This window comes from Amphiura filiformis, chromosome 17 (genome assembly GCF_039555335.1).
Source record: "Amphiura filiformis chromosome 17, Afil_fr2py, whole genome shotgun sequence".
NCBI classification, from domain to species: domain Eukaryota; kingdom Metazoa; phylum Echinodermata; class Ophiuroidea; order Amphilepidida; family Amphiuridae; genus Amphiura; species Amphiura filiformis.
The window spans coordinates 44,542,915-44,687,093 of NC_092644.1; the positions used below are offsets into that span (position 1 = coordinate 44,542,915).

Sequence of the window (144,179 nt, forward strand, 5' to 3'; positions counted from 1 at the left end):
TTATGCAAAAAGTAGAAATCCGAATAAAATTGAGGGCGTCGCTGTGAAGCAAATCACACATTATGGCTTTAACCTCATTCATAACAGTCAATTTTTACTTTAAAAAATCCATCTGGATCATCTCCCTTCTTTTAAATTTGAAAACAAAATGCACATTTAACTTTGTCTTTAACTGTCCCTATAAAATTAGAATAGTCGATTAAGGTAGGTACATCTTGTGTTACAATTGAGTCCACTTTTTTGCCAGACCAACAAAATAGGTCTTTTGATTGTACGAAATGTAAATTGAAAAATATAATTTATATATATTTAATACTGGGCCTCTAAAATAAATTACTTTAGTTCTATTTAAATTCAACCTTTTTTAAGTGTCATATTGTTTATGCCAACAGAAACGTTTGTGCAATGGAAAAATGATTATACAGTCATGGGCAAAAATTTGGAATATTTTTATTTTTTTGCATAACCCTGTTTTTAAGTGCAGAGATTCTTACCATCAATGACCCGTCAGCAATGCAAAATGGATCACGGGTGCCTTGCAAGGTCTTAGGTACCATTCCATATCGATAGCGATATGATTCATAAGGTTCATGATGCAGTTATGTCTACAGTAGAATTCACCACGACCTTTGCAGGACTTAAACCCCATTTAAAGCTATTAAACCACGATAACACTAATTGAAAACAGCTCAACTATGTTAAATCAGATCTTCTGTGGTTAAATCCACACTACACATGTTTCTGTTTTACCTGTGCAATGAGCAATGAGCTGGTATTATAGTTTCAGTTGGGTGAACGATTATAAAACAAACGCAAGGTAACAATACTGTGGGTGCCTTTGTTTACGAAATGAGACAATAGTATGCATATTGTTAACCAGCATTCTTGAAAATGAGAAACATAATGGTTGCAGACTTAACACGGTTTGGAAATAATTTCTTCATATTTTTTGGTGTTATCTGTCGTTTACATATTCTTACTAAAACACCAAAGTGCGAATATTTCCAAACACCTAAATTAGCTAAAAATTTAGGACATGTTACAAAACTATATTTTCTAGAATTTCAGAGAGTACTTTAAATATTGGCCGTTTATTTTTCACACAGTGACATTAACTAGGCAATGCCCTATACCCATAACATACACAGTTTGTAGAGGTCACGCGTCAATGGTGAGAGTACTGTGTATTATGTATAGGAAAATGGACAGTAACTGCAGTATGTACATTGGCTTTTGCACTACGGTGTGAAGAAACCAGCTTTACTTTGTTGTATCTGTGTGTTGTATAAGATATTTCTGATCATGGGATTATGAGTTGAGCGCAGATTTATACGCCCACGTCATTGACTTACGTAATCGCGGCTACAGACAGAAGGATATTGGTGCCGCTTTAGGAATTACATAAGGTGCAGTCTCTAAAATTCTGAAGAGACGTCGAGAGACCGGAACTACTACATCTAGACCAAGGTTAGATCGGCCCGAAAGGCAACCGCCATGGAAGACCGATCTCTTCTAAGACTTTGCCGCAATGGCCGCACGAAGTCTGCATCTCGGCTACGAACAGAATGGCTGAGGTCCATAAACGCACCTGTTACCAGGAAACTTGTGAACAATAAGACAGGTTAGTGCAGGTTTTCGCGCAAGACGACCCATAAGAAAGCCGATACTTCTGCTAAGACATCGGTATGCGCGCTTGCTTTGGTCACAGAGACATAGAGATTTGACAGTAGCCCAAAAAGGACCGGTGTGAGTTTACGCATGCGCAATCGCAACGTACATTCATTCGGTATAACATAAATATGGACTGCTTTATGTTCGGGGCATGGTTAAAATTATAGGCCTGCGGTGATCTCACCTCGGGTTTGAGATCACATTAATGGGCCTATAATTTTATCCATCTCTCATAGCAGTCAATATTTGTATATTGCACGGACGAGGAGTGCAATAGTCCTTTTGCAGCTGGCCGCTAAAAATAGCAGAAATAATCAATAGTAGACTTGGCCAATCTAATGACAAGAAACAGATTTATACAAAGCTAGAGCCAACCCAAGGCTAGGAGCTGCTAGGTAACATAATTATAGTTATTTTACTTTTGTGAAAATTTACATGGCATTGAATTTTATAAATATTGTCATGAATGAAAACCTGTGAATGTCATCGACTCCCCTATCCTACGATAACCTTTCATATCCATTCTATTATGAAAACATATGAATGGTAAAGTGACTATTGGGACATCATGTGGAAATGAAATTGACAGGACGGTCCGGGAGAATGATATTTAATTTCAAGCTATAATTATTTTATACCTTCCAACGCGATAACATTATATAAATTTACCATTCCTTATTGCCTATGTTTCAGAAAATAATGGGCTAAAAAGGTAATAAACAAAATCATTTTCAAAATAATGAAAAAGTAAAAATAAATAAATAAAAACACATTTTGCCCATCCCTGATCAAAGTGATATGCTGTACATTAAGCCTTGCAAAAGTTTACAGCAAACTGGTCAGGGGTCACGTTCAGTAATTAAGGTCAAATACATGACAACGCGACATGTCTTTCTGAACATTTCTTTAATGAGGTACAAGCATTTTATCATGGTTAAGTTATAAAGCGATTAATACTAAAATATTAAATGCAACTCATGTACCTGGTCGTCTCATGTATAATGAGTTACCAACAAGCCAGGATGCATAGGAGGATTTCAGACTTCCTCATGAGTACATATGCGAATCGGTTTCAATGATGCTACTACCACTCATCTCGACGTTTGCCATCATCAGCAGCATCTTCGGTGAGTATTTTGGTGTTAGCTAAAAAGTAAGCTTGTCTGTTATCATTTTGTTTTCTACAAACTCCAAGATGTGCTACTAGGCTGGCTATACTAGATACTAAGGTATTAAGGGATCTAAAATGAGCGTTTATTGCGTTTCGACAGTATTTTTTGTGGGACATGAGAGCACCTCGGACCTATCGAATTGCATTCTGAATACGAAGCATGTCTTTCTGATATCAAATAATTTTCATTTTTTGAAAATCACAATATAATACAAATTTTGTGACAAATTATAAAAATTTGATATTTTTCAAATTTTTGATATATAACAGTCCTCGAAGTAAATTATATAAATCTAATGATATATTCTTAAAGTGTATGTAGCAGGGAGGAAAAGCCGACGGTCAATTGAAAATTTTGACCTTTCATATTGAAGATATGGAATTTTTCCCCAAAAACATTTTATTGGTGTTTTGGGAAAAAAAATCCATATCTTCAATACGAAAGGTCAAAATTTTCAATTGATCGTCGGCTTTTCATCCCACCTACATACACTTTAAGTATAAATCATCAGATTTATAAAGTTTACTTCAAGTACTGTTAAATATCAAAAATATCAATTTTAATGATTTGCCATAAAATGTGTATTAAATTGCGAATTTCAAAAATCAAAATTATTTGATATCAGAATGACATTCTTCGTATTCAGAATGCAATTCGATATGTCTGATGTGCTCTGATGTCCCAAAATAAATACTGTCCAAACGTTCATACCCCAGCCCTTAAAGTGCTATGTTCGGAAGTATGTTTCTGTTTTGGTAATTTAAGAAATAGTATTCTGTTCCCAATCAGGCAATTCAAGTATCGCTGTTTGGTTTTATGTCAATTAGCTTGATTAGTTACATGTATGGAGGCCATTTTTGTATTTTTGTTCTTTCTCGACTAAAATGAATATGAAGACCTGAGAGCAAGAAGACCGTAAGTCCACTTAGCCCCTCAACATGTATACATTAAAGTTGGGTATAGTTTCGTATAGTTTGGTAATGTTTTATACAGGGGCCAAAACAAATCTTTAACAACCTTTCATGATGTTTTTACCTTGGAACATGTATCAAACATTATAAAACCCTAATAAACTATACGTTACTTTAGTGTATACATGTTGAGGGGCCAAGTGGACTTACGGTCTTCTTGCGCTCAGGTCTTCATATGCAAATCATGCTGTATTTCCACAAGAATAAATCAATATATATGATTATTTCTACTTTATATTTCTTATTATGTAGGCCTACTCGCCATATAGGCTAATCATGCTCATAAGGAGGTGTGCAATAATTGTGAGCCGGTGTTTTGTTTTTGGAACGGGCATGCCAAAATTGACCCCCCCGGCCTGCCAAAATTGCTTGCCCCCCCCTTTCAGCTTGCCAATAAATTTTGCCCCCTCCTCAATTATACCCTCCTCAGGGCTCATAATTATTACACAGCCTTATTAGCTTGTATTAGGGGGGTGTGATAATTCCATTTTTTTCTGGGGCCGCCCTCAAAATATGGTGTTGACCTCTCTGAACAAGAATATAATCATTTTAATCCAATTTGAGCAGTGCAACCCCCCTGTACATGCCCTCTGAAAGTTTTTTAACAAGGTTTCCGAATTCGGCAGCCTTGCATAATGCTTAATACAGACAGTGAAAACAAAATCGATGAATTAGAAATTATACTGTGTATTTGACAATTTGGTGTATTGTAAAGGTTAAACCTGAATAAAAGCTAACTTCTTTGAGTGTACAAATGCTAATTTAACCCACTTTTGTGTATAATTAAGGGGGTACTACACCTCTGGCCAATTTTGTGCCTATTTGTGCATTTTTCTCAAAAATTATAGCACATTGGTGACAAGTAAGATAAGTATATTTAGGGGCAAAGACTACAATTACTGTACTGAAAATTCAGCAACTTAAAGCAAGTAGTTATTGATTTATTGATCAAATATTGGTTTTCCCTCATTTTTGACTGTAACTCCACAACTTTTGTCTGTGCTGAAATAAAATTTCCAGTACAGTAGTTGTAGTCCTTGCCCCTATAATATACATATCTTACTTGTCCCCAATGCGCTATAATTTTTGAGAAAAATGCAAAAATAAGCAAAAAATTGGGCAGGGGTGTAGTACCCCCTTAAGTCAATGTAACAACAAATTGTCATATAGGCCTAAATGTATGTATGTATGCTATACCAGACATGAAAAGGACTCTTCACACTTGTTCATGGTCTGGTTTAAGTTATTTAGAATATACCTCTATAAGAAAAAGGTCACATTATAGAGAAGTTTCATATTGAATGATTGTGTTGTAGCATAAAGCTTATTGCAAGTCTGATGTCACCAGTTTTACTAGGGCGGGACAGCGATTGAGCATGAGATCTCCAGCTCGAGTGGCTACTGTTTCAGATTCATCAGTAATTGCAGGGCTATACATCAGACGGGCTGTTTTAGATTCATCAAAACCTGGCCTGGTACTGTCAAATAGGGCTCCTGCTGAACTTGCAGCTGATGTAAATGGTCCTCCCATGGTGTTGAGCTCATTTAGGTCCTTTTTTTTGCCATCTACTGTGAGATTTATGATCTCTTTGGTTTCCAGACCTTCTTTTCTGAGTTCTTCCATGGTTCTTCCTGTAGGCCTATATAAGAGTTCATGCTGCTCTTATTTCAGGAAATTTGTCTCTTCATGGTCATCTGTCTATATAAGATCAGCAGATTTTCCCTTGACTTGGACAGATGATACACTGGCAAGTTGTTTTGCCCTTCTCCTTGATAGTTCATATAGTTCACAAACCCAACGCTACGTTTAACTGATGTAGTATTATGGATTGGGACCTGATCAAGCCCCTGTGTGTCCATTTGAGAAATAATAGGCTTATCTTTACATTCACCAAAGCCAAATATATCATATTTTGCTTCTGGAAACCTGCAGACATATGTAGCATCCTGTATAGTAGCTTCAGGTTTTAATGCTTCTATACATGTATGCCTATTATTTTAGCTTCACTATCCTCATCTTAAATGTATCTGACTTGCAGGACCCTTTCCATGCATAGGCTATGAGAAAGCCGGTGCAAAGACATTCAGAAGATAAGATTCTCTAGATCAAAATGAAACAACCATCATATTAAATAGTTGCTGTTAAGCTGGCATGAGTAGGCCCTATGGAGTTATGGTGTTTGTTGGTGGCGTTAAAGGCAGGAATGAGAAGGCTAAGGAAAGTGTAATGATCCAATCAAAGCTTCAGCAGAATATAATGATTTTCAAGTAGGCCTATAGATCCAAAATACACATATAATAGGCCTACAGTACAGGCAAGCTGGATGGATCATACATGGAAATGATGCAATGTCATCTATATAGATGATAGAGAATTTATAGCATACACCTTGGTCATAAAATCTGCACAAAATTAAGTATACGATGAATACTTAGGCCTATTAACTGCAAATAATTATGGTCATGTAATATAGGCCTATATTTCATAGAAGCCTCATAGAAGCCTCTAAACAAACACAAAGAGGGTCAAATAAATATATCTTGATCCAAAAGACACCTAAATTTAAGTAAATAAACATAAACAAACACCATCATTTGATATGAGGCCAAATTAACATGATATTACCATCCATATGTCGTCTGCTCTATAATGTATATGCAAGCCTTCCGAATTCGGAAACCTTGTCACACAATTTTCAAGGGGCATATACAGGGGGGTTCTGCAACTTTTTTTCAGAAATTTTTTCATATTCTAGTTTCACAATGGTCATACCATAATTTGAAGGGGGCCCCAAAATAAAAAGTACATTTTCGCAAAATAACACACCCCCTACTTGTATGGTGGTCTTAAAAAATCAACTCGGTCAAATGCCCGGTGAAGACCGATTGTTTTGGACGCAACTTAACAAAGTAAGTTTCAAAAGTTTATTTTGATTTCATTTTCAAAATAATATAATGTCACGTTTAAACAAAACAAAAAATTGTTGTGTAAAGATATTGCAATTGTTTTGTAAAGATATTGAAATAAACAAATTGCATATTCATAGATGCAAATTCCAGCAAACTTTGCTTTTTTAAATTTGGTTAAAATAAAAATGCCTAATGATTCAACTTAAATAGGCATTTTTTTTTTCCTTTGAACTATTTAGGAGTGAAATATATAACGTATCTTTAATAGGCGAAACGAACCGTAATGTAAACAGATCAGAGGAGGACATTATTTCCGTCAGAATTGTTGTTTGAGCTAATATTTTGTACACTGAAATAATGTGTCGTCGCGTGCTGAATATTTCGCTTTTGATATCTTGACTTTTGGCATCATCATTGACTTCTAATATAATAATAATAATAACACTAATAATGATAATAATAATAATAATAATAATAATAATAATAATAATAATAATAATAATAATAAAAGCAATAAGTAGAAGATATTAAAGCCATATTATAACATTTGCTGAGGAGAACGCCCTCAGGGTGTACGGCGATGCTCTGGGGTATCTTTTTTGCATAATTTTGGCTAGCACTTTGAAGAGTCTGCCATGTTTGCTATGAGGTTTTGCCTAGAATAATATTATGGGACACATGAAAGAAAAAAGTATTGATATTTTAATATCATGATCTATTTTGTTAGCTTGTGCTATTCTACCTGATTTTACACGATCAGAAACCTCTTTTTCCCACTTGCTATTTTTTCACGCTAAATTGCACGGTTTTTTAATAATAAATAATAGCAACGTTTGCACAGTATTTTTGTAGGCCATGAGAGCACATCAGACAAATCAACATTTCAAGTCAGAGCCTGTCTAACCGTATATACGGTTAGACAGGTATTATTGGTAGACAGGTATTAAAGGCTATATAGCCTTTAATACCTGTATTATAGACGTACCATCCCTTTTAAAAACACATTGGGTGTCCTCCCCATCCGGCAAATAATAATAATTTTGGGATTATTTTAAGCGCAAAATAGTCAAACATATTCTGTACCCCCTATGGCAGTATATATCTGCATAGATGTGCCCCCATTGAAAACGTTCATTGCTGTGCCCCCCTCCCTTCTACATTACGACCGGAAAGAAGGAGAAACTAAAGTATCAAGCTGAAAATGGGCCTCTTTGATTGGTTTTTGTCGAAACCTCATGTGTTCCCTTCATCCAATTCGATTTTTTTAATTATCAAACGAAAGCTAACTCTACCCCCTAACACACTTTTTGTCACTAGGTCAACAGATAACGCAATTCAATGTTATAATAAGGCGAATGTGGAAAATCTGTTGAAAACTAACTATCCAAGCACATTTTTTGACCGAAATGTAGGTTTTAAAAGTCAAAACCTAAAGTGTTCCTGATAATATTTTTCAAATTGTATGTCATTAAATGAAAAGGCACAGTTATATTGTTCATATACTAGAATGAGCAATGGCCAATTCTCTTTAAAAGTTACTATTTTCGCCTTTTTTGTCATACGGTTGTACATTCAATTAACTATGACTTTGTTTAAACAATTTGATATGCTTCAACCTCTCTCACTAAACGTAAAATATTTGGAATGGTGACTTTTGTGACATCTTGTACAGATGACAAGTCGTCATATAAATAAAGTGTGTCTAATTTAAGCTATAAGTGCTCTTCTGATGCGTCAATTGAATCTGATTGCATATTTCCAAATGGATATAAAAAAGGTAATAAACAAAACCACACATCCTATATTTTCAAAAAACCCGGTTTCAGTTTTGAATGTTTGATAAGCGAAATTATGCATTGGATGGCTAACCCCTGGTTGTGCTACCAAAACGATGGTTACCTTCTGTAACATGATCAGAAACCGTAAAAAAATACAACGAAGCATAATGTAGGAAATGAATTTATAGAACGCCCCTCGATATATTATCACAAGTGAAAAATAATACACACATTTAGGCGATTCCATATGTCTTTTTTAATTTGTCATGGTCGAATTAATTATAAGAAGTAACCATGGATTCCGATGATATGAAATACGGATTTTAATTAGCACTTTCTACTCAATATATCTTGTGCATCAGGGACGTGTCGAAATTATTATCATATCGTTTTGCTTTAAAGCCATAATGTATGATATTTTAAAACGAAACTGACTTTTTGGCATACACATAATCTAAGTCACTAAAATAAAATCATTCTGAAATCTTCAAAATGTAACTTTGTGCAGACGAATTTCTTAAAGGTGGACAACATGCGGATTTAGGGTTTCTCTACCGGAAGTCAATTTATGCCGAAATTCCTTCCCACAATGCAATATACGTATTGCATAACAAAGAATATTGATTAACCTCCGAACTGAAAAATATTGTTATGCAAAACGCTTATTGCATTGTGGGAAGAAATTTCGGCACAAATTGACTTCCGGTAGAGAAACTCTAAATCTGCGCATTGTATATCTTTGGGCGGACAACACATCATAGAGGAATTTTGTCGATAAGATTTAATCAAAGTGATTTAATATTAGAGGCCGGCCGAGTGCAGATCCGTCGGAACACGCTTTTCAATACGGAATAAATGCTAACCTCATCATGACATCATCCAAGCAGCAAAGTTCATTGAAAAAGCGTTATTCAACGGATCTGCAGTCGACTATTCTAATAAAGAACTTTGGGAATAGGACTCGCTAAATATTTTAACCGACGAGGTAGGTACCAGGGAATAATCACACGGCTTGGTAGATGCGTCGTGGTTCACTCGTCTCGGCTAGTCCCTCAGATTGGTATTCGGTTTATCGTCTCTTCATCGTTGATTTGGCATGAGTAGGGTCGCTAATATAAAGTTCTTCATAGAACCAGAGGTTCAACCAGGGACTTATTTAGGCTTTTAGAATCAGCCAAGCACGAATATTATCACACAAACATGAAGACAATCACAACCACAATTTACGGATATTTAAATTATATTTATTACTTACTACATCTTCTTCATTCGGTATGAAACTTTATATTGAAACTAACAAGTGAACTAGGAGTAGAACAAACTCCATTATCAAGTAATAATTAGCGAGAATTGTTCTCGCTCTAAACTAAGAAGTTGTGTTCAAATCTTGACGCACACGGAGAGTTTATGGAGAGGTGTTAACCTTCTGAGTGACTGCCACAGACTACAATTCATTCTCAGTTTGCGTCGTCCACAAGACATTCGTTCACAAAAGACCATTGTGACGTTTAACGATAGTCTAATCGAAATGATACGAGAGAGTGATCTCACTCGGGGTGAATGACACCATAATTTTGAATAAATAAATAAATAAAATTAGAAGGCACGGGATATAAAATAATATATCGCCACAACACTATTCTGTTAGTGATATAGATTTGATTATGTCATGTCAATACATTCCACGTACTTTCTAATCGCTTTTCTGATTGGTTGCTTTGGTATAGGAGAGTATGAATGTTTATCCATGTTTTTTAGATGGTTCAGTGATATCAAACGCAATGGTTTACAGCTGTCTAGCGAAGTAATTGATGAGGTTTGACTTATTAATCTAATCTGCCACCGACTGTGTTGTCCCTAATTTTACATGATTTATGTCTTTAATGTAATGCCGATTTTTTTCTAACTACTCAGGCGCTCGTGTTTTATACATCACTGTACGGAACGTCTCCATGATAACTGGGTTAATCATTCAAGTTGATTTTTCGGTCTTTATTCCCCTGATGATAATAGTACATGTGACATCATAAAAATCACCCCCATGGCGTAATTCATTACCGGGAATTCATACAGCTGCATTGGCTTCAATGGGTTTATCAGCTTTTACCATCTGTCCGTAAATAAGTTCATTAGGATTTTCTTGTTATCAAATCCAAGTGAATATTCGGTATAAAAATGATGTTAAACATACCTATGATGACCACTTTCTCATATCGACTGACCAAATCTCCCACTCCTCGTCTGCTTTTCTGTTGGAGCTTGACATTGGTGGTGCTGTTTTGGGCTTTAGGAGCTGCTCATAGATATGTGGCAGGAAGTGATTTCCTTCACCTCGGTTGAAATCGGCTCTGTTGAAATCCACAAATATCACCAAATCTAATCTCAGTAAAGATGAGAAAATTGCCTTAAAAGACCTTAGGAAGGAGGAGTCAATTCTGATTCTGCCGGCAGACAAAAGTAAATCAACAGTGGTTTTGGATAATGAGGACTACGAGGAAAAAGTAAGCATCATGTTAAAGCCATATTATTAGGCATATCACCTAAAAAATAGGCGCAGCAGAAACACGTTATTAAATGTTTCTACATGAATGAGCTTTATTAAAGCATCAAAACTCAAAAAACGGAATTGAAATCGATCAATGCATTGTGATGTAGTGTCATTTTAAGATGCTCGTAAATGGAATTAAAACCTGCCACAAATGGCTATAATGACAAAATTGGAACATTTCGAGATTTTGAAGGTTTATTTGGACGCTTGCTTGAAAAAGGAGCGTTAATTTAAGTATCACAGGTTAAATGCCTATCTTTCCTAACTTCATTAAAGAAAACAAAATTTAAAAAATCTATCATTGAATAATTATAATAAATTAACCAAATATACTATTTTAGCAAATTCAGCCGATCTGCAGACAAATTGAAGGTGAAAAAATGACTAAATTCACCTAATTAATATGCAAAATTGATGCCAATAGAACACCGTACATGATATCAGGATGCGGTTTTTTTTGCACACATATGTATACAAAGTTATTTCAATTGAAAAAAAAAATACACAAAAAGTAATTAATTATGCAAATTGGCTAATTACAGATAATTATGTATTCATGATATTTTTATGTAAATTAGGCATGAGTAATTTTGGGTTTTTTCAATATTTAATGAAAGTCTATTCATTCACCATAAATTTGTCAAGTATGAACCTGTTATGATGTTGAATAAAGAAACTGCAGTTAATTACTTAAATATAATACAAAACATACAAAGTTTGACATTTTGACGATGTCTGGAATAGAATTTTCATTTTTTTCCTGTAAACATGGCGGCCCTGATTTGGTAAAACGATCTAACTTGAAATTTGGACATTTTGAGATAAATCCATATCATGGGTAATGTGAGGGCGCTCCTTCCATTGGTGACATCCTAAAATCACCACCATGCCACCAAATAATGAGATTTTTATATTTTCTAAGACATTAGATCTGTTTAATAATTTATTTTATTCAAAAAGAAAAACGCCAAGTGTTCAAACTTTAAAGCTCTTTTTCTCGAAAGGGCGATTTTAATTTCAAGTTAGATCATTTTACCAAATTAGGGCCGACGGTATGTGTCACCATTGCTCAAAGCCAAATCCGAAAGCTAAAGTCTTGATTTTTGCAGAGAATCTTTGTTTACTAAAGGCCCGGTCACACTGTGACGAATAGGGGTGAACGGCAAGCGACGTTAAAGGCCCGGTCACACTATGACGGACGATAAGCAACGAAAGGTGACGAACGTGAAAATCACAAAATGTTGACGGCAAAGCGACGACAAAAAGAGAAAAAACAAGATTCGCTGACGAGTGGGAACGACCTTTAGCGACAACACGACGGCAAGGGACGAAAGGCTGCGGCAGGAAACGGAGACTAGCGACCAAAACCGGACGTTGTCTGGGCGGTGAGTGACGAAGTCTTGACGGAGCCCGACAACAAGCAACGAGGTCAGACGGCTGGCAGCGGATTTGCTTGCGGCAAGGAACGGCAGCTGACGGTGGATTGCGGTGATGATGACGTGACTCAGCAGCCGACATCAAAGCCTGTGTGTGTGTGGGTCGGATAGTCCCCTTTGGCGTTCCCACTCTTCACAACGTTCTGATCATCCACTCAAAAATATCAATATCAATAATAATCAAAAATATTAACATCAATATCAACAATAATCAAAAATGGTCAAATCGATATCAATAATAATCCAATAATAATCAGGATTATTAACATCAATATCAATAATAATCAAAAATATTACACATATCAATAATAATCAAAAATAGTAAAAAGTAATATCAATAATAATCCAAACTATTAATATCTATATCAATAATATATCAATAATAAAATATTAACATAAATATCAATTATTATAATCAAAGATATTAATATCAATATCAATAATAATAACAAATACTACACATATCAAAAATAATCAAAAAAATTAATATAAATATCAATAGGAATCAAAATATTAAAATCAATATTAACAATAATCCAAACTATTATATCAATATCAATATATCAATAATTATCAAAAATATTATCATCAATATCAATAATAATAAAAAATGTTAATATCAGTATCAATAATAATCACAAATATTAACATCAATATCAATATCAATAATAATCAGAAATATTTATATTTTGATTATTATTGATATTATTTTCTTTTTATATGAACTTTAAAATTGCATCGTTTAACGTCGCTTGCCGTTCACCCCTATTCGTCACAGTGTGACCGGGCCTTAAGCTGCGAATTGCAATTTTGAATTTACCGCCACTCATCGTGGGTTGCCGTTAGTTGTCGCTGACGAATCCGTCAGCGACCGCAGACGGCCGAAATTATTCGTCGGGAAATTTTCAACATGTTGAAAATTTTGTGACGACAAAAAAAGTTGTGATTCCGTTCAAATTTCGTTGGAGACCGCAACCCTCATTTCTTTGACGTTTCCATACCGTGCGAAGCCGTCTCTAGTCGTTTTGAGGTCGTCACAATTTCGTTGGTAGTCGTTGTCAACGACCATTGACGAATAAACAACGGCAAGCGACGTCACATCTCGAACCCTGACGACACGTTGCGGCAAGCAACGAAATTGTAACGATCTTGGTGCGACAGTGACTTTTTGTCCGGAGAGTGACGGATATTGTTTGCGAGTATCGTTTGCGAGTACCTGCGGCATTGAAACGGTGGTCTGCGATGGGTTACGATTTTTAAACGATGGTCAACGATTTTAAACTTTTTGTGCGATTCATGAAATAGATATATGCATTTGTAGGATTGTAGAAATTAATCAAGTCTTTTTTATGGTCGTTGACAACGACTACCAACGAAATTGTGACGACCTCAAAACGACTAGAGACGGCTTCGCACGATATGGAAACGTCAAAGAAATGAGGGTTGCGGTCTCCAACGAAATTTGAACGGAATTGATAAAGTTATAATTCGTTTTTGAAAACTGTTACTTTGAACATTTGAACAGCAGAATTTGTACTTTTTCATGTTCATGAGGTTAAATGACACTACCAGAAATCACAAAAAATTAAATAATGATGAAAAAAAATATCACATTTACCAATTTTGACTTTTGCCACACTTTCACTTTACCCAGCAAACACAAAAACGTTTTTAAAACGTTTTAAATAAGTTATATTTTGGGTTTTGGTTTAGGTAAGAACGTTTTAATAACATTAAAATGTCGGGATATATAAAGGTCATGAAATCGTTTTAAAACGTTTTGTATGAAAACACACTACAACAATATTTTTATAATGTTTTCGAAATGTCATTGTAAACTATTTTTGCAAACATTTTTGGCCAAATATTTTGTCTACACTTAAATAACATTATATTAAAATATTTGCACCCAGCAAACACAGAACATTTTTTAAATGTTTTTTACAAAACGTTTTAATAACATTTAAATGTCGGGTTATACGAAGGTCGTGAAAGCATTTTAAAAACGTTATTGTTAATATTTTGGACAAACAATTTTTGCAAAATATTTTTTCAACCCCAAAATAACATCCTGTTTAGAATGATTTGTACCAAGTTTTCAAAAATGTTTTTGGAATATTTTTAAACCCTTTATATAACCCGACATTAAATGTTTTCTGTAAAACATTTGTGCTTACTCTGCAGTAAATTACCAACAAATGTTTTTTAATGTTATGAAAACGTTTTATATAAACCATTAATGTACCCTTTATATAACCCGACATTTAAACGTTTTCTGACAACCTTTTATAACCTTTTGCGAATGATGTCGAAAACGTTTTTTGTTTGCTGGGTATGAGCTCTAGGTAGATGATTATTTTGTATTACTGCCCCTATACATGCATATTTTAAGAACTTCCCATGAGGTTACAAAAGCAATCATGCTAAAATATTAATCTGCACTTTTTCTGCTTCACATGCACCATCAATTTCTCACCTGTAAAACACATTATAGTAAACATGGCAGACCTCTGACATTTCTGGCTTAATACTTTGCCAAATTAGGTCACCAGTTATTGATAAATTGACTAGGCTGAACAAGTAGCTCACTTTACTTTATTACGCATTATGTATATGTTATCATGTTGTCACCACTAATGACCGACTGTTTTGGGATCAGGTGAAATATAACGGGTTATATATAATAAATTGTTTAAATATTTTACTTTCTGCAACATGAAATGAAATATATATGGTCAATTCCAGCGAAAGCGGGACAAAATTCTCTCTATGTTAACTTTCCACTTTAAAATGTCATTAATAAAGGAAATCACGTTATTGATGGAGCATATCATGTCACGTCCAATGTGCTCTCTTTGTGCATATAGGCCTTTACTAGCAAGTCATACCAGGGGACAAGTTATGATAGCTTAAATGAATTGGCGTTACCCACGAATTCAAAGATAAAGCACCATATATGTCATTGAATGTCCTTCAATCAAAATGAAATTATTACCGTTAGAAAGACGTTTGCATGATCTCTCATCATATGTAAAACGATTGAATTCCACCAAAGTTTGTGGACTCTAGAGGCCATTAAGTCAATTTGGCTAATAATTTTGTTACCCGCGTATCAAAAATAAAATGATCGTTCTGAAAAATGTTAAGTGAATATGCCATAAATGACTATATCATGAAACGAAGTTTCGTTCTATAATTCTGAGGTCCAAGTGATTATTTCATGCAAATACGTTTTACCCATAAAATTCCATAAAATCAAATTTGACGTTACCCACGTATCAACTGTTACCAACGAGTCCAGCAAATAAAATTGCCATAACTTAAATTAATATTTAATGACTTTGGACACTGAATTTAGTTTGACAAGCGCTAAAAATTGTAAATCGTAAAAATACGTTCACCGCTTTAAAAAAGAATCTAAGACGGTTTAAACTTTTGTTACCCACGAATCCCGAATAGATGCTAACCTTGAAAAATAAGGAGATTGTTTATTTTAAGTTTAAATCAGTACATATTCAAGCCATGGGTATGCTATAATTTTGACAGTACTTACAGTTTATACACCTAAGAAACGCAAACCCCAAACGGTACTATAGTACTTATAGCTTTACCCACGAATTCGGCGTTACCCACGAATCCAAGGATTTACTCGTAAATTATATGTTTCTTATGCATCTTAACATTTTGAAAACATGCGAAATAGGTTCCAAAACAGCCCTGTTTAATAGCGTCCTCTCGAAGGTATACTGAAGCTGTATCATGAAGTTTTGATTGATTATCCTAAATTACCATTTTTGTGGGTAAATGCAATTGGTTAGAGAAACGGGAATCATTGAAACACAATGGAGGAATAACCGCATGGTGGTTTCCAACCTTCTGTAATATTTTCTATTTTGCCGGTTACCAATACATACCTTCAAATATGTGTTACCCACGAACATTTTGGTTACCCACGAATCCCTACTTAAATTATAGTTAACAATATATTGATAGTGTTTTAGTTCACAGGAACTGTCAAACACGAGTTAATAGAATATTGCTGCATAAAAATATGGAATGATTTTACTAAAATAATAATATAAAACTGTTTGCTCTGTCTATTTGAATTTGGCAACTTCATTATTCTCAAAATTTTTATACCCAAAATGTCATAGTGATCCATTCTAAATATTCCATGTAGTCTGTATTTTGATTAAAATTCATTTTAGTGCCATTGCAGCCTGAATTATTGACATACGGAAAAGTTGTTTTTTTTTTATTAAAAAAATTTAATAGGAATTGCTATTTTCCAGACGCTGTTACCCACGAATCCATCCGAGATCCTCATCCTGCGACGAGATACAAAATCTAACTTTATATTTATATGAAGCATTTATTCTAATCTTTCGAAATAATACAGTAATGTTAAATGACAGTCACTTTGGAAAGAGTTCGAAGAATTGACACAATCTTAACTGTACACCTGGTTCTTTCTTAAAATTTGTAATAACCAAAATATTTCTTTGTAGATATATGTAATAAAATTCTATTTTACGTTCAAAGTCTTCACCGATTTCTAGTGTATATGAGTCACACATAAAATATTGAAAGATATTAAAGAAAGTGAAATTTTATGGCGTACAACAGGTGAAAAATGCTTGAATTCGTGGGTAACATGCATATGCGCATTTAACACTTTATTTGGTCTAGCAAGAAAAGTTAGTTTTCAATCCGATGGCACTTCCACCTGATGATTCACTAGACATGATCGTCTCATTTGATAAGTCTAGAATTGAAAAGGAAAACATTTTCAAAATGGCCCCCAGAGAGAATTTTGGCCCGCTTTGGCTGGAATTGACCATATATCAGCGTAGTCAGAAACCGTAAAATCTAATTCATCGAAACCTTTCAGCATTACGTAGCATTTTAAATAATAACGATTAAAATGAAAATTAAATTTAAATTAACGACCGATTTACTGAGCTTGACTTAATAAGGGTGTCTGCTATAGTCGACACTATAATGTTATTTGTAGATTGGCAACACATAATCATTTTGGTATAAATTAGGTCATTTTGTTAACTCCAAACCAATTTATATTCAGAAGCATGTGAGGCAAGAAAATAAAAATAAATTGAAAAATATTCAATACGTCCATGAAAAATAATAGCTTATAAAGTTATTATATTCAGGAAAAAGTTTAATCTTCAGGAATGGTGGTCAACATGGATGAAGAGAAGTTAATAGATCTTAGATGGAGCAACACAGCATCAGTAAAGGATATAGAGGTCTAGTTGCACATACTGGACACATTATAAAGATTAGACCGAACATACAAGACAAAATTATTTAAATGACACACTGCATTTTATAACTGAGCAAATCCGTGAAGATGGGTTGGATGGTGAAGATGTTATTACTTGAGTAGCATAATAAGAGAGGATGGTAAGAGCATACTTCCAACGTAAGAAGAAGAATGTATGTTACTAAAAATATGACTCAGTTCGGATAATTTTACCATATCGGATATACACTCTTGAGTCGAAATAATCAAATTCGTGCATCCATTCTAGACCTTCCTATTGACCATCCGCCGCGAATGGGCTGCAGTCGGAGCTTATTTTTAGATATAGGCCATTGAACTTCTCAATGAACAATACAAACAGAGGATTTCCCAACTCTTTTCCTGATTTTGAACTACCACGAAAACAAGCAACAGGGACTTGCATGCCGTAGAATACACATCTACACACTTACATGACTCTAAATGAAGTTTTTTGACGAAGAAAAAAGGCGAAGGCCCTCCACAAAAACAATTACAATAGGTTGGTGGTACAATATTAAACGCTCAATCTCAATAATATCTTTGTGGAGGGTGTCTACCTTTAGCCTCTTTCTTACAAAACCCTCATCAGGCACTGTTATGATGTAGATGGAATTCTACGGTATGATTGTAAGGCTTATTGTGAGAAGAATGTACCTAGGAAAACGAATTGAATGGCATATTATGATAGCGTAGGCCTATCTGTCCAATATCTGAAATGTAAAAATGTCAACCTGACATCTCATATGCACAAAACCAAACCAAACCAAATTTTTTAGGTTCCTAAGATGACCCTAAAAAGAAATCAGGATGTTCCCAAAAATATAAACTGGCCCCAAGGGGGGGAAAGGTCATCGAACTTTGCATAGGGTCAAAATTTCAAAAAAGGATTCAGAAAATGTATAGTTTGACTGATCTAGGATGTACCGTTCTTGAGTTATAACCAAAGAGGTCAAAGGTCACGTTTTTGCCTCTATGTGGGTCGAAAACATCAAAGTGCTCCGATTTTGCCAAAAGAGGTGTCAAAATGTTCGTTTTGATGAAACAAATCAAATAAGGATAGGATTGCACCATCTTGGATGTTTCGTTACCTAGGTAACACAGCAAAATAGGTCAAGGTCAATTATAGGCCTCAATGGTAGGGCCTACTTGACCTATTTTGCTGTGTTACCTAGGTAACGAAGCATCCAAGATATTACAATCCTATCCTTATTTGATTTGTTTAACCAAAACGAACAATTTGACACCTCTTTTGGCAAAATTGGAGCACTTTGTTGTTTTCGATCTCTATAGAGGCAAAAACGTGACCTTTGACCTTTTTGGTTATAACTCAAGAACAATACGTTTTTGACCCTATGCAAAGTTCGATGACCTTTTACCCCCCTTGGGGCCAGTTTATATTTTTGGGAACATCCTGATTATGTTTTGGGGTCATCTCAGGAACCTAAAAAGGTTGGTTTGGTTTGGTCCTGTGGGGGGTTCACAGAAAGTGGTCCTAGCTCCCCGAGTATAAAGGCATAAAATGGATGTACTAGATTGCACAAGCAGTCTCCCATCAACTTACTACACAAATCTATTGAGCTTGAATACAAACGCTCACTAACGCCAGTGGAATACAAAGGATACTAAAATGTTATTAATCTTCTTTTTTATTGATGTCCAAGGTTTCGATGTAATTAATGCCGAGACATCCGAGGAGAGATTATTCCAAGGTTTGTTTAATAAAACATACGACAAACGTCAACGTCCAGTAAACACATCTCATCCGACACCAGTGGAAGTCACCATCTACCTGTCTGTTCAAGCCCTGCAAAACGTTGTGAGTATCGATTATGTTCGTTGAATTAAACAGAATTGCATCGTTAAGGGTAGACTAGTTGTTGTTGGTCGAAACAGCCAAAAAATCAGTTTTCATTATCTAAATCAATAATATTATTGAAAAATAACACTTTAGCTCCAAATCATATACTTTTGAAAACTTGCGTGATTTATTTTTGTTATTTTTCTTAATGTATGTTTTACAAAAGGGTTGTTGTTTCAGCCCACTTTACAACATAACTCAAGAACCACAGGACCTACAAAAGTATATCTGTGATATTTGAATTCTTCTACACACTCGCTATGAAATGAATAATGCAATTTTTGCCAAAGCTCACTACTATTCCCAATATGCTGTGAACTACCAGATCGCAAAGGTGTATAACCTTAAACTGCAAAGAACATGAACTATCATGAACAGCGGTCTTGGCTTTTAACATAATAGACTCCAATCAAATACTCCTATTTCCACATCTGTTATTTTTATATGCTCCTTTAAGCGTATTCACAATATTTAATCATAGAAAGAAAGGTGGTGGTCATTATTATACCATTCACCCAATATCGTTCAAAATTAACAACACATCAGTATTTCGAAAGGAAAAAGCCGAATTTGAAAATAGTCGTGGTCGATGGTTTTTAAACGCAAGCATTGTGGCATTTAAAAGCGTTATTATCTTCGCGCTGAATTCAAATCAATACAATTTTTTCTTCTTCAAGTACTGCTATGTAGCTAATATGAACGAAATGTGGCGAATTAATAGTTCTGAAGCTAGCGTATAAGTAATGGCTGCGTTTAATACTTCTTGTGAAGGATTGCTCTTTGCATTTTAGTATGGATGAGTAAGAACTACCTTTGCAATTGTTTGCCTCTGGTAAGAGATATTGCCTCTGGTAAGAGATAATTACATGTTGCTTTCCAAACACAGGTATTATTTGCTTGGCATGTTATCATGTTTGTAAAATTATGATTTTTATTCCATTTTCAATAGAATGAGAGACTTCAGATGATAACCACCATTTCGTGGGTGACATTGGTAAGTAAAATGGGGAAAAATAACAATTTGGACTGTGCAAAATGCACTGACACGGAATGCCTTTTCCCTTTATCTTATCTTAGAAGTATAATTAGGCCCTAAATCAAGCCAAAAAGTTATAGTTTGGTTCAGAAAAATCCCGTTATACCGTATGATAACTTATAGTCTTTTCACTTTAATTAAGCTGAAATAGTATTCATATATGGTCATTTATAGTGATTACCTGCATTTGGCGGCCATTTTGGGAGACATTTTGAAAATACACTGACTTTTGGGACGTTTTATCCTTTATATGAACTTGAGTTTATGCTGGGCTCTTTAATTAAGTTAACGAAGTTAGTTTGATTCAGAAACAGTATTCATATATGGTCATTTATAGTGATTACCTGCATTCGGGGGCCATTTTGGACGCCATCCTGGAAAAACCCACTTGGGGCCAGTTTATATTTTGGGAACATCCTGATTATGTTTTGGGGTCATCTCAGGAACCTAAAAAAGTTGGTTTGGTTTAGTCCTTGGGGGATGCACAGGACGTGTCTCTAGCTCCCCGAGTAATTCGATAAAATATTTGAAGAAAATAAATGTTGCCATTTTTTATGTTCAATATTCAATATAATTATCGTCATCCTGCTCCGCTAATTGCATAAGTCATTTTTTTGTAACTTTGAGAACAAAGTACAAAATATGGTTGAAGCATGCATTTAACCATATTTATTCACCAATCTTGGTACAAGAAAAAATGATAATGATACAAATGAAAGGGAATAATCAGAAATAATTAGGTGATTACGTAACTGATGCATGCTTGAACCACATTTTGTTCTTTGTTCTTAAAATTACAAATTATGTGATTCATGTTGTGGTTAGTTCATGTCAAAGCTGATCAAGACATACGAACAGTAGTTATCTATTACTACGTACCTGTTGCTTCCCCTATTTTAGCCATATTTAGAAACATTTAGAAACAAATTTTATCGGGATACTTGAGATGGTATTGACGTTTTCAGCATGAAGGATGATCGATTTTGGTATTGAAGAATCCTTTTCTGATGCAAGTGGAACAGTCTGATTTTGGGACTGTTGATGCAGATTTGCTGCCCTTGTTCATCAGCGGGCGCGCGAGCTGTCCAGCACCAACAATTGAAATCTGCCAAGTGCTTGAGAACATCCAAAAAAGATCGGACCACCAAGTTGCTTCCTCCCAGCAGAGGTCAGGCCCATGGTAGACAATTAAGAAACAATGCCAATCTCTCCCAACTCCGTGCCCGTACTGACAGGTTTGCTAGGAGTCCAGTTCCTTACTTTGTTAGGCTGCTAAACAGCAACCCATCCAAATCCTGGTTCATCTCTTGCATTGCTTTGCTGTGGACCCTGTTTCTGTTTGGCTGCCTTGACTTCTGACCTCATTTGTTTATTTATTATTTGTTTATTTATTATGTTGTTATATATATTGCTTTTCTCATTGTTGATTTTTTGCTTATACTTTGTGTACAATGTAATTCGGCCTCCGGGCCGCGATTTTGTGCCAATAAAATCATATCGTATCATTTCATATCTTATTATTTATTTTGGTTTTGTGCGAGAGTATTCTGTACTGAAATTCAACCAATGCAGCGCTGGCAGAAAGACTGCTCGCTACAGTATGAAATCACAAAAAATCACATGTCTATGTCTGGTAAAGGCTATTCTCAGCTTCTCAACAACTGGTCTACAATAATAATTGTGCCTGATGATGCAGTGCTTCTCCGAGTTTCAGAGAGTATCGTTAGCCTGTTACGCTAAGTCATTTTTTAGAATTTTTAAAAAAAGAACAAAATGTGGTTCAAGTATGCATCAGTTACGTAATCACCATAATTATTTCGGATTATTCCCTTTCATTTGTATCATTATCATTATTTTGTTCTTGGGCAAATATTAGCGAATAAATATGTTTAAATGCATGCTTGAACCATATTTTGTACTTTGTTCTCAAAATTATAAAAAATGACTTGGGCAACAAGCGTAGCAGGCTGACGATATGTCAATTGTTATCATTGTTATTACATCTAGGAATAATATTGTTCACGCCCTTTTTGTATAGTATTGTTAGGTCCATTTCTATTTTCCCAACAGGAATGGACGGATTATCGTTTAACCTGGGATCCAGTATTGTTCGGTGGTGCAACTCGAATTTCTCTTCCAACCAATGACCTTTGGACACCACGGATAGTTCTAGAAAACTCGTAAGCTGACAGGTGTAAACTATGAGAAGTATATATTAATTTTCATTTTAAAAACAAAATATTCACAAACCCTCCAAAATTTACATTTTTAGATTGGGGGCACATCAACAATTTTTTGGTGCTCCCCCGGAATTCGGACATGGTGGGTCTTTGGGACTGACAATACCGGTAAAAGGGGGGCTTTTGGAGCATACTGCAGTTACTGTCCGTTTTCCTATACACAATACACAGTGCTCTTACCATTGACGCGCGACCTCTACAAATAGCGTACGTTAGAAGTATGGGGATTTGCCTAGTTAACGTCGCTGTGTGAAAAATAACCGGCCAATATTAAAAGTATTCTTCTAAAATTCTAGAAAATATAGTTTTGTAACATGTCCTAAATTTTTAGCTAATTTAGATGTTTGGAAATATTCGTACTTTGGTATTTTAGGAAGGATATGTAAACGACAGATAACACCAAAAAATGTGAAGAAATTATTTCTAAACCGTGTTAAGTCAACAATCATTATGTTGCTCATTTTCAAGAATGCTGGTTAACAAAAAGCAGACCATTGTCTCATTTCGTGAACAAAGGTCCACATACCATTGTTTCCTTGCGTTTCCTTTATAATCGGTTACCCAACTGAAGCTATAATACCAGCTCATTGCGATACCGCACATATAAAACAGACACATGTGCACAACCAGAGAAGATCTGATTTAATCAGTTGAGCTGTTTTCAATGAGTGTTATCTTGGTTTAATAGCTTTTAATAAGGTTTAAGTCCTGCAAAGGTCGAAATAAATTCTACTGTAGACATGACTGCATCATGGTCTGTCTTGACTTTCTAGTTTGAAATTGCCTGGAAAAAAAACCAGAAATGTGAGAAATGAGCAATTTAGGGGTCTGTTATAAATAAAATCATCAGTGGTCTTTCAGCGCTCTGTTTGAAAAATTAAGGGTCTTTTCTGGGCCAAATTTCAAAGTTGGTTAACAAGCACATCAAATTATTCCTTTCATTACAAGGATTCAGAAAAAGTATAGTTTGACCTACCTGTGACATACCGTTCTTGAGTTATAAGCTAAAAGGTCAAATCTTGAGGAGTGGTCAGGGTTTTTTTTCCACAAAAAAGCATTTTACTAACATTGTTTTTATTATCATTGCACTACGTCAGAGCTAATCGGAAAGTGAATATACCACTACTTGATGAGTTTTCACGTGTTCTTGTTGGATCTGATGGCATTATTCTGTACGATTCGGCAGAAACAATATCATCTCTGTGCTCCGTTGATGTGGCTGACTTTCCGTTTGATCAACAGAATTGTTCACTACATTTCACCAATTTAGCCAATTCCATAGAGCTTGTCACCTTAAAACCAGTTGCTGAACTACATGAGTAAGTATAAAGCGTGAATATTGAGTTTGAATATTGAATATAACAATTAGGGTGTTCAACTCAGGGTCACATAGTTAGTGGGTTCGAACCCCATTATTACCAACGTGTTTTTCCTTGTCTGTCCTACATTCCACTTAAATGGGGGATTTGCTGGGTGTAGTCGATTCGCGCCGTTTATTACAACCAAGTGACGTGACATACAAAATCGTTGTTCTTGACTGACACATGGGTCTTTTTGAATAAATTTTGAAAAATCTGTTGATTTTGCTGGAATAAACTGTTACATTTCGTCGGCCGTATCACATACTAACGTATTTGCAAAATACGCATTTCGAGAAAATCGAACTTGAAAATCTAGCGATTTTCATTTGCTGCATAATCTTGATTAAAATATTATTATCGATTAAAACCAGTTTAACAGAAATGCAAATATACCATAGTTTCAATATAATTCACTTATCACTATCAGAGCATAAATTATTCTGCAAAAAAATCAATATTAAATAAAATACGTCACTATTTTGAAAAGGACTAATGTCAATTTCGCCGTTCAAATGACAAATACGTCGCGCAAATACGTCAGTATGTGAAACAATTGCGCAAATACGTCAGTATGTGAAAAGGACAAAACATCAAATACGTCGCGCAAATACGTCAGTAAGTGAAACAGCAAATTCTTCAAATTGCAGATACGATATACTGGGCTTGCGCAGTATAGGTGATCGGCAAATACGTCGTTATGTGATGCAGACATTTCAAGGTTTTGTAAATACGACATAATTAAATTAATTAATATCTTACTAATTAAGCCATTTTGAGGCATGATTTCTGGTGAATATATAGAGTAGAACATAACAAACTAACCTACCAATTTTCTCAAAAATGTTAAAAATGTCGAATACGTCAGTATGTGATACGGCCGACGATTTGGGAGATATTAGGTTCCGCCAATTTGACTCACAAAATAATTCGTTCACTGTGTGTAAGATTTAACACACTAGTGCTTCCACTGTGCAACGCAAAATGATCATTTCTGTACTTTGGATTTGATTTAAATTTGTTCAAACAATACATCTTGAAATTTGACGCTCGAATTAATCGATGTATTTCCGGAAAATTCGTGAAAACCCCGTCAATTTGTGGTTACCACTTTATCAAAATTGCAGTCCACACGCCCTTGGGTAGCCAATGAATGAAATCGGGATGCATTCGAGACGTTTCACCCAATACCAGTTCGCCCCCTCCATATATTAAAATATAGAGGGTCTATAATGATATGCACTTAAAATATCTTATCAACATGATTCGAGGAACACGAAACCCTCAATAAAGAATTAGTTTAAAAGAAAATAATGAAGAATGTGAAATGTACATGGTATTCACAAAAATATTGATCAGATATCAATAACAGGAACACGAAACAAATATATACGAGGGCATGCCACACCCATAAACTGACAGTGGACGTAATATGACATGGACGAACGGGAATAAGGCACATGTTGTTTCAGGGATTTAGGGTTAGGGTTAGGGTTAGGGTTAGGGTTTATGGTTAGGGTTAGGCTGATTATATACGAATTTATTAGTACTAATATAATAGTAATAGTATATTATATGTATGCACTTTATTCCGTAATCAATAAGTATGATAAACAGACACCTTTCAGGCACAACAAATCATAGCACAGAGGTGTAGGCATTGGACTATGAATCCATAGATTGTGGGCTCGAACCCCGGGTAAACCGTTGTAGAACATTAAACCTACTATAGGCGTGTGGACTGGAATGTCGAATAAGTGGTAACCACAAATTGACGGGGTTTTCACGATTTTTCCGGAAATACGTCGATTAATTCGAACGTCAAATTTCAAGATGGTAATGAAATAAATATGAGCTATTATAAGACACCAAGAAAATCATCAACAACGAGAAAAATCCAGGGATGAGGCTGTTGATCAGTTCACGGACCTTTAACACCAATAATACGCTTGAAAAAACAAGCCATTTTACATAACAACTATTATTATTATGCTACCTATTATTAATATTATTATGCTCTTCTTGAGCCTTTTTTTCTTCATATAGCTATCAATATGATAAAACTCAATGGCAAATTGTCAACGTAACAGGAAGAGCAACCATCTTTAAGTATCCATATTCCGTATCTGGGGATTTGTTTTACAGCTATGTACATTTTGAGGTCAGTAAACTGAAACTATTACAAAAATATTATTGTTAACTATTGTTAACCTTGTAAATAAAGTTAGCAACTTAATTTTTGTATACAAGTCAATAAAACTAGAACTAGAAGTTTGCCATTTCTAATGGATGGAAGGGAAGAGATTCGTTGCTATATACATTGGTACCAAGTAGTCTATACTGTTACAACATTATGTAAAACAATATAGTAAAGAATTTCCTACTCGTTAAAAGTTAGATGTGTAAACAGTGGCCTAGTTTAACCATTCACCCTCGTCCTACCAAGCAAACCGCTACCGTAGAAAGTGACCAAACGCTTGTACGTAATTGCAGGACTATCCTTTGTGCTCATTTTTAACGGTAACAAATTGATAACCCTAACTCACCGGGGATGGTATGCAAAGAAGTCGATGGGTCTCCCAGATGATAATACAATGTACTCTGGTAAATATTATATTAATAGTATAGGCTTGAAACTCTTTGCGTATCATCATATTCATTTCGTGTTATCATGGTTATTCTAAGCCAAACACCTGATTATAATATGATGTCTAGAATGTTGTTGTTCGAAAGTTAAGCTTTTGCCTATTTACACTGTAGAAACGAGTTTTGGTATGAAGAGGGTCAAGTAAAGTTAGGCTGCTATATTGAAGACAGCCCTCTAGATAAGTGCTAAAGTTCAACCTTTTACATATGAAACCTGCAGGCGCATGTTATTCTTATTATTTTGCACGGTTTTCGTTTCTGAAAAACGACGTGTGTCACGGTAATGAGGCTGACATAATGCATTTTATGCTTTGCTCGCAAATACCATCTTATTTGCTGTGTATGTGCATATTGCTTATTGCTTATTCAACGTCTGAAAATACGCAGCTTGCATCATGATACTATCTTGGTGAGATTTTTCGGAAACAGATTAATTTTTTTTACAAATTATTTTAACCGATTCCTTTCTAATCTAGTATAATTATTATCCATTCTAACAAATATCATGTAACTCCGTTTTTCTTGACTTTATCTAACACCAGATTATTCTTCGTCGACTTCCCCTTTACCACCTCACAAATTCGGCATTGCCTTCAACCATTCTCACATTGTTGGCCTTCACAGTGTTCCTGATGCCTCCAGAGTGCAGTGAGAAAATCTCGTTGGCTATTTCAATACTCTTGGGCCTCACTGTGTTCCAGTTGGTGGTTTCTGATACTCTCCCTGAAACAGGTTTCGGAGACCAACCTCTTTTAGGGATCTACTTGAGGATGAACTTCGCCATAGTTGCAATAACATTATTTTGCACTACGTTATCTATGAGCGTGTATTCCCAGCCTGGTCCTGTGAAAAATCGATTGGTGAGAAATGTGTTTCTGAAGCTTTTACCAGTTGTTTTGCTGGTTAGACATCCGAGAGCAGATGCGATTGAAAAAGAAATGAAGTCGTCTTTGGTAATAGCTGAAACAGGTAAAGTTTACTCAAGTCATTAATATAAAATATTTTTGCATACTTATAAACAATAAATTATGCTCTAAATTCAAAACCAGAATGAAAATGTAGCCCATCTGATACGAAACTAACGGTGTTGTTATTAATAACCAAGATTGTTGGAGAACCTTCGGTCAGTTTCCGCAGAGCCTTAGGGCCCGGTGCTCAATCTCGCCGACTTAATCAGCGTCGTCTCGGAACTTTTCGATGGTGCTCTTGCGTGTTGCAGTTTCAAGACGCAGCGTGCCGATGAACTATGTACATATGGTGTAGCCATATCACTGGTTGCGTCTTCGCAAGCAATTTAGGGCTTCGAATTTGCAACATCTTGCCATCGTCTTCCTCTGTGGTTTGTCATTAATTATCAGAGACCTTCATAATTAACATTAATTGTAGTACTTACTTGAGTTTAACCACCATGAATAATTTGTGGATCTGTTGATATAATCCTTCATTCATCAATGCACTCAAGGAAATTAATTTATTAGGGTATTGTCAAATGTTACAAACCGGTTGCGTGAAATGTAGGATTTGGGCCTTTGAAGCCGATAAACGGCCTGGTGACTGAACATGGCCTTTAACCGGGCAGACACACATTTTGTTTATATCTCAATAGTATATTTATTTATCAGCATCGTTGCATCATCTTAGGTCAGCGTCTTCGGTTCCGGTCACGCCGACGAGTTAGTCGGCCAGATTGAACATCGAGTCCTTAACAAAGAGGATTGGGGGGTATTATTGTGATTACTCATGATATTCGGATTATTTGATGAACATGTTGGTACTGTATTTTAGTTTTCAAACATGTAAACAGTATAGAGATATCTAAACAATTTTCTGTTCATAGACTTTGGAATTTTGTGCATTATTAGAGTTTTGTGCAGAGGAAGAAGACAAAAATAACATCAGCAGAGAAATTCAGGAAGCCACTAAGTGTTTACAATCTGATAAAAGCAACATTCTCATTGACTCCAAAACATGGGTAGGTATCTGTAGGAAAGAACAGTTACCCAATATTGTTACAATTAAACTAGAATTATCGTCGGCCGTATCACATAGTGACGTAATCAACATTTTAAACATTTTTGATAAAATTAGTTTGTTATGATCTGCTCTATATATTCACCAAAAACCAGGCCTCAAAATGGCTTAATTAGTAAGATATTAATTACATACCAACGTATTTGCTGATTATCTATTCTGTGCAAGCCCAATATGTTGAATCTGTAATTGGAAGAATTTGCTGCTTCATAAAGTGACGTATTTGCACCACGTATTTGCGCGCCTTTGTCATTGTACGGTAAAATTGTTGTTTACGTCCTTTTCACAAAGTGACGTATTTGCGCAACTGTTTCACCCAATGACGTATTTGTCATTTGAACGGCAAAATTGTCATTAGTCTTTTTCACATAGTAACGTAATTTATCTAATATTGATTTTGTGCAGAATAAGTCAGATAATTGAATTAAATTGAAAATATGGTATATTGGTATTTTGCGTTGCATTTTAATCAGGATTTAATGCAGCAAATGAAAATCGCTCAATTTTCAAATTCGATTTTCTCAAATGCGTATTTTGCAAATACGTTCAGCTATGATGCCGGAACCGCGCTAGTCCAACAGAGGGCACTATTTATGCTGTACATTCAGTGCAATATACACCGATTACTATCGTGTCATGGAAGGCTTTCCCTCCCAGCTGCATACGCTTTGGGTGCTTATCGTTAGATTTGTGAAGTGCTTCAAGAATGTCAGATGTCAATTTTAGTAGCTTGCTGTGGGGTTTGTGTTGTACAGCGAATTTTGGGAAATTGTTAGTGTTTGGTGTCGGCGGGACGTTTCCACAAGAACAGTTGTGATGGCGTTGCTATCCAATTCTTAATAGTCCAATATTTTTTGTTTATGGCCAGTCTGCAAGGGTGGGTTCACAAATCTCTCAGATATCAGTGCTTAATTTCTCACTTTTGCTGACCCTGTCAGCCACAGGCTAAGTGAATTTCAGGGTGCAAAATCAACAAAATTGCGGCAAAAAGTGGACTGGTAGAGCAAGAAATATATTGGGGGGGGGGCGTAGTGCCGCAACTGTTTTGTCACCAAAATCAGTATTAAGACGGACTTAACATCAACATCTATCCATCCATGCTTTAGTAAGTGTAACATTTTAAATTTTGCAAATTGAGTTCGGACCTTTTTTATTTAAAGTAATGATATAAATATATAGTGTAATAACTTTAGGGGAACATCCCCCTCAGATACCTATCTGTATGGATAAACAATACTTTATGTTTAAAGCAATAACTTATTAATTGGTTCTTTATTTTGCAAAATTTGATAACTTGGGGGGGGGGGGGGCATTCCCCCTCAGACACCCCCCGGCGAATGCATAAAGAAGCCCTTTTCACTTCTGTTTTGGACAACCGGCAGTTTATGTTTAAAGCAATAACTTATAGAGTAACAGTGGAACCTTGTCCACAAATGGCCGTTGGGCCGTCATTTTACAAATTTTGGCTTTTCAAACTAACATTTTACACAATAATAGTGCCAAAATCGTCAACCTCGCCAATGGCTTCAATTAGGGCTTCAGTTTAATTCTGAAGGGGGCACTTCCCCCTCAGACACATCTCTGTTTTGCGTCCACTATTTACATTTTTTACCTTGCCTTTGCTCTAGATCCGCCACTGGATCACTAACTGATGCACAATCCGTTACTCCAGCATAAAAACAAAACATGTAATGGGGTTAAAAAAAAAAAAGGACAAACAAAATCGTTGACAAAAAGTTGTTTTTAATACGGTTCACTCTTTCGTTCCCCATTGTGTTTATTTGTTCTTGTATTGTGCATGATGCGTAATCCCTATACTTAATAATGGCATAACGATTAAGTATCAGTTATTGATCGCCTAGTAGTACTTGTTTACCTACTTTATAGCAGTATGCAGACTCCGAGTATTAGACGTACAATATTAGATGTAACATATCTACGTTATTTAATCTATTGCCATTCTATTGCAGTAATGTTTAAGTTCTAACGAATGTTTGATGACGTAAAATCGATAATATGTTACGTATAATATATGGTAGAAATATATTATCGATTTTACGTCATCAAACATTCGTTAGAACTTAAACATTACTGGAAATAGAATGGCAATAGATTAAATAACGTAGATATGTCACATACAATATTGTACGTCTAATAAAAAGTCTTTATAAATAAAGTTTATAATACATCCCTCGAATTTCAGAAAACAACCTGATGTGTCCGACTCCGATGCGTCCTCATGAAGGCTTGATATTTTTGAGGTGCATTCTTTACTTTAATTTCAGCAATGCAATGTTTTTAAATGTATTTTGATGAAATTGATGGAATTGTTTTTCTTCCTATTTATTTCTTGCAGCGCCAAGAACGCTGGGTAATAACCGTGGTTTTAGACCGGATCTTCTTTATATTGACGTCAACTGTATACTTATTAACGACCATTGTTTTAGTTTCAAGGATATTTTAATCTTATACACAAGTAAAAAATAATAATTGATTATTGATGCTCTTTCCTGGAAAACGAACGGATACTTGTATAATTATTATTTTAAATTCTAATTGCTTTACTAATTACTAATAATTATTGATTCCTGATTAATAATGATTAGGTTTGTAGACAACTTATTGTTTTGGTAAACCAATCACAATACAATCAATTGAAATATCATTGAAATGTTTTATTAGACTGTGCCATAGAATCCAAGAATCGTCGCTGAAAATATCAACAATCATATAATAACAAATAAAAACAACCGATTCAACTTGAATAGATGTATGACCTTTGACGGTTGACCCAACTGAGGTCAAAGGTGTGGTTACGGTTTGTCATCTTAGAGTTGAACCACTTGGTCAAAATTAGTTTTGAATCTGTCTATACATAACACAGTCGTCAGCAAATAATTAAATTTCTGATGTAGTATTCTGAGGTAAATCGTTTATGTATGAAAGGAAAAACAAAGGTCCCATCCTCTTACCCTGCGGGACGTCAGAAGTCCAGGGAGGGAGGGAGGAATTTTTGTATGAAAGGAAAAACAAAGGTCCCATCCTCTTACCCTGCGGGACGTCAGAAGTCCAGTTTTAGTGGATACAACAGACAAGATTCACAAGAACCATTTGTTTCCGGTGCATGAGAAAATTTACAACCATTGCATATGTTTTGTTTCTAACTAAATAGTTTGTGTAAAAGCCGGTTATGGGTATGAGGAACAGTTTAAAAAGCCTTGCCATTATAGCCCTCTAAGTACCTCATGTCGGTGTGTGTGAATGCCTATAAGTGTTAAAACTATTAAACGTCACGTATTGGATTAGTTACCCTTGATTAACAAGGGTGGTGTATTTCCAAAAGCTATGTTGTGTGAAATATATCTTAAAATATCAAAGGAGTATTATTGCTTTATACTGTTTTTTTATGGTTAGGCAAAAAAAAAAAGTAGAAAAAAACGTGATATTGCAAAATAGGGTAGGGAGGGAGGAATTTTTGTATGAAAGGAAAAACAAAGGTCCCATCCTCTTACCCTGCGGGACGTCAGAAGTCCAGTTTTAGTGGATACAACAGACAAGATTCACAAGAACCATTTGTTTCCGGTGCATGAGAAAATTTACAACCATTGCATATGTTTTGTTTCTAACTAAATAGTTTGTGTAAAAGCCGGTTATGGGTATGAGGAACAGTTTAAAAAGCCTTGCCATTATAGCCCTCTATATATAAAACTATTAAACGTCACGTATTGGATTAGTTACCCTTGATTAACAAGGGTGGTGTATTTCCAAAAGCTATGTTGTGTGAAATATATCTTAAAATATCAAAGGAGTATTATTGCTTTATACTGTTTTTTTATGGTTAGGCAAAAAAAAAAAGTAGAAAAAAACGTGATATTGCAAAATAGGGTAGGGAGGGAGGAATTTTTGTATGAAAGGAAAAACAAAGGTCCCATCCTCTTACCCTGCGGGACGTCAGAAGTCCAGTTTTAGTGGATACAACAGACAAGATTCACAAGAACCATTTGTTTCCGGTGCATGAGAAAATTTACAACCATTGCATATGTTTTGTTTCTAACTAAATAGTTTGTGTAAAAGCCGGTTATGGGTATGAGGAACAGTTTAAAAAGCCTTGCCATTATAGCCCTCTAAGTACCTCATGTCGGTGTGTGTGAATGCCTATAAGTGTTAAAACTATTAAACGTCACGTATTGATTAGTTACCCTTGATTAACAAGGGTGGTGTATTTCCAAAAGCTATGTTGTGTGAAATATATCTTAAAATATCAAAGGAGTATTATTGCTTTATACTGTTTTTTTATGGTTAGGCAAAAAAAAAAAAAAAAAAAACGTGATATTGCAAAATAGGGTAGGGAGGGAGGAATTTTTGTTCCTTTTCCACTTCCTGAAAAAAAATGACAAAACAGTTTTTACCAACTCTGAAAAGTGCTTTATTTTGCTACATCTCTGTGTTACCCAATTTTTGGGTAAGGCGGGTTACTCCAATACAACAATTTGTTTTGGCCTTATAGGCGCCCTTAATGTCTACCGATAGCTCCACATCCATTTTTGTAACGGTAGTACATCAAGCGATATCATTGATAAAACCTGGGGCACCACCGCTGCTATGTCCATTGCTTATTAATAATAAAACATCTATCATTTTTTAGTATTTCACTATAATTATAGTGTATACCATTTCTATATAGGTGCACACGTGGTCCACCACTGGCTACTGGATGAAACTTTAATATACATAAATACATATATAGAAGTATAGAAAGTTAGAGTCAACAGAGCGTTAGATAATATTATAGTTCAAGTTTTAGTTTTGTGAATATTAACATGGCATTGAATTTTGTAGATATTGTCATGAATGAAAACCTGTGAAAGTCATTGACTCCCCTATCCTACGATAACCTTTTCAGATCCATTAAATTATGAAAACATGTGAATGTTAAGCAACTTTTGGGACATCACGTATAATTGAAATTGACATGTCGTCCGACGACGGTCCCGGGGAATGATATTTAATTACAAGCTATAATTCCCCTTCCAACACGATAACATTATGCAAATTTATCATGCAACATTACTAGTATGTTTCAGAAAATGGGATAAAAAGGGTAGTTATCCAAACGAAAACAGAAAAACAAGAATGGACAAAAATACATTTTGCCTATCCCTGGTCAAAGTGACATAGCTGTATAACAGTTTACAGCAAGCAGATCAGGTGTACACGTTCAGTAATTAAGGGCTAATGCATGACAACGCGACATGTCTTTCTTAACCCTCATTAAATGAGCATTTTGTCGTGGTAGCAATTAATATATTAGTGTTTGGTAGTGCAACCCAGGTACATGGTCGTCGCAGATATAATCAGATATAAGTTGCCAACAAGCATTGATAATCTATGCAACAAACCAGGATGAACGGGAGGATTTAGACTTCCTCGTGAGTATATAATATGCGGATCGGTTTCAATGATGCTACTACCACTCATCTCGACGTTTGTCATCATCAATAGCTTTTACGGTGAGTATTTTGGTGTTAGCTGAGAAGCAAACTCCACGATTATTATTAACTACTGTTGATAATGAACACCATGTGTTATTAGGTTGGTTATAATACATATAGATAAGTGCTATGCTCGGAAGAAATTTCTGCTCTAGAAATTAAATTTACGTGAAATAGTATTCTGTTCACCATTACAAAATCAGGCAATTAAGTATTGCTTTTTGGCTTAATAGTCAATTAGCTTAATTAGTGATATCTTTGGAGCCCATTTTTGTATTCCATTCTTGTCTAATAAAGATAAATCTGTAAATCATGTTTTTTTTTCTGAAAACCTCAATTTGGTGATCACTCTTTGGCTAGTAAGGTTTGACGATTGATTCGACTTCTATGGACCATTTAGAAAAAAAAATAGCCCCCATGTCCCTCGCAAAATTCCCGGCATTTTTCGCTAGAGGCCAAAATCCAAAATTGCCGCCGCCACCATTTTGAAAATTTAAGTTTTGAACCAGAGCACCTATATTCATGCACAAAGACATTTTTTCGGATATGTCGAGTACAAGGATTCCGATTCTGACATTAGTTTGACATTACGGCATCATTTTCACCCAGAAATCCAGGATGGTGGCCGGCACCATCTTAAAAATTTAGATTTGAACCAGAGGACACTTTTTTGGATAGGTCGACCACAAGGATTTCAAATTTGACATTACTTTGACATTACGACCTCATTTTTACCCAGAAATCCAAGATGGTGGCCGCCGGCGCCATCTTGAAAAAATAAGTTTTAAACCAGTGTACCTAAAATCGTGTATAAAGACACTTTTTCCGGTAAGTCGACCCCAAGAAATCCGAATCTGACATTAATTTGACGTTATAACATATTTTTTACCCAGAAATCCAAGATGGCCCCCATTTGGTAGAGCGTAAATGTGATTTTTGAATGAGAGCAGAAGCATAAGTGTATCATTTCCGCCTTATCTGGGATTCATGTCCCTTATATGGGGTTTAAGCTGCCTTATTTTGGGTTTACATCCCTAAGGCGCCTTATCTGTGGTTTAGACGGCCTTATCCTGGGTTTACGTTCCTTACCTGTGGCTAAGATGCCTTAACCTTAGCATATCGCAATCTAAACCCAGATAAGGCATCTAAACCCCAGATAATGCGCCGTAACCCCAGATAAGGGACGTAGACCCCTGATAAAGCAGTCCAAACCCCAAATAAGGCGCCTTAACCCTAAATAAGGAACACAAACCCCAGATAAGGCATCTAAACCCCACATAAGGTGCCTTAACGGTAGATGAAGGTCGTTAACCCCAGAAAAGGGTCGTAAACCTCAGAAAAGGCATCTTAACCCCAGAGAAGAGATGTAAACTCAGATATGGCAGTCTAAACCCCAGATAAGGCGCCGTAACCCCAGATAAGGGACGTACACCTCAGATAAAGCAGTCCCAACCCCAAATAAGGCGACTTAACCCTAAATAAGGAACATAAACCTAAGATAAGAGAAGTAAACCCCAGACCCCAAGAAATCCGAATCTGATATTAATTTGACGTTATAACATAATTTTTGCCCAGAAATCCAAGATGGCCCCCATTTGGTAGAGCGTAAATGTGATTTTTGAATGAGAGCAGAAGCATAAGTGTATCATTTCCGCCTTATCTGGGATTCATGTCCTTTATACGGGGTTTACATCCCTTATCTAGGGATAAGGCGCCTTATCTGTGGTTTAGATGGCCTTATCCTGGGTTTACGTTCCTTACCTGTGGCTAAGATGCCTTAACCTTAGCATAATTATCGCAGTCTAAACCCAGATAAGGCATCTAAACCCCAGATAAAGTCCAAACCCCAAATAAAGCGCCTTAACCCTAAATAAGGAACATAAACCCCAGATAAGGCATCTAAACCCCACAAAAGGTGCCTTAACTGTAGATTAGGGTCGTTAACCACAGATAAGGGTCGTAAACCTCAGATAAGGCAGTCTAAACCCCAGATAAGGCGCATTAACCCCAGATAAGGCATCTAAACCCCATATAAGCCCCATAAGGCGCCTTAACCCCAGCTAAGAGACGTAAGCCCATATAAGGCAGTCTAACCCCAAGATAAGGCGCCTTCCATCAGATAAGGAGCGTACACCCCAGATAAGGCATCTAAACCCCAGTTAAGGTGCCTTATCCATAGATAAGGGACGTAAACCGCAGATAAGGGACGTAAACCGCAGACAGAGCAATCTAAACCCCAGATAATGGACGTAAACCCCAGATAAAGCTGATATGATTTTATAATAAGCCAAAAAAGGGGAGTTAATTCATGATCCTAGGTGCTCCCATTCAAAAATTACATTTACGCTCTACCAAATGGAGCCATCTTGGATTTCTGGGCAAAAATTATGTTATAACGTCAAATTAATGTCAGATTCGGATTTCTTGGGGTCGATTTACCCAAAAAAGTGTCTTTGTACACGATTTTTGGGCCTCTGGTTCAAAACTAAATTTTTAAGATGGTGCCGGCCACCATCTTGGATTTCTGGGTGAAAATGATGCCGTAATGTCAAACTAATGTCAGAATCGGAATCATTGTACTCGACAAAACCGAAAAAGTGTCTTTGTGCATGATTATAGGTGCTCTGGTTCGAAACTTATATTTTCAAAATGGTGGCGGGGGCCATTTTGGATTTTGGCCTCTAGGGAAAAATGCCGGGATTTTCGCGAGGGACATATGGGGCATTTTTTTTCTTCTAAATGGTCCATAGAAGTCGAATCAATCATTTCAAACCTTACTAGCCAGAGTGGTCACCAAATTGAGTATATATATAGAGTAAATCGTTCGATATGACTATTTCTAGTTTCTATTTCTTTTTTATGTGCTCGAAATAGTATGCTGGTACTGCTAGCACGTAGACTTATTAGTTAGTGTGGTGGTCTTTAAAACAAGTAATAAAAACACATCCTGAAACAAGTATGACAGTGTTATGTAAAACGATGCGAATAAAAAAAACTAGAGGGCTTTAGTTTTTGCACACATACGGCTATACCCGCATGTTTATTGACGGCCGTAATAACTATAGTGCTATCAGTATATCAAACCTGAGTCCTGAATTAAGCTATTTTGTTTGCTGAGAAACGACCGACCCTTTAGGTTAACATCTGGAGCATGGGCCCATACCAAGAGTTTATATGCTTTTCTATGGGGTTGACCCATATTTTTGAGATCTCAAAAGGGGTCCTCTTTTTTTTCAAACCTGATTTTTAGGCACATCAGTAATGTTTGTGTACCAACTTACACCTAGTTATCTGACCTTGAACATTAATATCTGAAAACATATGAAAGTCTTTGACTCCCCTTATTTTGATTTCCATACGATAACCTTTTGAGAGCTATGAAATTATTAAAAACAATGGTAAGCTGACTTTTTGGACATTTTGTATGAATGACAAGTCGTCCGGGGAAATGATCAAAATGATGTAATAAAGTTTATTTAATTTAAGTTATAATTACCCTTCAAACGCGTCAATGTTGCCTAGTTCCAAATATTTGGGGTCCACAAAAAGGTACGGGTAGCCTTATTTGTTTTACACATATGGACCAAATTATAGCGTCACACGCAATTGCGTTCAGTCACAATGGGTTATTATGAAAAAAAAGAGACATTTTTTTAATGAGTGTTATAAGTTGCATCTGAGTCCATAGGAGTCAACTCTCAAACAATACAGGTCAGGAATATTAATGTCTTGTTTTAAAGAAAACTCAATCTTTGCTATTTTTCTTTTTCAAAAGCAAAGCAGGTGTATACATCTTTTTTCTTTTTTAATGATAAATGGCTGAATTGAGCGGGATATGTACTGCAGTGAGAAAAGACCATACATCGCCAGTAGTTCATCACATGTGAAAAGTCACATTTTAATCATGCCGCGTTTGCCCGATTTCCTTCGCGGGCGAGCAATAGGTTTGCTGGATAAAAATGTACCAGAGAAAGAAATTGCTCGTCGTATGGGAGTTTTGCCTAATTTGGCCGAAAATTGAAAGCAAAATTTCAGGTGACAGGAGAAGTGAAAAATCAGCTGAGAGCACCTTGTCGACGTGTCACGTCTGTTCATCAGAAGATGTCAATAGTAAATCTGGCTGAAACCAGCAACGGATAAGGACTTTCATAAACAGCATGCGCCGACGTTGTAATGCACTAGTTAACAGCGGGACACATTCGCTACTGAACATCTTAGACGTTAAGTTTTATTTCCATTACAAACTCATGAACAAGCCTGACATACTGTTTTGTTTGAAATTTGACTCCTATGGACTCAGGTGCAACTTTTAAAACTGCCTCTTTTTTAAATAATGATCCATTGTGACCGAACGCAATGATGTGTGACACTACAAATTGGTCCAGATTTGTAAAACAGATAAGGTCACTCATAACTTTTTACAATTTTACATTTCGGTGAATAATTTTCAATTTCTTTCAAAAAGCATTAGGAGGAACTTATAAGTTGTGGACCCTATATAAAAGGGTAATAAACAAAACCACACAACATTTAAAATAAGGACAACATACAAAAATAAATAAAGAATACAGTTTTACCAATTGAATCTGATGTTCAATATACAGCGGCGCTTTGAAACTCTTTGAAATAATCAATGTTAGTTTTTTGGAACCCATTCATTAGTTTTAGTAGCAGAACCGGGCGTTAACCCTCAAAGTAAAATATATTATATACTGTGCCTAAAAGTATCCGAACACGTGGAAAAAATCTTAATTTTAAAACTAAACCATATTTGGGTAATTTTGATTTTTTTTTTCCAAATAGATGCACTGATGACGCATTTAATCTTGCACATTATGACATCACAGTGAATCCAATGTTATCTCAAGAAGTAAAGTTACAAGCATTTGATTAGACAAAGGTCCAGTTTTAAAAGGGACAAACTGGCCTTTCCAAAAATCCACGGACTAAACTTCTGGTTTGAGAGTGGTGAATGGCTAATTTATGCGCGCCTTTTTTATTTAAATTTAAAACGAATTGGGTGAATCATTGTACATCTATCGATTGAAAACAATGGTGAGATTGATGATAAAAGTTGTAAAAAGTACAGAGAAGAAAACGTTAAATAAAAACCCTACTGCTTTATTAAAGCTCGACTTGTATCCAGTTCCACCTTTAAAATGCGACCTTCGGCCTATCAAATGCTTGTAATCTTTACTTGTAGAGGTCGCAGCAGATGCAAAATGTGCAGGATAAGACATTGAATCTATTGACAAAATCAATTTACACAAAATTGTGACCTGTTACAACAAAATGTACCTTATGTCGGCTGCTACATGTGTCTCTTTTTCCCAATTGTTGGAATAAATATTTCAACCAATCATGACAATCTGAAGCGGAGGTCAAAGAATGTCCTCTCATTGTGGATGGCTAATACATACCTACACAAATACAATACTTCAAACAAGGATTAGCCATAGTAAAAGACTGGATCCTCGTCCAACAATAGGATTAATTATTGGTTTAGAATGTGCTTGACACTAGAAAATGAGGCATGTGTAGCACCCGATTTAAGGTACCTTTTGATGTTAGGTTTAAAATTTTAAGGATTTTTTTCCAAGCGTTCGGACACTTTTAAAAGGGTACAATAAAAATTATAGAATTCCGGGTGCCAACTCTTAAGAATAGATTCCAAAACCAAAGATTCGCTCCCCCTTTTATGCTATGCAAAGGTGAATCCTAACTTTGCCTGCCGCAACCCGGGGTTTAGCAAGGAATTCTTTGGTTTGGCTAAAATGATATAATACTTTACGTTGCTGTAGATTGGAGCAGGAAACTTTGGTTTTGCTGCCCAAACTGTAGAATAGTTTCCAAACCTAATATAAGAATATGTACCCAGTTTCAGTTTTAACGAGCTAAATCATGCATTGGATGGTTAACCCCATGTTTGCTACCAATACTAGGGAATGGATAATAAATCCGGGAATAAATCGTTTCAATGTATTACCCTCGGCAACATGAAATAAAATATTGGTATATCAGCATAATGAGAAATCTAATTCAACGAAGCGTTTTGAACAGCATAGCCTGTTGTAGCATTCTAAAGAATGATTAAATGAAAAGGTCTATATTGACACGGATATCGCTACATTTGTAGAACGCGCCTAGATATAATTATTGTCACGAGAGAAAAAAATATTAGGTGACTCCGAAGGTCCTTTTGAAATCGTCATGGTCAAATTAATCATGAGAATTAAGTAACCATGGAGTCCAATGATGGGATTCATAGGATTTTAATTATAGCGCTCTCTACTCAGCAGCTTCTGTGCATCAGGGACGAGTCAACATAATTATCACACCGTTTTGCTTTAAAGCCATGTACGATATTTTAAAGCGAAACTGGTTAAAAAAAGTTCAAGCCTGAATTTTAGGCATATTAGTAATATTTATGTCCCAACCTAGTGAACCTACACCTATTTCAACTGGTATCGGCCAAATTCGATATGTTTCTAGGACAACATAGCTATATTGAATCCTCCATTAATTATAGAGCTCCAGTCCACGTTCAACATTAAATGGTTAAGACAGCACTTTCTTCCATTTGACCTAATCCGAGGAAATGATATTACAAAGGATATTTAATTTCAAGCTATAAGTATTCTTCATGACTAAATACACAGTTCAATATTTGGCTGTTTCTCAAAAATAGGATTAAAAAAAACCGGCGCTTTGAAGGCCTTTGAGGTGGTGGTCTGCTCAATTGTGGGAGCGAATATTAGGCATTTGAACCTATTCCCTAGTTTTGGCAGCAAAACTGGGCTTTAGCCCTCAAAATACTATAATAGCTATCTACCGAATATGAGGTTTTGCTATAAAGGGTACAATTATCATTACCATTAACGGAATCTTTTTAATCGTTTCGTTAAAACGGCACACTTACACTGCCACAGACGAGCTAAAACCACCGATTAGAGGAACAAACTCTCATTTCTCTAGATTCGCTACCCGATTTCAGTTTTGAATGTTTGACGAGCTAAATCGTGCATTGAATGGCTAAATTTGCTACCAAAACTATAAAGAATGTGATCCATCCCTCCCCCTATTCGGCTAGCGTAACCGGGGTTTTACGGAATCCGGGGTTGCGCTAAAAGTGGTTAATAAATGGCTTGTGAATTTGTTAATGCCCATCCATGTTTTGTTTTCCTATTTCAAAGTAAAAAAAAAATGGTTCAGTGATATTTTATATTGCCAGCCATCCCAATCTTGTAAAGCTGTCTAGCGAAGTAACTGATGAGGTTTGACTAACGCATTTTATTAATCTAATCTGCCACCGACTGCGCTGTCTTTAATTTGTTTCTTAAATGTACTGCACATCCTTTAGCCTATTTATCACTAATCAGGAGCATACACCACGGTACTGAACGTGTTCATGATAACTGGACTAATCATTCAAGTTGACTTTTTGGGCGAGAAACGCAACGCGTTTCTTTATCCTTCATTTCTATTAGACTTTCAGTGTATTAGCAAGTAGATGTATATGTATAACAGATGTTATTCGTTTGTAAACACTTTTTTTTCATAAACATAGGATACCCAAAGCTACTTATTATGCTAACAATGAACGTTCATTGACTGTTAGGCTAAGTAAACGTTACAGGATAATATGTATTCAAATTCTGCCTGAAGGTTCCTGCTTAAATCGTGTTCAAGAATCAACTAAGATTTATTTGGCCCCACCTTTTGCCAGTACATTGGCTGTCATGAATTATCCAGTGTATTTTTACTATTATTATCACTTGGTACACAATAGCTCACCAATCTGAAAGCCTGTTTTAATCACATGGTCAGAATTAAATTGTCAAAAATGATTAGACAATTAGGCTACACTGTCCATACACTGTACAGCACTAGTGTACAGTCTCATTGCAAGATCATGGGCTAAATAGTCCTTGTCATTTGAGGGACGTAAAAACATACTCATTATGATCGATGCGAGTTGTAGAAACAGTTCACTACACCTTTATCTTGACACTTCCTCATTTGCTCGCCCTATTCCTTTTTAAAGGAATTTTTATTTTACATTGACTCAATATTGCATTGATATAAACTGATAAACCTGGCAAGATCCAAAAGTAAGCTCTTAATAATAATATTTATTTATTCATTCAGGAAATAATACCGAGCTATATTTTGATGCTAAAATCAGTAGAGAGCATACATGTACACTGCACAACCAACCAGGATAGAGTGAACAATAACCAACGAATTTTTGACAAACCTGGCTATAGGTTTTTTAATGGTTTAATAAAAATAGGAAAACAAAACATGTTTTTTTGAAATAGGAAAACAAAACATGGATGGGCATTGACAATTGTTGTATAATGGTTTATGGAATGATGTCCGTAGTGGTCAGCGACAACCTGTAAAGTGTGCTGAGGCTTGTGGATCAATGTCTAGGCGTTGTGCCTGTGCGTAGCTCAATATAAATCACTGCGCTTTGTTTTAGGTGGACTGACTCTATATGTTTCCTCTGGGTCAATCCATATGAAATCAAGGAGGCGCCCCACCTGACCCCCTCAGATTTGCTTTATATTTTAGTCATATGTTGTACCTGTAAAAATATTAAAAACCTGTAAAGTTGAGGTCTGTAGCTCTTACGAATTTTCTGTGGCAGCCATTTAAAGTTGGAGTAGGGGGCTTCTAAATTTGGACCCAAGAGAGAGGGCTCTGAAACTTTGTATACACACTAACTGCATGCCCAATTTGTCAAAAAATAAAAAATAAAAAAATTCTGGTAATTGCGCGTTGTGTCACGGGGTCATTAAATATGCAAGAAAAAATGCAATGTTTTGTAAACTGGCAAGTTTAGCCCCCTAAATTCACATTTTTTGTCAGATTAATCATTTTTTGTTATCACTGATGCTATATATATAGGATACATACAATGCATATCCAAAAGATTGAGGTCACAACTCATTTACATTTTGAACAGCGCCCTCACGAAGATGAAATTTATTGCAAATTCAACATGTTCAGGGGGCCCAAAGTCGATGTGGTCCACCTTCAAAATTTATAAAACGTCACTTTTATATAACTACTAGTCTTAAATTACAACTTTGCTAAGTCCCAGTAATTGTTTAGATTGACTTCATATAAAACAACAAGCCCAAAGTTGACCATTTTCTCATGATTGCATGTACTGCAAATGTGCCGAATTTGGAAGGCTTAAAAGTCAAATTGCCCCCAATATTGAAAATAAAATGGAAATAAACGTAAATAGGGCCAATAACTACGCGTCTAGTCATTTATTTTCAATATTGTGGCCATTTTGACTTTTAAACCTTCCGAATTCGGCACATTTGCAGTACATGCAATCATAAGAAAATGGTCAACTTTGGGCTTGTCGTTTTATATGAAGTCAACCTATAAAATTACTGGGATTGAGCAAAGTTGTAATTTAAGACTCGTAGTCATATAAAAGTGAAGTTTTATAAATTTTGAATGTTGACCACATCGACTTTCGGCCCCCTGATTTTCATCTTCGCGAGGGCGCTGTTGGAAATGTAAATAAATGGTCACCTCAATGTCTTGGATATGCATTGTATTTGTCCTATATATCGCATCAGTGACAACAAAACAATTAATCTGACAAAAATGTGAATTTAGGGGGCCAAACTTGCCAGTATACAAAACATTACATTTTTTTTGCATATTTAATGACCCCGTGACACACCACGCAATTACAGACATTTATTTTTTTTTTTACTTGTTGACAAATTGGGTATGCAATTATTAGTGTGTATACAAGGTTTCAGTCCTCTCTCTCTCTCTTTATTAGGAAGGCACAGGCTCCAAAAGATGAAATTTATTCAAAGGGCAACCTTTGGGTACTAATTTAGATCACCCTACTCTAACTTTAAATGGCTACCATAGAGAATCTGTATATATTGAAAATGAAATGGAAATAAAAGTAAATAGCCAATAACTACTCATCTAATCATTTATTTTTAATATTGTGGCCAATTTGACTTTCAACCCTTCCGAATTCGGCACATTTGCACTACATGCAATCATAGGAAAATGGTCAACTTTGGGCTTGTCATTTTATATGAAGTCAACCTAAACAATTACTGGGACTTAGCAAAGTTGTAATTTAAGACTAGTAGTTACATAAAAGTGATGTTTTATAAATTTTGCATTGTATTTGTCCTATTAATCGCATCAGTGACAACAAAAAACAATTAATCTGACAAAAAATTTGAATTTAGGGGGCCAAACTTGCCAGTATACAAAACATTACATTTTGTTTGCATATTTAATGACCCCGTGACACACCACGCAATTACAGACATTTTTTTTTTTTACTTGTTGACAAATTGGGTATGCAATTAGTGTGTATACAAGGTTTCAGTCCTCTCTCTCTCTTTTATTAGGAAGGCACAGGCTCCCAAAGATGAAATTTATTCAAAGGGCAACCTTTGGGTACTAATTTAGATCACCCTACTCTAACTTTAAATGGCTACCATAGAGAATCTGTATATATTGAACATGAAATGGAAATAAAAGTAAATAGCCAATAACTACTCATCTAATCATTTATTTTTAATATTGTGGCCAATTTGACTTTCAACCCTTCCGAATTCGGCACATTTGCACTACATGCAATCATAGGAAAATGGTCAACTTTGGGCTTGTCATTTTATATGAAGTCAACCTAAACAATTACTGGGACTTAGCAAAGTTGTAATTTAAGACTAGTAGTTACATAAAAGTGATGTTTTATAAATTTTGAAGGTGGACCACATCGACTTTGGGCCCCCTGAAAATGATGAATTTGCAATAAATTTCATCTTCGTGAGGGCGCTATTCGAAATGTAAATGAGTTGTGACCTCAATTTTTTGGATATGCATTGTATTTATTCTATATATAGCATCAGTGACAACAAAAAATAATTAATCTGACAAAAATGTGAATTTAGGGGGCTAAACTTGCCAGTTTACAAAACATTACATTTTTCTTGCATATTTAATGACCCCGTGACACAACGCGCAATTACAGAATTGTTTTATTTTTTATTTTTTTGACAAATTGGGCATGCAGTTAGTGTGTATACAAAGTTTCAGAGCTCTCTTTCTTTTTATAAAGAAGGCACAGACTCCCAAAGATGAAATTTATTTAAAGGGCACCTTTTGGGTCCAAATTTAGACCACCATACTCCAACTTTAAATGGCTGCCACAGAAAATCGGTAAGAGCTACAGACCTCAAATTTGCAGGTTTTTAATATTTTTACAGGTAGAACATATGACTAAAATATAAAGCAAATCTGAGGGGGTCAGGTGGGGCGCCTCCTTGATTTCATATGGAATGACCCCTCTACAATATATCACTAAGGGGCGGTGCAATAATTATGTGTACCCCGGGGTGGTGAATTATAGGGAGGGGGGCAAAGATTTTTTGGCAAGCCAAAAGGGGGGGGGGCAAGCATTTTTTGGCAGGTCGAAAGGAACGGTCAAGCGATTTTGGCAGGTTGAAAGGGGGGGGCAAGCGATTTTTGGCACAGATATTTTGGGCCCCGTTTCTATATTACGGGACATAGTGGGAATCAGTGGCGTCATTGTTCGTGAAGTGTATCAAAACCTTCAAAGTTTCATTTATGGATTTACCAATTCTAAATGCAAAAAAGCCTTCAAATAAACAAGATGTACTTAGGGAACAAACCAAAAGATCGATGACGTCCTATAAACGTAACTAGTTTCGTTTCTCGGTCGACCCCCTCCCTCCCTGCCAGAAACATAATAAAGAAATGTTGAAAATTTGACATAATAATAATAATGACACATTCTTGAGACCGATGTTTTTGTACAAACGTAATCGAGTATTTTTACCCCCTCCCTCCTAAACGAAAATAGTTTCGTTTATAGGACGTCATCGATCTTTTGGTTTGTTCCCTTAGGGAGTGTTCATTAATACTTTGGTAGGGGGGGGCTGGTCTTCCTCAAATTTTTCGCTTGAAAACTTTTTTGACCCCCCCTCGATGGACCGCTAAACTTTTTTGACCCCCCTCTTTTGACAGACAAAACTTTTTTGACCCCCCCCCCCATTATCGTATAACAAACATACTTAATAGTGTTGTTTCCATTGGTGTGGTATCTGGGTCACATGTCATTGAGGGAGGCAAATGTTTGAAACCTTCCCGGTGGGACAATTGCGCATGAAATACAAGCACAAGGAAATTTTCATTTTATACTTAATTTAGATTTGTCCCAAATCAGGGTGTTTATCTGATTTTACAGGGATAAATGAAATAGAGGATTTATTTGGAGGTTCATAGGCACATCAGCATAATTTGGATCCGTGGCTATACAAAAGCTCGCGAACCGCGCAAAAAATTTGGCCATATTGAAGCTTGAATGGTCAAATAGTCCTATTGTTAAAACTTGAACTAATTTATGCAAAAATCTATAACGGTCAAATATGAGATTAATTTGGTCACACAAATGTACACAGGTATCAGTTTTGGCCCCCAAAGACTGTGGTACCTGGGGCTGTGCCCACTCTGCCCTATGGTAAATCTACCCATGGGCCTATGTGTACAAAATAATTTTGCAATGAGAAATATTAAACTGAAGTGTGCAGTTTACGTGCAAAGAAATCCAATTTATTTGCAATATTTTCTTGATTTAGTTGTATTTTGATTATCAGATTGGTACATAATCATATTTGTAGCCTTTGAAGAGATATACAATTCTATGAAAAAAAGTGCCAGTATTTCTTAGACCAACCCAGATGTTGCATGTTGCTGATCATCTTTAATGTTAATTAATAGATATGTATACACTAAGTACATGTGCCATCATTTTTCAAACAAAAGCACTGAAAACCAAAACTTGCCCATGTTAAAAGTGATATAGAGGGTCTCAATGCGCGCGAAGCGCGCGAAAATTTTGGGTTTTGAAGAGGAAAACTTTTTTGCCCCCCCTTTCCTACCACCTAAAACTTTTTGGTCCCCCCTCTTTTAAGGTCCAAAACTTTTTTGCCCCCCCTCCCTTTTTACCAGCCCCCCACCAAAGTATTTCTGAACACTCCCTTATGCTTTATTTGTTTGTACCACTCTAGGTACAGGGTGTCCCAAAAAAAAAAGAGGCCCCTCATTGCGCCCTCTTTTCTCCTATTTCTGACAAGTTGATTAAATATATGTAAAGAAACCTTTAATCGTTAGCTTTAATAAACCAAAACAATTATTTCAATCGGCTCACAACTTTTGAAGATATGCCCTTTTGAATAAAAGTACCAGTTTTTCACTCTGTCCACGGATAGCAAACAGAGTGGTTGGGATGGCTCATGCTGTGGAGTGGCCTGCACGATCACCAGACCTCACACCACTTGATTTGTTTCCTTTGTGGCAAAATCCAAGATCTTCGCAAACGTATTACTGAATGCATTCGCAAGTATCCGGCGCACAAGGATGGTACACAACGCAAGTGATGCAATGAGGACCAGGACTGAAACCTGTATTCGCCAAGGAGGCAACCAGGTAAACGGCAGAGCAGCACAGTAAAGTCACTTCAGAAGAACCAAGGACAAGCTAAACAGCCTTTTAGGGCTACCCTTTAAAAAGAGAAATGACTTATAAGTATTGTAAATAAAAAAGAAAGCAAGATACAACAAAGTAAGAAACATAATAAAACAAAAAGGCATAAATAACCAAGAAAAAATAATTGCAAGTAAAGCAAAAGAAGTCCCATTCGGCATCCATTTTACCCACAAATTAATGACACTATTAACAAAAACCATTACCCATAAACCCACCGGTAAAGCCCATATCATAAATAAAGTTATTTTATAAAGTTATCATTGAGGAATGTTTGATATTCATGCATGGTATGTGTACTCCTTTTCAATCCAAACCTTCTCCGTGGACAGAGTGAAAAACGGGTACATTTCTTTAAAAGAGCATATCTTCAAAAGTTGTGAGCCGATTGATATAATTGTTTTGGTTTATTAAAGCTAACGACTCACGGTTTCTTCACATACCAAAATATATTTGATCAACTTTTTAGAAATAGGAGAAAAAGAGGGCGCAATGAGGGGCCTCTTTTTTTGGGGACACCCTGTAGATTGTATTGTGTATTACTGCTATACAAGCATATTTTAAGAATTTCCTATGAGCTTTCAAAAGTCATCATGCTAAAATATTAATCTGCAGACTTACATCTTTCACATGCACCTTTAATTTTGCACCTGTGATAAATATTTTTATGCCAAACCCCATGGTAAACATGACAGACCTCCGACATTTCTGGCTTAATACAAAGTAGGTCACCCGCTGATGATAAATTGACTAGGCTGAACAAGTAGCTCAAATTGCCTAATTACGCCAAATGCATGTTATCATAGTCATCAATAATGACCGACACGTTTTTAGCTTTTCTTGTGGAATCAAGTGAAATAATGTAGGTTTGTATATAATAAGTCGTTTCATTGTTTAACCTTCTGCAACATGAAATAAAATATGTATATATATATCAGCATAAGGCCATAGAAATATTTGCTTGCCCTCCACCGACCGACACGAAATTGGCCAAAATCATGGTCGGCCATTTTCAATTTTTTTTTTTTAGATTTTAGTTTATAATTGTGATTGTTTTTTGGTTACTTTTTCTGTGTGTTAATGTCATTTCAAAGCTACATTTAGCCAACAACATTTTGTTAAGAAGGAAATCAATGAAATCATTACTGTAAACTCCTAACATTTCTTAATTTTCAAATAGGATTTTAACTTTCATATCCCGAGCGAGGAGAATAGGTTTTTGGCACCATAAACACACACTGACCAAAGACAGAACAGCCGGTGTGAAATCAACAGCTGAATTGCCGTGTATAAGAAGTGAGCAAACTAGTAATTAGGCAGATCATAAAGCACGAAAGTTTTTCATATGTGTCATGACATAGAACAAAGGTCGGATTTAGCAAAATCTATAAATTGTGCCTCGACATATTACCACATTTTACAGATATTATTCACATTTTACCGAGTGAAAAATATACACACCGTTAGACGGCTCCAGAGGTCTCTTTAATCGCCATGGTCAAATTAATCATGAAAACTAACCATGGAAGCGTTTCTATGGATTTCAATTAGCACTTTCTTAGCAGATCTGGTAGATCTTGTGCATCAGGGACGTGCCAAAATACCGTTTTGTTTTAAAGCCACATAGTCACACTGAATTGAAGTTACACCCCTCCTCCCCCCGAATGTACATGGTATGGTTGAGCAAGTGTTCGCGGAAATTTGCTATTTAATGTGGTTTTACAAATAATTTGGGAAAATGAGCTTTCCGGATTGCGTAAACACCCAAGTAACCCGACGTAGGTGTATAGCACGGTGAGAAAGCTGTAAAGTCTTTATTGTTTGATGCTAGTCACACCATGAAATTCCTGCATGGAATTCACCCTTTTATACGTGTATTCCCAGCAAACACCAAAATTATTTAAAACGTTTTATACAGGCTATATTTTGGGTTTTTGGTTTGGGTAAAAACATTTTAATAACATTGAATGTCGGGTTATGTAACGGTCATGAAAATATTTTAAAACGTTTTGTATGAAAACACACAACACAAATATTTGTAAAAATGTTATTTGCAAACATTTGTTGCCAAATAATTTGTCAACACTAAAAATAACATTACAGGGTGTCCCAGAAAAAATTACCGAGCAAATAAAATTGAACGTAAGTCGAGAAATAGACATCAGAATCAAAAAAATTAAAATGTAGCACATAGTTTATTTTCTTGTGCATTACATACGAAAATGTTATTTGATTCGGTTGACTGGTTACGAAGAAATGAACGATTACATAATGCGTGCATCAAGTCAGTTCATTCCAAGTTTGCTCAACAGGCGCTTTTTACATACTCGCTCACCGCTTCCTAAAGTTTGTGTATCTCATTCAATTTAGTCCACATTATCTATTTTGTAACTGTCATTCATGCTTTCACTGAAGATAAATAACAGTTTGTCCGAGAAAAATTTGATTTCTGCATTTGGAAACTTTCCAACTTCAATTCTTTATGTTGTGCAAATATGTTATATTTTGACTTTCCAACGAATAACAATGATCAAGTGCTTACAGCTTTACGTGTGATTTTTGATTGATATACCATGCAACATTAATGTTGAAGTTTTAAGAGATTTAAACTTTGCATTACAATTTCTTGGACATATTACAAAAACATTAATGTGTGTGAGAATTTTTTTCAGCCATCTGGAATTTTTTATGCAATAATTCTTGATGCAACATTTATATCAACATTAACGAAAAAATATATTTACAAGTACCGAGCATCGTCTTACATGCTAGCTTTAATTTTCAATATCGTGCAGGTTTTCAAATTTGAACAGAACCTAATTAAATGTTTTGCAAGAAACAGATTGTAAAAAAAAAACCAAAAAGGATTTCATAGAACAAAATATAAAGCCCATTGACAGTTACCTACTAGTACGGTATACATTGAGTTGAATGATCATTCTTTCAAACTTGGAATGAAGTGAATTGACGCATGCGTTATGTAATCGCTCATTTCTTCGCGATCAGTCAACCGATTCCAGTAAAATTGGCGTATAAGATGCAGAATAAGATGGGCTACACGCTGATGTTTAGATTTTTGGATTCTAATGTATATTTTTCGACTTACGTCCAAATTCATTCGCTTGGTAATTTTTTCTGGGACACCCTGTATATTAGAATATTTGCAGTAAGTTATCATAAAAAGCTTTTGAATGATATTAAAACATTTTATACCCTTTATACCCTTAACCTTTTGCGAATGATGTCGAAAACGTTTTGTGTTTGCTAGGCTACGCACGGTAGTTTGATGTAATCATTTATTATGTAATACTAAACATGTATGGGGCTCGTCCGGGGAATAGGCAACGGTAATGGTTAAATGGGTATAAGCGCAGTGATTTATAGTGCGCTACGCACAGGCACAACGGCTAGACGTTGATCCACAAGCCTCAGCACACTTTACAGTTTGTCGCTCCTCACTACGCCCCCACATCATTCCATAAACCGTTTAACAACAACACATGGACTTTACACACCCTAGACATTCCACACATGACCATCGCAACCAGGATCAGCACACATGACCATCGCAACCAGGATCAGCTCTCCGAGTGTCGTACGGATTACAACGAGACAATTAGCAGTAAGTTCCTTGTCCAAGTGAATTTCAAGGAACTACATTTTCCACGAGAGCATACTATACCACCACCAGGGTTCGAACCCATAACCTCTCGCACCATAATCGAACGCCTTATTAATTGAGCTAACTTGACTAACCCTTTAAAAATGCCGAAATCCCTGCTTTCTTAGAAAATGTTCTTTTATGGCGCATTTCTAGAAATCCGGAAAATTTCACATAGTCCTGTATATAGGTCAAAGATCATTCCCAATCACATTTCTTTCGCTTTTCTAAAGACCTCACAAAAAGTAACACAGCCGTTTGTAAGTAAATACGTCTATAGCTTCAGAAAAAAAAGACAGGCGGTTTATGTACGCGCATTTTGATATCCCGTTCATTTAATTTCGTTCAATATGAACACAGCAGTATTTTTAAGGATAATAATTGTTTGTCTTTTTTATTGGTGTCCTAGGTTTAGATGCAATTAGCGCCGAGACATCCGAGGAGAGATTATTCCAAGCTTTGTTTAATAAAACATACGACAAACGTCAACGTCCAGTAAACACATCTCATCCGACACCAGTGGAAGTCACTTTCTACCTGTCTGTTCAAGCCCTGCAAAACGTTGTGAGTATCAATATGTTCGTTAAATTAAACAGAATTGCATTGTTAAATAGCAACGAAGATGAACTATCATGATCAGTGGTCTTGGCTTTTAACATGTAGCCTCCGATCTAAAGCAACCTGGGGTCCATTCAAGTTCACTAAACTTTACATCGTTCGTAACTTACGACTCGTCGTAAGTTCCATTTCACTAAACTTACTAACGAACGGTACCCTTTGTAAGTAATAGGGATTTACTACAGGGTGGGTCACTTCGTAAAGTTACGTCTAATATTGGGTATTCGTAACGTTACTTGAGCTACGAAGAGTTAAAAGTTTATTGAAATGGACCCCAGTCTATAGCTTCAGAACTAAATCGTATTCACAATATTTTATCATAGAAAGAAATGTGGTTAATATGTATGCACCTTCACCCAATTTCGTTCAATATTAACAACACATCAGTACTTTTAAAGGAAAAAACCCGAATTTGAAAATTTCGATCCGCAATCACTGGCATGTGAAACCCGTTATTATTTCCCCGCTGAATTCAAATCAATACAAATTTACTGCAACTTTAGAGCTACCTTTGCTATTGTTTGCCCCTGGTTATCTTTTAAGGGATGGGTTCATTAAAGTAGCGTTCTCCGAAAAGTTTTTCGATAAATTCATTAATTTCTCAAAAAGTAAAAATCTCAGTTTAATAAATAACGTTTAAAATGAAAGCCATTATTGGGGGCCTAATTATCGTATCATTATAATAGGTCTGGCACCAATGCAAGCATTTGTTTCGGTGTCCCAAATTCATAGTAAAATATGCTGACGCTATTTTTTACAAATCGCCTGGAATTGCATATTTAGGTTTCAGCGATTGCTGAAAAAAGACGGGTATATTTCTGAAAAGCGTTTCCGCTTGGAATGTAGATGCCTCTTGTGGAGCTTAATGTCGGTGATTTTAATTTATAAGCTCTTTAATTGACAATTTGCAACGTCTTTTGCACACCATGCGGGTCGCCTGCTTGAATCCCGATATTTTAAAAAATTATGGTTTTTTTAAACCAAACAACCAGCAAAAAGAGTTCTCTAAACTGTCCTCTAACCGCAGATAACATTGATCGACTGTGCTATCGGTAGAATTTAAACGCGAACCAAAAGTGTTCGCCAAAGTCATGTAAATATGGACTATCGCGGAATATGGCGTTTTAGTAAAAAGTTGCATTTTTGCCAGTGATTTTTCTGTTCTTGCTATGAAGAACATTATGAACTTACCTCAAACGTAGAACATAGTTGGCAAATATATTCCGGTTCGACTATGACTTATTCCAGATCCTTGATCTTTGCTATTGGCAAACTTATGAGCATATTTGTATTTTGTAAAATGGCGAAAATATTGCAAAACTGACTAACCCACCAGCCATACTTTAACATCTAGTTACAACGTGTCATGCTGTCCTTTCCGATTTTGACAGAATGCCGTAAGCGTATTGGAATTCATATTCTGTCCTATTTGAAACAATTGATTCGAACCAACGTCCTTGATTCTACTGTAATGTGTTCAGAAGTTTATGGATCTTGATCAATTGTGCAACAGCTGTGCTCAGTCTGTCGTATAATAAGCGTCTCTTTGTTATTTACATTAGATAAATGAATGGGAAATAAAGAGAGTTTATTATCGTGAGTTCTATATATGTTTTTGGTTTGGTTTATCACTATGCACAGCTCCAAGATATAATATATAGTACGTTTTATTTTTTTTAATTCATCCCATTATTTTGGCTTCAAATGGACATAAACCATTTTTTACAGTTATTACTGATATTATTTCTTGACTTTTGGTAAACCGAAATAATAAACTATAAAACCATTAACTTATGGAATATATTTCCTATAAGGCGCGTGAAAGTCGATTCCGAGTTTATCGTCCCCCGCCCGCGTCACTTTTTGGAAACCAAAAATACCCGCGTCAAATTTTCAAAAATGCCAAAATAATTCATTATTTCCAAAGTATCAGTGTTTTCACCAGTTTTAGCAATTGGAAACATATATTTTTTTTTTAAAACATATATTCATAACTTGGAAGCAAAAGCAGGCTCTTTTCTAACTTTCCTAGTCCTTACCCATATAAAAACATGTTTATAAATCACATGTATGAGTTTGGCTTTAAATCAACACGCATTTTATAGGTCAATAATGAAATCTGATGAAATAGTGACAAATGAAAAAGTCACCTCACCAACCTGAAAAAAAGGACGATAAACTCGGAATTGACTTTCATGGACCTAATCTATACTGTCATGTTGGTGCAAAGTAGAGCATTTGAGATTGTTCATCAGGTGGTAAAAGTTGTTCCTGAGAGCATCTTAAGTCCCGCTGCCTTCAAATTTCAAGCCGTAACAGTATCAGAAATGTTGAATGATACCAGGCAGCTGTTAATTGCCTAACCCGCCCCTCCCCATAAACCCCGGGCCATAAACACAACACATGCCCCTCACATCCACACACCTCGCTCTGCTTTCACTTTGCAATGGAGCTTATAACTCCCCATTAAGAACTCAGGAAATCATTTTGTATTCTTACATGTCAAAACTAAGCATAAGCATGCCATTATCTTGCTATTCGGGGGGGAGCACTTCAATTATATGAGATCTACTAATGAGGCCTACTAATTTCAAAAGACTATTCAGCAACATCATCAGGGATAAATATAATAAAAGTTGTAAATGAAACAATAAAAGCGTCTGAATCAGGATGACGATAGATCCAATGGGAAAAAGTGTGTGTGTGGGAGGTGAGAGGGTGGTGGATGACAAACCATGTGTTCTGGGTCAGGGTGATAGCAAAAGGAGGGTCTTAATTTAAGGGTTATTCAGTGATCCCAGCGAAAGTATAAAATGGTAAAACAGATTTAAATTGTATATAAATAAGTGAAGGATAAATCATTAAAATTGTCATTAGATATTTTAAAACGTTTTGGCAAGAACCGAGGAAAGCAGCAGTATTGATACAGTTGAAGCCCCGCCCGTTCAAATGCATGTACTAATTTCTCTACTAAGTAGAGAAATTACAGATTCATGTAAAATAACTTATTTTATCTTTAATACAGGGCTTAATGTTTGCACATCGAAACTAACAAAGGTGCTGGGCAGGGTGCTAAAATCTAAATTTTGCTGATTCATGGATTTTTACATTCTCCGGATGAAATCACTGAACAGGTTTTTACAGCCCAACATAGGCTGGTACGCATCAGTCACCTTCACCATATACCCTAGAAAAAAACGCCACTGAGCTCCCCCGGACAAGACAAATTTCAATACCATTTAAATTGAGAGGTACTTGCCCACTGAAGCATGATTAATAGCTGCTAGTATTGCATAATATTGTAAAGCGTTTTCTATCAGGCCGTTGCAACTCATATACCAGCGCAATGCAAGTAAGTGGGGACACCATCGGCTTCCCCCGTGTATTAATCACAGGTGCCATTATCACGTGACTGAAGAAAAATGTTGCTGCCACCACAGAATTAGAGACAGAGAACCGGGACTCGACCGCCATCTTGATACATTATGAATATATGAATATATAATTACAGAAAAATGCTGCTGCCACCAACGATAGCTAGTGATATAGGCTACGTAAATCGCGTATTTATACAGCCTGTCTCAAAAAAAATTGTGCAAGTGAAAAGCGCCCTCTTTGGCAATTAGAAAATACTGTTGTGACAAGATGCTTACATCAACGTCAGGGGCACAGTCTTAGCTCTCAAATGCCGTTTGTTCTGTTCAATTTCCTTTTTTTAATCTCGAGATATGTTTCTTTAACAACGAAAGGGTAAAATCACAATTGTGCCACTTTTACTAGGGAAGAGAGCTGTACAAGTAAATCAATGATAGCTGATGTTGATGCGTCTAATGCACCCCCCCTCCCTCGTGAATTAGACGCATCAACATCAGCGCGCATGCATTATTTTGTCTAATTTCTCTCCCAACAAGTAATACGCGTTCATTAACCTACAAGTGTGCAATATTTGTTTGTCTTTTAACATGTTTTGAGTGACAAAGAGAACAGTATTTACCATGATAAAATCATTTAATTTTACAGCAGAATGTGAAATTTTTTTTTTATCTTTTAATCTGTTTTAAGTGGAAAAAGAGAATCATTATTGCTGTATCATGATAAAACAGTAAAAAAAATTGTATTGTTGTGTAATTGGTGCATTCTTTTGATTTCACGAAGGAACTGTTTATAAACTTGATGCTATCACTGATTTACATGTAAAGCCCTCTTCCCTAGTAAAAGTGGCACAATTGTGGTTTTACCCTTTCGTCGTTAACTAAGCATATCTCGAGATTAAAACAAGCAAATTGAACAGACCAAACGGTATTTAAGAGCTAAGACTACGCCCTTGACGTTGATGTAAGCATCGTGTCACAACGGTATTTTCTTATTGCCATAGAGGGCGATTTTCACTTGCACAATTTTTTTTGAGACAGGCTGTATAAGGACTTATTTCTTGTCACTGTCCTCACGTCGGTGAACGGAGTTGCAAGTCGTGCTCTATTTCGCCCATGTTTCTATAGTGTACACAGAAAAAAATATTACTAGAGTCTGGTCAGTACTAAATGCGCAGAGTGATTTTATTTATTGTATTTTTAATCAAAAGAACCACTTTTTAGGTAAGTTACACAACTGAAGTTGTGATAGTATTGAGATACAACAATATCATGGTATAAACAAGAATGTGTTCCTTTGGTAAAAATTTCTATTGTCTCTACCCTTAAGATAACAAAAGGTTATTGATAATGTATTTGATAATGCATTTTGCTTTCGATAAACGTGTATTATTTACTTAGTATCCTCTTATGCATGTTATCATTTTTGACAAATGTTTTTAGTACATTTTTAATAGAATGAGAGACTTCAGATGATAACCATCATTGCGTGGGTGGGAATGGTAAGTCAAAAATGACAATTTGAACTAGGCTGTATTCAGTATTCAAATGTATATGTATCGAAAAGTCTGCATCTATTTGGTATCCATCAGATTAGTGAATAGGCTATATAATAGACAAATCTATAACATAATGCAACCGTGATTAACTTTATAAGTTATGTGAAGTATGTTTTTGTATGTCAAAAGGAGACACTTCTTTGTGCGACAGTCGGTCGTTTCCAATATGAGTTTCAGGATTTGTTTTGGTTTTATCACATGGTTTCCTATCATCCTGCCTAAGCTCTTGACTGACGTCATTACCGATATCTTATATATATTTTTTTAAATTATCACTGTGCGGAAAACGAAAACTTGTAGTGTGTGGAAACAGCAAAAAAAACCAGCCTGTGTGATTTTTATGGCATTTGAGTTTTTTGCATATTTGTGATGCTAATTATCAAAATGTTGTGGTTACATTACATGTATATGATTTTCATATCAAAGCTGATCAAGACATTTTACGAACAGCAGTTATCTATTACTGCGTATCTACATGTACTTATCTATTGTTTCACCTACTCTAGCCACATTTTCCCACAATTAGAAACAATTTGTATTGGTAACCCAATAAAAATTAAGAGGAAATTGACGTTTTCAGCATGAAGGATGGTCGATTTTTTAACTGAAGAATCTTCCAAATCACATGCTGCCCTTTCCTGAGATGTGATGTATGTGGAACAGCCTGATTTTGGGTCTGTTATCGCCTATGAGCTGCCCTTGTTCACCAGCGGGTGCGACCTGTCCACCACCAATACTTGGAACCTGCCAAGAGTTCTTGTCTATTGGTTTTGTGCGAGAGTAGGTCTAATGTATTCTGTACTGAATTCAATGCAACTAATGCAGCACGAGCATTAAAAACTGCTCAATTGCAGTCCAGTGTAAAGCCCGGGTGTGAAGTCACAAGGAATTCGCTGTTTAGTAAAGGCTATTCTCAGCTTCTGGACAATATATTAATAGTGCCTGATGATACAGTGGTTCTCCGATTTTCAGAGAGTATGTCAATTGTTGTTACCAGAATTGTCATTACACTTATATAAGCCTTATATAGGCTTATAGTATTGTTCATTCCCTTTGTGTGTAGTATGATTAAGCCCATTCTCTCTTTAAAACAGGAATGGACGGATTATCGTTTAACTTGGGATCCAATATTGTTTGGTGGTACAACTCGAATTTCTCTTCCAACCAATGACCTTTGGACACCACGAATAGTTCTAGAAAACTCGTAAGCTGACAGGCGTAAAGTATGAAAACAGCATTTTATTTTAAATACAAAATATTCACAAACCCTCGAAAATTTTCAAATTAGGAGATGGTGAGTCTGACAGCATACCGGTAACAGGGGTCTTTCGGAGCTTTGAACGGTCTGTCTTGGCTTTCTGGTTGAAAATCCCCTGAAAATCGATTAGTAGTAGAAGTACTAGTAGTAGAAGTAGTAGTAGTAGTGGTAGTGGTAGTGGTAGTGGTAGTAGTAGTAGTGCTAGTGGTAGTAGTAGGCCTAGTAGTAGTAGTAGTAGTAGTAGTAGTAGTAGTAGTAGTAGTAGTAGTAGTAGTAGTAGTAGTAGTAGTAGTAGTAGTAGTAGTAGTAGTAGTAGTAGTAAGTAGTAATTATTATTATTATTATTATTATTATTATTATTATTATTATTATTATTATTATTATTATTATTATTATTATTATTATTATTATTATTGTTATTATAAACATTATTTTTATTATCATTACACTACGTTAGAGCCAATCGGAAAGTGGCTATTCCACTACTTGATGAGTTTTCACGTGTTCTTGTTGGATATGATGGCGTTATTCTGTATGATTCGGCGGAAACAATATCATCTCTGTGCTCCGTTGATGTGGCTAACTTTCCGTTTGATCGACAGAATTGTTCACTACATTTCACCAATTTAGCCGATTCCATAGAGCTTGTCACCTTAAAACCAGTTCCCAAACTACATGGGTGAGTACATACTGCAGTTACTGTCCGTTTTCCTATACACAATACACAGTGCTCTTACCATTGACGCGTAACCTCTACAAATAGCGTACGTTAGAAGTATGGGTAATTGCCTAGTTAACGTCGCTGTGTGAAAAATAACCGGCCAATATTAAAAGTACTCTTCTAAAATTCTAGAAAATATAGTTTTGTAACATGTCCTAAATTTTTAGCTAATTTAGATGTTTGGAAATATTCGTATTTTGGTGTTTTAGTGTATGTTATAGGTAATAGTACATTGCCTAGTTAACGTCGCTGTGTGAAAAATAACCGGCCAATATTAAAAGAACTCTTCTAAAATTCTAGAAAATATAGTTTTGTAACATGTCCTAAATTTTTAGCTAATTTAGATGCTTGGAAATATTCGTACTTTTGGTGTTTTAGGAAGGATATGTAAAAACAGATAACACCAAAAATATGAAGAAATTATTTCCAAACCGTGTTAAGTCTGCAAACCACCATGCTTCTCATTTTCAAGAACGCTGGTTAACAATAAGCAGAGTATTGTATCATTTCGTAAACAAAAGCCCACACAGAATTGTTCTCTAGCGTTCGCTTTATAATCGTTCACCCAACTGAAACTATAATACCAGCTCATTGCTCCATTGTACATGTAAAGCAGAAACATATGTTGTGTGTATTTAACCAGAGAAGATATGATATAATCGGTTGAGCTGTTTTCAATGAGTGTTATCTTGGTTTAATAGCTTTTAATGGGATTTAAATCCTGCAAAGGTCGTGGTGAATTCTACTGTAGACATGACTGCATCATGAAGCGTGAATACGGCACATTGGCCTAACGGTTAGGGTGTTCGACAACTTTGACTCATGGTCACATGGATATGGGTTCGAATCACATCAGCACCAAAGTGTTGGTTCCTTGGCCCACAGTATTTTGCTTGTCCCACACTCCACTTAGTGTAAATGGGGAGTTATTATATTTCGACATCACACTCATAGACAGTTAATATTTGTATACTCCCGTTGCACGGGCATAGATAAGAGGACGGAGAATACTATACACAACAAATATATGCCCCGTTGTACGGGCATAGATACAAATTATGATCTATTATATGACACCAAAAACTTATCAGCAATGAAAAAAAAATCGGCGGGGGGCTGTCGATTGGGGGTCACGGACCTTTAATACCAAAATAACGCATACATATCACGTCCTATTATTATTATGCTCTTCTTGAGCCATTTTTTTTATCTTCCAATATTGTTATTATCAAAACCAAGCAGCATACAAAAATAGATTACCGTGGTACAACTTCTTGAGCCTTTTGTTCTTCATATAGGTATCAATATGATAAAACTCAATGGAAGCTGGTCAACCTAACAGGAATATCAAGCATCGTTAAGGATCCATTTTACCTATCTGGAGATTTGTTTTTCAGTTATATACATTTTGAGGTCAGTAAATAGAAAATTTGTACAATAATATAAATGTTAATTATTCCAAATAGGACTAGCAATTTTGTTGGCTATTCATTCGATCAATATTTGGCCTATTAACATTTGTATAACTAGAAATAGAAGTTTGTCATAATTGCGTTCTCATATAATGACGTCAAAAGGCATAATAAGTATACTATTAATAAACAGAAAGGAAGAGGCTCGTTGCTATGTACAGTTTGCGACATTAACAAGTTAGATGTGTAAAAATGGCTTAGTACCCTCGTCCTACCAGGCAAAAGATGGTTACAACCCCCTTAATAGTTCACTCATGTAGGACAATCCTCTGTGCTAATTTTAACCATGTTAACGGTAAGGATCAAGCTTAAGGGTACACGAGGTAGTAACTTTGATGTTCATTCTACAAATCATATACAGACTTGACATTTAATATGGAATATTTTTCGCAAAGTTCCAAGACTGGTCTGGACGGAGTCTGCATAGACCGCACAGGCTAAATATTAATTGGACTGTGTCGGGAGATGGTGTAAAATAATTGTTTGATAGAAAATGTGCTTTCGATATGTTTACATTTATGGTGCTCATAATGTAGCAAATTTGCCTAAAATGGCGGATTTAGGGAGGCTGAATTTGAGCTTTGTGGTGGACACAATTTCGGATTTTATGCAACGTGGTTCTGTTATTATCAAATTTATAGAAGTTTGAGGTGATATTTCTTAAACTTCGTCACCAACTGGCATTCATCACAGCTGAAATACACTTACAATGTACCAAGCCCCCGGTACCAAGTTTTTGAACAGGAGAGGAGCTTAAAATAGGGCTCTCAAAAGCTGTACGTACTCAGAAAGTTTGAATGGCACCCTGGGGTCAAATGTTATAAACTTACGCAAAAACAACTGTGCGGATTCCTGGTTGTCCAATGAACTCACAATGTGTCTTTGTGTACAGTAAGTTTATAACATTTGGCCCCAGGGGACCATTCAAATTTTCTGAGTGCATACCACTTTATAGAGCCATATTTTGTAAAGCTCCTCCCACTTTCAAAACTGGTAGATCACAGGTGCATTTCAGTTCTGACGAACACTTATTGGTATTTAGGTTCATTAAAATCGCCTCCAACCTCAATAAATTTGATAATATCAGAATAACGTTGTTCAAATTTTGAAAATTTACCTCCACAAAGTTCAAATTCAGTCTCCTTAAATCCGCCATTTTAGGCTAATTTACTACATTATGAGCGCCATAATGTAAACTAATGGAAAGCACTTTTTCTGTCAAACAATTATTTTACACCATCTCCCGACATACCCCAATTAATATTTAGCCCATGCCGTTTATGCAGACCTCTACCAGACCAGTCTGGGAAGTTTTGCGAAAAAGTATTCCATATTAAATGTCAAGTCTTTGAAAACTTGCTTGATCTATTGTTGTTAATGAGATATGTAGGTTTCAGAAAAGCGTTGCTGTTTCAGCACTCTTTACAACATAACGCAAGAACCATAGGAACTACAAAAGTATATCTGTGATATTTGAATTCTTTTGCACACTCACTATGAAATGACCAATGCAAATTTTGCCCAATCTCACTACCTTTATTAAGATGCTGAGAACTACCAGTTTAAAATAGTTGCTAACCTTAACTCGGGTAAAGAGTATGCAATGAAGTCGAAGGTCACCCATATGATATTACAAAGTGATCTGATGAAAATGATATTGATAGTATGGGCATAGTCATTTTCGTTTATTCTAATGCAAAATCCCGATTATAGACGAATCCAATTTCACGCATTCCTACACCTCGATGGCAGCCAATGGATCAATCCCGCCTGAAATGATGCGGCCTTGGCGGGGAATTTAAACTGCATTCCATCACCCGTGTTACACGTAGACAGATTTTTTCGGGGATTCAATTAGTCATATTTAATCGATTCCTTTCTAATCCTAGTATAATCAAGTACTTTTTTCTGTTTTCTTGACTTTATCTAACCATAGATAATTCTTCGCCGACTTCCAGTTTACCACCTCACAAATTCGGCATTGCCTTCAACTATTCTCACATTATTGGCCTTCACAGTGTTCCTGATGCCTCCAGAGTGCAGTGAGAAAATCTCGTTGGGTGTTTCTATACTCTTGGGCCTCACTGTATTCCAATTAGTGGTTTCTAATACTCTCCCTGAAACAGGTTTCGGTGGCCAACCAATTTTAGGGATCTACTTGACGATGAACTTCACCGTAGTTGCAATAACATTATTTTGCACGACGTTATCTATGAGCGTGTATTCCCAGCCTGGTCCTGTGAAAAATAGATTGATGAGAAAACTGTTTCTGAAACTTTTACCAGCTGTTTTGCTTGTAAGACAACCGAGAGCAGATGGGATTGAAAGGGAAATGAAGTCTTCTTTGGTAATAGCGGAAACAGGTATGTTTACTCAAGTCATTAATCTAAACATTTTTTGCATACTTATCTAACAATAATCATGATAAAAATGCTCTAAATTTAAAACCAGAAACAAAATCATATACGAAACTAACCCTGTTGTTATTAATTACAAATTAAATTCGAGAACATTTGATCAGCCTTAAAGAGCATTTAGGGATATTACTGTGACTGCTACCATATCCTTGCGTATCTTCACCCATGGGTCGTCGCCATATCGAAACCAGTGCATAAGGGTGCCGGTATACGATGCAAGAGCCAACCGTTCAAACGGTTCCATTTCGTTGTCTGTAAAATTTGTTATCATAGACAAAATAGCCTGGTGTTGAGACAAAGTTCCAGAATTTCAGAGTAATGACATTACGCAATTCAGTGTATGACCGTGGATGCGGTGACTTATGAAAAAACAAACTCTAGCGAAGCGTATGTACCAGCATAGGAGAGCGCGATAGCACTAGTTGCGGAGACTGTTTACTCGCGCTTACAGCACTAATCAATCGTTTGACAATAAAGAGGTTAAAATATTAGATCGCGAAAGCAGATGGTTTGAGAGATGAGTCAAGCAAGCTATTTATGTCAAGCGAAAAGAGCCTTCACTTAACAAGGGAGGCGGGCTACGTCACAACTTGGCGGGGGCCTAACTGTTCAGCTATCAAGAAGATCCCTCAGAGGTTCGGCTATCTTCGATCTGTGACACAACATCCACTTTAACATGTCAACGAACTTCTCCCACTTTAACATCAGTTGGCCTGATGATGCACCCGAGATAGGATTGCCACTCATCAGATTATAATCTCAAATTCAAAGTTATGTTCATGAATATTCAAAATATGTGATGTACATGTTGAATTGTATTTTAATTTTCAAATTAAGTATTATAAACCATGTAAACGGTATAGAGATCTCAGCGATGTGTTATTCATAGATTTTGGAATTTTATGCATATTAGAGATTGGTGCAGAGGAGGGAGACCAAGATAACATCAGCAGAGAAAATCAGGAAGCCATTAAGAGTTTACCATCTGATCAAATCAACATTCACAATGATTACAAACTATGGGTAGGTATCTATTAGGGAAGAATAGTTCAAACCAACCCAAAATGTTACAATTAAACTATAGACAATATATAAACGAAATACAGGCCGATGGGCAACCCAACTAGTACATAAATACTTGTGTACTTTATAGGTATTATACCATGTTTTACAAATCATAATTTACATTAATTGTAAGTTGTAGGCTTAATATTTTTGAGGCGCATTTTTTTACTTTAATATCGGCAATGCAATGGCTTTAAATGTATTTTGATGATAATAATGGAATTTTTTTCTTCTTATTTATTTTTTGCAGCGCCAAGAACGCTGGGTAATAACCGTGGTTTTAGACCGGATCTTCTTTATAATGACGTCAACTGTATATACATTAACAATCATTGTTTTAGTTTCAAGGATATTTTAATCTTATACACAAGTTAAATGATAGATTATTGATGCATTATCTTTCTTAGAAAACGATAAAATGATTATTTGTCCAAAGGGTCGTATTTTAAATTATAATTGTTTTATTAATATTATTGATTCATGATGAACATTATAATGACAAAATGTTTCTTAGACTATTAGCAGTTTCGGTAAACCTACGTCAAGTTGTAGCCATGCAATCACAATTAATGTGCAATCTGTTTCTAACTAATAATTAAAAAAAAACTAAGAAATCAAACAAATTTAAAGTGATGAAAAAATCTCACTTTTTTCCTCACAAAGTAATAAGAAACATAACGAAGGGAAAAAATTATAAAGTGTTAAAAAAACCTCACTTTTTCCATCACAAAATAATATGAAACATAAAAACATTGTAAAGTGAGGAAAAAAGTGAGGATTTTTTTTCTCATTTTTAACTTCCCCTAAATCGTGCCTTAGCTGAAAATAATTGTAAAAGCCGGTTTATGTATACGAGAAACAGATTCAAACGCCTTGTCACTTATGTAGCCCTCCAAGCACTGCCGCATGCATGTCGGTGTGTGATCTGATAATTTATTTTGAACACTTATAATTGTTGTAAAAGTCATGTATTGTAATAGTTACATGTGATTCGCATGTTTCCAAAAGTCATGTTGCGCATATGTTTAATAATAGAATATTTGTCAAAGTATCAAAGTAGTATTACTTTATAAACTCGAATGTTTTGTTTTTATGGTTATGCGTCTGCCCCGGGTGCGTCTGTAATGTGGTAATGTGTTTTATGGTTATGTGCGCCCTTAATGTCTACCGAAAGCTCGTCTCTCGTAACCTTTGATACGGAAATAAATTGCTCTTTGACCAAGGATTGGTATAGTCTAGTTATGTTTGCACTACTCGCGTTTGTATAATATTGTGTGACTAAATATATAGTTAAAATCCCCGGGTAAAATCGCTAGTTTGTTGAAACAAATAAGGAAATAACAATGGTAGCTGCATCACGTCCAGAAGGCAGAAGCAAGGAGGATTTTGTGGATGAATTTTTAACGTGTTCCATTTGTGCTGAACCATTTGACAGTGTGAGTGGAGATCATGATCATCAAGCAAAATGTTTGCCTTGCCTCCATACCTATTGCAAGGCGTGTCTACAAAGCATTGCCGGTAAGAAGTCAACGTTTGACTGTCCAAAATGTCGCAAACTGATCACCTTACCAGGGGGGACTGTCGACAGTCTTCCAAATAACTTTCTTGTGGAAAATTTAATGGAATACCAGAATATCTTCAATCTGGAAGTGTCGTGCGGAAATTGTGATAAAGGTGGACCAGCTTTGACGTTTTGTAACGATTGCGGTTGTTTTCAGTGTCAGCGCTGTACAGATACTCATCAAGAAATTCGCTCCATGCGACATCATCAGATGGTACCTATAGAACAATTACGAGCAAAGAAAAGCAACCCCATGATACAACAGTTACAACATTGCAAGAAACACCCTAAACAAGAGCTAACTTTGTACTGTAAGAATGATAATTGCAAACTTCCTGTGTGTGCATCGTGTGGGCTCGTTGATCACAGAACCCATGAACTTATTCATTTCGATGCCGCCATTGATGAAATAATAACAGCTATGCGTCAGTCATCTGATATAGTAAATAAAAGGAATTCATATTTGGTCAAAAAGCGAGTAGAAATCGAATCACTACAGAAAACTATCGCAGGTAGCTTTGCAAAGATAGAAAATGATTTGCATCAATCTGAACAGAACCTTATTGACTTGATTAAAGAAAGGTACTCCAAAGCTCATCGTGACTTAAAAGACTTGCTTGATGAAGCAAGTAACAAGCTGGATACAAACATTGTGTCCCTAGACTTTCTCGCAGCCCAAATGAGTAGTGCGTGTGAGTTTGCTAACCAGGCATGCGATATAAGCCATCCCACACAGCTTCTGACCTCGCAAAACCAAATAATGGAAAGACTGAATGAACTAGAAAAAGCAGAACTCCCTAACACTACTGCATCAGATAATACTGACTTTGAGTTCACTGAGAAGCACCATTCAGCTATGACACAGATCAAAGAATCACTGCAAGATGTGTGTGATATTAGATGGAATGCAAAGGTTGATCCACAGCAATGTACTGTTCAGTTAGGTCTTGCAAGTGAACAGGAAGGCTACTGGAAGAAAGCCATTGTTCAAACTGTCGATAGCAATGGACATAAGATGGCACTAGCTGGTGCTAATGTGGAAGTCCTTCAAGATGGAGCACCACCATATATAGTGCAGGATAACAACGATGGTACATACACATTTAACTATAATCAGGTGTGTGAATTACTACTCCGTGTTAAGGTAAATGGGATTGAAATAAAAGAAAGCCCAGTTTGTCTCCATGCTATCAAGCCACAGATTGACCCACATCAATGTACCATTCAACTAGGACTGTATGCTGATAATGGATACAAGAACGCCAGTGTTCAAACTGTAGATCGTTATGGACATAATATTGCCATTGGTGGTGCCAACATAAAGGCTGAAGGAAACCAACATGGACTAGTTGACAACAAAGATGGCACTTACACAATAAGATACAATCCATTTAATCGCGGCTCGCTACATGTTAAGATCAATGGAAATGAAATGAAGGGAAGTCCATTCGTAGTTTATGGGAAATAATAGAACTAGAGCTTAGCCTCAAGAACCCCAAAACACAAAACGTTTTCGACATCATTCGCAAAAGGTTAGAAAAGGTTGCCAGAAAACGTTTAAATGTCGGGTTATATAAAGGACATAATAAAGGAAATAAAACGTTTTCATAACATTTTAAAACATTTGTTGATAACCTACTGCAAATATTCTAACATAAATGTTATTTAAATGTTAACAAAATATTTGGCACAAAATATTTGCAAAAAGTATTTTACAACATCATTTTGAATACATTTTAAAAATATTGGTGTAGTGTGTTTTCATACAAAACGTTTCAAGACGTTTCCATGTCCTTGATCATGTTTATATAACCCGACATTTATTAATGTTATTAAAACGTTTTTATCTAAACCATAACCCAAAATATAACCTAATTAAAGCGTTTTAAAAACATTTTTTTTGCTGGGAAGCACTCTCGTAGTTTTTCAGCAACATCAGGTTGTGGCTAATTTTGCTGAGCTTGGTTAAAGTAATAATGTATGATTTCCATCAAACTTAAATTCTGTTATTCCTCACTCAAAATGCATGAAATGGCATGAAGAATTTGATGGTACTAGTATTGATGTAAATGATGATTATGACAAATGTATTAATATTTTTAAAAACTTATATGATGAGTGTCTTCCTCTTACGAAATACACTCCAATTAGGAGGAAGGACCCATTATCCCCATGGATAACAAAAGGATTATTAAAGAGTATAAATGTTAAAAACAAACTGTATAAAGAATACAAGAGGTGTCCTAATGAGAGAAAGTTCACCAAATTTAAAGAATACAGAAATAAATTGCATACCTTGGTAAGGAAATCTAAGAGAAATTATTATGATGATAAGTTTCTGAAGGCGAAAGACAATATTAAAAAACTTGGACAACTATTAATAGTATACTAGGTCGAAAAAAGGTCTCTAAAGTTCAGTCATGCTTCAAAAACTGCTCAAACGATATAACGACTGACCCCAAAACCATAGCTAATAAAATTAATGTTTTTTTTGTTAATATTGGACCAGAACTTGCGTCTGATATAAAACATTATGGTAAATATTTCTATGACTATTTAGAGAATCCAGAACAAAACAGCCTATACTTATCTCCTGTACTAGAGGAAGAAATTATCAAAATCATCAACCAATTTGATCAATCAAAAAGTCCTGGCTATGATGACATTGGAAATTTTATTATAAAGAAGGTTGCAAAGGAAGTTAGTACACCTCTTGCTATGATTATAAACTTATCAATAACCACTGGTATAGTCCCTGATCATTTAAAGATTGCAAAGGTAAAACCCATTTATAAAAAAGAAGACCCAGAATTATATTCAAATTATCGACCTGTGTCAATTCTTCCGTGTTTTTCCAAAATTTTGGAAAGAGTTATTTTTAATAGATGTGTCAATTATATGGATAAAAACAATATGCTAAATGACAAACAATTTGGTTTTTAGAAAAAAAACATTCAACTGGTATGGCTATTACTGAACTTGTTGACAAAATAAACAGTGCAGTAGAAAGCTCCAAAACTACAGTTGGTATTTATCTAGATTTGTCAAAAGCATTTGACACGATATACCATCATATATTACTTTATAAGTTGGAACATTATGGCTTCAGAGGAATTGTACTTGATTGGTTTAGAAGCTATTTGTCAAATAGGAAACAATTTGTTAATTACTCATAGCTCCGAACTCAAAGAAATAAGGTGCGGTGTTCCTCAAGGGTCAATATTGGGGCCGTTGTTATTTATCGTGTACATCAATGATATTATTTATACTTCATCAATTTTGGATTTCGTACTTTTTGCGGACGACACTACTATCCTTTTTTCACATAAACATATTAACTCCAAAGTAAATCTGATCAATTCCGAATTAAGGGAAGTTACAAATTGGGTTCGAGCTAATAAGCTCTCGCTGAATGCGAGCAAAACAAACTATATGGTACTTGGAACTCAACACCAAACAAATAGACAATTTGAAGCACTAAATATTGAACTGGATGGAACAAGCTTAACAAGAGTAAATAAAACCAAATTTCTTGGAGTTCAAATTGATGAAAACTTAACATGGAAGGACCAAATAAGGGGAGTTTCAATGACAATATCCAGAAATATTGGAATTAATAATAAACTAAAACATTTTGTACCAAGACATGTATTGTATACCCTTTATTGTACACTTGTTCTACCATATGTAAACTATGGCATTATAGCGTGGGGAAACGCATGTAAAACACATTTGGATCGAATTTTTAAACTTCAAAAACGTGCTGTTAGGAATATATGTAAAACTAGTTTTAGGCACCATAGCAGACCATTATTCATTGATCTAAATATATTGAATGTATATGAATCTTATAAATTGGAACTTGGTGTACTTGTGTACAAACATATTAATGATGACTTGCCAAACATATTTAAGGAATACTTTTGTAAAAGACATGAAATTCATAGCCACTAAACTAGGAAAAACGATGATTATGATATTCAGAAAAGAAAAACAAACTTTGCGAGTAAAGGTGTCAGGACATCAGGGCCTTCCCTTTGGAATGACCTTCCTCTCGAATTAAAAAATGCTATGAATGTTAAAACTTTCAGAAATCAATTTAAGAAATATTTATTGAATCAAACTTGGTTGTAATTTCATGTACATTTAGAGCGATTAATGTCTTAATTTATCTACAAATTTTGTATGCTAATTCTATATTTATACATTAATGCTTATGTCATTTCAATGATGTTATATTCATTGTGGTGACATAAACATTATTTAAATCATGTTTGTTTATATTATGTCTTAGGGGATGATCACTTCTGGCCTTCTGATCATATCCTCCATGTCATTTTACTCGTCTTTTTTTTGTCTTTTTGTGGTTTTTATATATTCTTGCTTGTTGTTCAATGTTGTTGTTAATGTAGACGATGTGGAAAATAAAGACTTATTATTATTATTATATATGCTGAAATAATATTAGTAATAACTGTCAGGAAATGGTTCTGTCCAATTTAAGCCGAAATAAGCCACTTTTAACGTGTAAAATTTAAAATGAAACGCCGACTAGCATATAAAAATGTTGACCTTTCGTATTGAAGATATACTTGAAGTTTCCCAAAAGGTCTAATATTTTTAGATCTTTTACTTACTTTTGTGAAAGAAAAATGCTCCTCTGCTTGTCTATTTCGCTCAGTAATATTACCCAATCATAAGAATATGCTGAAATATGTATTTCGTAAATGGAGAAAGAACGCTGTTTAGATTCTTTTCTAAGTAGATTTGAGAAATTAATAAATCGGATATATCTCATCGAAGTAAATAGCCTAGTGCTATCGCTTTTAATCTGATCTTCTGATTCGGCTCAGGACACGTTCTCTCTTTCTAATATATCTCTCCTTGTCTCTTTCTCATCTTCTATTCTCTGATTTTTATGGTGTCCATATTTTCATTTTACACACCGATTTTGAGAAATAATATAAAAAATTGGGTATTTTTAATATCACTAGTTGCAAAACAAAGACGGTAAAGAAAATTACATACGTTTTACACCCGCTTTACGCAAAAGTGTTATTAAGGCGTGGAGTATGGGCAAACTTGAAGTACAGGTATCTGGAGAGGGGAAGCAACGAGTTACCCCAAATCACAGTGGCAGGTAGTCACTGGGCCGCTTAGTGCGAATATGTATTTAATTTGGAAGATTCGTGTTTGTTTTAAATTTTGAGGTGTTTTCCAAAAATTGATATTTTGGTGATATTTCAAAAAAGCGACATGCCAAAGACAACTCTTTGGGCACATAATTTGTTATTGTTTATTGCAGTTCTTTTCCACATACCTACGTTACCATTTGCTTTGATGATTTACTAATTTTATATATTTTATGACTGCAATTTGGCGTTTTCAATGCGTTTTAAGCTTATCATGAAATTAACGCGAATATATTGTCACGCTCCTTTTAGAATTTTACCTGATCGTCGGCTTTTGCAGGCAACAGAATGAAGATTGGCTCACGATACATGTCGTATTCCTCTATGTGGGTCACTTGATGATAAAATTACATTGAATTCCTTGTAACAACATACAAATTTGCGTCTGGAGACCGGGTCTGGAACTGATTTTGGAACAGCTATAGACTTCAGCGCTGCATCAAATCTCATAAAAAGGCCACGACTGACGAGTATGTTTTTGTTTCCCGCACGAAAGCTTGCGTCAACGTCTATACTATACTTCTTTGGAAACGTTGTTCTTCCTCGCTGGGTTCTTCAGTGCTCAGTTTCGTGAACGACAGCCAATTGTTGCCTTGTGAAATTGGAGCTCTTCTGCCTCCACCACGCATTTCATTCCGTAGGTCTATACAATCAAAGCACAAGACATATTGTATTCTCACTGACAGCAAAGATCAGGATCAGCTAACAACCCCTCGGACTATAAAAACTGATCATTGCGATGGGCAAGTGAGAAAACAGTCGCTCACAGAAATAAATAAATCGGCTATTACTGACCACGTTGCCCAAAACAACCGTATGTCATAGGCTGGGAAAACGCTAATATCAGAACAAGGGAGACTAACAGAAACAAAAGACATGGCAATTTTAATCAGGCGACGAGGACGAAATACCATGAACAGTCTATGGGAGCTATTTCCGGCCAGCTTCTAGCGCCGCCAACGGCAGGAACTTTAGGAAAGAAGCAGCAAGAGCGAAATGAATTTGATAGTATGAATTCCCATCAAACAGTTAACACTACAAATTTTTCTGATGTAGGCGTAATCTCCTCATCTTTATCAATGACCTGGTCATGGTGACTGATGCCACCTTGGTGCATGAGGTTGTCTTCGGTGAATACACTGGTACAAGTGCTCTGGGCGTTCACAGGGCCGTTCCTAGGGATTTTCCGCCCTAGGCAAAGTCTCTCCCTGCCGCCCCACTAAAAAAGTGTTAAAGTCATAATGTACGATCTTTTTTCAGAATTTACCTTTACTTTTTTCAAAACCGATTTTTTGGCATATTTGTAATACTTACACATGTTCTAACTTAAATATATGAGCAAACTGTCAAATTCGCCCTATTTGTAGTAAAACGGGACGATTTTCTGTTGGTCCGACATAAAGTCATAATTTTTTTAGATTATGACTTTATGTCGGCCACGATCGCAAACCGTAGTCTCCTACAAAACTAGCTTGGTTACGCTCCCTCCACATGTGGAGGGAGCGTAACCAAACTGGCCGTGTACGGAGACTAACTCTGAGGCCGCACTCGCTGTCCTAATCCAAATAGTGCGAGATGTTTCGATTGATAGAGGTGAAGTTTATGATTGTTGTTTCTTTGCAAATTCCCAATGTTTTTCGCGTCCAAATGTATTGGGAACTTTCATAATGATTGCATATTATCATTTTAGAAGAAAAAAAGAAAAATCTAAAAATTTAAAAAGATCGTACATTAAGGCTTTAAGGGGGTTACCCCTTGAAAACTCATCAGTTTTTACCTATTGTATATACTGCCCACGACCGTTTTCCTCAGTTTTGTCGATTTCTTTTTGACATTGGATGGATGGGGTTGGAAAAATATTCTTGAAGTATAGTGAATTCAGCACATTTTGCCGACATTATAAGTTCGTGGTATAAATGTGCGCGAAGTGAGGCAAAATTTTTGCCATTTTGAAGCAAATCTGTTGAAATCTGGTGCCAAAATTGTGGGACTAAAATGGCCAAATATGAGGTTAATTTGTCATACAGACGTCAACATTGGGGGGAGGGGGGATGATTGTATGGCCCATCCCCCTGGCAAAATATTGGGGGAATTTATTCCCCCCTCTCCCCCGGGATCTACGCCTATGGTTTTCCTTCTTTTCAGTATTTTTTATCCCACTTTCTGTTCTTCTTCGACACTTATAGTAGAGGGGCGAGTAGAAATCCGTAGAATTTTGATGATTAGAAGATGCCACCTATCTAGATTTGTTCTACACACGTCTAGGAACAGGAAAATCTTTGTTGCCAATTTTGGAGATACTGCAGAGGGTGGCCATCTTGGATTTCAAAATGGCCGCCATTTTTTTACTATATTTTGCCCTATATCTCAGCTTGTGAGCAGCAAACAAGGTTAAAAATGGTGGCAATACCCATGCTTGTGATACCAAGGATTTCACAAAAGCCATTCACTTACCCAGCAAACACAAAAACGTTTTAAAAACGTTTTAAATAAGTTATATTTTGGCTTTTGGTTTAGGTAAAAACGTTTTAATAACATTAAAATGTCGGGTTATATAAAGGTCATGATAACGTTTTAAAACGTTTTGTATAAAAACACACTACAACAATATTTTTAAATGTTTTCAAAAAATGTTATTGTAAACTATTTTAGCAAACATTTTTGCCAAATATTGTGTCAATACTTAAATAACATTATGTTAAAATGTTTGAACCCAGCAAACACCGAAATGTTCTTAAAATGTTTTTTTCAAAACCTTTTAATAACATTTAAATGTCGGGTTATATAAAGGTCATGAAAACGTTTTTAAAACGTTATTGAAAATATTTTGGGCAAACATGTTTCGCAAAATATTTTTGCAACCCCAAATAACATTCTGTTTAGAATGTTTTGTATCAAGTTTTCAAGAATGTTTTTGGAATGTTATTAAAACGTTTTTATACCCTTTATATAACCCGTCATTTAAACGTTTTCTGTAAAACATTTTTGTTTGTTGAGCAGTAGATTATTAAAAAATGTTTTGTAAGGTTATGAAAACGTTTTATACTCTAAATATACCATTTATATAACCCGACATTTAAACGTTTTCTGACAACCTTTTATAACCTTTTGCGAATGATGTCGAAAACGTTTTGTGTTTGCTGGGTAGACACTTGTCGGAAGCAAATAAACGTGAACTGAAAACGGGCAAATTTTATACGTTTAGAAAATAAAACCGCAGCAATTATTTTAACCGCATTTTACTGGTACATAAATCGTGGAATGATTTGGTGGTACACTAGCTACTGCATAAATGGTATAGCGTTTCTCTCACACCTGCGCGCGATATTTTGCGTTTGGGCGAGAATGGGCGAGAATTCGACGGAAGAACCGACTGAAACCTTCAGTCTTCAGTTGGGTTGTGATGCAATACACTTCCGGTATTGATGACAATCGGCGAGGAAACTTACAATCTTCTCAGAAAAGATCCAACGAGTGGTACATAGTGCAGTTACGCCCACGGCAAATTCACCGTGACCTTTCCAGCCATAAACCCGCTTATTGAAGATTAAACCGATATATGCAGTACTAAACCATTATATAGTAATCTATTGTCCAATGCAAATGTATTACCACCTGATAATATTAATCCAATGAGCGACCGAATTGTCCGCTACGGACGACTAATCCAATCGATAATGACGCTATTGACATGTTCGAGCGGAGCTCCACTGACCGAGTTTTGGGGTATTTTCACTGAAAGGCAGCTGTTTGCTGTCATTTACTCATCAAGGCGGACCACCGTTATTATAAGGACTATGCCAATTATTTAAAGATTGACATGTAGAGAATAAGCCATACTTGATTGACAGAAAGTACTAAATTTGTACCTATGACGGTTTTATGACACCAATCTTCCAAATATGACCAAGCCAGGGCTGCCCGGTGAAGCAAAATGTACATTGGAATAACACGGCGAGTTTGGATAGATGGTAGGATTTCTTTTTTAATAAAAATGTATGTTCCCCGTTATTAAAGCTGGTACCGGGTTGAAGATTCAGATATTTGGAAAAGAATAAGTAATTGAAACATAGAGCAAGTACTAAAATCATAGCTTTTATACTTTTTGATATATGATGCTAACTAGTTCATCCCCTATAGCTACAACACAGCGCTACCAGTAGGGTTCAATTGCCTATTGTGAGTGCCCCTATGTTGTGTGCATACATGTAGTTAACAATAACTGCATGATGATAAAGATGATGCAGAGGTCTCCAAATCACATCTATTATTAATCTCTCTATCAGGACTGAAGTGTTTCCAAGTGAAATGAAAATTACCAAGGTCAAACCATTATATAAAAAGAATAGCAGGTTGGAAGTAGGCAACTACAGACCAGTTAGTATTTTGTCTGTGGCCTCCAAAATTTTGGAGAAAGCAGTGTTTGTACAATTTAACAAGTATCTCACGGAAAATAACATCTTATTTAAATTTCAGTCAGGTTTTAGAGGTAAATATTCCACAGACACATGTCTTATCTATCTTCAAGATCATATCAGAAACCAAATCAGTGCTGGTCTGTTTACTGGATTGGTGCTTCTTGACATCCAGAAAGCATTCGACAGTGTTAATCACTCTATTTTATGTCATAAGCTAACTGCTCTGAGAATGAACTCCACTAAATGGTTTGAGTCATATCTGAATTGCAGATCTCAGATTGTTAATGTTAATGGCTCAGACACCAACTCTATATGGCTTTAACATGTGGAGTTCCACAGGGGAGTATCTTGGGTCCCATTTTGTTCCTTTGTTACGTGAACGACATGCCCAACTGTGTATAAAATCTGGAAAGCTGTAACAAATGGCTCATTGATAATAAACTGTCTCTCCACATGGGTAAAACAGAACTCATTCTTTTTGGAACAAAACGTAAATTGAAGAGTTCGCAAAATTATACCATTGAGTGTGAAGGGCAAACAATTCATGCTACTCCCTCAGTTAAATACTTAGGTCTTACTATTGACCAGTGCTTGAATGGTGAAGAAATGGGTCTTGGTGTCATAAAAAAGTAAATTCTAGACTCAAATTTCTTTACAGACAGGCAAAGTTTCTTGATCAAAATATCAAGAAAATGTTATGCTCTGCTCTTGTACTTTGTTTGTATGATTATTCTATTTCTTCTTGGCATGCTGGCACACATAAGCAGATGAGTAAAAGCCTACAAATTGCTCAAAACAAAGTTATCAGATTCATTTTAAATAAGAATTGCATATGTCATATTACAGAAGATGATTTTAAAGATCTTAATTTCTTTAACATACAAAGTAGGGCAAAACAACTCAGGTTGAACCATGTTTTTGATATTTTTAATGAAGTTGGCCCAGACTATCTTAGTTCAAATTTTACCAGAGTTTCAAACGTGCACCAATACCTAACCAGAAACAGTGCTCAAAATTTTCGTGTTCCAAAATCCACTACCATCACTTCTGGCTCTTTTTTATTATAATGCCATTCAGGATTGGGCCAACTTACCAAGTGCAATCAAATCAATTTCTGATAAACCAAGTTTCAAAAAGTCTGTAAAAACTCATCTTTTTAACCAAATTTAGTTTCTAATGATTTTAATCATGTTTAAATACTTTTTTATTTTTAATATTCACTTGTATATATATATTTGTATGTTTTTGTTTTTATTTATACCTTTTTGCCCTTCTATGTATAAAGGACCCCTTCAGAAATAAGCCTTTGGGCTATCTTGTGATATCTCCTTGCATTGTTTTTATGTGTGTTATTATTATGTTATCTATTTTAAAGCATTTTATATCTATTTATCTTGTATTGTTGTATCATTGTATGTGCATTGTGCAATATCGAGATACCGAATAAAATCAAATCAAACCAAATCAAATCAAATCAAAAGCGGAAGATGACTTCTGAAAGCTTCTGAGCTAGGCGAACTTGAGAAACAGAGGTCAATTGACTTTAAGTTAAAACATCCCGGGTTTTTATGGCCTCCGGAAGGTTCACAAGGACACCGTCCCCTTTGGTCCTATTATGAGCAGTATCGGCTCGGCTACTTATAATATCGCCAAGTATTTGGCCAGAGTTTTGAGTCCTGTGGTTGGCCTATCGTACCACCATATTCTGAACTCTAAGGATTCTTCGGAAACAATCCAAGGCCTAGTGTTAGCACCCGATGAGACTACAACATCGTTTGATGTTACCGCCCTCTTTACGAACATTCCACCTAAGATACAAGATACAAGATACAAGATATTTTATTTTCCCATAATTCACATGAAATCACACAAGTAAATATTTTAAAAAACAAAGGCAATATCAAACAAACGAATTATGGAGGGGATGACCAGAAGGCCAGTAAGGCCAGAGGAAGTCACCCCCCTTAACAAAGAAATGTATATATCTTACGGAAATGTTTCAATGATTTTGCCGTTTTTATTGAATTTGGCAATGAATTCCATAATATAGGACCAGCAGTACGAATGGCATGGTCAGTAAATGTTTTGTTGTTCTTCATTAAGTTGAATTTATCTGCGTTTCTCGTTTGGTAATTATGAATATTGGAACGTAGTGTAAAGAAGCCATCAAATACGCCCGGTAATTCATTATTACTGTACTTGTACATAAATACCCCCAACTCAAGTTTGTAGGTGTCTGCAAGAGTTAAAATATTGTATTTGGCAAATAAGGGAGCAGTGTGGCTTCTATAATGACTATTTGCTATTGTCCTCACAGCCCATTTCTGTAATTTCATAATTTTATCCAAGTATGTTTTACACGTATCACCCCAAATCAATATTCCGTAATTTAAATAAGGTAAAACAAGAGTACAATATAGAGAATACAGGATACGATCAGGTACATAAAATTTAAGTTTGTTCATAACTCCAATATTTCGCGAGATGGTTTTTGCTATACAGTTTATATGGTATTTCCACGTCAAACATTCATCAATAATCACACCCAGGAATTTTGTATTAGTAACCCGTTCCAGAACTGACTCATCTAAAATGATCTCAGGAGATACATCACACACAGTTGAGTTTATTTTTGATGTCATATGTGGTGTACCCAAAACCATGTAATTTGTTTTACTTGCATTTACCGATAGTTTGTTCGACTTGAACCAATTACTAATTTCTTTCAATTCATTATTAATTAATTGATATTTACTTTCAATATCTTTATGTGAGTACAGAATAGTAGTGTCATCTGCGAATAATATAAAGTCTAATACATCTGATGTGTTGATAATATCGTTTACATAGAGAATGAATAATAAGGGACCCAGTATAGAACCTTGAGGTACACCACAAATAATATCTTTAAGTTCTGATTCACAAGAGTTGTAATGTACATATTGTTTTCTGTTGCTTAAATAATTAGTGAACCACTGAAGTACGATACCTAAGGACGCAGTCTCAGCGGTTCGCGAAGTTTTGACCCAAGATATCACAATTCATGAACGGTACGGGTGAGCTTATCTCCTGATCAATTACCGTATGTGACTTACTTAGTCTCTGTTTAGACAACACCTACTTTACGTACAGCGGAAGATTTTACCAATGCCATGGTTGTTGCATGGGATTGCCTGTTTCCAATCTGTTATGGAAAGATTTGAGCGCATTGGAGTCTGATTGGATTGTCAACTTTTCCCGGTATAGCGCCATCTAGAAGGTATTGTTATGTGGATGATACATTCATTATAATTAAATCTAATGAACTTGATAGATTTTTCACGCAAGAAGGATGGTCTGGTAACAAACTCGCTTTTCTTGACTGTTTACTAGATCGTTCCCTTACTGTGCCTGTTTATCATAAATAGACACACACCATGACACACGTACGGACCAGTATTTACAATTTGGTTCCAATCACCCTCTTATTCAGAAACTCGGCGTGGTCAATACCCTCCATAGAGCTGAGTCGATCATCACCAAAGACTCTGACAAGATCGCTGAATATCAACATCTTCGCAAAGCTCTGGGTAAATGTAAAAAAAAACCCGAATTTTTAAAGGTTAAATCAAAGATAATGTAATTCCATGACCCAAATCGATTCAAATTGACGTTTTTGTGTGTTATCAGTGATTTAAAAAGAAGAAAGTGTATTCTTTTTCACTAAACAACAACAGTCCTTTTTCCTGCATAAAGTCCGTATCGTAATAGGCTTATAGGTCCGTCTGAAACACTTTGGTGACAAAATGTCACGGGCCCTGCATATCGACGGACCGGCAGTAATTTTCACAGGGTTTTTTCTAAGGACCCACCTTTAAGCACTGCCTAAAATAATCACAGGCTTATTCGTAGGCTTGACATGGGCCTACTCAAGTACGTTCAATGTAACTCTCTCTCTCTCTCTCTTCTCTTCTTTTTTCAACGTTTATGTCCACTGGCCTACTCTGGGGAAGATTAAAATGTGTTCATCCTATTAACCCAGAGAACTAAGTATATTAATTTTCACACTTTTCTCCCATTCTCTTCTCTTTTCTCTCCTTTCTCCTTTCTCCTTTTTCTTCTTGTCGGTTACTAAAACTGGGGACATTTGATATTGCGTCCCCACCCTTCAGAAAGTACCCCCTCACACCATGATCGACGCCCATGTTCACCAGTAATACATCCGGCGCCAGCACCAGCGAAATCTCGATCCCGAAGATCTGCAGCATATAAACGAAAGAATAACGAACAAACTCAAGAAATATATAGAGGAAAATACGAACACACATCGGACAACTACCGAACATGTGTATTCTGCACACTGCCGACGAAAGGCATTTGAAAGCAGGACATAAAACGGACATTGACGAACAACAACGGATACCACCCATTTCTTGTTTCCGGCGATGTGTGACAGGCGTATCAAGTTTTGTCCATGCACAAAACTTGCCAACGGACAACGAACATCACCTAACACAAACCGCATTTTAGCGGATGATAGCAGGATATAAAACGAACATTGACGAATAACAACGGATTTACTAAAATTCCATCCATTTCTTGAAGATTGCATGTCAATCGCGGACCACCTGTTGCGGCTTTGCCTTGCGGCATGCATAGTTAACAGACGGGGGCTCTGGGGACAATTATAGCATAATGGCCTGAAAGGCTGCTTGAGCAGTCTGGAAGGCTATAGAATATATTGCTTACGGGAAGGAGAACCCGAACAAACCCATAGGTGCCCCTCCCCAATACGTACATATGTAAGGCAAGTGGCTAGTGGCCCGCCCCTATGTAAGTAATGTAACAACTCACCCGACTGGCCGTGTGCATAAAGCAGGTCAATCGAGTGACAGCGGTGCTAAGGTACAGCCAGATGAAGAAACAAGGAAGAGAACCAGCGTTAGGAGGGCTGTAATTTTCTTCGTCGCAGGGGGGGGGGGGGTCCTGAATATATTGGGGGTGTCAAAGAATTGTTGGACCAAATATAGGGGAGTTATAATTTGTAACACCCAAAATAGGGGGTTATATATAGAATTATTAAGGGCCGGTGCTCAAAATTTTCGCGCGCTGCTCGCGCATTCTTTTAATTTATCAATCAAAATGGGGGGTCGTAAAAAAATTGCCTGCGATAGGGGGGTTTCATAAAAAAATTGATTCTGGTCACCGACATATTCATTACCCCCCCCCCCCCTCCTGCCAAAGAAAATGACATCCCCCTTAGTGGCCGGACGTCGACAAAATGCCAAAATGTGACAAAAGCCACAGCTCAGCAGGCCTCAAATAAAAGGAGCCGCACTGTGACAAATAAGCCAATAGTGACAAAACAGCCAACTCTATACAAAGACTGCTGTAGAGGAACCGACAAAGAAAAGGAGCTCAAGTGGTATTAATGTAGGAACCTGGAATATCAGGATGCTTAGGACGGAAGGTCATTGGGAAATCCTCCTTGATGAGGTTAGAAGATTTGGTCTTGACATCCTTGGCCTCTGCGAAACACACCTGAGAGAATCCGAGACACTCATCAACAAAGATGAATACACCATCCTTCTAGTATTGAAAGAGAAGGTGTTGGGCTTCTATCACAGCCACTTCTTGAATGCCTTGTCAGCTATGAATCTGTCTCTTATAGAATCCTAACAGCAAAGTTCAAAATGAAGGAAGGAATACTCAACATCATTAATGTTTATACGCCCCCACCAGTGGCGTAGATTTCTTTTTGACATGGGGGGGTTGGATTTGAAAAAAATTCTTGAAGTATAGTGAATTCAGGCTTTCAGCACCTTTTGACGACATAATAAGTTTATGGTACGAAGCGCGCGAAAAATTTTGCCATTTCGAAGCTAAACTGTTGAAATATGGTGCAAAAATGGAATAGATAAGCTAATGAAAAAAAAAACCGTTATTGCCAATGAGGTCAATTGGTCAGAAACCCACATACAGGCGTCAACATTGGGGGGGGATTGTATGGACTACCCTCTATCAAAATATTGGGAAATACCCCCCAACCCCACCCCGCGAATGTACGCCTATGGCCCCACCACTACACACAGTGATGCAAAAAGTGATGAATTTTATGATGTGCTACAACATCACCTTCAGAAAGTCAATAAGAAGTTGAAACTTGTCCTGATGGGGGATTTCAATGCCAAAATAGGCTCTGACAGTAAAGCTTGGACCCACACAATGGGCAAGTATGGTATTGGTAAGATACAGCAGAGGGGAGAAACTGTTGGAATTCTGCATGCTCCATAAGTTGACAGTCTGTAACACCCACTTCCAGAACTAAAGCCTGTAGAAAGGTAACATGGACTTCACCTTGTCACTTGTGGGAATACAAAAATATGAATGACTTCGTCATAACTCAACAGGAGAACCTACGTAGTACGTACCATCCAGAATTGCCGACCATACTGCTCAGATGATGTGGGCTCAAATCACAATCTAGTGATCGATAAAGTGGTGTCACCACCAGTCAGAACCAAACGCCTGAAAAGCTATGACGTCAGTAGACTTACCAATCCCCTGATTACAGAAGAGTTCACAGCCAAGATTGGGGGTACTTTGAACCCCTAGTGCTTCAACTGGAGGATACTGATGTAGAAGACATGCGGGCTAAGACCGGGGGCTAAGTTCAGAGACACCACAAACAAAATTACTGAAGAATCAGTTGGTGTTAGGAGGGCTCGCCATGTGAAGGGATTGCCTGAAGAAGTCTAGTCTACTGTAGTATACTCCTTTCATTTAGCATCACTGTTTTCTGTCGTCCCCTCTCTGTTTATGCATGGGAAACGCCATCTTTCCTATTCTGATCCAACAGCATAGCTATTAATCTTTAACGTTGGTGGCTCACTACGAAAGCTGCAAGCCGAGACCCGGAAAAAGGAACCTTTTTCCCGGGATGGTGCGGTTCTCGGAGTGAGCCCTCAACTTGAAGATTAGCTGTTGGCTCAGAACAGCATAGATGGCGCTTCATTGGTCAGAGGGGGAAGGTCAAATAACAGTGATTATTAAATAAAAAGGGTCTACACAGTAGACTAGAAGAAGTCAGGAAAATGTGCCACTTAAGAAGAAAAGCCAGAGTTTTGATGTTAATCAACCCCTCAGCTCCAAACAAGAACTGCTATCGGAAGCTGAACAAAGGGGTCAAATATCCAGTGAAGCAGTGGAAAGAACATACGCCATGATCTCTTCAAGTAGGGGGGTGATCTCGAACCAAAGTTTTAAAATACTTGTGAAAATCATTGTAGTGATTTGGTGTGAGTGGGAAAATGGCCTTTATTTCGTTCAATTCGGGCATTTTACCCCCTGGACATGGCTTCTGAAGTTTTCCCGTTTTTGCCCATTTTAGTGCATTGTAATGTACAGTATTGTTAGGCTTATACATGTTTAATACTAATAGCTAATTAAAGTTTATGGGTGGCTTCAAAACTCAACCGCTGGGTGACCGGCAGTTAGTGGCAATTGAACCACATTCCATATTGTTTAGAACAATGCAAACCGGATCTAACCGGGTAGAACCGGGCGGAACTGGCGAGCAACCGGCGGATGTGTTTTGAAGCTCCCCCTATAAAGTATGTGATTTAACTGATGATAATTGTCTTCAGTGCTCTCAGACTAATGAATAACAAGAATCACTGATGTTACTGATGGAATATTCAGAAATATTTTCATGGTAGGGGTTGGTTGGATTCTGAATTTTAATCTCTTAATTATAAAGTTTAGCTGGAATGCGGCGGGAAACATTTTGACTCCCTAATCCAACCCCTTCCACAAGAGTATTATTAAACATTTCCCAATTGGAGAAAATCAGTGTAGGTAATCATTGGTAGTGGGGAAATATGTCATGATTTTGCACAAAAAAATGTTAACAAAAAATGTCCAGCCGGGGTGGGGTGGGGGGGGGGGTGGATGCAACTTGTACATCAGCCTGGGCAACCACCCACTCTACTCCGGTCGCGAAGGTGGCCCTCTATAAGGTCGAAAACGAATGAAATATCCCTGAAATATCATGAAAATCTGTAAAATTGTTGATCAGTGACCTGGGATGGTCAATTGTACCTTGCAGATTTCCATGAAAATTGTTCAGTTATTTTCAGCCATTTTTAAAAAATTTATCTTTGACTTTCCCCATGTTCCATATGAAGGTTATACCGTCGCAACCAATTATCAAAAATGTTGTGCCACTCTTCAGCACCGGTATTCTCCACCTGTAGGCCTATGTACATCTTTTGCTTTTGAACACCTGGTAAAGTAGATGGATGTATAATACTACTGACTACTAAAATCAATGGAACTTTGACCTCTTGGGGTCATTTCATTTCTTTTTTGTTGATTGAAAGAAATTTTTGCCACATATAAAGTCAAATTTTTTTCCTATTTTCATCAAAATGTAGTCAATTTGATTTTGCCAGGTGTCAATCTAGACTGGAATGGAGTCATTAATTTGCATTATTTCCTTGATTACAGCAAATGTCATCCATAAACAAATCATCCCGCAAATCATACATCCGCCACTTATTCATATTTGCCTAAATTCTTCAAGCATAATAAACAACCCCATCTCTTTTTCTGAAAATAGCCACATCTCTTGAAGGCCATCACAAGATAGAAAGTCATGAATGCAATTAAAGCCGATCTTTGAAACTTTTATATTTGTAGCCCAATGTTGTCACAGTATAGCACCCAGTTTTGGTTCTTGGGCTAAAAATATTGCAATTAAGATTGTTTGTTTCAAATATGGAACATAAAATACCCAATTCTAATCTATACATTTTACACCTACACAAATTCGGGCACATTATTTATGGTAGATACTTGATTCAAGACACCGAAATTAAGAGTATATTCCTTATAAGGGGTGGTGTCAATTCCCAAAATGGTCTGCCAAAAATCGCTTGCCCACCCCCACCCCCTTTGGCTGTGCCAAAAAACTTTGCCCACCTTTTGACGTGCCAAAAAAACTTTGCCCCCCCCTTTAACATGCCCAAAACAAAAGATTCTTTACCCCCCCCCCCCCTTACACATACATGATTTTGGGGAACCCAAGTTTAAAACCTTAGATTGTCTTATCATATAATGCGAGCACAGTGAGCAGGAAATGTTGCATATTTGAACATTTTTCCTACACCTTTTAGAACAAAATATAGAAACGGTGCCCAATAGGTCTGTGCCAAAATCGCTTGCCCCTCCCCTTCTTTCTTCGACCTGCCAAAAATCGCTTGTCCCGGGTACCCCCATTCAACCTGCCAAAAATGCTCCCTATTTTTTTGGCCTGCCAAAAATGCTCCCTTAAAATAAATAATTGTCACCCCCCCCACACACACACACACATTGACCCTGGGGTACACATACAATACATATTGCACCACCCTTTATTTTGTGTGGTGGAAAAAAAGCACTGCGTACCACCTTCCATGCGTATTGGTAGGGGGAGGTGATAATTCAAATTTTTTCTGAGGACCCCCTTAAAATATGGAGATGGTCACCCTGAAAGAGAAAACACCTCTTTTAAAAAAATTTGGGGGGTCTAACCCCCTGTACATACCCTCTGAAGATTTGAAGTGCAAGGTTGCCGAATTCGGCAGTCTTATACAGTATTCTACATAGAAAATCACAGTTTAATGATCTAATGGGCAAATTGAATGGTACAATTGATAAAATTGTACTGTTTAAGTTAGATAATTTACAAGTAGAGATCAGAAACGGCTCTATGGGGTATAAATAGTCATGTGAGTGGCCATACAGTTATATGGGGGGTGGGGGTGCGGATATGTCCTTTACATCCCAAAAGTTTACTTTATAAAATGAAAGTATTATCAAGCTGATATTTTGTGCAATGTACACCTATGATATCATTTCAAGACATGATGTAGGCCCGGATGTTGGGCTTATCAATGTACCGTTACATATTATATAACGAGTTACTTTTAAGTAACAGTCTGTAGGCCTATAAGATCCACTTTACACAGCCTTTTCCAAAAGAAGAACATCCATAGCTGAGTTGAAATCTTTAAGCATGACCGCTGGTTTTGAGGTAACATGGTTCAGATCTAAAGTTTTATCATAGCTGGGTTTCATACTGGATTTAATTGCATATGGTCGTAGGAAGATTTCTATAGTCCTCCATTAAACTAAAGATGTCCCTTGTCACCTGTTTAGGCTGAAACAGTGACATACAAAATTTCTACTTACAAAGAGGCTACTCTGTTCTCTTCATCAATGCTAGGAGATTCCACCTCTGTGGATGGATCGCCCCTGAACTTCAGCTTATTAAGATCTTTGTGATTTCTCCTGTTCTTCACTATTCTTTGCTTTCTAGACCTTTAGTGTGCCATGCACTGATTATTTCTGCTATCTTCCCACTTGACTTGACTTCATGATATGGTTGTACTCCTAAAATGAGCCAGATTGTCGACGATCTACAATATAGAAGACTTGACCTTCATTTGAGCTGACGATGCACATGTATGCATCTTTTTGCTTTGCACCCCTCTGGATAGTTTGTAATTCAAAAATCCCACATTGCGCTCATAAGGTTATGTACTTGTGCTTTATTCAACTTCTCCCTGTTCACAGTTAGGCCTATTATGATCTAGAGAATGTGAAGATGGTTCATTATCTCAGAAACCAAAGATATCGCCCTTTTGTTTCTGAAAACCTGCTGCAAGTTGAGGTAGCATCATCTATTAATGCTTTGGTAACCTGCATGCTTGCAGCTACCTTTGAGTTGGATTACATAGGCCTACTGTCATCAGGTCATTGTCATACATGTATCTTGCCTGGTGGAACCAAAGCTGGTTAATGCAGGTTCATATTAAAAATTTTGTCTGCATTTAGTTTAGACAAGTAATCATGAAGTTATATACTTGAAATCTGGTATGAATCTTGATCCAGTTTTCATGTAGGCCTAGAACTTGTTGAATGGCTCAACAAGATGAAGGTCAAGCAGTGCTCCTGCACAATACATGGTGACTTTCATGAAGTCTATATCTAAGAACCATCTCACAATACAGGCCAGCAGATTGGTGACATGCTCATAATAATATGGAGACAAAAGATGTCATCTAATTGATGCAGAGCAATGATGCACAGGCCAACGTCAGACGGTACATAGGCTACAGCTAGATTTTGGTGTCAAAATATATTATTTTGCTATAATTTGCCCCAAAAGTTAGCTTTGTTTTGTGATCATATGTGACAATTGTACCAAAGACATTTAAATATTGATAAATAACCCTTAAAACAGCCTAGCAAAGTAATTTTATTATCTGCACAAAAATATGTCCATTATATTTATAAATGCATATCTGGTAGTGTATACATTGTGCATGGTTGCCGAATTCGGCAACCTTGGCTTAAAACTTTCAGAGGGTATGTACAGGGGGGTTAAAGTATGTTTTTATTTTTTTCTTCTCAATATTATTGTTCAGTACAGTCAACTCCATATTTTGAAGGGGTCCTCACATTAAAAAGTAAAAATTTGCCAAATAACACCCCTCCCTAGTATTGGTGCAACCCACAAATATGACATCTACATGTATATGACGTCACTGTGATGTCAAGTGGGGTGTTGGATCTTTCTGATCTTGATATCAAAAGCATGAAAATACTTTCCGATATACATTGATACCATTTTGTAAATGATTTAATGACAAGTGATGTTACAAAAATAACATGGAAATAATATGCTTAACCTTATTGTAATTGGCCATATATGGCCTATGCTGAAACATGCAAAAAAGCTCGATATCTTCAGACCCCATGTCCAGGGGGTAAAATAACCGAATCGGATGAAACAAAAGGCATTTCCCCACTAATACAATGCCACTACAACTATTTCCACAAGTTTTGAAAAAATACCCCACAAAGTGGTTCAGAGATCACCCCCTACTTCAAGAAAGTAACAAAACTAGCAGGGGGTAAAGCCAAAGTACAATCTGCAGGCAAAGACAAACATGGTTCACTGAAAACAGCCCCAGAGGAAGTAACGAAGTGCTGGGAGGTATTCAGTAAACATCTGAATACATAATTCCCCCGAGACTGTAATATACTTAACGCCATGTTTGCCCTTTTCAATAGATGAAGTAGAAGAGGCCATGCATCAAGAAGCTTAAAACGACAAAGCGTGTGCTCAGCAGAAGTGTTGAAAGCAGGAGGACCCATGTTGAAACAAATGTTGTTGAAGGTCATCAACACCGCCTGGGCTGAAGGAAAAATCCCCAAAGACTTGAGTAAAGGTCTAATAACCTGTGGACAAAAAAAGGTAACAAACTGGACCCAGCCAAGTACAGAGCTATTACCTTCCTGTTAATCCCGGGAAAGGTTTTCTGTAGGATGGTTTCTTAACCGAATACAACAGACTGTAGATAACCATCTGAGAGACTTCAAAGCAGCATTTGACACCATATGGGGGGAGGCCCTTTGGAAATGTCTGTGATCAGTAGGAGTAGACACCAAACTGGTGAACCTCATTGCAAAAATGTATGAGCAAACCAAATGCTCATGCTCAGTCGTGGTAAATGGAAAGATCACCGATTGGTTTGAAGTCCTAGATGGTGTTAGACAGGGATGTTTTCTTTCACCATGCCTCTTAAATCTATATCTGGAGTTTGTCATGAAGGACATCCAAAATCTAGGCTCCGTGTGCACAATGGTGCAGATGGGTGACATGTGCATTAACAACATACGATATGCAGATAACACTCTACCGAAGATAGCAATCATGCCGGGTTTATATGAGACAGAAAATAGGCCTATTTTTTTGCGTACTGAATGAATCATCGTTGTTTTTTGTTTTCTTTTCTTTTTGTTTTGCTTTTAATAATCTCTGCTATATAAAGTGCCGTTTTTGGTCAGCTTCTTCATTTTAACATTTCTTTATAGCTTTGCATTCGGCCTAATGCCGATTTTTTTTTTTCTCTAGCTAGGAGCGCGGCAAATTATAGCCGTTTTACCGGCCCCGGGATTTGCGCACTGAATCCTCTCATTTTGCGCATTGAATCATCATCATTTAGAACGCGAGTTGGGCAATGTTATGTTGGATCATTATTATTTTGAATGTGTTTTGCTTTGCTTGCTATCTTCTGTAGATATCATTAAGGGCCTGCAAAGAAAATGATTCATACCTCTATTCTTTTTCTTTGTGAAATGATTTTTTTAATGATATGACTGTCTACCGAAGATAGCAATCATGCCGGGTTTATATGAGACAGAAAATAGGCCTATTTTTGCGTACTGAATGAATCATCATTGTTTTTTGTTTTCTTTTCTTTTTGTTTTGCTTTTTTGTTTTGTTTCTTATTTTATTTACTGCATGTTCCCAATAATCTCTGCTATATAAAGTGCCGTTTTAAATTTTGGTCAGCTTCTTCATTTTAACATTTCTTTATAGCTTTGCATTCGCCCTAATGCCGATTTTTTTTCTCTCTAGGCGCGCGGCAAATTATAGCCGTTTTACCGGCCCAGGGATTTGCGCACTGAATCCTCTCATTTTGCGCACTGAATCATCATCATCTAGAACACGTGTTGGGCAATGTTATTTTGGAACATTATTATTTTTGAATGTATTTTGCTTTGCTTGCTATCTTCTGTAGATAGCATTTAGGGCCTGCAAAGAAAATGATTCATACCTCTATTCTTTTTCTTTATGTTTAATGATTTTTTTAATGATATGACTGTCTACCGAAGATAGCAATCATGCCGGGTTTATATGAGACAGAAAATAGGCCTATTTTTTGCGTACTGAATGAATCATCATTGTTTTTTGTTTGTTTTCTTTTTGTTTTGCTTTTTTGTTTTGTTTCTTATATTATTTCCTGCATGTTCCCAATAATCTCTACGATATAAAGTACCGTTTTAAATTTTGGTCAGCTTCTTCATTTTAACATTTCTTTATAGCTTTGCATTCGGCCTAATGCCGATTTTTTTTCTCTCTAGGCGCGCGGCAAATTATAGCCGTTTTACCGGCCCAGGGATTTTCGCACTGAATCCTCAATTCTTACGCACTGAATCATCATCATCTAGAACGCGTGTTGGGCAATGTTATTTTGGAACATAATTATTTCGAATGTGTTTTGCTTTGCTTGCTATCTTCTGTAGATAGCATTTAGGGCCTACAAAGAAAATGATTCACACCTCTATTTTTTTTCTTTTTGTTTAATGATTTTTTTGGTGATATGACTGTCTACCGAAGATAGCAATCATGCCGGGTTTATATGAGACAGAAAATAGGCCTAGTTTTTTGCGTACTGAATGAATCATCGTTGTTTTTTGTTTTGTTTTCTTTTTGTTTTGCTTTTTTGTTTTGTTTCTTATTTTATTTACTGCATGTTCCCAATAATCTCTGCTATATAAAGTGCCGTTTTAAATTTTGGTCAGCTTCTTCATTTTAACATTTCTTTATAGCTTTGCATTCGGCCTAATGCCGATTTTTTTTCTCTAGCTCGCGCGGCACATTATAGCCGTTTTACCGGCCCCGGGATTTGCGCACTGAATCCTCTCATTTTGCGCATTGAATCATCATCATCTAGAACGCGAGTTGGGCAATGTTATGTTGGAACATTATTATTTTGAATGTGTTTTGCTTTGCTTGCTATCTTCTGTAGATATCATTAAGGGCCTGCAAAGAAAATGATTCATACCTCTATTCTTTTTCTTTGTGAAATGATTTTTTAATGATATGACTGTCTACCGAAGATAGCAATCATGCCGGGTTTATATGAGACAGAAAATAGGCCTATTTTTTGCGTACTGAATGAATCATCATTGTTTTTTGTTTTGTTTTCTTTTTGTTTTGCTTTGCTTTTTTGTTTTGTTTCTTATTTTATTTCCTGCATGTTCCCAATAATCTCTACGATATAAAGTACCGTTTTAAATTTTGGTCAGCTTCTTCATTTTAACATTTCTTTATAGCTTTGCATTCGGCCTAATGCCGATTGTTTTTCTCTCTAGGCGCGCGGCAAATTATAGCCGTTTTACCGGCCCAGGGATTTTCGCACTGAATCCTCAATTCTTACGCACTGAATCATCATCATCTAGAACGCGTGTTGGGCAATGTTATTTTGGAACATAATTATTTCGAATGTGTTTTGCTTTGCTTGCTATCTTCTGTAGATAGCATTTAGGGCCTGCAAAGAAAATGATTCACACCTCTATTCTTTTTCTTTATATCTCATGATTTTTTAATGATGTGACTATACCGAAGATAGCAATCATGCCGGGTTTATATGAGACAGAAAATAGGCCTAGTTTTTTGCGTACTGAATGAATCATCGTTGTTTTTTGTTTTGTTTTCTTTTTGTTTTGCTTTTATGTTTTGTTTCTTATTTTATTTACTGCATGTTCCCAATAATCTCTGCTATATAAAGTGCCGTTTTAAATTTTGGTCAGCTTCTTCATTTTAACATTTCTTTATAGCTTTGCATTCGCCCTAATGCCGATTTTTTCTCTAGGCGCGCGGCAAATTATAGCCGTTTTACCGGCCCCGGGATTTGCGCACTGAATCCTCTCATTTTGCGCACTGAATCATCATCAGCTAGAACGCGTGTTGGGCAATGTTATTTTGGAACATTATTATTTTTGAATGTATTTTGCTTTGCTTGCTATCTTCTGTAGATAGCATTTAGGGCCTGCAAAGAAAATGATTCATACCTCTATTCTTTTTCTTTATGTTTAATGATTTTTTTTAATGATATGACTGTCTACCGAAGATAGCAATAATGCCGGGTTTATATGAGACAGAAAATGTGCCTATTTTTTTTTCGTACTGAATGAATCATCATTGTATTTTGTTTCGTTTTCTTTTTGTTTTGCTTTTTTGTTTTGTTTTTTACTTTATTTCCTGCATGTTGCCAATAATCTCTGCTATAAAGAGTGCCGTTTTAAATTTTGGTCAGCTTCTTCATTTAACATTTCTTTATAGCTTTGCATTCGGCCTAATGCCGATTTTTTTTCTCTAGGCGCGCGGCAAATTATAGCCGTTTTACCGTCCCCGTGATTTGCGCACTGAATCCTGTCATCTTACGCACTGAATCATCATCATCTAGAACGCGTGTTGGGCAATGTTATTTTGGAACATAATTATTTCAAATGTGTTTTGCTTTGCTTGCTATCTTCTGTAGATAGCATTTAGGGCCTGCAAAGAAAATGATTCATACCTCTATTCTTTTTCTTTATGTTTAATTATTTTTTTTAATGATATGACTGTCTAACGAAGATGGTAGCAATCACGCCGGGTTTAAATGAGACAGAAAATAGGCCTGGTTTTTTGCGTACTGAATGAATCATCATTGTTTTTTGGTTTTGTTTTCTTTTTGTTTGTTTTATTTCTTACTTTATTTCCTGCATGTTCCCAATAATCTCTGCTATATAAAGTGCCGTTTTAAATTTTGGTCAGCTTCTTCATTTTAACATTTCTTTATAGCTTTGCATTCGGCCTAATGCCGATTTTTTTTTCTCTAGCTCGCGCGGCAAATTATAGCCGTTTTACCGTCCCCGGGATTTGCGCACTGAATCCTCTCATTTTGCGCACTGAAATCATCATCAGCTAGAACGCGTGTTGGGCAATGTTATTTTGGAACATTATTATTTTGAATGTATTTTGCTTAGCTTGCTATCTTCTGTAGATAGCATTTAGGGCCTGCAAAGAAAATGATTCACACCTCTATTCTTTTTCTTTATGTTTCATGATTTTTTAATGATATGACTATCTACCGAAGATAGCAATCATGCCGGGTTTATATGAGACAGAAAATAGGCCTAGATTTTTGCGTACTGAATGAATCATCATTGTTTTTTGTTTTCTTTTCTTTTTGTTTTGCTTTTTTGTTTTGTTTCTTATTTTATTTCCTGCTTGTTCCCAATAATCTCTACTATATAAAGTACCGTTTTAAATTTTGGTCAGCTTCTTCATTTTAACATTTCTTTATAGCTAGCTTTGCATTCGGCCTACTGCCGATTTTTTTTTCTCTAGGCGCGCGGCAAATTATAGCCGTTTTACCGGCCCGGGATTTGCGTACTGAATCCTCTCATTTTGCGCACTGAATCATCATCATCTAGAACGCGTGTTGGGCAATGTTATTTTGGAACATTATTATTTTGAATGTGTTTTGATTTGCTTGCTATCTTCTGTAGATAGCATTTAGGGCCTGCAAAGAAAATGATTCATACCTCTATTCTTTTTCTTTATGTTTAATGATTTTTTGTAATGATGTGACTGTCTACCGAAGATGGTAGCAATCATGCCGGGTTTATATGAGACAGAAAATATGCCTAGTTTTTTGCGTACTGAATGAATCATCATTGTTTTTTGTTTTGTTTTCTTTTTGTTTTGCTTTTTTGTTTTGTTTCTTATTTTATTTACTGCATGTTCCCAATAATCTCTACTATATAAAGTGCCGTTTTAAATTTTGGTCAGCTTCTTCATTTTAACATTTCTTTATAGCTTTGCATTCGGCCTAATGCCGATTTTTTTTTCTCTAGGCGCGCGGCACATTATAGCCGTTTTACCATCCCCGTGATTTGCGCACTGAATCATCTCATTTTGCGCACTGAATCATCATCAGCTAGAACGCGTGTTGGGCAATGTTATTTTGGAACATTATTATTTTGAATGTATTTTGCTTTGCTTGCTATCTCCTGTAGATAGCATTTAGGGCCTGCAAAGAAAATGATTCATAGCTCTATTCTTTTTCTTTATGTTTAATGATTTTTTTAATGATATGACTGTCTAACGAAGATGGTAGCAATCACGCCGCGGGTTTAAATGAGACAGAAAATAGGCCTGGTTTTTTACGTACTGAATGAATCATCATTGTTTTTTGGTTTTGTTTTCTTTTTGTTTGTTTTATTTCTTACTTTATTTCCTGCATGTTCCCAATAATCTCTGCTATATAAAGTGCCGTTTTAAATTTTGGTCAGCTTCTTCATTTTAACATTTTTTTATAGCTTTGCATTCGGCCTAATGCCGATTTTTTTTTTCTCTAGCTCGCGCGGCAAATTATAGCCGTTTTACCGTCCCCGGGATTTGCGCACTGAATCCTCTCATTTTGCGCACTGAAATCATCATCAGCTAGAACGCGTGTTGGGCAATGTTATTTTGGAACATTATTATTTTGAATGTATTTTGCTTTGCTTGCTATCTTCTGTAGATAGCATTTAGGGCCTGCAAAGAAAATGATTCATACCTCTATTCTTTTTTTTATGTTTAATGATTTTTTTAATGATATGACTGTCTATACCGAAGATAGCAATCATGCCGGGTTTATATGAGACAGAAAATAGGCCTATTTTTTTTCGTACTGAATGAATCATCATTGTTTTTTGTTTGTTTTCTTTTTGTTTTGCTTTTTTGTTTTGTTTCTTATTTTATTTCCTGCATGTTCCCAATAATCTCTACGATATAAAGTATCGTTTTAAATTTTGGTCAGCTTCTTCATTTTAACATTTCTTTATAGCTTTGCATTCGGCCTAATGCCGATTTTTTTCTCTCTAGACGCGCGGCAAATTATAGCCGTTTTAGCGGCCCAGGGATTTTCGCACTGAATCCTCAATTCTTACGCACTGAATCATCATCATCTAGAACGCGTGTTGGGCAATGTTATTTTGGAACATAATTATTTCGAATGTGTTTTGCTTTGCTTGCTATCTTCTGTAGATAGCATTTAGGGCCTGCAAAGAAAATGATTCACACCTCTATTCTTTTTCTTTATGTCTCATGATTTTTTAATGATGTGACTATACCGAAGATAGCAATCATGCCGGGTTTATATGAGACAGAAAATAGGCCTAGTTTTTTGCGTACTGAATGAATCATCGTTGTTTTTTGTTTTGTTTTCTTTTTGTTTTGCTTTTATGTTTTGTTTCTTATTTTATTTACTGCATGTTCCCAATAATCTCTGCTATATAAAGTGCCGTTTTAAATTTTGGTCAGCTTCTTCATTTTAACATTTCTTTATAGCTTTGCATTCGCCCTAATGCCGATTTTTTCTCTAGGCGCGCGGCAAATTATAGCCGTTTTACCGGCCCCGGGATTTGCGCACTGAATCCTCTCATTTTGCGCACTGAATCATCATCAGCTAGAACGCGTGTTGGGCAATGTTATTTTGGAACATTATTATTTTTGAATGTATTTTGCTTTACTTGCTATCTTCTGTAGATAGCATTTAGAATGCAAAAGAAAATGATTCATACCTCTATTCTTTTTCTTTATGTTTAATGATTTTTTTAATGATATGACTGTCTACCGAAGATAGCAATAATGCCGGGTTTAGCCTATATGAGACAGAAAATGTGCCTATTTTTTTTTCGTACTGAATGAATCATCATTGTATTTTGTTTCGTTTTCTTTTTGTTTTGCTTTTTTGTTTTGTTTCTTACTTTATTTCCTGCATGTTGCCAATAATCTCTGCTATAAAGAGTGCCGTTTTAAATTTTGGTCAGCTTCTTCATTTAACATTTCTTTATAGCTTTGCATTCGGCCTAATGCCGATTTTTTTTCTCTAGGCGCGCGGCAAATTATAGCCGTTTTACCGTCCCCGTGATTTGCGCACTGAATCCTGTCATCTTACGCACTGAATCATCATCATCTAGAACGCGTGTTGGGCAATGTTATTTTGGAACATAATTATTTCAAATGTGTTTTGCTTTGCTTGCTATCTTCTGTAGTTATCATTTATGGCCTGTAAAGAAAATGATTCATACCTCTCTTCTTTTTCTTTATGTTTAATTATTTTTTTAATGATATGACTGTCTAACGAAGATGGTAGCAATCACGCCGGGTTTAAGGATGCACACAGGATCACTGAAGTGTTACATGGCCAAAATTGAGTTTTCATCACTAATGTCATCTTCAAACCGTATTTTATCTTGTCATTAATAGATTTTAAAGAAATCTTAAAATATGAACCATAAGAAAAGCTATTTAAAAGACCCTTTTTCATTAAAAATTCGTCAAAATGCAAAAGCAAATAAATCATTGTTTTCCCGCAATAGATCGCGTTCTCGTAACGCGTACTGCGGCGTACAGCTAGCAAAGACACTCGCACATGGTAAACAGGATGGGCGAGGTGATTACTGATTGAGGCGCTGGAGTCGCCAATCGCGAGCACTACCATATTTTATCGTATTGATCTCTTCCAAGGTAGGTAAAGCTTGCACCATTGCATTACGAAACTGCGGGCCGACAGACCACCACCGTCCCCGTCCCAGAATCAGTAGGCCTACTCGATAAATTTCGCCAAAAAAATGTTTGAGTATATAATGGCAAATTTAAAATTTGAAGGAAATCGTACATTAAGCCTTTAAAGCATTTTTCGTGAATGTTTTCATGCAGTGTTTTAAAACGCGCTTTATAGCATGATGCCTATACGGTAGGCCTACTGCATAAACCACAATCTAATTTAAAGCCATACATAAGTGTTCCGTTTTCTACTTTTGAAATTCGGTTTTGTTAGGCTATGTAAATTTCCGTGTTTTTCAGTTTTCTTGTGACCTCTCCGTGTTTTGCCCATTTAACATAGGGCCTATATATAGGCCTACTTTTTGTCCGTTTTACAAGAAGTTTATTCAAGACATATTATAACTTTTACCCCACTTGTTCACGTTTATTTGATTGAAAACAACAACAGACACACTTTTTTTATTTTTGTTGTTGTAGTTTTATTCACTTTTTATGCGGTACAAAATATTTTACAACTTTATTGTGGCTTTAGGCCTATAATAGGCCTATGACTTTTGTACGTGTTTGATATTCCGGAAAAAGTAATATTGAGTAATGCGACACATCAGAATCCTTTAAAATTTTACTTGGGATTCCTGTGGTGTAGGCCTAGCTATAACGGGCGTTAAAATGCCTATCTTTGGCGCGGACGGGCCGCTGTGGTGCCTCTCAAGCACCAACTAAAAAGTAAAAGCAACGAGTAGTAACAACATCATGTTTGCGGTTCAGAAAAGGACAATGAACATAAAAATGCAATATTTGTCAACACCAAAAAAAAAAAAAAAAAAAAAAAAAAAAGAAAATCACCAAAAACGATATATTAAAAACATTGCATTTTTAAAGCAAAATTATGAAAATTAGTACAAAACAGAAATCGCAATTATCATATTTATGTCTCAATTTATTCTTCATTTCATAAAACTTCCTGATTATCTGCTAAAATAATTGTTTGTCAGTTATTCTATGCTAATTTTAATGTTCTGATATGATGTCCGCAAATTTTAATACAGAGCATGATCTTTTTTTTTTTATACGGAACAGGACAAAATTGTGCTTAAATAATCATGGTTTCGTTCGCGGCAACACGACCATGCACTGTGCAACTTATTCGCGTAACCTGTCTGTCTGTCCGCGCGCCCTGTCGCTCCTCAAACGCCGACGCGACGCCGCGACCTTGCCGGAAGCTCTGCTGCACCATGGAAACAAGACTGCAGTAAATAAAATGGCTACACCATGTGGATAAACATCTGCCGAATGTGCACGGATAATTTTGTCATATTGTATATTTTACCATCTAAATCACCAAAAAAATGCCAGTCTGCTGCAGTTGGACGCCCCTTCTCATTTTCTAACTTGACCAAACGTCACAAGTCACCGGATTATATATTTATGGAATAATCTTCAAAAATGGACCTAAAATCCGCTGTATCTTACTATAAATAGGCTAATGTTGTATCTATGTGAGTACATCAAAGGCTCCGTCAGTTTCCATCCAAATGTCGCCAAATTCATACGGGAGATCGAGGAACATACCGAGACGCAAGTGAAGAAATTTGGTTGAAAATTCTCAAGAATTGGCTGCAAAAACAGTGAAAATATGAGTAAAAACGGGTTTTTGTTATGAAAATCGGTTACCAGCCTACGCGTCACTGCAGCTGGCCGGCAGCGCGTCGGCGCCGCGTGCGTAATGCGCATTACGCAAATGCGCGCGTAAACGGCGCGGAGCCACACGACTTGCAAGCCAGAGACCAGTGGACATGATAATACGGAAAGAAGGAAAAATAAAGGACAACAAGGTACATGGACGGGTCACGGGATACCGGGTGAACACGTCCGCAGACACGCTATGAGAGGACGTAATAAATACGGGAAAAGATGAAAATGGGGACAAAAAGGTACGAGTAATTAGGCCAACGGGTTAAAGTAACTAAATGAAACGGGAACAAAACAAAGAAGGAAAGAAACTAATCAGGAATTGTAAGAAAAAAAAGAAGCTAAAATAATGAGAACAGAATTAAGTAAAAAACATGGAAACGGGAAATCACAAGCAGCAAATAAAAAAAAAAAGATGCTAAAAGGGAAATGTAAGAAAGAACAGATTTAGAAAATAATGATTCAATGATTCTACCTGTTCAGTATTTCTTCCTGTTATAGTGAACGCTCCCATTTACTCATCTAGCGGGGACCCGCGCGAAGCGCGGGTATCCCGCTAGTCTTACTATAAATAGGCTAATGTTGTATCTATCTATCTATCTGTGTATCCTGTATAAAGGCTCCGTCAGTTTCGATCCAAATGTCGCCAAATTCATACGGGAGATCGAGGAATATACGGGAACGTGTTTAAACTTTATTTGGTTGAAAACGGTCAAGAATTGGCTCCAAAAACAGTGAAAATATGGGTAAAAACGGGGTTTTTGTTATGAAAATCGGTTGTTGGCCTACGCGTCACTGCAGCTGGCCGACAGCGCGTCGGCGCCTCGTGCGTAACGCGCACTACGCCAATGGGCGCGTAAACGGCGCAGAGCCACGCGACTGCGAGCCAGAGACCAGTGGACATGATAATACGGAAAGAAGGAAAAATAAAGGACAAAAAGGTACATGGACGGGTAACGGGATTATGATAACGGGTAAACACGCCCGCAGACACGCTATGAGAGGACGTAATAAATACGGGAAAAAGATGTTTGTTGTATAAACAGCATGAAGCGGTACTATAAAGGAAAATTAAATTAAAATGAGGACAAAAAAGTACGAGTAATAGGCCAACGGGTTAAAGTAACTAAATGAAACGGGAACGAAACAAAGAAGGAAAGAAACTAATCAGGAAATGTAAGAAAAAAGGAGCTAAAATAATGAGAACAGAATTAAATAAAAAACATGGAAACGGCAAATCACAAGCAGCAAATAAACAAAGAAGCTAAAGGGAAATGTAAGAAAGAACAGATTTAGAAAATAATGGGAACGAGGTTAAATAAATAACATGGAAACGGAAAATCACAAGCTAAGCAAAAGAAACTAAAAAAGAAAGTGTAAGAAGAGACAGGTTTAGAAAAATAAAATGTACCTTTTCAATGATTCTACCTGTTCAGTAATTATTCCTGTTATGGTGAACGCTCCCATCTAGCGGGGACCTGCGCGAAGCGCGGGTATCCCGCTAGTCTTACTATAAATAGGGAAATGTTGTATCTATCTATCTATCTATGTATGTATCACTATAAAGGCTCCGTCAGTTTCGATCCAAATGTCGCCAAATTCATACGGGAGATCGATGAATATACGGGAACGTGTTTAAACTTTATTTGGTTGAAAACGGTCAAGAATTGGCTGCAAAAACAGTGAAAATATGGGTAAAAACGGGTTTTGTTATGAAAATCGGTTACCAGCCTACGCGTCACTGCAGCTGGCCGGCAGCGCTTTGGCGCTGCGTGCGTAATGCGCATTACGCCAATGCGCGCGTAAACGGCGCAAAGCCACAAGACTTGCGAGCCAGAGACCAGTGGACATGATATTATACGGAAAGAAGGAAAAATAAAGGACAAAAAGGTACATGGACGGGTCACGGGATACCGGGTGAACACGTCCGCAGACACGCTATGAGAGGACGTAATAAATACAGGAAAAAGATGTGTGTTGTATAAACAACATGAAGTGGTACAATAAAGAAAAATTAAATTAAAATGAGGACAAAAAGGTACGAGTAATTAGGCCAACGGGTTAAAGTAACTAAATGAAACGGGAACGAAACAAAGAAGGAAAGAAACTAATCAGGAAATGTAAGAAAAAAAGAAGCTAAAATAATGATAACAGAATTAAGTAAAAAACATGGAAACGGGAAATCACAAGCAGCAAATAAAAGAAGATGCTAAAAGGGAAATGTAAGAAAGAACAGATTTATAATGGGAACGGGTTAAATAAATAAATAACATGCTAAGCAGAAGAAACTAAAAAAGAAAATGTAAGAAGAGACAGATTTAGATAAATAAAAATGTACCTTTTTAACCTGTTCAGTGATTCTTCCTGTTATAGTGAACGCTCCCATTTACTCATCTAGCGGGGACCCGCGCGAAGCGCGGGTATCCCGCTAGTTTTTCTAAATCGCGATTTTCGGCAAGTTCACTTTTGACCACTTTTAACCATTTTTGGTCCGCCATAGCGTCTAAATGAAGCATCACTGAGGTAAGTTTTTAAGTCAAACGTTTAGATATGGCCAAAATCTAGATAGTGTTTTTCATTTTTTAAATTAGGGCCTAGAACTTTTTTATCACCCATGATTCAAAAATTTGAACACGGGTCACACGTTTTTACTGATTTTTTGCCTATATTTTAAAAAACTAAGCAAAATTTCGAAAAAATAAAAAACACTTTCTAGATTTATTTGTCTAAATTAATAAAATTCATGTTTTACAGTTTTTGATTCTCAAATAATTTTTTATGGCGGACCAAAATTTTTGGTCAAAAAAGCCGTTTTTGGGATATTCTCGAAAATTGTACTTTTTGACCCAAAACTGACATTTTAAATGGATTTATGAGCTCATTTCCGTTCAAAAAATGTATACTTTTATATACTTTACATAAATAGTTTTCGAGTTATGAGGTGAAAAAAATGGATAATTAGTGATCCTGTGTGCCTCCTTAAATGAGACAGAAAATAGGCCTAGTTTTTTGCGTACTGAATGAATCATCATTGTTTTTTGGTTTTGTTTTCTTTTTGTTTGTTTTGTTTCTTACTTTATTTCCTGCATGTTCCCAATAATCTCTGCTATATAAAGTTACGTTCTTCATTTTAACATTTCTTTATAGCTTTGCATTCGGCCTAATGCTGATTTTTTTCTCTCTAGGCGCGCGGCAAATTATAGCCGTTTTATCGTCCCCGGGATTTTCGCACTGAATCCTCTCATTTTGCGCACTGAATCATCATCATCTAGAACGCGTGTTGGGCAATGTTATTTTGGAACATAATTATTTCGAATGTGTTTTGCTTTGCTTGCTATCTTCTGTAGATAGCATTTAGGGCCTGCAAAGAAAATGATTCACACCTCTATTCTTTTTCTTTATGTTTCATGATTTTTTAATGATATGACTATACCGAAGATAGCAATCATGCCGGGTTTATATGAGACAGAAAATAGGCCTAGTTTTTTGCGTACTGAATGAATCATCGTTGTTTTTTATTTTCTTTTCTTTTTGTTTTTCTTTTTTGTTTTGTTTCTTATTTTATTTACTGTATGTTCCCAATAATCTCTGCTATATAAAGTGCCGTTTTAAATTTTGGTCAGCTTCTTCATTTTAACATTTCTTTATAGCTTTGCATTCGCCCTAATGCCGATTTTTTCTCTAGGCGCGCGGCAAATTATAGCCGTTTTATTTGCCCCGGGCTTTGCGCACTGAATCCTCTCATTTTGCGCACTGAATCATCATCAGCTAGAACGCGTGTTGGGCAATGTTATTTTGGAACATTATTATTTTTGAATGTATTTTGCTTTGCTTGCTATCTTCTGTAGATAGCATTTAGGGCCTGCAAAGAAAATGATTCATACCTCTATTCTTTTTCTTTATGTTTAATGATTTTTTTTAATGATATGACTGTCTACCGAAGATAGCAATCATGCCGGGTTTATATGAGACAGAAAATGTGCCTATTTTTTTTTCGTACTGAATGAATCATCATTGTATTTTGTTTCGTTTTCTTTTTGTTTTGCTTTTTGTTTTGTTTCTTACTTTATTTCCTGCATGTCGCCAATAATCTCTGCTATAAAGAGTGCCGTTTTAAATTTTGGTCAGCTTCTTCATTTAACATTTCTTTATAGCTTTGCATTCGGCCTAATGCCGATTTTTTTTCTCTAGGCGCGCGGCAAATTATAGCCGTTTTACCGTCCCCGTGATTTGCGCACTGAATCCTGTCATCTTACGCACTGAATCATCATCATCTAGAACGCGTGTTGGGCAATGTTATTTTGGAACATAATTATTTCAAATGTGTTTTGCTTTGCTTGCTATCTTCTGTAGATAGCATTTAGGGCCTGCAAAGAAAATGATTCATACCTCTATTCTTTTTTCTTTATGTTTAATTATTTTTTAATGATATGACTGTCTAACGAAGATGGTAGCAATCACGCCGGGTTTAAATGAGACAGAAAATAGGCCTAGTTTTTTGCGTACTGAATGAATCATCATTGTTTTTTGGTTTTGTTTTCTTTTTGTTTGTTTTGTTTCTTACTTTATTTCCTGCATGTTCCCAATAATCTCTGCTATATAAAGTTACGTTTTAAATTTTGGTCAGCTTCTTCATTTTAACATTTCTTTATAGCTTTGCATTCGGCCTAATGCTGATTTTTTTTCTCTAGGCGCGCGGCAAATTATAGCCGTTTTATCGTCCCCGGGATTTGCGCAATGAATCCTCTCATTTTGCGCACTGAATCATCATCATCTAGAACGCGTGTTGGGCAATGTTATTTTGGAACATAATTATTTCGAATGTGTTTTGCTTTGCTTGCTATCTTCTGTAGATAGCATTTAGGGCCTGCAAAGAAAATGATTCACACCTCTATTCTTTTTCTTTATGTTTAATGATTTTTTTAATGATATGACTGTCTACCGAAGATAGCAATCATGCCGAGTTTATATGAGACAGAAAATGTGCCTAGTTGTTTGCGTACTGAATGAATCATCATTGTTTTTTGTTTTGTTTTCTTTTTGTTTTGCTTTTTTGTTTTGTTTCTTACTTTATTTCCTGCATGTTCCCAATAATCTCTGCTATATAAAGTGCCGTTTTAAATTTTGGTCAGCTTCTTCATTTTAACATTTCTTTATAGCTTTGCATTCGGCCTAATGCCGATTTTTTTTCTCTCTAGGCGCGCGGCAAATTATAGCCGTTTTACCGGCCCAGGGATTTGCGCACTGAATCCTCTCATTTTGCGCACTGAATCATCATCAGCTAGAACGCGTGTTGGGCAATGTTATTTTGGAATATTATTATTTCGAATGTGTTTTGCTTTGCTTGCTATCTTCTGTAGATAGCATTTAGGGCCTGCAAAGAAAATGATTCACACCTCTATTCTTTTTCTTCATGTTTCATGATTTTTTAATGATATGACTATCTACCGAAGATAGCAATCATGCCGGGTTTATATGAGACAGAAAATAGGCCTAGATTTTTGCGTACTGAATGAATCATCATTGTTTTTTGTTTTCTTTTCTTTTTGTTTTGCTTTTTTGTTTTGTTTCTTATTTTATTTCCTGCTTGTTCCCAATAATCTCTACTATATAAAGTACCGTTTTAAATTTTGGTCAGCTTCTTCATTTTAACATTTCTTTATAGCTAGCTTTGCATTCGGCCTACTGCCGATTTTTTTTTCTCTAGGCGCGCGGCAAATTATAGCCGTTTTACCGGCCCCGGGATTTGCGTACTGAATCCTCTCATTTTGCGCACTGAATCATCATCATCTAGAACGCGTGTTGGGCAATGTTATTTTGGAACATTATTATTTTGAATGTGTTTTGCTTTGCTTGCTATCTTCTGTAGATAGCATTTAGGGCCTGCAAAGAAAATGATTCATAGCTCTATTCTTTTTCTTTTTGTTTAATGATTTTTTTAATGATAGGGCCTATGACTGTCTACCGAAGATAGCAATCATGCCGGGTTTATATGAGACAGAAAATGTGCCTAGTTTTTTGCGTACTGAATGAATCATCATTGTTTTTTGTTTTGTTTTGTTTTTGTTTTGCTTTTTTGTTTTGTTTCTTACTTAATTTCCTGCATGTCCCCAATAATCTCTGCTATATAGAGTGCCGTTTTAAATTTTGGTCAGCTTCTTCATTTTAACATTTCTTTATAGCTTTGCATTCGGCCTAATGCCGATTTTTTTTCTCTAGGCGCGCGGCAAATTATAGCCGTTCTAGCGGCCTAGGGATTTTCGCATTGAATCCTCTCATCTAAAGCTGAATTTATACTCAATCGCTTTTGCAGAAAAGCGATTTTCACGCATGCTCAATGTTTACTTACATTTCCAGAGCGTCAAGCCCCCAGACAAACAAGTACCTAGACCTATAACTTTGCTTTGCGTAGTGAAGTCAACACTGCTTAGCAACGATTTTGACAAGGACGCAACCCGGACGCAAACAAGCAGACATGTTCGCGTCTACAGAACATGTTGCATTTGACGCGGGCGATAACGGCGCAGCAATCACGCAAACGATCGCGTTTTTTGTTCCAGACATGAACGCTTATTTCTCCGCGTCCGACCACCCGACCAAAATCACCTTGGATACGTGGCTTCACCTACTGCCATGGTTAGGGATGGGCAGTTATAGGTCTAGGTGGTATGTCTATGGTCAAGCCGATCAATCGATTCAAATCGCGGAGGCAAAAACGTTTTACCGGCACAGGGATTTGCGCACTAATCCTCTCATTTTGCGCACTGAATCATCATCATCTAGAACGCGTGTTGGGCAATGTTATTTTGGAACATAATTATTTCGAATGTGTTTTGCTTTGCTTGCTATCTTCTGTAGATAGCATTTAGGGCCTGCAAAGAAAATGATTCACACCTCTATTCTTTTTCTTTATGTTTAATGATTTTTTTTTATTGAGACTATCCACCGAAGATAGCAGTCATGCCGGGTTTATATGAGACAGAAAATATGCCTAGTTTTTTGCGTACTGAATGAATCATCATTGTTTTTTGTTTTCTTTTCTTTTTGTATTGCTTTTTTGTTTTGTTTCTTATTTTATTTACTGCATGTTCCGAATAATCTCTGCTATATAAAGTGCCGTTTCAAATTTTGGTCAGCTTCTTCATTTTAACATTTCTTTATAGCTTTGCATTCGGCCTAATGCCGATTTTTTTTTCTCCAGGCGCGCGGCAAATTATAGCCGTTTTACCGTCCCCGTGATTTGTGCACTGAATCCTCTCATTTTGCGCACTGAATCCTCATCAGCTAGAACGCGTGTTGGGCAATGTTATTTTGGAACATTATTATTTTGAATGTGTTTTGCTTTGCTTGCTATCTTCTGTAGATAGCATTTAGGGCCTGCAAAGAAAATGATTCATACCTCTATTACAGGTAGAAGTTTTTGAATAACCCTCGTAATACCATAAAAAACCCTAATAAAACAAAGTCAAACATGAGAATAACATTTTTTAGATGCTTATTTCAATTCTTGTAATTTTCCTTATAATAGGCCTACAATGGAAAACAAAAGAAATAGATTTTCAAACCCTAATAAAACAAAGTTATACACGGTCCCTGGTTATACACATGGAAAACTTTAGATACTTATTAAACAATTTTCATATTTCCCGTCACAAGGAAAAACAAAATAAATAGATTTTTAATCTTTTTAAATCATTCTTATGTTGACTTTGTTTTATTAGGGTTTGTAAATCTATTTCTTTTGTTTTTCATTGTATTATGAGGAAAATGAGAATTGAAAATAAGCATCTAGAAAAAAATTATTCTTGGGTTTGACCTTGTTTTAATTTTAGTTTAGTTTTGTAAATCTAAATTCTCATAGATTTCACAATACATTGAAAAACAAAAGAAATATATTTATCAATCCTAATATGAACAAAGGTAAACATAAGAACAGCTTTCTTCTAGATGCTTTTTCCATTCTCATAATTTCCCTCATAATACAATGAAAAATCAACAACAAAAGAAATAGATTTTCAAACCCTAATAAAACAAAGTCAACCATAAGAAAAACATTTTTCTAGATGCTTATTTCAATTCTCATAATTGTCCACAAAGTAAAAAAAAAATAGGTTAAAATCCTAATAAAACAAAGTCAAACATATATAAAAAAAAAAGAATAAATTTTTTCTAGATGTTCATTTTCAATTCTCATAATTTTCCTCATAATGCAATGAAAAACAAAAGAAATAGATTTTCAACCCTAATAAAACAAAGTCAAACATTAGAAGTAACTTAGAGATGTAGATGTTTGCATTCAATTCTCATAATTTTCTCAATAGGCCCTACAATGAGTGAGGCCTGTGACAGTGAAATCCTCATACTAAATTCACCCTAAATCGTGCCATAGCTGGTAGCCTATAAATTGCATCATGCTTGGGACACCCTATATGAAAATTGATGCACCCGGAAGTGATCGAATAGCCATACCGGGATTTCCCCACACGGTATGATTGCCAGAAGTGTACTTTAGACGCCAAATTGGGAGATCATTTTTAAGATTTACTGAATTAGACTTTGCTTCTTCCAGTTTTCATGACTGATTTTTTTTCTATTATTCCACAGAAATAAAAAAAAAAATAAAAAAATCAACGTGCAGCAAATAATACGATAGCATGAACACAGAGTATAACCCAATAAAAAAAAAAGTGCATGTGTGCGCTTTATTGAGCATGTTGAGTTGTGATAAGCCATACAGGTGCCAGACACTGCATTGCAGTTTAGGCAGGATTGTCGTGGCGCAGAAGCGATGCAGTTCATTGACTTCCCAGGTAATTGCAATAACGCAATGAATTGTGAAATCGTCATTGACTGCTAGTTTACAATCACAATGCACGACTATTGTTTGACACAATCACGTTAAACTTGAGGTAAGTCATGTAAGTTATGTGTTTGTTTGTTTACAATCATCACAGCATGATTTGCCAGTGCAGTGCACATACAACAATCAACATCAATTGCTTTGTCATGATTGTGAAGCTCTTGCTTGTCTTAGTTTAGTACAAGGAACCCATATACCGTAGCTCTGCATTTATAACGATATGGGATAAAGTGTATGTAAAGCTAGTGCAACGCATTTGCATGATTTCAATTAGAGTTTGCACTAAAAAAATACAAGGCTCCTGTAGCTAATAAATTAGTTGCCGGCCTCCAGACAAGCGGCTAGGTGACGCAGGGGTAACCTTGTCAATCAAATACTTCATCTATTGTCTCCAATACTGAATCCGATAAGTGATCGATGTATCGATAAAAATATGGAATTAAACTATAGCCAGACGATGGTGGACTACATTATTCAATGTGGCAACAGCCAAAAGCGTAAACAAAACAGACAATATGACGGCAACACTGCCTGCACGATGGACGCAATTATTTTTTCCCGGAGCCAAGATCTTGCCATTACAGAAAAAAAATGCACAAAATATATTTCCCAGTGCAATATATACATTTTCACATGAAAATAAATAATTTTAAATTCAAAGAAAAAAGAAGAAGAAAATTTTTTAATCATCGCCGGGGATGGGAATCGATCTCGGGACCCTTTATGGGCGGCGAGATCCGTAACCACTACACCACGTAAACTCATTGATACACGTGGGGAAATTTTCAGTATATATCGTAACATATCGTATGCGTTATTCATACAAAAAAATTAAAAAACAGTACTTACAATGAGGTTCACTGGCGAACCTCAACGGATTTAGACTGATAAAATAGTGCTTAATAACATACGTACAGTTTTGGAATAATTTGAGACATTTTTGTGTTTACGTGTAAAACCAATGACAACGTCAAAATTGAGCCAATCTTGGCCGCCCCCCCCCCCTGACTATAGCGGCGCACTTTAATACTTTACGAGGTGATTCAGTCAGGTACCTGGATTCAGCATTCAATAACAGGATGCCATGACTTAATTTATTCTTTATGATTACGATTAAAACAAACAAACAATAATAAAAATATAAACAAAATAATGATAATATTATAAGAATATAAGGCATATGCCTATAAGATTTCTTTTATTAAAGAAATTAAACATTTTTTTAACCGGCCTAAGTATGAATTCGTAACGTTATACAAGAGAAATGTTATATTAAAATGCGCTTTGTGATTTTTAATTTGGTTAAAACTAAGCTTGCACTTTAATAATTCTCATATTGTTAATACAAATAGGAACACGTCTTTTGAGTAGGCATAATTAATACGTATTTATTATTGTGTTATTCAATTTTGAATTATGTTCAATTATCCCAGTAAACACAAAATGTTTTTGAGTTTTCGACATCATTCGCAAAAGGTTAGAAAAGGTTGCCAGAAAATGTTTAAATATCGGGTTATATAAAGGCTATATAAAGGGAATAAAACCTATTCATAACATTCAAAAACCTTTTTTGATAACTTAAAACCTATCATTATTTAAGTGGTGACAAAATATTGGCAAACATGTTTGCAGATAATATTTTCAATAACATTTCGAAAACATTTAAAAATATTTTTGTAGTGTGTTTCCATGTAAAACTGTTTAAAATGTTTTCATGCCCTTTATTTAACCCGACATTTAATGTTATTAAAACGTTTTTACCAAAACACAAACCCAAAAATATAGGCCTAACCTGTTTAAAACGTTTTAAAAACGTTTTAAAAACGTTTTGTGTTTACCAGGATGGCATTTAGACCTTCACATTAAAATGTTATTATTATTATCATTACATGTAGGCCTATTTATAACATTGTGATGATTTTTCATTATTATTATAAATTTCTATTTCATTTAAAATTGTAATATTTTATATTTATATAACTTTTATTCCATGCACATTTATGCGCACACGTTAAACTTAGTCAATTTCGCACAGTGTTTCCTCGGGGATAATTGCCTATCGGTTGAAATGATCATGGATATAAACGTATTGGTGATGTCATAAGCTTAACTTTGGTGGACAATAGAATAATATTTGATTGACAAGGTTACCCCTGCGTCCCCTAGCCGCTTGTGCCTCCAGTGTACTAAGGGAACAAACCAAAAGATCGATGACGTCCTATAAACGTAACTGGTTTCGTTTAGGGGGGAGGGGGTAAAAATACTCGATTACGTTTGTACAAAAACATCGGTCTGAAAAATGTGTCATTTATTATTACTAGAGGTATACCCGTATGGCCGTATGCATAACAGCACACATATAATTATAGAGTATTATAACTTTGTTGGAAAAATAGTTTTGTAACATTTTGAAGATGTTTACTGTGGCGATCCAAAACCATGCTACAGTTATTTATAGATGAATATATATGTTAGCATGATTACTTGGCAATGCTTGCCCTTACCAAAGTGTCAGGCCTGAATTAAACCTGAATTCAGCTAGAAATCAGGCCTGAAATAATGACTAAATTCAGGCCTGATTCTAACCTGAAAAAGGGCGAAATATTTAAATGAGATAAGCCAGAAATTTAATGTCAGGCCTGAAATTTTTAGCCAGAAAAATTTAACCAGAAATAATAAGCCAGAATTTTAGCTAGAATTATTAAACAGAATTATTAGCCAGAAATATTAACCAGAAATGAAATCAGGCCTGATTCTAACCTGAAAAAGGGACGAAATATTTAAATGAGATTAGCCAGAAATGTTAGGGCTGAAATTTTAGCCAGAAAGATTTATACAGAAAAAATTAGCCAGAATTTTAGCTAGAATTATTAAACAGAATTATTAGCCAGAAATATTAACCAGAAATGAAATCAGGCCTGATTCTAACCTGAAAAAGGGCCGAAATATTTAAATGAGATTAGCCAGAAATTTTATAAGGCCTGAAATTTTAGCCAGAACAAATTAGCCAGAATTTTAGCTAGAATTATTAAACAGAATATTAGCCAGAAATATTAACCAGACTTCACTCTTCTCAACTCCCGGTCCCCGCACTCCGTGCATCCGCGGGTATTCATGCTTGTCGGTGAACTTTAAAAACACCCCCTTTTGCATCTCATTTCGCGAATTATTTGCCTTCGACAATACCCCTATTTTCGCTAAAACGCAAACGATATTTCTAACATATCCTTTTCTGACAGAAACACGTAGGCTGCTCCATGAAAATATCCTTTTTTTTTCAATTTCGAACACATGGTTTGAAAAACACCCCTTTTTGTGTTTCATGAATCGCATTTCTTCATCTGAAAACACCCCTATTTCATGAAATTTTACCGAGCATGAATACCAGCGGATGCACGGAGTGCGGGACCGGTCTCAACTTCAGCCTCATACATGTGTAGATTGAAATTCCCACAATTGCCATGATCAGAATGCACCAGTGGCATAGCGTCATAGGGGCATGGGGGGCATGTGCCCCCAATCGATTGCAAAATTGAGAAAATCCGATAGGAAAATTGCCAAAAAAACAGCTTGTGCCCCCCCAATCAGACCCGTGCCCCCAATCATGGTTGGTGCCCCCCCCATCGGATGACCCATGCTTCGCCACTGGAATACACCTTTTATAGGATTGAACTCTAAACCTGAAAGAAGTTTGATATTCATACTGTGCACTTGACCCTCTTTACAAATTAATGCTCTCCTTTCTCAAATGTTGGTCACAACCTTGTCAGTTTTGTTTTCAGTCTTTAACCCAGGTGAAAAGTGTTACTGATGTTCTTGGGGTGTTATGAAGTGGGGAAGGGTTATTTGGAGAGTTCAAATATGGTGAGTTGTCATTTGGAGAGTTCTGATATGGCGAGTTGTCAATTGCAGAGTTCAACTATGGTGAGTCGTCATTTGGAGAGTTCCAAAGTGGCAATTTGTCACCTTGAGCATATTGGAAATGTTTTGTTTGTATAGTTGGGATGTGGTGTGCTATGTCAATGTAATGGGATGTTTCTATTTTGAAGTGAGGAGGGTAATTTAGAGAGTTTATGTTTACAAAGCACATCCAAACGGTATTACACAACTCTCCCAATATGCAGAAGGTGACAACTCACCATATTTGAACTCTCCAAATGACCCTTCCCCCACAAACATCCCCAAGACATCAACATGACATACCACATTGCAACTTTTACAAAATATAACCCCCGAATATAACTCTTTCAATTCGGTGTAGGTGATAACTTGCTCATCCTGGTGCATTGAATTCTCCAAAGGACCCTCCTCCCACTTCAAAGTACAAACACTCCCAATTTATGCATCAACAGAACACACCACACCCCAAGTTTACCAAATACAACACTTCAAATTTGGGTGAAAACTCACCACATTTAAACTCTCCAATGACTCTCCCCCCACTTCAAAGTAGAAACATCCCCAATATATCAACATTGCCCACCAAATCATCCCAACTTTAAAACCAATACAAACGTACCACTATGATGTAACAACCTTATTTGAACTCTCCCAATGACAACTCGCCATATTTGAACTCGCTAAATAACCCTCCCCGCTTCAAAGGACAACCTCCCCAAGACATCAGCATAATTAATACCCCAACAACATCAGTAACACATTTCACCTGGGTCAGCCAGCATCAACCTGCAGTATACCCACATAATTATTATAAATAAATGATACATGCATAATGCATGCATGTCTGCTGAATTCAACAACCTTTCTAGGCAATGTTTCCTGGGGAAAAAGAATGACAAAATTCAGGCTTTGAAACTTACGAACATCTGATCTTCCTTCCACAGACATAGCTGGTATGTTTCCCATCAACTACACAATGTTAAAAGACCCTAAAATACCCTTTAAACTGTTAATTTTTCAAAAAGTTGTGGCAGTTTCTGAGCCTTATCAGTAGCCTGCTTCCTTACAGTTGGTGACCTCTGACCTAATATCATGTGACCATAATTAGCCTGAAAAATAATTAGCCAGAATACCAAATCTGGCTAATATTTAGCCATATTTTTGATTCTGGTTAATCTTTTAACCAGAATACAAAATCTGGCTAAATATCTTAGCCAGAAAACTTTTCAAGTTAAGATTTTAGCCTGAAATTGGATTCAGGTTATGATTTCTGTTTATTAAATAACCAGAATTGATATTCTGGTTAATTTGTTAACCAGAAATTGATATTCTGGTTAATTTATTGGTCTTAGAATAATTTCTGTTTAGATTCAGGCTAAATTAACCAGAATGTTTGGTAAGGGTGGGCACTGTGGATTCTGGATTTGTAACAAAGATCCACATTTTCGCCGATTTTGTTATCGATCTGACCAAGTCTTTGACCTCCGATTTCGACCGAAGGTAGCTTTACACTCCCCATATTTTTCTGCATCCCCGTGCGAATTTGGCGAGGCTCAGATCAAAACTGACGGAGCCTTTTACCCTTCAAAACTCACTGTGGAAGACATTGCCTTAATATAGATTTTACCAAGTTCAAGTACATGAATCAGAATGCATCAGAGCTATTTATAGAACACAGGCAGCAAGTGCAATTGTTTATACCATGGTCGCTGACTTTTGAAAATGCACATTTTCGCAGATTTTGAGCCCAATCCTTTACCGATCGCAACCAAATGTGATCCCCGCATTCGACCGAAAGTAGCTTAGGACACTCCCCATATTTTCCTTGATCTTCCGTATGAATTACAGCCCAATCGGACCAAGTTTAAAATTTGACCTTTGACCTTCGACCTCCGATTTCGACCGAAGGTAGCTTAGGACACTCCCCGTATTTTCCTTGATCTCCTGTAAGAATTACAGCCCAATCGGACCAAGTTTAAAATTTGACCTTTGACCTTCGACCTCCGATTTCGACCGAAGGTAGCTTAGGTCACTCCCCATATTTTCCTTGATCTCCCGTATGAATTACAGCCCAATCGGACCAAGTTTAAAATTTGACCTTTGACCTTCGACCTCCGATTTCGACCGAAGGTAGCTTAGGTCACTCCCCCAGTATTTTCCTTGATCTCCGTATGAATTACAGCCCAATCGGACCAAGTTTAAAATTTGACCTTTGACCTTCGACCTCCGATTTCGACCGAAGGTAGCTTAGGACACTCCCGTATTTTCCTTGATCTCCTGTATGAATTACAGCCCAATCGGACCAAGTTTAAAATTTGACCTTTGACCTTCGACCTCCGATTTCGACCAAGTTTAAAATTTGACCTTTGACCTTCGACCTCCGATTTCGACCGAAGGTAGCTTAGGACACTCCCCGTATTTTCCTTGATCTCCTGTATGAATTACAGCCCAATCGGACCAAGTTTAAAATTTGACCTTTGACCTTCGACCTCCGATTTCGACCGAAGGTAGCTTACGACACTCCTCGTATTTTTCTGCATCCCCCGTGCGAATTTGGCGAGGCTCGGATCAAAACTGACGGAGCCTTTAACACACATACATACACGCAAACACGCATACAACATAAGGCAAATTATAGTAAGATTATGTCAAAATTTTCAACATTTTATTATTACGTTTCTGGCATGGAGTGGGGGGGGGGGGTCGGCAGAGAAATGAAACCAGTTACGTTTAAAGGACGTCATCGATCTTTTGGTTTGTTCCCTAAGTTCTTGCCTAATCTCCTACATTGTATATGCTTGAAATATTGTAATTAATACTCCATTATTTATCCATCCATAATAAATAAAAAATCATTAGCACATGATCCAAATTGGCACACCCAAACTGAGATGACTCTTCAGTGCACAGCACCAATACGAAAAAGTTTGTGCCTGCGATGTTCATGCATTAATGCTGTAAGTCTAACTTTGCAACCAAAATCAGCTATAAACATGGGGTTTGGACTGATAGAAAGGGAATTGTTCACTTCATAAAATTAACGAACCTGATAATAACTAAGTTTTCAACAAAATATAGGTGGGGATTGATGATTGATCACATTATTATGATATATATGATATATGTTGTGGAGAAAACAACATCGACAGCAACAAACACATACAAGAAATACATGAGAGAACTAGGCGTCCTGGCCACATGTACCAGACAAGATCATAGCTATAAATAGCTACACAGAAAATGATCACAGGAAGTATCAATTGGCAGTTTCAATTGAGTCAATCTAGTTCCAGATTTCCCAATATAAACAGTATCTGCCATTATCAATCTAGACATTATGTGTTGCATGATAGGGATAATCCAGGTTACAAGTATGTCCCATTCACAGGCGTTGTATTCCAAAAACATCCTATAGATTTTTAAATTATTAAAGAGGTCAATTTAAATAATTTCATGATACACATAAATTTGAGGCAAAGTGTGGTGTAGTGGTTAGGGGTTCCACTCTGGTGCATGAGGTAACATTAAAACTATACATTCCCGGACAAGGTTACATTTCAAGGAAACCATAAAGGAACAGCTCAAATCAATATCAATATGATACATGGACAAACTGCATACACACAACATTCTATGGTCCACTTCACTCTGTTTTCAAAAGGGGTGTTGGACAGTATCCACAAAGAAGAAGAAGGAGGTCCCATCATCAGTACGGTATCGATTCTTGGTGGTGGCTTGAAAAGGTATAAAGAGTGTATAAAATTTAGGTGATAAAAAATATGGAGCAACTTCGACAGATAGAGGAGGGGAAAAGTCTGGTTATTATGTTTATCATGTTACAGTTTGTCCACCCAGCTATGAATCTTGCCCGGAATCTTGTCAAATATGAATTAATCTAATCTCGCTTAACTAGATATGAACATGTTGCCACAAATGTAAATAGGCATTCTGTTTACTGACATTTTGTTTATATTGAAACATAAAGTTTATTATATCTTCTATGGTTATTCTCATTTCAGAAAAAGAAGATTTTTCAGAATTGAACTCCACATGATGACTTCAGTGTACAACTGTACATAAAACAGGCCTAGATAAAAATGGTAAGTTGGTATGGTGACCCGGGTGATGCAAAAGGATATCTAAGGCGACCAAAAAATCTGTTTTACAGACGGACAGACTTCGATATTGATTTGGAGTAATTTTTCTTGTGAATGGAGTAATTTTTCTTGTGAATCTCAAGCAAGGCTGCAAGTGTTACAAAATCAGCTAGCCAGGACAATTTTATCTGCTGATATTAGAACACCAATAAGTAACTTAATGAGTGCACTACAGTGGATAAAACTAAATGATAGATGGAATAATCAACTTCTTATTTTAGTTTTTAAGTGTTATCTGGGTCCATCTTATCTATCATCTAAATTTGAATTTGTTCATAGTCATATGCATATTACCAGGAATCATTCATCAAATACTCTTGTTGTACCAAAATGTAATTCAAATTCAGGCAAGCGTACATTCCATGCCAGAGCTGTTAATACTTGGAATGAAATTGCACCTCAAATCCATAAAGAATTAAATAATATGTCTTTGTATCAATTTAAAGCGCGAACAAATACTTCTGCTAAATAATTTGGGATTTCTATTCCCTTATAAATTGTACTTTTTATAAGGACATTTTAGATTAGCTTGTATTTTGTATAATCTTTGCCATATGAGTTCAATACTATTTATTATGTTATTGATTTACCATGTGTAAGATGTAAATTTACTATGTATCAATACATGTACAAAAATGTATGTATTACAGTATTTTATAATTGTATGAGGGCCTGCTTGGAAAGCAGTGCTTGACACTGAAGTGGAATTACCCTCAATAAAGAAAGATTATTATTATTATTATTATAATGGTCAGGACTTTTCAAAACATTTTAAAATTATTTTGCCAAAAAAAATCTGGAAACTTAGTTTAAAAATGTTTTGAATTATTTTAACAAACTTTCCAGTCAAAATCAATCAATTTTGGCCAAAACACAGCTGATTTTACCTGATTTTACATGATTTGTAGCAACATTAAAAAACAAAATCTCCAAAAATGCAATATCTGGGTTGGTCGGGCATGTAAAAGAGTTTGGTGTTTTTCGTCCCCAAATGTCCAAACATTTCATTATCTTCAGATGGTAACTCTAATATATGTAGACATGCTCATGCAAGCATCCCAGTGGAAATACCTCACTACCTAGCATGTGAGATATAAAAAATTCTGTCCACTGGGAGGCCTCACCAGAGGACAATTTGCATGATAGCAGTAGCACATTAAAACAGACCTAGGTATCAATGGTTGTGGGATTGAACTAGAGACCTGTCCCTCTGTCATCTTGAGCCGCACCAACATGGCTGCATGCCATTACAATTGTTATACCATTCCAGATGTTTTATTGCATATATAGAGTCAATAACCCTAATAACCCGGGTGACGTGGTTTGAGTGCCAAATAATGTGTACCCCTTTAATACGAAAATGCAGGCGAAAAAAAAAAAGTGTAAAAGCAAAGTGTGCTGCACGCTTAAATAAGTGTGGAGAAGTGCACAAGAGCATGTTTGAAAATTTGAAAGTTTTGAATGAGGTTTATTTTTTAGATTTTAAATACAGTTGCTCATTTTAAGTCTTTGAGCATGCAAATATAGTTATATATAGTATAGTATTAATAATGATAATAATTTCTGGTAATCAATCTACACTTCAAATATTGAAAGAATTGTCTATTTTATTTGTCTGTTGCTTTTGAAACCTTTCCACTGTGCTTCTATAGTATTAGATCTTAATCCATGTAATCAGAGTCTGTGTCCAAGTCCAGTTTAGTGACTGACTAGTGCAGCAACCGGGGATCATAAAACGTGTACTGCAAACATATTGAAGTTTAAAATTTAAATGGAACCAATTTGCTCAAAGCACACCAAATTTTTTTTTAAAGCTGAAATGGCCAAATATGAGATTAATTTTGCTAAAATCACATCAGGTGTTTCTCTTCTCTTTTCTCCAATTTCTTTTCTCTTTTTTGATCCGGGGGCATTTAAAAGGGCTGTATGCGCTTACTGGGATGACGAGTCACAAACATCCTGGCCATGCTGATACACAAATGTCTTTGAATAGTTCTATTGTTTTTCTCCTTTAATTGTGTTATGAACAAATAAAGTTTACCACCATATCCATATTTAACCTTGATTCAGATCACGGATGTGTCCAAAACATCCTGAACTACACCATGGCATTTGATATTTACTTTTTTCAATTATGACATTGTTTGACATTGAACTATATTTTGGCTCCAACATATCTCAATTTTATAGTTACCCATGTTAAGGGGGTACTACACCCCTGCCCAATTTTGTGCCTATTTTTGCATTTTTCTCAAAAATTATAGCGCAATGGTGACAAGTAAGATATGTATATTATAGGGGCAAGGACTGCAACTACTGCACTGGAAATTTTATTTCAACACAGACAACAGTTGTGGAGTTACAGTCAAAAATAAGGGAAAACCAATATTTGATCAATAAATCAATAACTACTTGCCTTGAGTTGCTGAATTTTTAGTGCAGTAGTTGTAGTCCTTGCCCCTATAATAATACATATCTTACTTGTCACCAATGCACTATACTTTTTGAGAAAAATGCAAAAATAGACACAAAATTGGCCAGGGGTATAAGTACCCCCTTAATGGTGTATGTTGTAATTACTTTATTTAATTACTTCAGTGGGCCCTATAGCTGATATTAGTACATACATGTATGTGTGTACAATTGTATCATACACTCTAGAACAAACTGGAAGTGCTGTAAAAATTGCAAAACTCATGTAAAGTGAATGTTCACAATGATTAATATGCAAGTGTTCCTCTTTCAAGCAGTTTGACCCAGAGCGAGTTTGACCTGTGTGTATCTTTGTTTGTCTATAAATACAGTAGATAACTGATACAATCCCATGTACCGGTACATGTTTTTCTTTCAATGATGTAAAGCTAGTTTATATTCATGAACCTACAAATGCAATATTACTTTCAAACTTAATGCAACAGAAAATAATTTTGGTAAGTTGCAAATTTGAGGTTTTTGTAACAACGAGGAAAATAAAAAGTGCTCTTGTTTAGGACATGAGGTTCAATATGGTAAGTTATAAATCCCACATGTTGTCACTTATTTACCATTGACTATGTGTACATGTACATGATTGTTCCCAATTTCACAGAAAAAGGGGTGTCCACTGTCCACAGACATAAAAAAAATGTTTGTGATATTTAACAAATAAGGGCATTTTTGATGATTGGGTGGGGGAGGCCTCAAAATTTAAAAAAAACAAGGGTATTATCCATATGAGTGTATTATCATGTACTATTCTTTTATTTGTTTTCATCCAGGCCTATTAAAAGATTAAAAGGACAACAGAGTTCTCCTAAGGCTTAGACAAAAAGTGATCCAAAAATGTGGTCTTTTTTGTTACAAGTGTCCTTGTTCAATTATTCTTGTCTTTTTTTTTATAATTCCAGACCTCAGTACACAAGACTGTTCCCACCAACAAGATAACATCCAACATGAGTCACTTCTCATATCAAGTCAAATCGGAGATTATGTTACTGAGTACATAGTATTTAATATTGTTGACTATAATCAGTTTGTATTGCTCTGATACAGACCCATCTGCAATTTGATTAAGGATGAATCAACTTGGAAACTTCAACGTACGAATCAAACTTCAACATAGAAGCCATTGCATCTAAAATACTTGGATCTCAACGTCACATCTCTGTAGAAGAAAGCAGTTTTGATTGCAAATTACACAGAGCGATTTTTCGTTAATCAAAATGGCCATACCAAAGCAGATGTCATCTGAATCGAGTGTGGAGAAGTATGATCACCTCAACAATCATGATGAATGCTACCCTTACATCGGTAATCATGACAGAGAACTTGCAGGATGTATTCGTAGAAATGGCATTAAGATCATGCAAATCTATGGAGCCCCCTACTTGGGTAAAACTAGACTGGCTAGATCAGTAGCTCGGAAGTATGGTGAAGCAGTTAACAGTGTTCCAGATGGCAGGAAGGTTCACTTGTGTATGATAAAAATGGAAGACTGTTCTTCCACTAAAGATTTTATTGATGAGATCCGGTTTGAATGTACAAATCGAACAATGGAAACGAGTGACAAAGAGAGTGCCTATAGGGATCTGAAGAAAAGGTTGAGGTCGAGTAGTGAGTCATACTTGTTCATTTTGGATGGTATTCAAGGAAATGAGACTGCTCTACAAGATATTTTACAGAATGTTTCTAGGCTTGTTGAAGACACAGGTGTGATGTTTATCATTACATCAACTGTGCGTATCTGCTTCTCTAGGCTCAAGGAAGCAAAATACTATGAGCATATGTGTCGTCCAATGCTGCCAGTGTATGCCAAGGTACTTTTTATGACTGCAGCAGGATACCCAGGATGGGTAGGAGATGAATCTGGATATCCTTATGGATTCAATAAGGAACTGGTTGATGAAGCCATCAGGTTGACTAAGAAGGTACCATTTGCTCTCATCCTTGCTGGTCAAAAGATAGCTCCTACAAATGGTGTTCATTTTGACCCAAAGGAGGTCATTGATCTTCTTAAAAGATCAGTAATTGATACTCTCAGCCACAAGTTCGCCCCAAAGAATGACCAACTTGGTCCGAAGCTGAAGAAATACTTTGACAGTCTGACTCCAGATGAAAAGAGGTTTGTCATCAGACTTGGTCACAAAGATGCGATAGATCGTTTCACATCTGCAACTGCCTTTGAAGTGACTCCTCAGAAAAGTCCTTCAGCTGTCAAATGTGATATACTGGAACCAATGGTCAACAAAAGTGTCTTGTCAACAAAAGACCATCATCAACGTCAGCAGGCATTTGATTCTAATGATTGGTTAAATGACTTCATCAGAGAACGGTTCTTTGACTTTGTTAACCATACCAGACACGAATTTGTTCAGACTATTCGAGAACTTATTAATAGGTACTTGAATGCTTTAGAAATCTCTCAAGATGAAGTCAATAAGGTGCTCTCTACAAAGCATGGAATTGGGGAACCTCTTAAAGAGGCATTTTTCAACCTGATTGATTTTGATGGTAACATTCAAACAGATGATCCTAATGTAGACCTACAAAGAACAGAAAGATCTGCTCTACAAGTGCAAGTTATTGATGCAGCAGTGTATTTCTTAGGGAATGGTTTCCATGAGTGTAAACCACTTGATTTCGCAAAAGAAGCATTGGCAATTATGACTCGTATAGAAGATGGACGCCAGAGAACACCTGCTAATAGAGCAAATCAACTAGACAGAAATGTCTTAGCACAAGAAGCACATCGAAATCCAGAGCCTATTGCTGAAGTTTCACCCACTTATCTACCAAATGCAGTACCGCAGCCTGTACAACAGGCTAGTGTTAGTTCAAGTGTTGGTTATTCAGCAAATATACACCAGCACCCATCCATGAATGAGGTTGTCTATCCAGTATCACCACAGCTAACCCCAGATTCTGTCAATAGAGCCACGGTTGCTGGTATTTCACCAACACCACTACCACAACCAGAAGTGACGGGTCGTAACAATGAAGCAAGTTTTTCATCATTGAGTACTACACCAGATCAAACAAGGCTGGTCAATGAAAACAATTGCTCTCTGGATCAGTCACTGCCATCTCTACCACCAAGCAGTGGTCAAAGAAAAGCAAGACATTTAGGAACATCTGACGCACCTAATACTTTAAGGTCATCTGTTGCAGAAGGTCCTCCATATGCTTCATCAGTTGATTCACGACACTGTGAGGACTCCGTGTTTAATACTAGAAGTCGCCATCAATCAGGTGGTTCTGAAGTATATCCATTAAGATCAAACCCTCCAGGAGACGCATTCTCTAATGCTGCCAGAATTCCTGCTGCAAACACCATGTGTGCAGAGTATCCATTGCCACAAAGCAAGAAACAAGAAGTACCAACACAAAATAGCAATGGCAGATCAGCAGGAGATGAATTGCCAACCGTCTGTGCACAATATCCATTAGCTGCAAATACGGATGGCAGAGTTCAAGAAGTGGTCCCAATACAACATCACACAAATTTCCAGTTTGCTCAAGTACCTACATGTAGAGCAGATCAAGCTGTGACTTCTGGAAGGCTACCAACAACTACACAGAATCTTCAGTCTTCAGCAACACTGCTTGCTGCAGCAACGTTTTCCCCAGAGCAATTAAGTGGCTTTTCCAGCTATGATTCACAGTCAGCAGAGGAAAGGCTCAGGCAGTTAACCCTTGACTCGTCATCAAGTGTCCGCACTTTATCTGAAACAAATACAAATGGACAGTTTAATGAATTGACTCGCAACAACAAACCTGCGGCTTATAACTCTGAACGGCCTCCAGCATCTGGATATCAGACTACACAATTTGATGTTTCAGCAACGTATGACTCACAGAAACAACAAAATGGCAACCCAGTTGATGCAATTCACCAACATTATGTTCCAGCAAATATTTTCAGTGAGCAAGAGGGTTCCTCCAACCAAAACCAAGCTACCAGATCAGCTAGATCATCCAGTACACCATCCCATGATCATGCTACGTTTCAACACAATGTTTCAAATGTGCACAATTCACCAGGACAAAACACCAGTAACACTACATGTATGCCTGGTAGAGTACATAGTCTCAGTGACCCAATTAAGACGGTGAAATACCAATCCTCGTACATTAAGCAAGGTTATCAGAGACCAGAGGAAAGGAATGGTGAGCGATTTTCACAGCAGAGATGGAGCACTCCTGAAGCTTCTGGGTGGCAGCAACATCCTTGTCACACACCACTTCAAGTTCCCAGTCCACACCAGCAAAGGTTTCCTGCACATCACATGCCAGATCATCAGCAGCAGCCACAATGTTATGGACACCATGAACATTATTACCAGCAGCAAACCCCTCCCCTTGGACAAGCTCTTTCCCAGGCCCATGTACCTGAGCCACAGCAAGGGCACCCAACATCACACAGACCACAGTATTATGATTCTTTACACCATCAGTCAGCCCGGCAATTAACTTACAATGATCCTCAAAGAACTTCTGTACCTTGTGGTTGTGATCATCAAAATTTCACATCACAAGGGTCTCCTAATCAGACTGCCAATGGACATCATCATTTCTTACCACCCCACAACCAAGCTATCAATCAGCATCAACAAAACTCACCTGGAAGGCTTCCACCTCAAATGACACAGTATCAACAGCAGCCACGGCAAACATATAACCATGGAGGACTACAACAACAGCAGTACCAATATAATTCCCCGCTGAATCATCATGGGCCTCCACAGGTCACTAATCAGCAGTCAGTTCAACAGCAGCATACTACATATAGATGGTCAACACCACCATCTCAAGGCACTGCCCCTTATCGTCAGATGCAACCACATGGAGAATCATCAACCAACATGGATGACACCGGTAGTCTACCATTTGTTCCTAATCAGTATTCACCACAACAAGCCCAACAGTTCTTCCAGGATCCACATCAAGGGAATGTTTATCATGGAGGGCAACCACATGGCGCATTAAACATTCCAGCATCTCAAACACCAACCAATTATTATAATGGTTATACTAGCAGTGCAGCTCCAGAAAAGCCTCAACAGATGGCCTATGGATCCCCGATGTCTTCAAGATAACTGATGAATCTTACAACTATAAAGGTAAGTTTTTCACATATCTACATCCATAGACCTTTCCTTATTTCAGATTTTTAAATACAAATTGCATAATGCTTTATGTGGATAATAACAATATGAAACTCAAAGAACAACAAATATGAGTGAAGTGATAGTTTCAAAACAGGGTTGTTTGATTTAAATCACACCGATTTAAATCATTGATTTAAATCGGTGTGATTTAAATCAAACAACCCTGTTTTGAAACTATCACTTCACTCATATACTTATGATATTTTCAAAAAAATCATTGATTTTTAAATCAACTTTTTCATTTTTTTTTACCATATTTGATAAACTAAGTTAAAGTAAGTTAATTTCTTTCTTAAATTGACTGTTTTACTTCATTTCTAAAGCTTCTACAACTTTTGGATACAATTCAATACCTCTATGATGACATTTTATCTATTGCTATAAATTCATCTCCAAAGTGCAGAATTCAACAGGTTTTTTCCTATGATTTTTTTTCTGTGAAATTTTCACATGTAAAAACTCATTTTGAATTTTTGTAAATACCCGATAAGATTGTGCATATGTCTAGCATTCCAGTGGTCACTTTTGAATTTATCATGGGTTATAGCAGTTCTTGGAATTTCTGTTTTGTTTTATCAATGCAAATAAAAAAAATCTCATTTAAAAAAAATCATCAATCCTGCTTCCAAAACATTCATTTCATCATCATTTCCTTTTAAAAGGTTTATTACATAATTGAATATATGAATACAAAACCCACCCAAGTCCATACGTTGGCTAAATTGAGTTAAGCATTGGAAATTGTTGCTATACATAGGCCTGTCATATGTATGAAAGAACAACTCAAATTCATCCTCTGTGTCTATTGAGCATGTGAAAAATAGCATGTATGAAAGAACCACCTAATTCCATGATTTGAGTCTTGTAACACATTGATTGAAATCCAGTATGTATAAAAGTCCACTTGTAACACATTCATTGCTAGAGAGTGACTTTTGAAAAAAAATGGGTTTAATAAAGGAAAGTGTGTGGTTTATATTACATGGCAGAATGCTTAATCAACATTATACATACCTGTGTGCTTTTTTTTGTATTATCTTACAAGTGGTAATCTCATTCTAACATTGTTGTCTTTGTATATGATTCAAAAAACCACCCAAGTCCAAAATTGAAAATGAACCCCACGAAGGCCCTGAAATGCTAATCGTCATACCTAATACAGGTTAATCCACTCATTTGCACGTAAAACTTACCATATTGACCAGGTAAATCTAACTGAAGGAATTAAAATGATACACAGGTTTTTCTCTCAAAATCACTTCCCATGGACTTGGGTGGGTTTTGTATTCATGTATTCAATTGTCACAGCAGTATAAAAACTGAAATAAACAATTTTACAAAAATTATACATATATATATATATATATATAAATATTAGTATTCATTTAAATACAGCAAAATCATTAAGAAAAGAGCAATTTACATAGTTAAAACATCCACACATACATTTTCAACCATTCACCCACATGTACATCACAACACAAACCTCTGCACCCCACATCCACTCATAAACTATATCTGGAATTTAGAAAGCACTGAAGTTTTTGATCCTCCATTTTGTGATGTAAGTTTTGTTTGATCTTCTATATTTTCCAATCCCCACCAAGGTATTTATGAACACTCCCTAACAAATTTTTAACCTCCCTGTTCTGAACAGGTGGGTTAACTTTTGGGGTATATGAACTGTGGGGGGGGGGGGTTAAAACAATTTTGACATGTAGAGGGAGGGGGTAAAAATTTGAGCAACATTTATCTTGAATCTAAAAACAACAACTAAATGCCTGAAATTGACAAATTTTTGTGTGTCAAATGTCCCAGTAAAACCGGAACAAACATAAATAAAAGGTCATTGAATAATTATGAACCACTGAGATATATATGAATTAATCATATATATTATATATTTCAGCAGTTCAGTTAGTGATACAGCCCCCTCCTCCCCCCCTCGGGTGATGTTTCAAAAGCTTAGGGTACCAGCTGATTTGAAGCAGCTCGACCTCCTGAGCATTTTAACACATTGTTACACCTTTAAAAAAAAAAAATCAGTTGAAAATTGAGACAGTGCCGCCAAAATACGTATAAGGGGATTGCCTGTAACCCCACCCCCCCTTGCTGGATGTTCAGTCTAAAGAATTATCTTTGAATGTGAAACATGTATTTTCCAACACTCCCCCCACCAAAGTATTTCTGAAGACTCCCTAATCTAGGCTACATATTTTTATAGCTTACCTATAAAATCGTAAAACATTTAAGGGTACAAAAATGGAGGTGTTATTATTATTGTACATGAATCACTTCAGATATTAGTTTAGTACACAGGGATGGTGAAATATACAAGTGTGTATCACTCTGTATATGCATTGTATCATATGGGAGCCTTGTTTTACCCGCTTTATTCATTCAATATTAGTATTACAGAAAAAATAGCTGCCAGATGATTGGGCTATGGGGATTCCCCTATTACATTATCATGATAAGGGAATTCCCTACTTAAATCCCTGGGCAGTTGCTATGGCTATGTCACTGCGTTGAATCGCTGCCAGTGGCATGCATGGTTTAGTTGTTTAAACTCATGTCAATAAATTATTGTTAAATGATCATTGATATAAACAATGCGTTGTTAACATCATCAATGTTATGGTGTTCCCTGAAATAGAAGAATAATTGGTGCTCTGGGTTCCTCTTTCTTTTTCATTTTATTAAATAAATAAAATAATTGGAGGAAAACACAGCTAGCACTCCTCCTTTATATGCTTTTATGCATGATATTAAATATATGAACATGAACTTTTTTAAGGTCTAGAAATTGGGCTTCCAAAAATTGGCAGTGCAAAAGGGGTGGGATGATGATTTTGATGATTTTTGTTAGGCTGAGAGGTAAAAGCAATTTTTGGCATGCTGAGAGGAGGGTGGGCAGGCAATATTTGGCAATATTGCAATTTATTTATGTCTAAATATTCTTGTCTAATGATTTTTGTGTGCTTAAAAATATGTTATAATATTTCTTTGCATTGAATTATTTATATTATTAAAAAGCAACTGAATGTAGCGGTGGCATAAATATATTTCTTCACTTGTTGATGTCAAATTGGTCCATTACTTAATGACTATTTTAGTCTCTTATATTCTGTTGGTTTGATACAGGCAGTGACCTACCCAGTGTGCGATAAATGGACATGGAAAGTAGCCAAACTGAAGATAACAGAGTGATTACTCACTATACAAGTAAACAGACGTTACAGACCAGACCTGGGACTTTTTTCAAATCATGTAAGAATAATACAAAAGTTCGGTTACCAGTCAGACTAAAGTCAAGGAGCAGGTTGGCTTTAAGCCAATATTGTCATGTGAATGGAAAGAATCTGATTGCCAAAGGTCCATAGATTGATATGTGACTCATTCAAAATGACAACACAAACTACAAACCGATTTTGCCTGATAATGGATACTTTATTTATTCTATCATTATTTATATTATAGCATTATAACTTTACCATCACATGTGAAATTTGTATGCAAATTTTTATCAAACTTCAGATCTTTTATCAAACTTCAGCTGATAAATTTTTCAATCAATATTGTACCCAAAATTTCCCGGTTTTGTCCTCATTTTGAGTGATAGGTCACCCAGTATTGTGCATGATGCAATGGGGAAACTTGGATTTGCCAAGTTAATTATCTATTACTTGTTCATCATTGCAGGGCACATGTATGTGACGTCAATCAAACTCCAGGTGCTAATATTTCTTTCTCATGGTGCCAACATTTTACAATAAAAAAAATATTATACTAGAGCAACTGTGCCCTTTGCAAGGGCACGAGGTAAGTTAGGCGGATGACTGTGACGATCTGATCCAGCAGCAACACTGTGCTGAATGGATAGTATTAATTTTAATAAGACTGTTTCATTAATTGCCGCTTTTAATATACCTTGATCGTGGAAAGCTGGTATTTTGAAAACTTGACCTTTGACCTCTGTATGACATCCTTAATGACCTTAAATGAATTTTAAAATATTTAAAACATGTTAAGAATGTCATAAGGATCATTGCATTTAAATTTCAGCTCAATTGAAACATTTTGAAAACTTGACCTTTGACCCCCTTATTGCCCCTTAATGACCTTAAATGAATTTCAAAATATTTTCAACATGTTTAGAATGTCATAAGGATCATTGCATTTAAATTTCAGCTCAATTGAAGCATTTAAAAAAAACTTGACCTTTGACCCCTTTATGACCCCTTAATGACCTTAAATGAATTTTAAAATATTTTTGAAATGTTTAGAATGTGATAAGGATCATTGAATTTAAATTTCAGCTTAATTGGAGCATTTTGAAAAACTTGACCTTTGACCCCTTAATGACCTTAAATAAATTTTAAAATATTTTTAACATGTTTAGAATGTCATAAGGATCATTGCATATAAATTTCAGCTCGATTGGAGTATTTTGGGTTAAAATGACCTTTTTTTGACCCCTGTGACCCCTTGGATGACCTCTGACTTTAAACAACCCATAACTTTTGTAGCCAGCTACCCAATACTGCTTGTGACTGAGTTTGGTCGAAATCCGATCAAGGATGTGGAAGTTGTAGCAAATTGTGAGAAGAAAGAAGAAAGAAAGAAAGAAAGAAAGAAAGAAGAAAGAAATCGCAAGAAAGAAATAAGTTAGGCTGCCCGCCTAACTTAAAAACTTTGTCTTCATTTTGATCAAAGAGGATGTACACATCGACTGCTCAGTGACCAGAAGTGGGTAAGTGCAATAGCTGCCCTGTGAACATTTGGCAATTTACACTCAATATATTGTACTCATCTACACATGGCAGCTACACATGCATGGCAGCTATTGTACTTACCCACTTCTGGCACTGAGCAGTCAACATATGCATGGTGCAATGGGCAAAATGGAATATTTTTGGTGTGATCAAGCAAAATCAGTCTGAAGTCGGACATCTTCAATTTTTGCAGAAAACCCCATTGAATTTGGACAACCAGTTCAAAAAATATGAGCAGCAAGTTCCCAAACAATAGGAAACAAAAGGAAGTACTTCCTTTGTTTGTTTGGCTATATCTCAAAACCAATATTTCCAACTTCCGATTGATTTTGGTTGATTACATCACATACCAAGTAAATTAACTTGCTCATAGCAGGTTACATTAGTATGCGACATTGATCAAGTTACAGGGGATAATAATAGTATGTTCTTTCTCATAGCACCGGTTTACAAAATGAAACAAAATAGTATCCCTGATTTGATTTTGAGGGGTCACATATGTGCATGATGCAATAGGACAAGATAATGCATAATGATGCAATATCCATCCATGATGCAATGGGACAAGTTGTATTTGTTTTAAGTAAAATTATTTATAGCTATGATTATACTTGATTAATTCAATCACAAACTACTACAGACTATTCGCCAAGTCCCAGCATTACCTGTTAATGAGTGCTCATCATTCCTGGAATTGCGACAGACAAAACAAAACAAGGTCGTTCCTACACAGGTGAATGTACATGAAAAGAGTGTATCGCACAAGTATGTCGTGCAGACTAAATATCACATCAGTATATTCAGGGAATGTAATGATGTGTTATATGAAAATTCACAGCATACAAAGGATGGGGACGTTGGCTGTTGTTGAATAGTCTGTAGTATATGTAGTGTATAGTCTGTGAATTAAATAATTTGAATTGGATCTGGAAAAATCTGGAACAGCTATCCCAGAAAATTTCAGGCATTTGAAGGAAGTTCTATTTCTCAAATAGAATTGGGGAAATGTTGGCTTCTTCCCTGTGAGGAAATGAATATTTATTTTTTTCCATTCCTGATCGCTATGAACACAAATGAAATCCTGGGGCCAGCCTAACCTAAATTGTTATCAATATTGGCAAAAAAATGTTTTCGTGTACAAAAGAACATGACCCAATTTCTGAAAACATTTTTTTTTAAATATATGATTATTTGGAAATATAATTCAATGATTTTATTGACAAATCTTCACCACCTTAAAACATGATTCAAAGTAATATGATGAATTGATAATATGACAGTAGAATCAGGCCCCTATAATCATACTGATGAATTGTTTTGGGAATGTACTATGTATTTAAACATTCCGACTAACCGACTTAACTTCTGGAGTGCCTCTGCTCGTAGAACAGGGTTTTCTTTTTTTGTTGCCTTAAACCAATTATTACTAATAACATGAATAATATAATTGTAACAGTGGTATCCCATTCTTTTTAGAATTGGAAGTGCTCAAAGAAGATCTCTTACACTTCGCATAGTGCATTTCTCCCATTTTCAATTTCAAAATATGTTCATTTTCTTTACTATTGAGTCGACCCATGTTTATAGCCAGTATATTCTCAAATGAAAAAAAAAGGAACCTGTACAAAATGTAAATGGGACTTGATGTAATGGTGTGATGTATCATGTTGCAAAGGATTATGGGAAGGGTAAGATATTTTCTCAGAGAAGTGATCATGGTATATAATGGTCCCACACACATAAGGTTTCTAAAGTTTCTATGAAACTGTAACGAACACATGGACTTTGGTCAGTGATCATAATCATAATTCTAAGAACAATGTATATATATAGGTAAACATGGTCTGTAGTGTGCTTGCAGTGTACAAATATTAACATAAAACAGTGGAGTAGTATCATAGGGTCACGAGCGGGGTTTACCTCTTGTTTGAAGTAAACATTTTGGAAAATCCCTGAAAAAACAGTGGTGATGAACCCATATTAAATCAGGCGCAGTGCCTCCACCTAATCAAATACCGTATTCAAATGATTTATGCTATATCATTGGAATGATTGATAAGAAGTATAGTCATATACAACAATTTTAATTTTCACTTTGACAGAATAATTATATTTGACAAATATTGTACACATTGTATATGCATGCCATCAATCCAGAGATTATTTTGCTGAATCATCATGTTCATGTCCAGCATATTGCCACACATTCATGTTAATATTGTGTAATAGTGAGTGATACTTCTGTTTTGTAACAGTGGGTTTTATTTGTGTGAGCTGGGACAGCTGCAGCATCCAAGTAGGGGAAACCAGTTAATTCATTCAGCATCGGGCGTGGTTCTTAATAGTAATTAACCCAAATGTTGTCAAAATAAAATACAGTTCTGATGTGATGATAACTGTTATATTTGGCTTGGCTTATAAATGGCAAAACCATGCAAGACTCATAACATCTGTAATACCGTAAAACCCCGTCTACAAGCATATATAGTGTTTTTTATGAAAGCTAAATTAATTCGAAGCAACCGTAAATATACCAAAACAATAGATTAGTCTTAAAATAATACTTGTTTGTATATATGCTTGGATCCGTAATTTGTTTGCTCAAACTCCATAATGGCGCCTGGATTAATGTAGCTTTCATCAGAAGCTCTCTATATGCTTGTAGACGTGGTTTTACGGTAGATTGATATAAAGGGTGTTCAAATTGTTTGGCACAGCCCGGGGGGGGGGTACTCAAGTTTGGTTTTGGTAGGGACGTGTCGCTGAGATTTTGGAAGTGGACCCATAAATATACCAATTTTTCAAGAAATTTGTACCCATTGATATACCAAAAGTCGCAATTTTCGGCAGAATTTAACCAAAATTGTCTTAGTTTTTAAAAAAATTCTCAAAATTTTGGGGAAATTTTGACAATTTTGGCTAGATTAAGGAAAAATTGGCTTGTTTTCCGAAAAAATTGAGAAAATTTTGCAAAAAAAGGCCCCATTCATATACCAAAATAGGCTTTGAAAAGGGGGTCATTGATATACCAGAAGGCTGAAAATGCTACCCATGTTTGCGTACGTCCCGTATGGTCATTTGTACTGAGTACCCCCGGGCACAGCACCTACACTAATTATTGCTCTGTGCAAAATACACACATTTCTGGTGCATGAGTGGTGTATGGTTATGTGAATTACACAAGTACAAGTTGGGACTTCATTGATGCACACACTCAGTAGCAAAAAAAACAACTAATACTTTTTGCCAGTTGAAGTTGAACAAAGTACATGTATATAAGGTATGACTACAAAATTACAAACTTCTATAGTATTATTACATACATAGCATGCATGTGTTAATTTATGATGTATATAGTATGATACTTTGTAATATTTGTAAATTGTAGCTTAATTATGCAGAAGACATGCACAGAATGATACATGGTACAAGATGGCTATGATAATTCATCTTTATGTATCTGAAAGTTGACTGTTTAGAAAGTGATATTTTTAATATGTAAATGATATTGATTTGCTGACTCACGATGATCAACATAGATTTGGTCAAATTGGGTACATTTATTGTGTCTGTACTGTCAAAAACAATAACAATTATAATGAGAAACTAATATTTTTAATGATATGGGTGGGTTGGTTAATTGGGGGTAGAGTTGGTTTCAAAAGACAGAACACTGAGTTCATAGCTTTCAAAAATGTTGCAATTGTGCACTTTCTTTGCCATGTTGACTTTTTAAACTTGTGAGAAAATATTGCCCCTAAGTGACCCCCCAATCACAATATAACACAATTTGAAGAAGTGCACAGCTTTATTTACCTGCTACATCAAGAGCAACATCAAGTGTGGTATTGAGGCAGTAATGTAACTAGGGGGAGGGGGGTGGGCAACTTGCCCTGGGCGCCACCCTTAGGGTGGTGCCAAGTTGACCAATTCAGCATCGATTCTGCACCCCTCCAAGCGATGAAAATCAAAATTTCTGCACAAAGTCAATTGAAAGAACATTATTAAACCGATATTCAACTTCTAGTAACCAAAATTAATCAGTGGTACAATGTAAGCCTTATTTGTCCAAGATTTCATACGCAGAGCTACGCCACTGCCCGCATTCTCGGGTGGGGGTAGGGGCGCCAATTTTGTTTCTTGCCCTGGACGCTACCAACCCTAGTTACGCCACTGTATTGAGGGTTTTCACAATTTTCTTCTGAGACAGATCCTTCTTTTTTCTAGACCTATATATTTATATTATTATCACTGTTATTAATTTTAACAGCTCTATTTTCAGCTGAACATTTGTGCTATTGAACAGTATTTACTAATTTTTCAAACATTAGAAAGATTTGAAACCACTTTGTATAAAATGGGCCACAGTGTTTTATTTAAATGTATAAAATGCACATAAATATTAAATTGAACAAGATACTTTTAAAATCTCTAAATGTAAAGGAGTGAAAAAGATGGCATTTCCACCTCAAAGATTGCCTGTAGTGACCAACACTCTATATGGAACACAATTTAGTAGAGTAAATATTTAGTAAATTTCATTCTGGAAAATTTAGTAAATTTAACTACGGTAAGAGTGTAATTCACTTTGGAAAGACCCATGAAGGAGTGCATTTCACTGTCAGAAGAGCAATTTTTTTCACTCTATTGAAGTGATCACTGCCGGCAATCCATGAAAGTGTGAAATGTCACTCTTATACATTTAGAGAATACAAATGATTGTAATGTTCTATAAAGGTAATACTTACATCGGTGTAATTTGCAACAATCGATGCAGATTCTGATTTGTGATGTGAAGGTGGAATGTGAGGCATTTTCTGGATATTATAAACTGATCGATTTATAAACAGATTAATTGATTAAGGTAAAGTACACTGATCAATATGCCTTTTGTTTAAAGCAAATCTGACATATGGTTTTCATAATACATCAATTAGTATTTTCTTTGCATTTTATTGTTTTTACCAATAATCAATGTACATATATGAACTAAAACGAGTGAAAAAGCTCATGCATAATATTTCCCCATATTTTGATAAACAATAAAATCAATGCATAAATGTTCAGGATACTTTTATTTTGCAGAATTTTGTTTTGAAACTTGATGAAATGTGTACAATGTTCTAATGTATTGTATTAACAACTCTCTCTCTCATTTACATAATGAATTAGCTATTATGCAAATATGCAAATTAGAAGGTAATTGTTTATAGGTATACACAATATAATACATTGGAACACAATAGAAACACTTTGGCCACATTTGAAAGGCAAAATTCTAGAAAATGAAATATAAAAATTATACCCTAAACATTTATGCATTGATTTTTAGCAAAGTTATTTTTAAGCACTTTCCATTATAACATAGATTAAAACTATATTAGATACAAAATAAATTCAAATGCATGTATTGTGAAAGCCATATTTTTTATTTGTTTCAAGCAAAAGGCACATTGATCAGTGTACTTTGCCCAACAATTAAAGGAAGTCTCCGGCAATCACAACATTATGCCTTACATGTTAGAAAAATAATTATCATGACTCACAAATCATATGATTTTATTTAAAACAAAACTCATATTGACCTTAAAAACGATTAAAAACAGCCGTCTCTCACCACGCGATATTCAAAATTCCTGAGCCCCGAATTTGTCTGGTGCAATGATGTGACAGTATTACAATGAAGACTGACGACAATTGAGCACAAATATAATTATGATATCATTGCTCTATATAATTTCGGCATGGTAATTTAGAATATTGCATTTTGAGATCCGGCTGTTGTTCGTTTAAGAATGTTTAATGCATGTATAAGGCATGATGTTGTGATTACTGGAGACTTTCTTTAAAACATGTTTTAAGAGCATTTGTTTTTTCAAAATGCCTCATGACCCATCTTAAATGTTTGAAAACATTTTAAGCATTTTAATTTAAGAATTTATTTAACTAAAATAATATAGATAATAGATATTGGTTTTATTCTTTGGTTGGGAGATTTTATTTATTTTGTTAACATAATAATGTGATGTCTTGCATTTGTTTATATTATAGTTTTGTATGCCATACCATAATGTATTTTTGTTTGTTCTATTATGTGACATTTACTTATTTACAAAATTTGCTGTGAATCATTTTGCCCAAAATTTCTTCATGATTTAATCAGGTACAACCTGAACAAAATTAGTTCATGTTTTGTTTTATTTACGTTTTACATTGGCCTGGTCTTAATGATATGTGGAAGTTGAGGCTTTTCTATACCCTGAGTAAAAAAAAAAAGTTGACTTGATAAACAAAAACTGGGGGAAAAGCCTCCTTTAGCACCACCACCACTGGGGCTACATCATAATTACCTGTGCGAGGGGTTAAAGCATTTTAAGTTAGAGGGTTTACCCACAACAAATCTGTAAATAGTCTCTGCAGTGTGTGTGCTGTTAATAATAGTTGGTGTTGTGTAAAAATGTATTTAAATGATTGGATAATATGCTACATTTAACTTGGACAAAAGTGCATGTTATGTAGATAAAATTATGAAAATCATTGAATGTTTAAATATTGTATTGAAAACTATTATGTTCTTGTATATCGTTATCATAAATAATATGGTACACTAAAATGGGCAACTTTAGCATGGTCACTGATAAATTTAAGTATATAAATCTATCAGATTTGTTTTTAAAGGAAAGAATTTTGATTGAAAAAAAAACACATTCTGATAGATTTGTATAGTGTTGAATTTGGAAAATGTGACCTGCCAAAGTCACCACATTTTGTGATATATCTACTGAAAAGTTCTTCAATAATTAATGACAATGTTTAATATTGATTTATTGATATTAATGATAACGTATTATATTGGTGTATTTATGTGAATTAATGTTGTTTTACTGTGTTGATAATATTGTATTATATAAGTTAATCTTTCTCAAAATATACTGTAATTACCTAAGTTATAGCATGAACAAGCCAAAGAAGTATATTAAATTGTAACAAAATGTAGGGAATATTCCACTATTGGTTACTAATTATGATGATAAAGAGCTCTGCAGTAAAGTAGTTTGGGCAGTTTATATTTTTTTTTATCTAAACAGAAGGCTGAATGAAAGAGGGTAATACAAGCATGAATAATTACTCTATAAGGCTGAATTAAAAGCACTTGATCATCCCCATTTTAGGGATTCTGAAATTTACTTAAATATTTACTTTATTTCAGGAAATATATTTGCTTTAATAATTAAGCATTTATTAAATGCAGGATTCAAGTTGTTTTAATCAACCCTATCAAACCATCAAATAAAAAGATTTTATAAAAACCTGCTCTTCATGTTACACAACTGATGTCAATATAATGGCGGGTTTTGCAATAATAATACATTGGCCCTTCTCGTTTTGAAACAATCCAGAGGATAAACTGTTTTTTTTACCTGGCCTCAAGCCTTTTTTTACAAGTATTACAAATGCAAACAAGCTTGTGTTTATATTCAAAAGTAGTATTATACTTAAACATTTCTAGCGTATACATAAATCTTTGATGTACATGTATTACGCTGAAAATCATAGGTGCTAGTGTGCTAATATTTTCTCTGTACAATGCAAAATAGCTCAAAAATATATTATTATAAATGCCTCAAAAAGTTTGGAAGTATCTATAGTATAGCTGAGATTATTTGTGACATGTTTTTATCGTGTTGCATTAATGGATGGGATTGCAACTAACTGCACAGAAGAATGGTCAATTTGGCACATTCTGTTTGAGGCCCCACTACATCCACAAAACTCAGCCAAGAAAAGGGTGATTGTTTCAAATGTGTGTCATTGCAAAGAGAATGTAACATGATATGAACATGTTACAAATAATCTGAGATAAAAATATGCTTGAAAAATTCCAATTTTTTTTAGGAGTTTATTATTATCTATAAATAATAGTCATGTGTAGTATTTCTTTGTTGTTCACTAATGTCTCTTCAATTTACTATCCATCCGTAATTGGCGTGTCTGTCACACGTCCGCAACTACATGAAGAGCTTAGTTGCAAAAGCCTTTACCATGTTTACATCCACCTCTGGCTGAAATTGAGTTATTGGCATGACATTATAATGTGGGTAACAATACACATTTTGGTGGTTGTTTGACCTTCATATCACCTTCCCTTCCAGAGATATCGTATATTTCCTGTTTGGGAAATGTTAGGGAATTTCCGGAAATCCTAAACTTAAAATTAATATAAAATATTTTTGTTTTTTAATTTTTTGATGAATAATAGTAGCCTTGAATGTTCTTAACTATTAAAACCAAAAGGAACTGTTTTTGGGTCACTATGTTTGAAAAAATATATATATTATTTTAATTAACAAAAGTTCAATAGCTTCGGAAATACTCAAAAATTGGCATTTTGCCAAATTTAATTAGAAATTCATAATTAAAAAAGTAAATGATATATTTCAAGTTTTCTTTTTGATTTTGAAAGCATTAGTCAAGTTAAATAAAGTGGTGCAAAAATGGGCTCAAACTTGATTGCAAAGGTGGTTTCGAGAACAGTGGTAAATTTATTTAGTTGCAAAAGGCCTTACATCCACAAATGGCGCGATATAAAATAAATTGTACCAAACTTACCCATCTCACCTCCCAACACACAGGGTTAGTGTTAGGGTTAGGTTAGGGTTAGGCACCCTGAGCGGGGTATTCTATAGTTATTCCCTATTTTAGTTTCAATTCATCAACACTCTACACTTAATTCAAAACCAAAATGAATTAGAGAATAAATGATAGGATTTTGAGTAGTGGATGCCGGCGCAGCCGGTATCCACTACGATAAAAATATTGGGCAGCCCATCCATTATGACACGATATTGGATAGGCAAAAGACAAAATCCTATCATTTATTCTCATTCTTATTCAGTTTTAATGTAATTTTTGCGAGAAAAACTGCCCTTTTTCAGAAAAAAATAAAGTTACTTTTGTGAGGACATCCCAGTTGTTTTAAATGAACGAAACCATCACGAACATCTAAGCCGCCGAATCGCGTTCTTAGTTCTCGCACGTGTATTACGCGAACGCATTATCGCGCGATCATTGAGGAGCAACAAGCGTGCTGCCGTTGCGTGGCGGCGCGCGCCCTGACAAATATCACTATCAACTATTGTGAGATATTATACACCAGAAAACCAATCAAATTACGTGAATTCTATACAAGACGCACTCATTGAATAAGAATGAGTAATAAAAGCTGTTTTCTCAAAAAGTGGATGTAGGGGCTTTTGCAACTAAGTTCTTCATATAATGCCTATGATAAGTGTGTCAAGATCCTTAGGGCGAATTTCTCGACGGGTGGCTTAGCAATTGGCTTGTCTAGCCTCAAGGCTTAAGAGGTCGTAAGACCAGGCTTAACTGAAAACGTATTTCCCGAAGCACGGCTACCATAGCCTCGAGGCTTCGTTAGCCCGTGGGCCAGGCTTGTAGGATTAGGCCCAGGCTTCAGTAGAATTTGCATTTCTCGAAATCAGTCTTCTGTAGCCGTAGTCTACGCAAGCCTGTTAGACCAGGCTTACAGCGGCTTTTCTTGGCCCTGCCTCAGAGCAGGTCTTAGGTCGTAAGCCTTGGTCTATTTCAATTTACAAATTATTTAAGTTGTAACGCAAAGGTTATCTTTCATATTTTTGACGGTCTTTCAATTAACATGAGTAAGCTGTCGCGTAACTAGGGGAGGGGGAGCGGGGGAGCTCTTGCCCCCAAAACACATGAAAAAGGTAAATTAGGCCTACTTCTGAGAGTTATTAATTAACCTCATATTTGATCATTTTAACCTCAAAAAATTGCATTTATCCCACTTTTGTACCATTGGCCTATATGTCACCAGCTTTAATAGCTTAAATATGGCATTTGTACCATAATTTTTTTTTCAATCCCACCTCCCATGCCAAAAAGAAATCTACGCCAATGTTCCGGGACACATTCCAAGCAGATCCCATAACTCCTCAGACTCACTCCACCCCTTACAAACACAGCATGCCTGCCCCTCATTTATTATGTTTGCCCCCGCTTTCCCCCACCCTCCCCCAAATGAAAATGTCTAGTTACGCCACTGTGGGTAAGTAATTGTTCGATTTAGTTGAACATTTCAGCATTTTATTTCTGTGTTCATTTGAGTTAGATGAATTTTTTTAAGTAGCTGTTGCTATCATAAGACCTACTCATTTTGAATGATGATTTTTTTTAACAACGAATATAATTTTTTTAAATTCTTTCATCATCATCATCATCATCATCATCATCATCATCATCATCATCATCATCATCATCATCATCATCATCATCATCATCATCATCATCATCATCATCATCATCATCATCATCATCATCATCATCATCATGAAGACCTACTGATACCACCTGTCCATATCCAAGCCTAATAATAGTTTGATAGGGTACCTGCAGGTAATATGGGACCATTAAGGACGTTTAGCTTATTTGCATAAAAACTAAAGAAGATATGCCCACAAGAGATTGTTATGATGAACAACCTGTCCTTTAAGATTAATAAAACAGGCAATGTTACCTTGTTTTTATGTTTGTTTGGACGCTATGACGTCAAAATGACGTCATCGTCAAGTGTCCCATATTACCTGCATGTGCAGGTAATATGGGACACTGTGTTATCTCTATGGTGAAAATCAAAAAGTTCAGAAAATCACTCTTTTTTTCTAAAAACATTTTTGTTACATGATTTTGAATGTTAAATGCAAATTTCTACAAGAAAATTCAATTTTCTAAATAGTTTTGCTTTTCGCATTGACAATGCACACAATTTCCTACGTGTCCCATATTACCTGCACCCATTCAGTTGAAAATCAGAGAAAATAATCATTTATAAAAGGAAAGTGCCACTTGTCAGTGGAATTTTACCTGCTGATACCTAAAGATCATAAAAAATGACAAATGCCCCTCAGTACCAGAGTTTTTGGATACACAATCATAAAATGTGACGTCATTGATTTTATATCAGGCCAAAAAAACGACATAATTTTTTTTTTTTTTCACTCTTTTTGGCATTGATTTCCAAGAGTTTGATACACAGACTCCAAAACTGCATTTCTAGAAGCACAATTGATGTCTCTAAACACTTAACAAATCAACTTAAAGTGTTTACCTTCTCTAAGCTACTTTTTGTTAAAATGAAAACAGGTGTCCCATATTACCTGCTGTCCCATATTACCTGCACCTACCCTACTCGTACTTTTCTAAGTAGGCCTACAATATTATTTTGGAGTGCCTATAAATTATTATACCAGGTTGGACATCAATTTAATACAATAGAAGAAGGACAAAATTGGTAAAGATATAGTAAATATTTGACACGAAACAATAATGCATGCAGTATTAAAACTGAATTTACGGATAAGGGACCGATCGTTATTTACGGCAGGGGGGGGGGAATGGGTGTTTTGTCAAAAATATCGACAAAAAATTTCACGTTCCCCCCTCGCGTCCACTCAAAATTTTCGCGTTCCCCCTTGTTTTCCCAATTTTCTCCATTTAAAATTTAACAATCCCCCATCCTGGTTCAACTAAGAAATTTCAGGTTCCCCCCGCAAGACCACAAAAAAAATTCGCGTTGCCCCCTAAATTTACCCATTCCCCCCTGCCATAAATAACGATCGCTCCCTAAGATGCATATAATATTGCTATATCTTCTACTTAAATAATTATAAGTATTGTACCAACAGATAACTTCATGTGAGATCTGAGAAGACTACTGATATCAGCAGTAGATAGCACTTTGGTTGCTTTCCTTTTTAGGGGAATCACAGATTCCTTTCCATTATGCTTACAGTTTAACCCTTTTTGGGATGCAAAGAAAAAATCACGAGTATAAAGCATAGACGTATCATTCATACAAGTTGGACTCATAAAAAGTCAAGTGGAAATAAAATAATACATAAAAGACACAAAAACAGACACAATATTCTTGCATCAAGTTGTGTACGGTATAAGCCCAAGCACAAGACCGCGGGTCCAGGCTAGTCTTTGCGCCGGGAACATTGCGATAATGAGACGGCAACCTTGTTAGCTCTTGTTAGTACGGTAAACCGTGAGGACCACAGCTTATGTACATCTACCTCCAACAGCCTATACAATTAAGTCGCTGGTTGAAAGGGACGAGGTTGTCAAGCGTTAAGCCTGCAAGGCCACTAAGACTAGGTTGAATTTGCGTTGAAGAAATCCGGCTAGAGTTAAGACTCGGGCTTCGAGAGCGGGCTAGGCTTAGTAGCCTCAAGGCCACCTTAAGACTACGGCTTAATAAGACTCCTGTCGGGAAACTCGCCCTTATAGGCCTGGTTAGCACTGGTTACTTGCTCATGATAATGACAATCCAACTCCCTAGCTCGCCGCCGCTTCGCGGCGTTCGCGCTTCGCGCTCGCAATTGGGGCACCGCGGTCAGAGGAACGGAGCCAGTTCTAGGCCTGGTGGAAGGAAGGATATTCAGCAGGATAGTTCAGTTGTTTAGGGGTGAGGAGATTTTTCAGTGAAAAATATAAAAACTAGAACAGGTGATTTGTTATCATTTAGTCGATAAAAGTCTGAAAATTAAACCATGCAAGAAGTGCAAAGAAATAATGTTAAAATCTTTTGGTGACCTTAAGATGTTAAGGTCAATGGTCATCTTGGGGTCAAATACCGGGATCGAATAAGGTCAATATAAACATAATTCTAAAATTCGTATATTATCTTCCCCTGGAATTTATAATAGGTCATTACCAAGGTTATTCAAAATACTTCTTATGGATTAAGGGGTCAAGTGGATGCCAAGGTTAAAGGTCTCCCAGGGGTCATACAGTGTGGTCTTTTTTTCAAAATTTCAGAAAATGACTCGATCTTGATTGAGCAAATAAATTTGAATGTGGATACTAGTCTCAGGGTGGGAGATGTGTTAAAAACAGCCAGAGGTCATCCAATAGCAAGGATCATCTGGAGGTCAATTCGTAATTGTTCCGATTTGACAGAAACATCATCAAAATCGCCCCTCAGGGTTCCAAGTAGAAAAAAATGTTCTTAAGGGTACATGCCCATGAGTTTCATTCAGGGGCGTGTTTGTAAAACAACAGCGCATTAGTAAAAAGAATAAAAAATACTAAAATTTTCACCGGGGTTCGAACCACTGCCAATTTCACTGAATGCTAAAGATGCCTATGCTGTGCCACGGTGACTGTGGTTAACATTCGGCGATTTTCAAAGATATACATATCAACACGTTTCTAGTGTATTGAAAATCATTTTGATTTTGATTTTGGTAGGAATACGGTCATAGAAAGAAATATGACTCTACTTGTCTGTTTTTTTTTCATTTAATACAAATTAATTTTGATGAATTGAACTGGTACAACTCTTAGCACTCGTGATAAACGACGATTAATTTAGTCATAATAAAATGAAAACGCTGGGTCATTCACGATGTCATTTGTAATTTATGTCAAAACCTGGGGAGGACCACACACATCCGTGCTGCATGTATACGTGCTCAATCGATACTCAATGATCCAGACAATAGCGTTTGAATATACCGCCCTGCTTGACACATCTTGTCACTTGCGGGAAGATATACTATAGGCCTACCCTAATACCGTAAACGTTCGCCTAATGGCGCTCTGGAGTTCATGGAAATGAGAGAGCGCCATCCCTGTAAAAGCCGACTATTATCACTGAGCATTAAGGGTACGTGTAGTTAAAGGGTGAAACCTATCGACACATACAATTATGAACAAGATCGAACAAACTTGTTCATGATAATGCGGTAATCATTCACCTGATACGTTGTGGCCCAGCGAGCAGAGCATTAGACTATAGTGCGAGGATAAAGATAACTTGTGGAGAAGATGGTTCGAATCTCATGCAGTAATTTCTGACAGATGTCTGTCAATGTTTTTTTCTGATTTGAGGAAATTTTATTTTCTATTTTCTTGATTTTATCTTTAACATTGTTTATATAATTTTATTATTTTATCTTGTATTGTCTTTTTTTCATGATTCTTTGTTTTTATCGTTTCATTTTAGAGTAACTCAATCCATTCAATCAAATGTAATGAACCTGTTTGATTGTATAGGCATTTGTTATGTGTGTGAGACGAACTGTCGCGTGCGACAAGTCTTTCAATTCGCGTGAGTGTCCTTGCCTATGCATCAGTGGTCATAAGAGGTATATCATTTTATTCGAAAGGGGGGTCCCAAATATACGGGGGTCATAAAGTCTTGGAAGAATAATTCAGTATCAAAGTTACGTAATGTTACTATGTCAACGGGATCACGCTCTTGAGTAATGAACCACGATCAAAACAATCACCACACAAAGTATATGGCACTCGAAGGCATACCAAAATAGCGTGATCTGGTAACCAAGAGGATTACGTAACCACTTCGATGCTGAATAGGATGGGGTCATAAAATGTTTTATGACCAAAATGTAGGGAGTCACACGATGACCATAGAAAGTGTGTTATTTTATTCAAAAAAACTGATTTCAATACCATTTTGGGGTTTGGGATCATAAAATTTTTGTTGCCGAAATAGGGGGTGCGTAATTTTATTGACGCAGACTTTTTGTAAATTTGGGACCCCTTTCGAAAAAAAAGATAGCCCTCTAAGAGGATTCAAAAGATAACCTCTGCCCCAATAATCCCTAGCTATAAGTTGTTTGAAACTGTTCCACGAAGGATGTATCATAATAGGCTCAGTCTTCAAATGATATAAATAAAATTTGAATGAGTGAACGAATAAAATCATACAACGACCAACTGAATAGAGGCTGTGCATATGACGTATCATCCCGTAAATACTACTCAAATGCATTCAACAAAAGCATGATTGCATCTACCGCGACAGTTCGTCTCACACGTACACACATAACAAAATGCACTACGATCAAATAGGTTGATGACAACATTTGATTGAATGGACTGCACTATGGGGGCTATCCATGGGCTATCCCTGTAAACCGGTTCAAATCCTTTGTGGCCAATCGATAAACGCAAGGCTATCATTGAATACTGGCTAGGATTCCACAACACAATAAGGCGCTTTGGAAGGCACACCATACCTATAATGGCTTTCTATATTATGTGCACTCAACAACTATTCAGTATCGAAGCCCGGTATCGAAGTTACGTAATGTTACTATGTCAACGGGATCACGCGCTTAAGTAATGAACCACGATCGAAAGAATCAGTACACAAAAAAGGCATACCAAAATAGCGTGATCGTAATGATCGCCATACAAACAGTGCTTGGTTCCGATACCATCACGGAGTTACGTAACTACTTCGTGGTCTGATAGTTATATGATCAATGGTCTGATCTACTTGGGTTCGATCCTTTTAAGAAAAGAAAAAAATAGCTGATCATTTATAATGCATAAATGAATAAAGTAATGTAGTTACACAATTTGAAACATTGAGGCCGTTCTATTTTTCAAAGGTCATTTAACTGTTAAATGTAGTGGAATATATCACGCATTGCTAGGTAGCAGGTGGAGCAAATTTTGTCGACGGTTTTTGTTGCCGTTTGTTCGCAGTGCCTATTTATCTTTTTAAAAAATAAGAAAATTAAAATTAAATTAAAAAAAATTCACAATACTCGTTCGTAAAATGGGGACAAAATCCAAAAACATTTCTTGACCCTTCTTCACATAAAAGTGGGAGCAGAAATCAAGATTCGAACAAGTATCATTCACCATTCAAGGCGCACCCTCTACCGACTGAGCTAACGGGTCAGACAATAGAAGGGTGTAATTTTGAACTGAAGAATATTAAAAAAATATGAAGAAATTACAATGTTATAAAAAGATTTACCAAAATAAGTTAGGTATAACGTATTAATCGATTTACAAATTAAGTCCAATGGCACTTTGAGAAAGAATACCTGAAGAAACCCCAAAACATTTGCTGCTCTAGCAACTAACCTAGTGACCTAAAGTATTGGGTCATGTCACGATACTCTGAGGCATTATGTCCAGGTTGCTCAATTTAACATACACGTATCCTTAATGCTGTTGAGATTTTACAAGGATGGCGCTCTCACATTGCTAAGAATCCAAAAGCGCCATTAGGCGAACGTTTACGGTACACAGTGTCTTCGACCCTATATCTTCATGGCAGGAATCGCCATGGTAGGTTAAATCCACAGCCACGATTTGCCATTTGGTTCAAACCTTTAAAGCTCTTTTAAACTAATAATTAGTCGAGGGACATAACTAAGGCTACTCACAATAGCCGGGTAATCGATCTTGGTTGTGCGTGATTAAGCTTGTATACCCCATTGAGGTCAATGGTCATCGACTTTTATACTGCCTACAGTGAGTGCAGCTGTACTACACGCTGCACGCTGTAGTCCATAACAGGACCAACGCAATATAAAATGGTCAAATTTTGAGTTCAAAGCGCACGGCCAATTTTCAAAGCGCATTCTAGCGACTATCATATCTGTTCAACACGTATTTCCAAGTTTATGAGACCAAATCTGGTTTCTTGAGAAAAAAAATCATGACGGAGATATTCATCATTTTCTAACCCGGTATCAGAAGATTTTCGTCTGATATCAAAATCGTGCATAGCAATTCACGTGTATCGATCCCGTGTATTCATTTTAGTGTCCCTTCTGCACCAAATAATTATTAGCCAGGCGGTGTCGGTGTGCGGTAGCTTACAATAGATACCCCACCGTAAGTAGCTCTGTTCGTTATCTCGCTGTGCTAGTTTATACACGCAGCGTACGGCCCACTTTTGAACCATATTTTGTTCAAAAATGATAGGAAGGGACTGTTTTCAGCTAAAATGTTGGTTATCAGCAGATGCTTAATGATACCGGGAAGTGTTGCAGAAAGGTAAGCGTACTCTTTATTTATTTCAAATATGTATATCAATAAATTTAAATTTGAAATCCAAAAAGTAAATGTCAGGTCAAAATTCTCACCTTAGAATTATTGTGAAATAAAATCAAACCAAATTTAGGCTCCGCAAACAACGTCCAATTATTCCCATTGGTGTTTGCTACACATGCATATAATAAATTATGATTTGGGGCTAATTTGAGAAGAGTTAATGCCTCGAGTTTCAAAATACACCGAGTGATGTTTTTGATCAAAAACATCGACAATTCAAGACTCTGTAAAAACAAATCAAGAATTTTCTGGGATAATTGCAACTAAGTGCAATGAAAGTTATGATCTAAGCTACCAGATGCATCATTAATTTCCTGACTATAATATTTAGTTGTGGGAAAAGATTACTTTAATGTTTTGGCGGGATTATTTCCCGCCAAAAATTTCAACCAAAAAGAGCATGTAACCTTAAGAGTCTCGTAACGTAAACCATAAAATAGTTCAAGGGTTCTGTGAAGGCTTAAAAGAACCATTTTTAGACATGAAAAAGTTAAGGCTAGGAAGACATTTTTGGGTTCTTGCAATTCTCCCAATTCCTTTAACCTGAATTACTGAGCTCTAGGCTGTACCGAACCCCTAAAACGTGAGGCAGATCTAAGAGTCTTTGTGAGCAAATTTGTTCGAAAAAGGGGGTAATGGGGGGATATGCTAAAAAGTGGGGGTCTTTTGGAGGTCAGCTGCTAAAAATT

General features: G+C 36.1%; 2 protein-coding genes and 1 long non-coding RNA gene across 6 annotated transcripts; all 3 read left to right on the forward strand.

Annotated features, from left to right (window-relative positions):
- Positions 1 to 2,660: 2,660 nt before the first annotated feature.
- LOC140137857 (neuronal acetylcholine receptor subunit beta-4-like) lies at positions 2,661 to 64,682 on the forward strand. Of its 4 annotated transcripts, XR_011856907.1 has the most exons (10): positions 2,661 to 2,798; positions 19,453 to 19,607; positions 20,599 to 20,643; positions 22,756 to 22,865; positions 24,023 to 24,244; positions 26,330 to 26,444; positions 27,472 to 27,898; positions 28,792 to 28,901; positions 31,317 to 31,917; positions 31,996 to 32,350. XR_011856907.1 is itself a non-coding variant. In XM_072159656.1 (9 exons), the coding sequence occupies exons 1-9, from the start codon at positions 2,747 to 2,749 to the stop codon at positions 64,522 to 64,524; spliced, it is 1,344 nt and encodes a 447-aa protein (XP_072015757.1). In that variant the 5' UTR covers positions 2,661 to 2,746; the 3' UTR covers positions 64,525 to 64,615. The 4 variants fall into 4 exon arrangements, 3 of the variants coding, with proteins under 3 accessions (XP_072015757.1, XP_072015756.1, XP_072015758.1); XM_072159656.1 differs by lacking the exons at positions 31,317 to 31,917; positions 31,996 to 32,350 and adding an exon at positions 64,417 to 64,615; XM_072159655.1 differs by lacking the exon at positions 31,996 to 32,350 and having other exon boundaries at positions 31,317 to 31,947.
- A 613-nt stretch (positions 64,683 to 65,295) lies between these two features.
- Positions 65,296 to 67,363, forward strand: LOC140138448 (E3 ubiquitin-protein ligase TRIM45-like). Its single transcript, XM_072160340.1, has one exon. It carries the CDS (start codon positions 65,510 to 65,512, stop codon positions 67,193 to 67,195), a length of 1,686 nt encoding a protein of 561 aa, XP_072016441.1. The 5' UTR covers positions 65,296 to 65,509; the 3' UTR covers positions 67,196 to 67,363.
- A 38,646-nt stretch (positions 67,364 to 106,009) lies between these two features.
- On the forward strand, positions 106,010 to 117,701 carry LOC140137861 (uncharacterized). The gene is made up of 3 exons (XR_011856908.1): positions 106,010 to 106,135; positions 114,006 to 114,086; positions 117,530 to 117,701. It is a non-coding gene; the product is annotated as an uncharacterized lncRNA (long non-coding RNA).
- Positions 117,702 to 144,179: the final 26,478 nt, after the last annotated feature.

What these genes read in the sequence shown, in the direction of transcription:
- LOC140137857 (XM_072159656.1), top strand. Translation starts at nt 2,747, where the DNA reads ATGATGCTACTACCACTCATCTCGACGTTTGCCATCATCAGCAGCATC. An exon ending in CCATTTCGTGGGTGACATTG is followed by an intron (nt 20,644 to 22,755) that starts GTAAGTAAAATG and finishes TTTTCCCAACAG; the next exon opens with GAATGGACGGATTATCGTTT. An exon ending in CCAGTTGCTGAACTACATGA is followed by an intron (nt 24,245 to 26,329) that starts GTAAGTATAAAG and finishes TTCTTCATATAG; the next exon opens with CTATCAATATGATAAAACTC.
- LOC140138448 (XM_072160340.1), top strand. Translation starts at nt 65,510, where the DNA reads ATGGTAGCTGCATCACGTCCAGAAGGCAGAAGCAAGGAGGATTTTGTG.